Raw genomic sequence first — 136,511 nt, 5'->3', positions numbered from 1 at the left:
AAAACTGCTAAGAGACCCAAATGTAATTGTTCTCACCACAAGAAAGAAATGACAACAGTGATGTGTAAAGCTTTTAAGGTAACCTAAAGTAATAGTCGTATTGCAGTATATATGTGTATCAAATCAGAATGCTGGACACCTTAATCTTACACAGTGTTATATGGTAATTATATTCAATAAAAATAAATTTAGAAAATAAACTAAAAAGGGGGGGAAGCATATGATCATCTCAATAGATATAGAGAAAGCACTTGACAAAATCAGCATCGGTTCCTCACTAAAAACAAAAACAAAACTCAAAAATTAAGATTAGCTTGACCAGGTGGTGGCACAGTGGATAGAGCATCAGCCTGGGACACTGAGGACTCAGGTTCAAAACCCCGAGGTTCTCAGCTTGAGCATGGGCTCACCAGCTTGAGCACAGGGTCGCTAGCTTGAGCATGGGGTAGCTGACTTGAGCATGAGATCATAGACATGACCCCATGGTCACTGGCTTGAGACCAAAGGTTGCTGGCATGAAGCCCAAGGTTGCTGGCTTGAACCCAAGGTCCCTGCTTGAACAAGCGGTCACTGGCTCTGCTGTAGTTTCCGGTCAAGGCACATATGAGAAAGCAATCAATGAACAACTGAAGTGACACAACTGGGACTTGATGCTTCTCATCTCTCTTCCTTCTTGTCAATCTGTCTCTGTCTGTCCCTCTCTCTCTCTCTTTCTCCTTTGCTAAACAAAATAATTAGGACTAGAAGGGAGCTTCCTCCACCTGGGGGCATCTATGAGAACCCACAGCTCATGGATTTACCAGTAAAAAGTAAAAGCTTCCTCCTGAGATGGGGAGCAAAGCCAGAGGTCTGCTCTCACCACTCTGTCCTGGAGGTCTAACAGGCTATAGGGAGAAGCAAGAGGCAGGCAGTGGAGAACTAAGTGCCCACGACACGCAGGTGACATTGCGCCTGTCCCATGTGGCCAAGGCCCACTGCAGCTGGTCTCCTGGCCAGCACCGCAGGACACTCACACCCCTTCTGCTCCAATCACCCAGTCTCTTGTTTCCTTCATGCTGCTTCACTCCTCAAATGCTCACTGACCAGGTATGTGACCATCCTGGGAAACAAAGTGGAACATGTCCCGTGAGGCCCCAGCCCAAGTGGGGCTGTGTCTAGAAAGACAATCACTGCAGAAACATACAGACCCGTGAGGGAAATCCTACAGTGAGGGGGCTTCTGGAGAAGCCTCAGGAGGGAGAGCCGACACTTCCTGGGGGTGCCCACAGTGCAGGGAAACAGGTCCCACAGGAAGCAGTACCAGATAAATCCACCATCATCAACTCAAGGTGGTTCGAAGCATGGGAATGTTGCAGTGGGACCTGTGATCAGAGGGCCACTGTGGCTCCTGTGTGGAGAATGGGGTCAGCAGAGGGCAGAGGGGAAGCTGAGAGGCTGTGTATTGCCTGTGGGGGATGGGTGAGGAAGTGCCCACCCTGCCACACCTTCCTGCCCACATCCACCTCCTCTTCCTGTGGCTTTGCAGCTCCTCTCATCAGAGGTGGGATTTCTCCACACCCTGGATCTGAGCTGGCCGGACTTGCTGTGGTCACAGCAGTGCAGGGAGTGACGGTTTGTCATTGGAAGTTAGGGTGTCCTGGAGCCTCCACCATGAGGACAAACTCAGGCTCTCCTGATAGGTATGGGGCCACACAGGGCAGCTGACTGCAAACATGGGATACAACCCAGCCCAGCTCAGGGGAGCCTGGCCTGGCTCAGCCAAACTATCTCGTCAATCTGAAATCTTGTGAGAAATAACAGGTGGCTGTTGTTTTTACACAATTTGGAAGTGACTTGTTACTTAGTAATAGTGAGCTGATAATCACCACCTCCCAACCTCTTCCTTGTCATAGTCGACCTTCTTGGGAAGGTCCTTTGACTACCCCTCTCAATCCATCTCTAATCACCATGGCAATCCAACTCCTGCCGGCTCCACCCTCCAGTGATGCTACTGTCTCAACGTTGTCTCTGGTGACCAGTGCCATCCTGACTGAGAAATCCGAGCTCTATGTACCTTTCTTGTCCTTGTGGCAGTGCTTGCACTTGAGGGCTTCTTTCTTATCTTTTTTTCTTTCTTTTCTCTCTTTCTTTTCTTTTGTTTTTTCTTTTCTTTCTTTTATTCTCTCTTCTTTCCCAAGTGAGAGGAGGGGAGATAGAGAGACAGTCTCCCACATGCATCCGGGCCAGGATCCATCCTGCAACCCCCATCTGGAGCTGATGCTTTGCCCAACTGGGAGCATGCTCACAACTGAGCTAATTTTAGTGCCTGATGTGGAGGCTCCACAGAGGCATCCTCAGCACCCAGGGGCTGATGTGCTCGTATCAATCGAGCCTTGGCTGCTGGAGGTGAAGAGAGAGAAGGAGAGAAGGGAGAGGGGTGGAGAAGCAGATGGTTGCTTCTCCTGTGTGCCTTGACTAGGAATCGAACCTGGGACATCCACATGTCAAGCTGATACTCTACCGCTGAGCCAGCTGGCGTCATTCTTAAACAGTCTTTCTTTTTATCTGCTTCGCCTCTTCTCGCCAGGATGCCCACTCTGGGCTTTCCTCCTCCCTTTCTGGCTGTTCCTTCTCTGTCTCTATGGCAGGACCCTCTTCCCTGGCCCGTCCCTAATAGGCAGTGCCCCTGGATTTGGAGGGGGGCACTTTTCCTCTCTCCGTGTGTGTTCCCTGGGTGAACTCACACTCTACAACCTCCAGTCCCATCTGCACATGATATTTATCCCTTCTGGATCTCCTGCTTGGCTCTCCACTCATTGCTGCTTTGTTCTGCCATCTGCGTCTTGCCCTGGCTTCCCCATTCCAGGTCCTAGCACAACCATATGCCCAGTTGAACAAGCCAGAGGTCCAGAAAGTTGTCTTTGGTACCCTCCTATCCTTCACTCTCAGGTCCTAGCAGACAGATCCCACAATCCTGTCTCCTCAGGAGTCTGTCTAATACGTCTTCTCTCCCCACTCCCATCTGGGCACATTATGCCTACCACCTGGAGCCCTCTAGTAGCCCAGCTGCTCCCCCAACCCTCCCCACCCCCCCCAACTCCCACCTGCAATTTTACACAGTGCCACAGAAACTTACTCCACAACACAGATATGATGGAGTCATACCCCTTATTAAAACTGTTTAATGGTTTCTGATTAACCTTAGGCTAAAGTCTAAAACCTTTCACTCTGGCTAGACCTTTCCTGCCCAGCTCTTGCTTATACCCCAGCCTCATGCCAGTCAGGGAGCGGAGACTGTGTCCCTTGGTGATGGAGCTCTGCCTGCAGAACATCTACTCTTTTCTGGCTGACTCGGCACACACCAGGCCTTCACAGGGACGTCAGTTCCCCTGGAAAGATGGATAAGACCCCCCCAAATCTGGGTTGGCCACTCCATACTAAGCTTCCCCTACCAGAACCCTTGACCAAGTGTGCTCTGGACTGTGCCTGCTGGCCCACCATCATGCTGGAACTTCTGCTCACTGAGGAGCCTATAGAGGCCACCATTGATATGTGGAAGCCAGATGAATGGATACATGAAGTAATAGACTAAGCTTTACCAAAAAACTCTTCTAAGCACACATAGAAAAGATACACATAATTAGAAGACATACATTTCCCATATTTGCTTGTTTAAAACATCTGCTCTGTCAAATTCAAAACCAAAAAGAGATGGTTAGCTTTATAGCAAAAACACATACACCAGGGCAGATAACATTTTAAGCTATCAGAATCCTAACAGAAGCAGGAAGGTAAATGTACTAGGATTAAGGATGGGCTAATTATTATTATTTTATTAAATTTATCAGGGTGACATTGATTAATAAAATTATATAGGTTTCAGGTGTGCAATTCTATAAAACTACATCTATATATTGTACTGTGTGCTCACCATCTCGAGTCATCTCCTTCCAATAGTTTATTGATCCTTTACCTTCTTCTATCTTCTATCTCCTTTATCTCTTGTAATCACCACACTGTTGTCTGTATCTATGACATTTCTTTTTCTTTGCTTAATCCCTTCACTTTCTTCACCCAGCCTTCCCAAGCCCCATCCCCTCTGACAGCTGTCTTGCTGCTTTCTGTATCTATGAGTCTTTCTATTTTGTTTATTAGTTCATTTTCTTCATTAGATTCTATATATGAGTGAAATGATATGGTACTTATCTCTGACTAGCTTATTTCACTTAGCATAATGCTTTTCAGGTCCATTCATGCTGTTGCAAAAATTAGGTTTCTTTTTTATGGCCATGCAGTATTCCATTGTGTAAATGTACCACAGCTTTTTTATCCACTCATCTATTGATGGGTTTTTTTACTTCCTTTTTGCAGTTGAATTCTAATTTCAAAGCCTTATGGTCAGAAAATATGCTTGGTATAATTTCAATCTTCCCGAAGTTGTTGATGTTTGTGGCCCAATATATGTCTATTTTTGAGAATGTTACATGAACACTGGGGGGAAAATGTATAATCTGATGCTCTGGGATAATATGTCCTGTAAATGTCTATTATATCCATTTGGTCTAGTGTGTTGTTTAAGGCCAATATTTCTTTATTGACTCTGTTTGGATGATCAAAACCATCAATGATTTGTTGAGATCTCCAAGAATGATTGTCTTTGTTTCTATTTTTATATCAGTTAGTAGCTGTCTTATATATTTTGGTGCTCCTTGATTCGGTGCATATATATTAAAAGTATTATGTCTTCTTGATACAGCGTCTCCTTTATCATTATGAAATGTCCATCTTTATCTCTTGTTACTTTTGTTGTCTTGTTGTCAGCATTGTCAGATATTAGGATGACTACACCTGCTTTTCTTTAGGTATTATTTGCTTGGAGAATTGTTTTCTAACCTTTCACTTTGAGTCTACTTTTGTCCTTGCAGCTTAGATATATCTTTTGAAGGCAGCATACGGTTGGGTTTTAAAAGCCTTTTGATCAAATTGGCTACTCTGTGCCTCTTTATTGGTGAGTTCAGGCCATTTACAATTAGGGCAATTATTGAGGCCTGAGAATTTCCTTTAGCCATTTTGTTTGGTTTTCTGGTAGCTCTGTGTCTTGTTTGGTTCTTTTCTTGTTTGTATTTCTGTCAGTTGTTGTTTGGTGGTATTCCATACTTCTTTCCCATTTCTTATTTTTTTAAGCTATGTGTTTCAGTAGTGGCATTCTCATAGGTGGTTACCACTAGGTTATTAAAAGAAAAATTGTCATATGTATGAGTCTTTTGTCTTACGAGTGCTTCTGCAGTCCATCCTCCTTTGTTACTACAAAACTTTATCCTCTCCCCTTTTATGCTATTGTTGTCACAGATTACTTGTTTTTATTGTGACTTTGTTGGAGTTTTTACTTGTAGCATTGATTTGTTTTGTTCTTTGTGTCTGGTTGAATAACCCCCTTGAGTATTGCACTGGGGATTTTCTGGTGATAAATTTCCTCAGCTTCTGTATGTCTGAAAAAGTCTTTATTTCTCCTTCATATTTGAAGGTCAACTTTGATGGATATAGTATTTTTGGCTAGTAATTTCTTTCTTTCCATACTTTGAATGTTTGGGTCCACTCTCTTCTGGCTTATAGACTTTTTGCTGAAAAGTCTAATGATAACTTAATGAGCTTTCCTTTATATGTTATGTTCTTTTTCCTAGCTACTTTGAGGATTCTTTCTTTGTCATTGATTTTTGAGTTTTATTATGATGTGCTTTGGAGAATGTCTGTTTGGGTTGAGGTAACTCAGTGTTCTGTTTGCTTCTTATATTTGAGGCTCTCTTTCCATAGACTTGGGAAATTCTCATCAACTATTTGTTTGAATAGGCTTTCCATTCCTTTCTTCCTCCCTTCTTCTGATATACCCATTATTATATTGCTCTTTCTGATGGAGTCATACAATTCTTGTAGAGCTCTCTCACTTTTTTTTTAAATTTGTGAGTCTCTCTCTTCCTTCTGTGTCATCTCTAGTTGCCTCTCTTCAATGTCACTGGTTCTCTCCTCTGTCTGGTCTGTTGTATTAACTAAACTTGTTACCTCATTTCTCAATTCACATATTGAGTTCTTCATCTCTGTCTGGTTCTTTTTTAAAAGTTTCAATCTCCTTGGTGAAGTACTCATTTTGTTTATTAATTTGTTTTTTGAGCTCATTAAATTGCTTATCATTGTTTCCTCATATCTTGTTGAATATTTTTAGAACTTCAATTTTGAATCCTCTATCATTTAAGTTTTCTATGTGATTGAAACCTTTTTTAGAGATTTTTTTTTTTATAAATAAATTTTTATTTTAATGGGGTGACATCAATAAATCAGTGTACATATATTCAAAGAAAACATGTCCAGGTTATCTTGTCATTCAATTCTGTTGCATACCCATCACCCAAAGTCAGATTGTCCTCCGTCACCTTCTATCTAGTTTTCTTTGTGCCCCTCCCCCTCCCCTTTTATACTATTGTTGTCACAGATTACTCATTTTTATTGTGACTTTGTTGGAGTTTCCCTCCCCCCACCCCCTGTAACCACCATACTCTTGACCATGTCTCTTAGTCTCATTTTTATGTCCCACCAATGTATGGAATCCTGCAGTTCTTGTTTTTTTCTGATTTACTTATTTCACTCTGTATAATGTTATCAAGATCCCACCATTTTGTTGTAAGTGATCTGAAGTCATCATTTTTTATGGCTAAATAGTATACCATGGTGTATATGTGCCACATATTCTTTACCTAGTCTTCTATTCTTTTTTTTTATTTTTACAGTGATTAAAGCCTTTAAGCAAACTCTTGGCCAATACCACAAGAGTCCATAAAAGAGTAATGTCCTTAACATGTTCACCAAGTCCAAGTTGGCCCCAACATCATGCCAAATCCCTGAAAAATGCAACCCAACCCCAGTTCAGTCTGTTAGGAGCTGTCACAGGAGCAGGAGTCCAGGAAAAGTCCACATCCAGGAAAAGTCTGCATGGCACTGGAATTGTTGTCACAATTCTATACTTTGCAGTTCACGTCCAAGTCCCAATGACTGCTGCTTCTGGCTGGTAATGATTTAGGTAGACTGGAAAAACCATCTGCAGCATGTGTGGATATGGAGCTTCTGTTCTCCTCTGCCTGGAGAGATGAGACCAGGTTGCTTTTCCCTGGAGCTCTGTGGGCTTGGTAAAGGGAACTTTGGGATGCACTAAGCTGGGTGGCAAAGGTAGATTCATAATAGAAGTTGGCAAAAGGGGGAAAGAGAGCTCTAAATTAGGAGTAGGTCCCGGCCTGAAATATGAGTGGGGCATTGAGGTAGGAGGAATAAAGGAAACACTATATATTAAACAAAGCAGCAGAAAATAGGACTAGCAACACCCACAACAGAGATCTTTGAGGGAAGAATAAAAAACCTGACTATTCAGTTTTTTTTGTTTTTTTTTTTTAATTTTTTTAATTTATTTATTCATTTAGAGAGGAGCGAAAGAGAGAGAGAGAAGGGGGAGGAGCTGGAAGCATCAACTCCCATATGTGCCTTGACCAGGCAAGCCCAGGGTTTCGAACCAGTGACCTCAGCATTTCCAGGTTGATGCTTTTTCCACTGCGCCACCACAGGTCAAACCTGACTATTCAGGCAAAACATAGTTAAGTGGCCCTTGTGCAAATGAGATCAGTTTACCTGCTTCTTGGAAGAAATACCCTAGGCTCGTCCACAGTGTCGTAGATGGGGCCGACGGCCCTGGGCACCTTCAGCCTTCAGTGGCAAACCCCAGCTTTCTGGGTAAGGTTAGGTCATAGGTGGCTGGAGCAGGGCTGGAAGAGACTGAACCCTTCCTTAGAGGAGCGAGGGGGAAGCCTACCTTCCAGTGTCCCTGTTTCCTCACAGCAGAGGCATGTAAGTCTGGCAGGCTTTAGCTCAATGACCTTCCTTTCCACTTGAAGCAGGACCCAGATGGCATCCTATGAGACCCCTTTGGGGCATTGGAGCCTTTAAGGGCATATCCTAAAAGCTGGTAGTTCCCCTGATCTCTATTGGGCTTTTTCTGCCTCTTGGTATCCTAAAAGCCATGCTCAGAAGATCTCGCTGAGGGGGTTGAAGATCCCCATCCGCCTATATAAATCTTTTCCATATATCTGGAGCTATTTGGAAAAAAGACAAAACAGTGTTATTACCTGAATCAAATAAAGAAGGTAGTAGTTTGCAGGAGAAAAAGATTTGGCGTCTCCTGTTCATCAGCATTCAAAAGAAATTTAAAATTTTTTTAAGTAAAAAGCATGATACGGTAGACCTGTAGGAGTTCCAGGATATGACTCCCCCCTTTTAAATTTTTTTAAATTGACCTTAAAATATTTGCTGGGTACACTTTAATAATACCTTAACTTTAAAGATTGTAAGAATGACAAAATACAGTAAATGCTTTTGCTCCATATGCAGGAGCATTGTCAGTTTAACCAGTTTAGGAAATCCAATAATAGAACAATGCATACAGACAATGAGCTGTAACGTGCTTAGCAGCCTCTCCTGTTCTGACAGAGGTTACTATAAATCCAGAATATGTATCCACTGTAACATGGACATAGGACTGTTTGCCAAATGAAGGTATATGAGTAACATCCATTTGCCAAAGTTGTCCTGGAAGGGGTCCTTGAGGGTTAACTCCAAATGAAGGGGCAGATTGTAGTATAGGACCCCTTGGACAGGATTTCCCAATCTGCCGTGCTGCTTCCCAAGAAAGCTGAAACTGTTTACACAGGGCTGCAGTGTTCTGGTGATGAATAGTATGAGACTGAATTGCTTGATCTGTCATGGTTGCTCCAAATAATTTTCTTTTGGGTAGCTTGATCAACAAGGGCATTCCTAGGCCCTGGCCAGATGGCTCAGTGGTAGAGCATCAGCCTGGTGTGCAGGATTCCCGGGTTCGATTCCCAGCGAGAGCACACAGAAGAAGCGCCCATCTGCCTCTCCAACCCTCCTCCTCCCCTTTCTCTCTGTCTCTCTCTTCCCCTCCTGTAGCCAAGGCTCCACTGGAGCAAAGCCAGCCCAGGCGCTAAGGATGGCCCCATGGCCTCTGCCTCAGGTGCTAGAATGGCTCTTGTTGCAACAGAAAAACACCCCAGATGGGCAGAGCATTCCCCACTGGTAGGCGTGCCGGGTGGATCCCGGTCTGGCAAAAGTGGGAGTCTGTCTGACTGCCTCCCCGTTTCCAAATTCAGAAAAATACAAAAAAAAAAAAAAAAAAAAAGAGAAGAATAAACAAAAAAAAAGGGCATTCACTTGTGCTAAAGCTCCAGGGAGCATGGAGTGAGCTCGAGTATGTCCTATAAAGCATGGAGCTCTATGTTGACATACAAGTCTTTGAAGGAGGAACTGCTGAAATAGTTCATCAGCATTTGTCCCTAAGACAGCAGTCTTTATAGTGGAAACACCATAAGTAAATATTTGCTGTCTGTATATAGATTAGAGGGGGAATATGGCAAATGCTGAAAAGCCATGATAATGGCAAATAATTCTAGACTTTGAGCTGATTTTAAGTTGACAGTTTCAGTATAAAGTTGTCATTGATTTGCAAGAGTGATTTGCCATTTAGTGGAAGTTTCCCAGAGCCATTGTTGTTGATCCTTTGAAAAAAGGAACAACAATAATTTTGAGGCTCAAAACCTATAAGCTGTAAGGGTCGCCTATGCCCCTTGATAATCCAGGAGGCAACAAGATCAAAATATGCAAGTGTATTCCATGGGCTATTAGATGGTTCAATGTGCCCAAGCTGTAGCTGCTCTTGTACCAATTGAGCCCTAAGTTTCTCCTGAGAAAGGGGTCATTGGTCTGCCCATACAAGATTATCTGATTTCCAAGTAATTGGGTCTGCACAATGCATTACTGAGGTAGCAGGAGCTACCAAGGCCCCTATGCTAAATTTTGATATCCTCCTAATCCACACCTTCTGGCATTGGGTGCCACTTCTATGGGGGTGAGAATTCCTCACTGTTCTTTCCCTAGTCCCTTGATGGGCAAGAATCCCTGATCAAGCATCTGAGTACTGACTAAACCATTAGGGTGACAAGCAATGCTCCCATATTTTTTAAAACATCTCTACCCCACAAATTAACTGGCCATCCAGGGAGCACATAAAGCTTAAAAAATCCAGAATGACCTTCTTAATCTTCCCAATGTAGAAAACTAGAACTTTGTTGAGGGGATTTACTCTGCCCTATACCTTGTAATTCTGTGGCTGCTGCATGAGTGGGCCAGGAAGGAGGCCAATGTAGCTTAGCAATAACAGATACATCAGCTCCAGTATCTAAAAGTCCTTTAAATTTCTGCTCATGTATTGTTAGTTACATTTCAGGGCGTTCCTGACCTATTTTTTTTATTAAATCCAATTGGCAAAATCAGAGGGGCCAAATCACCAATTTGCTTGGGGCCCCTTTCGCAGGATGTGGCCTGAGAAGCAGGATTAGCATCCTTATACTATTCTTCTAACTGCCTGAATTAGCCGTGAGACACATTCTTTTTTTTTTTTTTTTGATTAATTTTGATGGGGTGACATTGATAAAATTGTCTTCCGTCACCTTCTAACTGGTTTTCTTTGTGCCCCTCCCCTCCCTCAGCCCCCTCCCTCTTCTCCCCCCCTCGCCTGTACCCCCAACACTGTTGTCCATGTCTCTGAGTCTCATTTTTACGTCCCACCTATGTATGGAATCATATAGTTCTTAGTTTTATCTGATTTACTTATTTTGCTCAGTATAATGTTATCAAGGTCCATCCATGTTGTTGTAAAAGATCCGATGTCATCATTTTATGGCTGAGTAGTATTCCATAGTGTGTGTGTGTGTATGTGTGTGTGTGTGTGTGTGTATGTATGTGTATATATATATATATATATATATATATATATATATATATATATATACCAAAGCTTTTTAATCCACTCATCCTCTGATGGACACTTGGGCTGTTTCCAGATCTTTGCTATTGTGAACAATGCTGCCATAAACATGGGGGTGCATTTCTTCTTTTCAAACAGTGCTATGGTGTTCTTGGGGTATATTCCTAATAGTGATATAGCTGGGTCAAAAGGCAGTTCGATTTTTAATTTCTTGAGGAATCTCCATACTGTTTTCCACAGTGGCTGCACCAGTCTGCATTCCCACCAGCAGTGCAGGAGGGTTCCCTTTTCTCCACATCCTCGCCAGCACTTATTCTGTATTGTTTTGTTGATGAGCGCCATTCTGACTGGTGTGAGGTGATATCTCAGTATGGTTTTAATTTGCATTTCTCTAATAATTAGTGATGTTGAGCATTTTTTCATATGCCTATTGGCCATCTATGTGTCCTCTTTGGAGAAATGTCTATTTCTTTTGCCCATTTTTGGATTGGATTGTTTGTCTTCCTGGTATTAAGATTTACAAGTTCTTTATAAATTTTGGTTATTAACCTCTTATCAGACACATTGTCAAATAAATTCTCCCATTGTGTAGTTTGTCTTCTTATTCTGTTCTTACTGTCCTTAGCTGTGCAGAAGCTTTTTAGTTTGATAAAGTCCCATTTGTTTATCCTGTCTTTTATTTCACTTGCCTGTGGAGATAAATCGGCAAATATATTGCTGCGAGAGATGTCAGAGAGCTTACTGCCTATGTTTTCTTCTAAGATGCTTATGGTTTCACGTCTTACATTTAAGTCTTTTATCCATTTTGAGTTTATTTTTGTGAATGGTGTAAGTTGGTTGTTTAGTTTCATTTTTTTGCAGGTAGTTGTCCAATTTTCCCAACATCATTTGTTGAAGAGGCTGTCTTTACTCCAATGTATGCTCTTACCTCCTTTGTCAAATATCAGTTGTTGATAAAAGTGTGGGTTTATTTCTGGGTTCTCAGTTCTGTACCATTGACCTATATGCCTGTTCTTATGCCAGTACCAGGCTGTTTTGAGTACAATGACCTTATAACTTGATATCCGGAAGTGTGATACCTCCCACTTTATTCTTCCTTTTCAAGATTGCTGAGGCTATTCGTGTTCTCTTTTGGTTCCATATAAATTTTTGGAATATGTGGTCTATATCTTTGAAGTAAGTCATTGGTATTTTAATTGGTATTGCATTGAATTTATAAATTGCTTTGGGTAATATAGACATTTCAATGATGTTTATTCTTCCTAACCATGACACGATATATGCCTCCACTTGTTCATATCTTCCCTGATTTTTTTTATCAATGTTTTATAATTTTCCAAGTACAAGTCTTTAATCTCCCTGGTTAAATTTATTCCTAAGTACTTTATTTTTTTTTGTTGCAGTGGTAAAGGGGATTGATTCCTTAATTTCTCTTTCTGACAGTTCATTGTTAATGTATAAAAATGCCTGATTTCTGAGTATTGATTTTATATCCTGCCACCTTGCCGAATTCATTTATCAGGTCTAGTAGTTTTTTTACTGCGACTTTAGGGTTTTCTATATACAATATCATATCATCTGCAAATAATGATAATTTTATTCTTCTTTCCTAATTTGGATGCCTTTTATTTCTTTTTCTTGTCTGATTACTGTGGCTAGGACTTCCAGAACTATGTTGAATAAGATTGGTGAAAGGGGGCACCCCTGCCTTGTTCCTGATCTTAAGGGGATTGCTTTTAATTTTTGCCCATTGCATATGATATTGGCTGTGGATTTGTCATAGGTGGCCTTTATCATGTTGAGGTATGTTCCCTGTATTCCCACTTTGCTGAGAGTTTTGATCATGAATGGGTGCTGGATTTTATCAAATGCTTTTTCTGCATCTATTGAAATTATCATGTGGTTTTTCTCCTTCCTTTTGTTTATGTGATGAATCACATTAATTGATTTGCGAATGTTGTACCAGCCTTGCCTCCCAAGAATAAATCCCACTTGATCATAGTGTACGATTTTTTTCCATATACTGCTGGATCCAGTTTGCTAATATTTTGTTGAGGATTTTTTGCATCTAAATTCATCAGGGATATTGGCCTATAATTTTCATTCTTTGTGTTGTCTTTGCCTGGTTTTGGAATCAGAATTATGCTCGCCTCATAAAAGGAGCTTGGAAGTCTTCCTTCCTCTTGAATTTTTTGAAATAGCTTGAGAAGGATAGGAGTTAGTTCTTCTTTGAATATTTGGTAGAATTCAATTGTGAAGTCATCAGGTCCAGGACTTTTCTTTTTTGGGAGTTTTTTGATAGCTGTTTCAATGTCATTTGTTGTAATTGGTCTGTTTAGGTTTTCTGATTCTTCCAGATTAATTTTTGGAAGATTATATGTTTCAAGGAATTTGTCCATTTCATCTAGGTTGTCTAGTTTTTTGGCGTATAGTTCTTCATAGCATTTTCTTACAATATTTTGTATTTCTGTTGTGTCAGTTGTTATTTCTCCACTCTCGTTTCTAATTTTATTTATTTGAGTCCTCTCTTTTTTTGTTGGTGAGTCTGGTTAAAGGTTTATCGATCTTGTTTACCTTTTTAAAGAACCAGCTTCTGGTTTCATTGATCCTCTGTATTGTTTATTTAGCCTCTATGTCATTTATTTCTGCTCTGATCTTTATTATTTCCTTCCTTCTACTAGCTCTGGGTTTTACTTGCTGTTCTTTTTTTAGTTCTTTTAGATGTAGGGTCAAGTTCTTTATTTGAGCTTTTTCTAGCTTCTTGAGGTATGCCTGTAATGCTATAAACTTCCCGCGTAGGACTGCTTTTGCTGTGTCCCATAAATTTTGAGTTGATGTATGCTCATTATCATTCGTTTCTAGGAATTTTTAAATTTCTTCTTTGATCTCATTGTTTACCCATTTGTTATTTAATAACATGCTATTTAGTTTCCAAGTGTTTGAGTGTTTTTCTACTTTTCTGTTGTGGTTGATTTCTAGTTTAATGCCATTGTGGTGTGAAATGATCGAGAGTAAGTTCTCGATATGATTTCAATCTTCTTAAATTTGTTGAGACAGCTTTTGTGCCCTAACATGTGGTCTATTCTAGAGAATGTGCCATGAGCGCTTTATAAGAATGTATATTCTGCTGTTTTAGGGTGAAAAGTTCTGAAGATATCTATTAAATCAAGTTGATCTAGTGTGTCCTTTAAGTCTGCTGTTTCTTTGTTAATTTTCTTTCTGAGGATCTATCTAATGATGTTAATGGGGTATTGAAATCCCCTACTATTATAGTATTGCTGTTGATCTTGCCTTTTAAGTCCATCAAAGTCTGCTTTATATATTTAGGTGCTCCTATATTAGGTGCATAGATATTTATAACGTTTATATCTTCCGTTTGGATTGCTCCCTTTATCATTATGTAGTGACCTTCTTTATCTCTAACTATAGTCTTTGTTTTAAAGTCCATTTAGTCTGATACAAGTATTGCTAGCCTAGATTTTTTTTCATTTCTGTTTGAGTGAAATATTTTTTTCATCCTTTTATCTTCAGTTTGTGTGCATCTTTTGATTTAAGGTGTGTCTCTTGTAGACAGCATATATATGGGTCCTGTTTTCTTATCCACGCAGCTACCCTATGTTTTTTGATCGGATCATTTAATCCATTTACATTTAAGGTTATTATTGATATGTAATTGTTTAATGCCATTTTATTCTTTAAAACTGTATTCCTCTTTTGCTATATTCTTTTTCTCCTTTGACCTGTTTACAACAGGTCACTTAGCATTTCTTGCAGCCTTGGTTTTTTGCTGGATAAAGTAGTCTTGGTTGTAGGCTCTTGTTCTGCATTACTTTAAATATTTCTTGCCATTCCCTTCTGGCCTCAAGTGTTTCTGTTGAGAAGTCAGAAGTCATCCTTATGGGGGCTCCTTTGTGGGTGATAGTCGTTCTTTCTCTAGCAGCTTTTAATATTTTCTCTTTATCACTTAGCTTTGGTATTTTAATTATGATGTGTCTTGGTGTTGGTTTCTTTGGGTTTCTCCTTAGTGGAGTTCTTTGTGCTTCCTGAACATGTGAGATGTTTTCCTGCCTTAATTGAGGGAAGTTTTCAGCTATGATATGTTTGAACAAAGTCTCTATCCCTTGTTCTTTCTCTTCTTCTTCAGGAACCCGTATGATGCAGATGTTATTTCTCTTCATGATGTCACAGAGCTCTCTTAGAGTTTCCTCAGACTTTTTGAGTCTCTTTTCTTTTTTTTGCTCTGCTTCCGTGCCTTTATTTATCGTGTCCTCTAACTCACTGATTTGATTCTCTGGTTCATCCATCCTGCTTTTAATTCCTTCCATTGTGTTCTTTATTTCAGATATTGTATTTGTCATTTCTGACTGATTATTTTTTATTATTTCAATGTCCTTTTTTATATCTGCTTTCTCTTTATTTAGGTGTTTGTAATGACCATCTATTGTTGTTCTAATATATTTGAGCATCCTAACAATTGTTATTTTAAACTCTGCATCTGGTAATTTGATTATATCTGATTCATTTAGGTCCTTTTCTGGGGATTTCTCTTGGTTTATTTGTGTTGCATTTCTCTGCTTCCGCATTTTCTCTTCATGGGAGTGGCTGTGATCATGTGCTCGGGTGCACAAACCTTGGTGGCCTTGGCCTTTGCCCTGCCCCCATGGGTGGTGTTATGTTCAGTCCTGAGGGCACTGGCGAGCACCTTTGCTCAGCTGCGGGTCTCCGCTTGTTTCCAGGCTTTCACCCCGCCCTTGCAGGAGGAGCCCACTCGTGGAACAGCTGCTAGCCTTGGCTGTACCGGCCAGGCAGGACTGCGTGCCCACGCTCAGCTCAGTAGCGAAACTCCACCTGTTCTGGGCTTTTGACTCCACCTCCGTGGGAGGAGCTGTCTCCCAAGTCAGGCCACAAGCCTCGGTTCCACAGGTGGGGCAAGGCTGTGCTCCTGCGCCCTTGCTCAAGGGTTGGTCTCCACGCCTCCTGGGGTTCCCACCCTTCTTCCACAGGCTGGATTACAGGCTGCCAGCAGCTGGGCTTGAATGCTTTTGCACGCCTACTCCTCCCCAGCCAGGCAAAACTGAGCTCACATGTGAGCCCAGTGGTGGTCACCCGGCTTCTGCCCCTGCCGACAGAACCATGCCTCCATGTCCCGCCGCCGCCCGCCCTCTGGTGAGCCTTCAGCCGTGTGGGGTGCGGGCACTGTAGCTCAGAACCTACCACTCATTACTGTAGACCTGAAAGCTCCCTCCTTCTAAGCAACTCTGCTCTGAGTGCCGCGGGGGAGCTTGTTTGGCTGCTCTTCTGCTTCCCTTTGCTGGTATTGCTGTTTCCGGGGGAAATATTCACTTCAGATTTGGGGAGTGACTTGTCCCAGGGGTTAGAGTGGCTGTGTCCCAAAATGTTTCTCCCTGTGCCTCCTAGATTACACTCTCTTCCTGCTACTCTGGTATTCTCCTCTCTCCCCATCCCCCGGAGTCCTGGGTGAGTGGTTGTGAGAGAGGTTTTCTGCACGGTCCCTTTAAGAAGGATCCTAGGTCTGAGAAATCAGTCTCTTTCTCACAAACAGTATCCTGACTTTTTTCCAGCTAAATACTGTCCTTACACCTTTTCTGGGCTCTGGGGCTGCAGGCTGTGGCTTTGCTCCTGGGGCTCAGGACCCTTCCCTCTCTCTGCTAAACTCACTTCCCGCCACATGAGTCTCTCCCGGCTGCCATTCGCTCTGGGAGCTGGGCAGCCCTCTCCGCGTTTCCGCTTTTCCTACCAGTCTCGGTGTGGCTTCTTCAGTGTTCCTTGGTTGAAGAGTCCTCTTAGTTTAGTCCAAAGTTGGTTTTTCCAGATGGTAGTTCTTAAAATTAGTTTGTAATCCACTTTGATTCTGGGAGGTGGATGTTGGTACGTCCGCCTACTCCAGTGCCATCTTGTCTTCCTCTAATTTTCTTTTTGAATTACATATCTGTCTTGTGTAGTCATGGTACTTGATTACTTCTTCCTTTATGGCATTTGAGAGTGGTATTGTTAAAACCTCTTAACAAAAAGCAACTAAAAAATTAAAATAAAAATTACAATGAAAAATATAAAAAATTTTTAAAATAATTACAAGTAAAAAAGAAAAACCACAGAAAACAAAGTATAAAAGCTAAAAAAATCAAAACCAAAATGCTCACAAAATATAAGAATAAAAAATATAAAAACTAAAGAAAATGAAATTCAAACAAGAAAAAAGGGGGGAAAAAGGAAATTTTTTTCAGTTTTGATAGGTTGCTGTTTTCTTCCAGTAGGTTGCACCGTATTACAAGTTTTAACTGTGAAATTCCTGGGCTGACCTCTACTGTGATGTTGCTGTTGCAGTGATGTAGGTTTGCCACAGTCATGTTGGCAGGAGGGGCATGTTTGAGAGCCTTTATGGCTTTGGCTTTACAGCTTTGCAGCTTTAGCAATGGCAATCTCAGGTCTCCAGGTTCTCCTCCTCACATCTCAACAAACCAAAGAAACAGAGGTGGAGCATCTCTTATCTTCAGGGGAGATTGTGGCTCTGGAGAGCTAGCTGGGGGGTCTCTCTCTGCCACTCTCCATACCTGCAAGGTGTAGAAGGTGGGATCTGCAAGCCCACACTTTGTTTCTCTGTCTCTGTGCAGAGTGCAGGCTGCAGGCAGACTGTGGGAACACTGGCATGACCCTTTGTTCTGCTGCTGCTTTGGTTTAGTTTCTCCTCCTTTGCCCCTTAACCTCTCCATTTCTCCCCATAGTCTGGCAGAAAAAAAAACAATAGTCACTCTGGTTTTGTCTCCTCTTCAGAGCTGACCATGAGTGTCTTTTATCTTCTGCCCCCCTTTTCAATCCTTCCCGCCTTCAGTCCATTCAGTGTGCTGATCTTTCAGGCATGCATGCTAGCCCAGCTGGGGTTCCTTCCCTGCATTACAGCTGTTCAATTTGCTGAAATTTCAAGGGGAGAGAACAGGAGTACAGTATCTCTCACACCGTCATTACTCTGATGTCATCTCATAATTCACATTCAGTAAAAAATTTCCTCAGTGTATAATTGCAGTTTTCCCCAATATATGTAGCACTGTAACTATGACAAGAACAATATGGAATATTTCTACCACTCTAAAAGCCTTCCTTGTTTGCCTTTAAAGTCAATGGACCCTCCTCCCCTGCACATGCCTGGCAACCACAACTGACTACTGTCCTGCTAGTTCTGCTTTGACAAAAATGTCATAATTAAGATACACACACACACACACACACACATATATATATATTTCCTTTCATTTCTGATGTGACTTAGTATGCTAATTTTGATTTATCTATGCTCCTGAATTTACCAATAGTTTGTAACTTTTTGTTATGAACTACAACTTGTTTGTGTTCATAAGACATTTGTATTGTTTCAAGTTTGGCAGATTATAAAAAATCTGCTATAAACATGTACATACAAGTCCTTGTATGAATACATTTTAAATTTATCTTCAATGAACTTCTTAGAACTGGAATTGCTGGGCTGTATGGCACTACAGACAGAACAATGTCCCCCTAAAGATCTTAAGTGCTGGACCTTTCGACTGTTAGGTTATAAGGCAAAGGGAAATTAAGGTTGCTAATGAGCAGATAGATTATGCTGATGGATACAAGTAAGTACAGTAGTGGGAAAAGGTCAGGCTGATCCACCATGAGGACTTAACTCACTGTTGCTGGCTTTTGAAAAGGGGTTCAGAGTCATGAGCCCAGATCGTGGGTAGCTTCCAGAAGCTGGAAAAGGCCCAGAGAGGGATTCTTTCCTCAACATGGCCCTGCCCACACCTTGATTTTGGCTCTGTAAGATCCATCTCAGCTTTCTGACCCCCAAAACTGTAAGAATACTGGTTAAGCCACTGTTTTGCAATTTGTCAGCACAATCATAGAACACACATGGTGAGGATGTAGTCAAGTGCCACAGTAGGTCATTATGCATCCCCACCAGCAGCGTAGGCTGTCCCAGTCACTCCTCACCCGTTTGATTTGCTAGTGTCGGGCTTGCTGTTATTTTTAGTTTAGTCATTCTGTGCTTCTCTCTTCATTTTTTTTGCTCACCCTTGTCATGATTTATCTTTTTTTTTCTTCTTTTTTTAGTGAGAGGAGGAGAAACAGTGAAACAGACTTCTGCATGTGCCCTGACGGGATCCACTTGGCAAAACCCCTACCTGGCAATGCTCTGGCCATCTAGGGTGGTTGCTTGGCAACCAAGCTATTTTTAGCACCTGAGGCTGAGGATTCATTGAATCCTCCTCAGAGCCTGGTGGCCAATTCATTCTAACCAAGCCATGGCTACAGGAGGAGAAAAGAGAGAGAAAGAGAAGGGGTAAGAGTGGTGAAGAAGCAGATGGGCACTTCACTGGGAATCAAACCCGGGACATCCACACTCTAGGCCAGGGTCGGGAACATATGGCTCGCAAGCCAGATGTGGCTCTTTTGATGGCTGCATCTGGCTCGCAGACAAATCTTTAATAAAAGAAATAATGTTAAAAATATAAAACATTCTCATGTGTTACAATCCATTTCCTACCGCTCATGTTCATGGTTGTGGGGGGATGTCTGGAGCCAATCACAGCTGTCCTCTGGGACAACACCAAATTTTTATTGGATAATGTGTAATGTACATGGGTCGTTGTGAGGTCAGGAAGTAAACTTCCCTCCTTTTAATCAAGTAGTCAGCTAGCTAAATGCAGAAACCCTTTTGACAAAGAAGATGGCTAAAAGAAAAAAGGATATAATGGAAAGAGGAATTCACCTTTGTGGAGAGAACAGGTTCTGCAGTCTGTCTAATATGCAATGATAACACTGCATTGATGAAACGGTCAAATATAAAGCGGCACTTTGACACACGCCATACTACATTTGCGTCAAAATATCCAGTGGGGGGACAGCAGGAAGAAAGCATGTCAAGAGCTACTGTGCAGAGTGCAAGCTAGTCAGCAGCAACTCCGTGTTTGGACCCAACAAGGTGACTGGAATTCGACTAGCTTTGCTGGTACTTTAGCAATTGTGAGAAATGGAAAGCCATTTACAGATGGGGAGTATGCCAAAACATTCATGCTTGATGTTGCCAATGAACTTTTTGACAACTTTTCAAATAAAGAAAGACAAGGTAATCAAATGAATAAAAGACATGCCTCTGTCGGCAAGAACTGTTCATGATCATACCATCATGATGGCAAATCAAACTGAGGCAACACAAGTGAAGGACATAAATCCAGCACCATTCTTTTCTCTCGCTTTGGATGAGTCAACAGACGTAAGCCATTTATCCCAGTTCAGTGTGACTGCAAGGTATTCTGTCGGTGACAAATTACATGAGGAAAGTCTTGCTGTTTTGCCTATGAAAGAGACATCAAGAGGGGAGGATTTATTTAAGTCTTTCACTGAATTCGCTAAAGAAAAAAAATCTACCGATGGATAAACTTATGTTGGTGTGTACTAATGGTGCTCCGTGCATGGTGGGCGAAAACAGAGGATTTGTAGTGCTTCTTCGTGAACATGAAAAGAGACCCATTCTAAGTTTTCACCGCATCCTACATCAGGAGGTGCTTTGTGCTCAGATGTGTGGCAAGCAGTGTGGTGAGGTGATGCCACTGGTCATTAAGGTGGTCAACTTTATTGTTGCCTGAGCTTTAAATGATCACCAGTTTAAAACACTGCTGGATGAAGTTAGGAATAATTATGCTGGTCTGCTTCTGCACAGCAATGTGCATTGGTTGTCAAGAGGGAAGGTGCTCAGCCGTTTCGCGGCTTGTCTGAGCGAAATCCGAACTTTTCTTGAAATGAAAAACGTCGAGCATCCTGAATTAGCTAACACTGAGTGGCTTCTGAAGTTCTATCTCGTGGACATGACTGAACATCTGAACCAGCTCAATGTGAAAATGCAAGGCATTGGAAATACAGTCTTATCCCTTCAACAAGCAGTGTTTGCATTTGAAAACAAGCTGGAACTCTTCATCACTGACATTGAAACAGGTCGTTTACTACACTTTGAAAAATTGGGAGAGTTTAAAGATGCATGCACAGCAAGTGACCCTGCTCAACATCTTGATCTCCAGCAGCTAGTGGGCTTCACATCTAGTCTTCAGTCATTCAAAGCGCGGTTTGAAGAATTTCGTGAGTGCACTCGTCTTTTTAAGTTCATCACCCATCCACATGAGTGTGCAGTGGACAGCGCCGACCTGAGTTATATCCCCGGTGTATCCATCAGAGATTTTGAGCTACAAGCTTCTGACCTGAAGGCCTCAGACATGCGGGTGAATAAGTTCAAGTCACTGAATGAAGATTTGGGAAGACTTGCATGATAGTAAGCAGAGTTGGCGAGCAAACACAAGTGAAGAGAAATGAAAAAACTTCAACCCACAGACCAGCTGATTGTCAAAACTTGGAACATGCTTCCCATCACATACCACACACTACAGAATATGAGTATTGCTATAATGACAATGTTTGGCTCTATGTATGCATGTGAGCAGTCTTTCTCACATCTAAAGAATGTTAAGACCAATCTATGATAATGTTTACCAGATGGAGGTCTCAATACTTGCACGAAGCTTAACTTCAGCACATATCCACCAGACTACAAAGCCATCAGCAAAACCATGCAGCACCAGAAGTCGCATTAATGGTAAGAAGTACTTTATTCATCATTGGTTAGCAATAGCATAACGTTATTAAAAAGAATTCAGACTTATTGTACTTTTAAAATGTTGGTCATACATAAAATGCACACATTTACTTGTATTTAGTGGTAAACACATTGTATGTCTCTCAAGGAATTACGTTTTAAAATATGTGGCGTTCACAGCTTTCTCAGCCAAAAAGGTCCCCGACCCCTGCTCTAGGCCAACACTCTACCAACTGAACCAGCCTGGGCCTGATTTATCAATCTTAATAATCTTTTAAAATGTAAGAACTTTAAATATTTTTTTCTATTTCATTGACTTTTTTCCTCATCTTATTTTTCTTTTGGTTTAAGTTCACTCTTTTCTTAACTTTTTTTTTTTTTTTGTATTTTTCTGAAGCTGGAAATGGGGAGAGACAGTCAGACAGACTCCCGCATGCGCCCGACCGGGATCCACCCGGCACGCCCACCAGGGGCGATGCTCTGCCCACCAGGGGGCGATGCTCTGCCCCTCCGGGGCGTCGCTCTGTTGTGACCAGAGCCACTCTAGCGCCTGGGGCAGAGACCAAGGAGCCATCCCCAGCGCCCGGGCCATCTTTGCTCCAATGGAGCCTCGGCTGCGGGAGGGGAAGAGAGAGGAGAGGAAGGAGAAGGGGAGGGGTGGAGGAACAGATGGGTGCTTCTCCTGTGTGCCCTGGCCGGGAATTGAACCCGGGACTTCTGCATGCCAGGCCGACATTCTACCACTGAGCCAACTGGCCAGGGCCCTCTTTTCTTTTGAGATGAATGTGTGCCGTGAGACATGGTCAGGTGTGAGTATAAATACATTGAGAAACTATATTATTAACTATATGTATAGGCCCTGGCCGGTTGGCTCAGTGGTAGAGCGTCGGCCTAGCGTGCGGGAGTCCCGGGTTCGATTCCCGGCCAGGGCACACAGGAGAGGCGCCCATCTGCTTCTCCACCCCTCCCCCTCTCCTTCCTTCTGCCCCAGGCGCTAGAGTGGCTCTGGTTGTGACAGAGCGACACCCCGGATGGGCAGAGCATCGCCCCCTGGTGGGCGTGCCAGGTGGATCCTGGTCGGGTGTTCGCGGGAGTCTGTCTGACTGCCTCCCCGTTTCCAGCTTCAGAAAAATACAAAAACAAAAACAACTATATCTATAATATGTACTGTGTTAGTGTCATTTTGGTAGGTGGTGTGCCCCAGGATTTTGTAAATGTAAAAAATGTGCCGCGGCTCAAAAAAGGTTGAAAATCACTGGTGTAGGGTATTGGTTTTCAGCCTTTTCCCTCCTAATACTAGAATCTAGGACTATAAACTTTTTTTTTTAATAAATTTTTATTAATGGTAATGGGATGATATTAATAAATCAGGGTACATATATTCAAAGAAAACATGTCTAGGTTATTTTGTCATTAAATTATATTGCATACCCCTCTCCCAAAGTCAGATTGTCCTCCGCCACCCTCTATCTAGTTCTCTGTGCCCCTCCCCCTAACTCTCTCCCTCCCTCCCTCCCATGTCCTCCCTCCCCCCACCCCTGGTAACCACCACACTCTTGTCCATGTCTCTTAGTCTCATTTTTATGTTCCACCAATGTATGGAATCATGTAGGTCTTGTTTTTTTCTGATTTACTTATTTCATTCCTTATAATGTTATCAAGATCCCACCATTTTGCTGTAAATGATCTGATGTCATCATTTTTTATGGCTGAGTAGTATTCCATAGTGTATATGTGCCACATCTTCTTTATCCAGTCTTCTATTGAAGGGCTTTTTGGTTGTTTCCATGTCTCGGCCACTGTGAACAGTGCTGCAATGAACATGGGGCTACATGTGTCTTTACGTATCAATGTTTCTGAGGTTTGGGGGTATATACCCAGTAGAGGGATTGCTGGGTCATAAGGTAGTTCTATTTGCAGTTTTTTGAGGAACCACCATACTTTCCTCCATAATGGTTGTACTACTTTACAGTCCCACCAACAGTGTATGAGGGTTCCTTTTTCTCCACAGCCTCTCCAACATTTGCTATTACCCGTCTTGTTCATAATAGCTAATCTAACAGGGGTGAGGTGGTATCTCATTGTAGTTTTGATTTGCATTTCTCTGATAACTAATGAAGCTGAGCATCTTTTCATATATCTGTTGGCCATTTGTATCTCTTCCTGGGAGAAGTGGCTGTTCATGTCCTCTTCCCATTTTTTTATTGGATTGTTTGTTTGTTTGTTGTTGAGTTTTATGAGTTCTTTGTAAATTTTGGATATTAGGCCCTTATCTGAGCTGTTGTTTGAAAATATCATTTCCCATTTAGTTGGCTGTCTGTTTATTTTGATATCAGTTTCTCTTGCTGAGCAAAAACTTTTAATTCTGATGTAGTCCCATTCATTTATCTTTGCCTTCACTTCTCTTGCCATTGGAGTCAAGTTCATAAAATGTTCTTTAAAACCCAGGTCCATGATTTTAGTACCTATGTCTTCTTCTATGTACTTTATTGTTTCAGGTCTTATATTTAGGTCTTTGATCCATTTTGAATTAATTTTAGTACACGGGGACAGGCTGTAGTCGAGTTTCATTCTTTTGCATGTGGCTTTCCAGTTTTCCCAACACCATTTGTTGAAGAGGCTTTCTTTTCTCCATTGTGTGTTGTTGGCCCCTTTATCAAAGATTATTTGACCATATATATGTGGTTTTATTTCTGGGCTTTCTATTCTGTTCCATTGGTCTGAGTGTCTATTTTTCTGCCAATACCATGCTGTTTTGATTATCGTGGCCCTATAATATAGTTTAAAGTCAGGTATTGTAATGCCCCCAGCTTCATTCTTTTTCCTTAGGATTGCTTTGGCTATTTGGGGTTTTTTATAGTTCCATATAAATCTGATGATTTTTTGTTCCATTTCTTTAAAAAATCTCATAGGAATTTAATGGGAATTGCATTAAATTTGTATATTGCTTTGGGTAATATGGCCATTTTGATTATATTTATTCTTCCTATCCAAGAACAAGGAATATTTTTCCATCTCATTGTATCTTTTTCGATTTCCCTTAACAATGCTTTGTAATTTTCATTATAAAGGTCCTTTACATTCTTTGTTATGTTTATTCCTAGGTATTTTATTTTTTTTGTTGCAATCATGAAGGGGATTATGTTTTTGAGTTCGTTTTCTAATATTTCATTGTTGGCATATAGAAAGGCTATGGACTTTTGTATGTTAATTTTGTATCCTGCGACCTTACTGTGTTGGTTTATTGTTTCTAATAATCTTTTTGTGGAGTCCCTCGGGTTTTGGATGTATAGGATCGTATCATCAGCAAAAAGTGATACCTTTACTTCTTTTCCGATATGGATGCCTTTTATTTCTTTGTCTTGTCTGATTGCTCTGGCCAGAACTTCTAGCACTACGTTAAATAAGAGTGGAGAGAGTGGACACCCCTGTCTTGTTTCTGATTTAAGGTAGAAAGTCCTCAGTTTTATGCCGTTTAATATGATGTTTGCTGATGGTTTATCATATGTGGCCTTTATCATGTTGAGATATTTTCCTTCTATACCCATTTTGTTGAGAGTCTTAAACATAAAATTGTGTTGTATTTTATCAAAAGCCTTTTCTGCATCTATTGATAAGATCATGTGGTTTTTGTTCTTTGTTTTGTTGATATGGTGTATTACGTTAACCGTTTTGCGTATGTTGAACCATCCTTGAGATTCTGGGATGAATCCCACTTGATCATGATGTATTATTTTTTTAATATGTTGTTGTATTCGGTTTGCCAGTATTTTGTTTAGTATTTTAGCATCTGTATTCATTAGAGATATTGGTCTGTAGTTTTCTTTCTTTGTGCCATCCTTGCCAGGTTTTGGTATGAGGGTTATGTCGGCCTCATAAAATGTGTTTGGAAGTATTGCTTCTTCTTCAATTTTTTGGAAGACTTTGAGTAGAATAGGAACCAAGTTTTCTTTGAATGTTTGATAGAATTCATTAGTATAACCGTCTGGGCCTGGACTTTTATTTTTGGGGAGGTTTTTAATAGTTTTTTCTATTTCCTCCCTGCTGATTGGTCTGTTTAGGCTTTCTCCTTCTTCATGACTCAGTCTAGGAAGGTTGTATTGTTCTAGGAATTTATCCATTTCTTCTAGATTGTTGTATTTGGTGGCATATAATTTTTCATAGTATTCTACAATAATTCTTTTTTCTTACAGAGGCAGAGATAGACAGGGACAGACAGACAGGAACAGAGAGCGATGAGAAGCATCAATCATCAGTCTCTCGTTGCGCGTTGCGACTTCTTAGTTGTTCATTGATTTTTTTCTCACATGTGCCTTGACCGTGGGCCTCCAGCAGACCGAGTAACCCCCTGCTGGAGCCAGCAACCTTGGGTCCTAGCTGGTGAGCTCCTTGCTCAAGCCAGATGAGCCCGCGCTCAAGCTGGCGACCTCGGGGTCTCGAACCTGGGTCCTTCCGCATCCCAGTTCGACGCTCCATCCACTGCGCCACCAGCTGGTCAGGCATACAATAATTCTTTGTATATCTATGATGTCTGTGGTGATCTCTCCTCTTTCATTTTGGATTTTGAGTCCTGTGCCTTTTTTTCCTTGGTGAGTCTTGCCAAGGGTTTGTCAATTTTGTTGATCTTTTCAAAGAACCAGCTCCTTGTTTTATTGATTTTTTCTATAGTTTTTCTGTTCTCTATTTCATTTATTTCTGCTCTGATTTTTATTATCTCCTTTCTTCAGCTGGTTTTGGGTTGTCTTTGTTCTTCTTTTTCTAGTTCCTTAAGGTGTGAAGTTAAGTGGTTTACTTCGGCTCTCTCTTGTTTGTTCATATAGGCCTGAAGTGATATGAACTTTCCTCTTATTACTGCTTTTGCTGCATCCCAGAGATTCTGATATGTCGTATTTTCATTTTCATTTTCATTTGTCTGTATATATCTTTTGATCTCTGCACTTATTTCTTCTTTGACCCATTCATTTTTTAGAAGTATGTTGTTAGGACTATAAATTTTTACTCTTAAGCATGACTTTAGCTGCTGCTCACAAATTATGGCATATGATATTTTCATTATTTAATTCAAAGTATTTTCTAATTTCCTTTTTGATTTCTTCTCTGACCAATGGGTTATTTAGAAGCGTATTTCTCAATTTCCAAACCTATGGGTTTTTTTTGGTTATTATTGATTCATATCTATTTTATTATCTGAGAACATAGTCTGCATGATGTAATTCCTTTAGAAGGTATCAGGACTTGCTTTGTAGTCACAATTTTCATAAATGTCCTAAGCGTACTTGAAAAGTGTGTGGTCTTTCATTCTATATACAGTCACCAGGCCTTGGTTGCCAAGTGTTTTCAAGTCTCCAATATCTGTACTAGTTTTTGGTCTGCTTATTCTAGAACATGAGGAATATTAAAATCTCCCAACCAAGTATGAGTTTGCTTCTTCCTCTCTTTACTGTTTGCTTTAAGTATGCTAAGGCTGCTACATTACATACAAATTTGGTCATTATATGTTCTTATTTTGGGTGTTTATCTTCACCCCTAGCAATGTTTTTTGTCTTAAAAGTTTTTAATATACAGGAAATATAATTTTTAATATACAAGAAAGCATTAGCTTTTTGTTAGAACTTGCATGATGGTCCTTATTCTATATTCTTCCTATAAAGAAAGTTTCAGACATCGCTTATGAAGTGCACAAAGCTATTTTAAAAAAATTTATCTAAAAATATGAGTGCATGTAGTACATGTAATTACTGATTTAGCTGGATTAGTGCTCTGTGGCTGTCATACCTATTTCCTTTGTTTTCTGTTGTAGTACCATTTATTAGACTATTTTTCTTACTACTGCTTGTAAGTTAACACATTTCACCATGCTTACATGCACTCCTACTAAGTGTCATGTTACTCTGGCTCACTGGGACTTTCATCCTCTTCCCAGTGAACACAAGAACCTTAGACCACTCTCCCAACTAACAGGCACTGCAGTGTTGTAGTCTAGGTCTTTATATGTTTCTAACCATGAGACAGTCATTGTTGTAGTCATTATTCATTTAGACCACTTCCATTACTATATATTCCTCTCTGCATCCATATTTCTTTTTAAACACAATTTATGTTACTTTATTGTATATACTCAGTGTTAAGAACTATTGGTCTTGACTGCAGTCTCTAATGACTTGGACTTCCCCTGCCATAGATCCCCTCAGATACATCTTTCCCTTGAATTCCAGAGAAATATCTGACCACGGGAGGTCAAATATCTCCAGGGCTCCTACTACCCGCTGGGCTGCCCTTACAAAACCCTTTTCTTGATCTGTCCCCTGCCCATTTCAAGGTCCTTACTCAGGGCCCAGTTCTCTCCTGTAGCCACTTTCCAGAGTTCACAGATTTGATCAAAAACATGCTGTTCCTTGTACCTGGACTGCCTTTCTCCACTCCTACAGTGAACAATTACTTCCAATGGTTCAAGACCGAGTCACTTGCCTGTGCTCTGTGGGTGGAGGCAGGAGCCCTTGGAGAAGACTCAGCGAATAAATCTGCTCTGTCTTGCTGCCCTGTGGTTGCTCCGTATGGGCACGGATGGCTGTGGTTGCTGTTAAGGGCACAGACGGCCTCTCAGTCCAGGAGGGAACACTGAGTCCTAAAATGAGTTCATCTTCAAAATGGGGATAATAATACCTTTTTTCTTTGTGTTGTTTTGAAGCTGAAATCATAGTCTGTGTGAAAGAATAAAATTCAGGGCAGAGCATACAAAGATGAATGGCTGGTGGTGAGGGGCAGTTGTGTTTCACAGGCCTTACAGGAAAAAACACAAACAAAACATGTCCAGCTTTATTCTCTTCCCAGGAATCTATTAATTTGAGCATTAGTGGATAATAACTCACTTTGTAAAGATAATGGGAATATTATATAGTACAACTGATTTCAAATTATTTTTCTTTGCAGTACAACTCTTAAAGTCGTACTCGGAATCCCCTAGATGAAATAAATGAAGATTTGCAGTTGTTGAAACACAGGTTGTGAGTCTTCCTCATAGCAGGATCATTAATAGCACATACCTATTCCCTTTCTGTAAGTGCAAAGCCTCAGGCAGCTTCCTATATTGAACAACTTTGAACATGCCAACTACCAATCTGGTGTTTAAAAGTAATTTTATTAAAGTTTAGGACAGCTGTTTTATACAGAGTTTGATACAACATGGCTACAGCCACCACCACTCATCAGTCAGTGGCTTCTGGTGACACCCTCCTCTGCTAAGTCTCAGCACAGTGGCACTGGCGGGGCTCTGTACAACAGGGCCCTTGCCCGCACGGACTCACCAACTCTCCTGCTCCCACCTCCCAGAACTTGGGCATTACTGATCCTGAGAAGAAAGTTCAGACCTTGTTCTGTGATATATATAACTGACTTTATTACAGTTTAAAAAGGCTAACTGACATTCATGAATTCCAAATGTAAAAACAGAAAGTATTTGTCCAGATAAAATAGTGCTAGAAAATGAAAGGTTTTATTTGCAACTTACACAACTTTGTAAAAAACAAACAAAAAACACTGTTCAGAGTCTCACATAGGTTGTTAAACATTTTGTTGTCTGAAAAATACTTGTAATATACCTGTTTTAAAATAATTCAAACATAAAATTAAATGAACTTTGATAAAATGTTTCTTAAGATGACAGTTTATAAAAAGTTAATGTAATTTAGACTCATTTTAGTAAAAATGCAGATATATTTTGTCAAGAGTAAATGTCAGTTTTATTTAGGTTAAGTACAAAAAAATAAAAAGTATACACCTACAACCATTAAGAAGTTAATTGTTCTGAGAATACTAAGGCACTGAATTCAACGATCCCTTTTGAGATGAATTATCTAAATTTTTATATCTTTAATATTCAGATGTTCATAGCTATTTTCTTAAGAAATATTTTAGTAAGATAAGTTGATCTTATTATTTCTGTCCCTGGAAGACAAGGTTTTAAGCAACAAGTATGTAACACATCCTAATACAAATATTGTGATAACACCTGTGTTCAAAACTACTTGTCACTAGAAAAGCGTCTGTACACCTGGATGCTTTTACTTTTAAGCATACTTAGTTCCATCAGAATACTAAACATCAACCACAAGAAGGCATGCGGAAGCATGGAAGGCCACCGTGTCATACAAAATTTGATATGATCACCTAGGATCACATTACCAACTGGATATCAAAAATTAAAAAGTTCTAGAAGATTATTGAGAGGTCAGAATTTCAGGTACATAATACATTTTAAAACATGTTCCCCAAATTTTACCCTTTGTATGTACAAAAAAGGCTCATCTTAGAGTATAAATACCATCAGCCAGTTGAATGTGGATATGCCCTGTTTCCTGTGGTGCCAATGCTGCTCTGTGGTGTGTGTGACACTCTGCAGGGAATGGGAAGTGAGCAGCAGGGGCAATGGTCTAGACCTGTGACAATCCAGCACAGGCACAGCAGGGGGGTGGAAATGGTTACCCACTCTGGCTTAGGCAGTGACCTTACACTTAAAAGTGGTTTACCAGAGACAGCAGGAACTGTGGCCACTGGCCACATACATAAGAAGGGCTACAGCAAATACAAACAGCAAGAAAATCACAGCAGACTTCTAGCATTTTAATAACTTTTGCTTGTGATGACCTTCTGTGATCTGGAACCTTTGTTTTACATAAAATTGGAGCTGGAAAGAGAAAAAAAAGCCTTTTGATTGGTACAATATAAACCATATAGAAAATAAAAATTTCTAGAATCATGTTTTATGTAGCTTCTCAGAAAGAGCAAACAGACATCTTATCGACTGTCAGATATTAGCTATGGAACTTTGGAAAGAAAGGGAAAAATAAAAACCTCACCAAACTATTTCCTCGAGTATAAACTCTGGGCTCTGAAAAAACTATGGGCTTGGCTGGGATTTTGTCAGCGACAGCTCACACCAGTGGTTCTCACTGAAGCAAGGTGACAATCTCCACAAGGTAGATGTAAAATGTCTTCCGTATATGAAATATGGAGGAATCCAATTTTAGTGTCACTGGATAAGAAGGTAAAGGATCCTGTAGCTTTGTAATTTAAAACATAGTCAAAATCAATAATAAACTACTTATAGTTTCTCTGTTAAAAGTCAATGCTTGAATAAAAATAACTATTACACATCATATTCTTTGGATAAATAATTGGTGCAAACAAATAATTGGTGCCCGCTCTGCACCAGGAGATGTTCTAGGCTCTGGGAGGGACACATCTGTGAATAAATACAGACCCAGGACTTGGAGAGCTTATAGTAAAAAATCATACATGAGAATTTTTCTTTCTTACTCCAAAAAGCTATAAAATCCACAGGTCAATTATATACACCAAACCCTGTGGATGACTTCTCCACAGACATGAAGCAACATCATGTTTTCCTAACTATTTCAAAGTTGAGTTAAAAATAGTCTGAAAATGCTGGGTTTGAAATGAGGTTGTTGAAAGAATTATACCAGAAATGTGACTCCATGAGGAACACAGGAGGACCTGATGCTGTTGGACAAGGGGCAGTGGAGTAAACTGAGGCAAAGACCCTCCCACAGGTATGTTCTCGACAGGACAAGGCAATGATGAATTTCAAGAACACTCAAATAGGCAAAATGACGATGACATTTTATGTGGAAGAAATAAAATGAAGGACACAAAGTACAGAAGAGGAAAACAAACTTATTTTCTAAAGCTTTGGTAATTTTGATTGTAACACATACCCCAACCTACAAGCCTTGAGAATACCATCCAAACACTACTCATGGCCGCCTCCTTGTACTGGGGCCTCTCTACCTTCCTCTGCATCTTTACATCCACCATTGGTTTCACAAGCTCTGACATCAAAGCACAGGAGTTCGAATCGATAGCCTCATCCCCTTATTAAAATAAAAATTCTCACAAAATCATTATCAGTAAAATTTGTTTTAAGAAAGTGAACCTAAGAATTAGTTTCTGACTCAGGTACTATTTTACACCTATGATTCCATAAGAGGGTATATAGCTTCCAATCAGACATGAAATTCAATATAACTAATGGTAGGCCAGCAGTTCCTTTCCTACAGGTGCATCAGAGCCGCAGGATTGGCTATGAAACACAACCACCTGACCTTCCCAGGTAGCTGACCCCTTTTATATTATGATGTATTTTTGCTGAGTTCATTCATTCACTCATTCATTCAGCCAAGTATTTCATGAGCACCTAATACATGCTGGGTGCTGTGCTAGTGCTAGGGAAGCAGCAGTTAGCGAGAGGGACAGGTCTCTGCTCCTAAAAAGCTGACGAGTGTGCCACAGGAGGCCAACAAGGAATAAGAGAACAGACAGTAAGAAGCACGACAGGATCAAACAGGGCAACGAGACAGAAAGGGACAGGGGATGAGGCTACCAGAAATGGTGGCTAGATAGGGCTTACTTCTTACGGTCCTTATCCTTCTTCAGGTTGCTGCCCACTGCCATGAAGGTCTGGTTCTGGTAGATCTCGGAGGTGGCTTTCTTTTTAGAGAAAGACATCATTTCTTCTTCCAAAAGCCTTCTCCTCTCTTCAAGCTTCATTCTCTCTTCATGGTGAACCCTCTTGAGGTGCTCAAACTTGGCCTGTAGCTGTGAATCAAAGGTGCAGAGCTCACTAATGTCACAGAATAGCAGCAAGCGCCCAAGAGCATCCCCACACAGAGACACTGAACGCAGACCTAACAGTAACCTTCGCACAACCCTCCAAAGTCTCCAAGTTCATGCCTCAGGAAAGGTATGCATATGATTCCTTAAGAACAGAAAATTCATGAACAAAATATGTATAATATAAGCCATAGCCTCATGAATAAACTTCAGTTTCTAAAATACTTGACCTGTATTTTCTTGCCTACAGTTTCTTCTAAAAGCCTTTTCAAATAAAGTTTAAAATCCATGCTCAAAGTAAGAGACACAAATTACAGAAGCAAGTTATCAAAAAGGAAAAAGAAATCCTTAATTTCTAAATAAGTTATCATTTGCACTGAAACAATTGTTGAAAATTATACTGAGCCCTGGCTGGATAGTTTGGTTGGTTAGAGTGTGGCCCCAAAGCACAGAGGTTGCTGGTTTGATCCCTAGTAAGCGCACATACAGGAACAGGTTGATGTTCCTGTCTCTGTCTCTCTCTCCCTTCCTTTCTCTCTAAAAATCAATAAAAAAAATTAAAAAAAAAAAAAAAGAAAAATAAGTTATACTGAAAAATCTGTTTGGGCCTGACCAGGTGGTGGCACAGTGAATAGTGTTGGACTGGGACATGGAAGACCCAGGTTTGAAACCCTGAGGTATCCGGCTTGAGCACAGGCTCATCTCATCTCACCAGCTTGAGTGTGGGATCACTGGCTTGAGCATGGGATCATAGACATGACCCCATGGTCGCTGGCTTGAGCCCAAAGGTCGCTGGCTTGAGCAAGGAGTCACTCGCTCTGCTGTAGTCTCCTGGTCAAGGCACATATGAGAAAGCAAACAGTGAACAAATAAGATACCGCAACAAGAATTGATGCTTCTCTCGCCTGACCAGGTGGTGGCAGAGTAGACAGAGTATCTGACCCAGGTTCTAAACCCCAAGGTCGCCAGCTTGCGCTCAGGCTCATCTGGTTTGAGCAAGGCTCACTAGCTTAAGCCCAAAGTCGCTAGCTTGAGCAAGGGGTAACTCGGTTTACTGTAGCCCTCCGGTCAAGGCACATATGAGAGAGCAATCAATGAACAACTAAGGTGCCACAACAAAGAACTGATGCTTCTCATCTCTCTCCTTTCCTGTCTGTTTGTCCCTATCTGCCCCTCTCTGACTCCCCAATTGTCAATCAATTAAAATCAAGGACCATAAAAATCTTATATTTTGGCCCTGGCTGGTTGACTCAGTGGTAGAGCACTGGCCCGGTGTTTGGATGTCTCAGGTTCAATTCCTGGTCAGGACACACAGGAGAAATGCCCATCTGCTTCTCCACTCCTCCCCCTCTCGCTTCTCTCTCCCTCTTCCCCTCTGGCAGTCATAGTTTGATTGGAGCAAAGTTGGCCCCAGGCACTTTGGATGGCTCCATGGCCTCTGCCTCACATGCTAAGATGATCTTGGTTGCTAAGCAAAGAAAAACGTCCCACATTGGCATAGCATCACCCCCTAGTGGGCTTGCTAGGTGGATCCTAGTTGGGGTGCATGTGGGTGTCTGTCTCTCTGCCTCCCCTCCTCTCACTGAATAAAATAAAAATAAAATAAAATTTAAAAATCTGTTATATTTTTTCATAGTCACTGACCCTCTTGAAATTTAAATGTAATCAAGAAATCCTCAATTCAGGAAAAAAAGTCACTTTAGAATTGACATCATAATGGAAAAAAATAGCCTGTATCTAATAGAAATAAACTAAAAAAGTAAATATATGTTGAATACTCTCAATGAAGCCATTAAAATGAGTTTTATAAAAGTTTGGAATTATAACACAAGATTTCCCTGGTTTAATTGTTGTTTATCTGAAAAAGCATTTTGGGACGTCAGTGGGCACCATGTGAAGCAGCCGTGTGTTATGAACACAGGCACAGCATTCTAAATCCAGCCCAACAAAGATACCTTTTCAACAACAACCAAAAACACCTTTATTTCTGATCTTCTAGCCTGGTTAAATAAACTTTAAATTAAAATTCTTAGTTCTAGGCAGCAACCTAGCATTCATACAATAGTAAAACGTGGTTTCCAGGAAAGATGGCACATAGTAGTTGAGGAAATACTTCACCAAAAACCAGAGCCTGAGGCTAGAAACTGGAGAGGACTAACCTCTATCCCAGTAAAAATGAAATGTTCCAAAAATGGGACAGGTGTCCAGGAAGCAAATACACCCCTGATAGACGTATTTAAATGGAGACAGATCAAGAGAGGCCCTTCTACCCTAAGATCCTTTTAGTCCTGAGGATGTCATTTCAGAGAAGAGGTGGTTCCTCAGGACTTGCTTATTTAAATGGTTCCTGCTTCTACAGAACTGTGTGTGTATGCCCACGCATGCATGTATGCAGGGGGAGCCCATTGAGCTGTCATTCAGTCAGTGGCATAGATAAAATCTACAGCTCTCTGAGCAGTGTGCATCCCCCACACATTTGGGAGAGGAGCAGCATGAAGCGTGAAGCTTAGAAAGTGAGCACACAGAGGCCAGTTTATATTATGTGAATAGAGAACTATACTTTGATTCCTTAAATGCATACTTTATATGTATACTTAAATATCTTGAAAAGTTATATAGAGTACTTCATATTTCATTCATGAGGTTGATAGTAATTCCAGAAAAACTAAAACAAGAAAAATGTTTTAAAGGGGGCAGAAGAAAGGTGTGACTGTGACTATTATGAACATAATGTGGAGTCCATGGCTCTTGATAGCCACGGTCTAGTCTATGTACAGGAAGACTCACTCATGGTTCCATTATCCAATGCAACAGGCATTTAATGCCAACATATTTTCAAATATTAATCAAAAGGTTAAACAGTAGACCTTTTGTGCTATTGATAACTATTCACCAGTGCAATTAAGACTATGACCTGTATCTTTTGTAAATACTACTTTTAAGGATGTTATATATTTCAATGATCCTTTTAAATGTATCTACTTGTAGGAACAAATGTATTCCTATCTTGTAAGCCAGTCCCCCCCACATCTGTGCTTGTGTTAAGGACTGTAACATGGTTGTTACAGTCTCATTGTACTGAGAATCATCCAGAATACTTTGGGAAACAAGAGATGTAAATGAAAATTAATACAAAGCAGACTTACGTATAAAATGGGAAAAGAATGGTGATTTATCCCTTTGAGTAGTTTTTTTCATGCTCACTGACCCCCAGGATTGAGTTTTTCTCAAAAAATGAAATTAGTTCTCATTACAGTTTTATTAACTTAAAATCATGTTTGTTTGATAACCAATTTATGGAAACAAGAAGAACATACATTTGCCTTTTTATAATGTTGCCATTGTACATGTATGATTGTACTCTAGATGGTCAGGAGGCATGAGGACGTACATGAACGTTCATACTACTCAAAGGGTTAATGATGGTTGTGTGCTTTACTTGAGGGACAGATATAAACTGTGTACTGGACCTTGTGGTGGGGGAGGGGAATGCAAAGTCTGTGTGTCACACGTAGCATGCCTCATCGGTACATCCAGAACACTGTGATACAGGCGTGGGAACTGTAACATCCAAACCACGGAGGAGATCACATGTATTCTGTGTGTCTCCCTACTCTAGTTATCTAGTACTCACAATGTTCCAACGCACTACATAATGAAGTCCAGTTTTATATAGATTTACAACAATAATGGCAAAGATATTTAAAAATAACAAGGTCCCCTAATACAGAATTAAATATTTTGGGTTACCAAAATTATCTTTTTATTAGTGACTAACAGTATCTTATTGACATAACTGCCTTTAAAGTGTTAGCAACCAAGTATTGGGTGACCAAATGTCCCTGTTTACCCTGAAGAGACCTGCTGTCCAGTGTATGAATATACCTCCTCCTTTCCCTCTAAAACCATGAGAACTAAGGGGGTCAACAGTACTGTCTTCCTTAGTCCTTCAGAAGATGACTCTGGTCTCCCAGAATCATGGTTACTGAGTCAGTGCCCCTCTTCTACTGACTGACCCTTACTCCAAAGTATCAGAAATAGTGGCTTTATGGCAATGAAAACTGGTATAAGGTGCCTTGTAATGTTAATGAAATAGGTCAGTAATCCACTGCCTCTGAGGCTATAGAATTAAGAATTTAGAACTCCTGTGACAGCTCTGGTTGTCTGTGTATTAGTTTTAAATGAACTTCTTTATTAATTTAATACATACTCAAAGCATTCAAATCACAAAAATAAAATGATACAGCACCTACTGACAAATAACATTTTTCTTTCAACATCTTGTCACTCTGAATTTTTAATTTTCTTTTGAATAATATACATTTAAGCAAAATGTTCTTATGCAGGATTTTAAAAATTAAAACTCATCTATAAAGCACTCTACAACTTCTTTCCTCATTGCAGAAACTAAAAAGTGTGACGTATGAGAAACTCTTGAAAGAATTTTACTCTACTACCCTCTTAAAGATGAATGTAATTAAAAAACATCAGCACCCTTATTTTCTACTCATCACAACACCTTCTTCAATATTTGCATTTAAAAATAACTAAAATCAGGGACTAGTTTAAATGAGACTAAAGAAACATAACACCCAAATGCAATATGAGACCTTTAACTTAATTCTGGTTCAAAAACAAAAAGAAACAATAATCGACAATCTTGAGACAACTGGGGAAATTTGAATATGGACTAGAGACTAGGTGAGACTATGATATTCTTATTAATTTTCTTAGGTGCAATACTGGTACTATATTTGTGAAGAAAAATATACCTGAGCTTCAGAGGTGCACACTGACGTGCCTAGAGATAAAGTGCCATGATGTCTTAACCAGCTTCTGGATAACCAGGAAAAGTATGCATGCACATATATGAACATGCACATACACAGAGATGCACAACACATATACACATATGAAATAAAGACAATTGTGCATTAGTAAATCTAGGTGTGAGGAGGAACACGGGTACTCTATGCTTTCACTTTCTTGTTATTTGAACTTTTTCTAAAGAAAAGATTATTAACTTTTTTTTTTTTTTTAGGTGAGAGGAGGGGAGACAGAGAGACAGACTCCTGCATGTGCCCTGACCAAGATACATCCAGCAATTCCATCTAGCACTGATGCTCAAATCAACTGAGCTCTTTTTAGTGCCTGAGGCTGAAGTGTTCCAACCAATCGAGCCACTGGCTATGGGAGGAAAGAGGAAGAGAAAGGGGAGACGGAGGGGGAGAGGGAGAGGGAAAGAAGTAGATGGTCGCTTCTCACATGTGCCCTGACCAGAAATCGAACCTGGGACATCTACACACCTGGCCAATGCTCTATCTACTGAGCCACCAGCCAAGGCCAGATCATTAATTTTACAAAACCACTTACTTTATAGGTATCAGGCACTGTAAATGTACTTGAAACAATAAATTTGTAAAATTAAATTACAAGTTAAATTCAGGAACTCTTATGTCATCAAGTTCCCTTGTATTAACATTTCTTCTATCTTTTCCTAGAAATTCATTTTTATAGCTCATCCTTTTCGAGCCTTATCTGAAATGTGGTCACTTACTCAAAAGTAGCCACTGCAGTTAGGTCTACAGACCTATAGAAAACTGCTTAACACAACTAAAATGAACACTGTTCCTTACAGAACGAGAAGCAAACACAACTATGGGAACTCCTGCCGATGTTCAGCTGTGCCGAGGCTACCCATCCAAAGGTCCCCTGGACTGTGAAACTTACTTAGAAAGCTTGAGTTCAAACTCAAAAAGGTACATAAACAGCTTTTACGGTTACCCATTTCACAGCAAAACACAATCCCAACAACTCTCAAAAACTCTAAAAAAAAAAGGCTTTATCAAGGCAGAGGGAAAACATATCCGGCTCATGGCTAAAACATTTAAAACACACAGTAAACTGGTCCATGACATGTCCCTGGTAAACCACTTCTAAAGGATGATCATTTGCTCATGAAGGCCAAAACTTTTACCTGAGTTCAGACTATGATTTTTATAAAGACTATGTGTTAAAACAGCTAGTTTTTAAAGACTAACAAGTAAACTCTGAATATCTCAACGAAATTCTTACAATAAGCCCCCAAAGTAACAGGACACCAGAATGATGCAAACCCAGCCAGCCAGTGTACTTGCCTCCCTCTCTGCTTCTTTGAGCATGGCTTCCTTCTCCTTCACGCGCTGCACAAACATCTGCTTCATCTCTTCTTCTTTCTTCTGGCGTTCCCCATAGAATTCGTGTCTTTTGGCTTCGTAGGTCTCTTGAAGGCTAAAAAACAACTTGTCGTATTCTCTTGTTAAAAAGATGGTGTAACAAACTTGCAAAAACCAAAATATCTCAGGATAAACCTCATATCTGTAATGTGCCAATGTGCTCTTACATAGAGCAACCAGAGGTGTGAGACTTCCTACAGTGGGAGACTACGAGGCCACCAGTGCTGCAGCCGACACAGAACACTAGTTTCGGAAACTCTGCTTTACCAAGGCCTTCAGATAAGCACTCTCATGTCACCTCAATCTTTGTTAACTGGCATCATGTGTCTGGAAACTTGAAGTCATCTGTGACTCCTACCTGATCCTAGCTCCACATCTGATCACCAGGTCTGGCAGTTCAGACCGTGAGCCTGAAACAACATTTGCCCCTGTATTTCTTAATCATCGGCAGGTGCTGATGACTAACCCCCAGGCAGCCTGACTCCCAGCTCTCGGAGCATGTGAAGGCTGTCCCACTTGCTATCATCAGGCTCCATACCTCACTGAGGCATACAGAGACCTTGAAATTGACCCTGAGACTGCAAAGAGTGAGAAGTGCAGCCTTCTCTGGGAAACATCAGAGGAGCCAACTCCAGATGACTTATCCTCAATAGAAAACATCATCATTTGGCCAGCACTGGCCCATCTGAAAGCACAGCATTCCAGAGTAAGTCAGAAGGGATTAAGTACACATAATTCTTAATTTCTTGTGCTTCCAGAACTAAACCGCAAATGAAAATATTTAAGAATTTAACCTCATCTGTCAAGGTCATATGCAATTGCAGCATTCTAATGTTCTCCTCTTTCCTCTTGAGCTTAGGAGGGTGCAAATACCAATAGCCAAGAAAATGAATGAAATGCAAATGATCAAATGCAAAAGGAATCCTCAGTGTCACAACAGAGTTTAAAATAGCTTCAAGATCTCATGCTTTCCTCCATGCAAAAAATGTTTTGAAATGCTGTGTCAGACCTGACTCAGTGCATTAGGGATTAGTTTCATGTTTACATATACACTGAAGTAGCAGCTTTGGACACATGTTTGTGTTCTTTCTACGTAGTTCCTCAAGTCGGATAAGGACTTAAGAGACCCTTAAAGCAAGAAGGCCTCAAGTGGTCCAAGAAGCACAAGAATTAATCCCTATCAAACGATTATATCTCATAATGGGGAGATTTCTAAAACACACATTCTCCATTATTCTGGCTATGTAAAAGAGGTCAGTCCACTCTCACGTCCTCTCTTGTCAACTTCTCAGAGAGACCCACCCACCTGAGTGGCTTGTTCTCAGGGCCCACGTCTGTGAAGCCCATCTCCTCCAGCTTGCAGCGCCGGTACAGCTCGTAGTGCCTGCTGTGCGTCTGCTCCCGCAGGTCCTCCATGTTGGTGCAGATGAGCATCTCCCTCAGCTTGACGAAGTCACAGTGGCTTTCGTTTTCCACTGGCCAGGAGGTCAGAAAAAAGCAACAAGTTTTTAATTCACAATTAACACACCGTTAGCATTTGCTGAATAAATGAGTAAATGCAAATGTCTGAAATAACACACAGTAAAATGATAAGCTTGATTAACAGGTACCCTGGTATGGTGGTACTATACAAGTAAGGAAAGAACTCTTGCGTAACACACACTGAATTACAGGCAACCTTATCAGGCTGGGAGATTTATTTTAAACTTAGTAGCTAATGAGTAAATAGAAATTAGGAAAGAAACATATTATCTTATGTCATTATGTACTCCAATTACTTCAGGGAGTGCTTACAAAACTATATAACATTATTTTACTGCAAATAAAACTTCCAAGAAGTAAATTCTGCCTATTCACAGAATCCTATTTGTGCACACTATAACTATCAAATTCTTTTTAGGCAATGACACATTTACCATTCTGTGCTACACCGTTAGTGAATAAACTTAAACTTCCATGGTCCTCCTATGCTTATGGTAGCCAGAGGCTACAATCAAATATCTTACTGTTGAAGTACAATTATTTTTAAATATTTTTACACATTACAAATGTTATAACTTTATATTTTTTTCATTAATTATAAAATTTGCCAATTTAATAAAAGCAGCATTGGGAAGCCAATACTAGCCAATTCTCCATGAATTATCATCACCAGTAAATGAACCAAAAAGTACTAATTATTTACTCACTATAATGCTAAATAAATCCTAACAGTTTTTTAGTTGGCTGACTTGTTATTTTGAAAATAGTTGGCAATACTTTGTAATAAAGATAAAGGTATTTTTATATACAAGGTATCTTTTATACAAGGTACCTTTATATAAAGGTACCTTTTTATACAAGATGTTTATTGTACTCTAGAATTACCTAGTAATTCATTTATGTATCTTGTTTAAATATTATTATTTACATTCAGATTTTGCTCAAAGTGCCCGATCAGTGTGTCCCACCTTCTGAGTGCCTTGGTGCACCTAAGCAGGTAAGTGGGAGGCTCCGCCTGGCATCTACAGACTTGGCTAAAACAGAACATGGCCAACTTTTCTGACAACAAAATCATAATAAAAAATAAGCATCCCTTCAAAGGATGCATTGTGAGGCTACTGGGTGATATAAATACATTGCTCACAAAAATTAGGGGACAGTTTATCGCTTCATATTCATTTTGAAATATCCCCTAATTTTGGGGGAGCAATACATTTCTAGTCATCGCTTATCTCATTTACCTTGTACAACACCCCACGGGTACTGGCGGGCTTTGACCATCTTATTTCCAACCTTCACCTCATCCATACTTCCTACAACAGCAAAGGGCAAGTGTCCCTGGAAAGAAAACACAAAATCACGTCTCACACCAATGTGACAAATGACCAACTAAAACAATTTTATGAAAATAGCAGAGAAAATTCATTAAATAGCAAATTTATTAAAATCGAATGATCTGCTATTCCTCTGATTTTAAAACCTGACAGTGAGAACATGCCAACTCTATACTACAAGAGTCATTTCCAGGCCCTTAAAGAAGATCATTTACTGACTATCCCCCCCCACAGTATTATACCTGCTCTACAGACAATAATGTTGAGGAAATCTCTCTCTCTCTCTCTCTCTCTCTCTCTCTCTCTCTCTCACACACACACACACACATACACACACTGTATATATACACACAGACTTATATATAACTAGAGTAAACATGTATCTGTATTTAGTGTGTATAGATATGATACTAATATAAAATAACACTCAAGCCCCAAGCTAATGCTAAATACAGCAAATGTTACAGAAACTTAGGTGAGAGGTCGCTTTGAACAGGAAGGTACAACCCACACTAAAGATGAACAGAGCAGAGCAAAAGAACCAGCTTAGGAAAGAAGAACATTTTGAACAAACACACAGAAGCTAAATTCAGAGAGTGTTTGAAGCTGAGGATTAATATAGGAGAAATGTCTAATGTAAAAAATATTAAGTATTATGTTTGATATTTAATAATTGACATTATTAGTCTCTTAATAGTGCCTTTCTGAAAAATTATTCCAGATGAACATAAAAATGAAATTAGATGTAAAGACAACATGACACATTTGAATATAACATATGGGAATTATAATCGCTTACATTTACATGTAATTTACATTAATCAGCTTTTTATGTATTTAGTTTAAGTATCTTAAATGGAGTATGAAGATTCAGAAAAGGAAAAAAGGAGAAGTGAAAAGTTACTGAATGTCACCATATTAGTAAACAGAAGTTGTACTCTCTCAACAACCCTTCAGACAGGGATTATTAACCCAACTTTGTAGATATGTTAACAGTCTCAGGGGAGGTTAATAACATCCACAACATATAGTCAAATATGTCTGATTCCAAAAAAAAAGAAAAAAAGTCTAACTCTAAAACCTGGGATCCTCCAAAATATAACCAGATATTTAAGAAAACTGGTAGCCTTAAGATAGTAATACAAAAAACTTAAGTCATCTTCAGTTGAAGTAAACTAAAAGTCACGTTACTGCTTACTGTGTACATGTGATGCTGCAAGAGAGGGTGAGCTTAAGTACTGGATCCAAAAGGTCTCCTCAAGATTTTGAGACCCTACAGCACCCAGGGGAGGCCATACAGTCTTCTCCCACGTTTAAAGACAGAGCAGAATGGTGTCCTTAAGGCATTTAGGTATGGCTCCACAAAAGGGGTATCCCAGGCTCACATCCAAGTAGAGAGGAAAGAAAAGATGCTCAAAATATATTCTCATTATACTTTTTTTTAATTCTAGAAAACAGAACATTTTCTTATATATAGAACTTTTTGAAAATGCATCTTGTTTTTCTGGAAGACATAACTGAGAATATATTAGTTGTGTTATGTATAAATTATTTTTTTTACATGCAAAACAGCACTCATATTCAGGTAAGCACTTACATTCATTGAAGCATTGATCTTAGCCACAGTGTCATCGTCTGTTGGGAACTGGTATATATGGACGCCGTTGTTGACCAGCTCACTCATGAGCTTGATCTTAAACTTCTGCAGTTCAGTTTTAGAAATTGCATCTGCTTTGGCAATCACTGGTATAATGTTCACCTATTAAGAATAAAGAAGTACAAAATCTTATAATTGAAGATTTTTTTAATCCTGCAGTTTCTGCATTCAAAACCACTAAGTGTGACAAATTTCCACCTAGCTCAGTGGACAGGCAAACCACAAGTGTAGCTTACTGCCTGCTTATATAAAGAATTACTGGAACGCAGCGAGGCCCACCGTTACACATTGTCTGAAGCCACTGTCACTCTACAACAGCAGGTGAGCAGGTACGTCACAGACAAGTGGCCTGAGAGGCCTACGCATTGACTACCTGGCCCTTTGCAGAAAATGCTTGCCGACTCCTGACCCAGTAATCTCCACTGACATGCTTACCGGAAACCCTATACAACCACTCCCACATATGCCAGCCTCACAACTGCATTTAATTTAAAAAGCACAGCTTTTATAATACCAATGTTTCATCTGAATTCTGGTTTAGAAATCTTACATTTTCTTCTTGCAAAGCCTCTTACAATCCTATCATACACAAGTAAGTAAAATGTAACAATAAGTTGAAATCACCTGCTTAACTCAATTTATTTTCCAATAATCTAAGCATTAAGTAGTTAGTGACTGATTTCTCACAAAACTATGAAACAGGTTGTTTCTTTTCTGCTTCTCATTTCTGTAGGTCCCCTTTCCCCAAAGAGTCCATTCAATCTGTGCTCAGTGTCAGTGATTCCTACCTTGATATCCAAGGAAAGAAATTTCACAATGGAAGTTCACAACTCAAAGAAATAACTTTCTCAGCGTGATCTGAAGTTCTACCACCAGCCAGAGTCGGAGAGACATGGGGTCATGAAGACCAATTAATGTGTAAAGTTAATTCTGTAAGATGAATGTCCCCATGAAAACTGGATGTCAACACAAATCTAGGTTTTCTGTTTTTTATTATTTAGCTTGTTTTTAGTGAAAAATTTCAGACTAACTAGTCATATGTGTCAAGAGAGTAAGATATCATGTAACTTTCAGAATGAACGTGAAAAGTAAAAATCATAATTCCTATTCTAGTCTTAAATTCTCTTCTCCAATTTCATGTTGATATACTGGTATATTTGGATTTATTAGTCTTAAATATGCTCCAGTGGATGTAAAGATTTTTCTAACTATCCATGATATAAATGACAGAAGACTTTCCAATAATTGTGGATAAACAGCTTTCATGTTAAATCAGAGTATAGTACATTTGATGTCAAGTTAATATTATGCACTTGTATGTTCAGTAAATTATGCCAATTTAATAACTTATTGCACCCACAGAAAACAGCACAAAGCAGACTGCAGTATAAGTGCCTTACATTAAGCTTTTTGATTGTAATAAAAGTGCCTGATGGTAAGCTTGTGATTGCCAAGGTATCCACTCCAAAGACATCAAGTGTAAATAGACATATTGCCAGGTACTTGGCAAAGCTACCAGCAAAATAACTAGATGAGGAATCAGACTGCCCTACCCATGAAGCCCCTCTTTCAGAAAGCCTAAGCAACCTAAAAACAGACCCATTCTTCCCTTCCTGTGCTTGAATTCCATTCTTATGCTTTAAATTCACCAGCAAAGAGTAAATCCACAAAACCCTAGATACCCTGCCCTTGAGCCCTAATAACAGAACCCCAGGTTCATACTTCCTCCATTTCTGTCTTCTCCAGACCTCCCTGTGTGGTCCTCGGGTGTGCTGTGCACCCTCGAGGATCTGTGAGCAGCAAACCTTGCTCTTCAATGTTCCCGATGGTTTCTCGCTGAAGTACACCTGAAATCACAGTATGACACTGACACTGGCAGGTGGGTGGGGACGGATGTCTGTGGGTGAGTAAAGACAGTCGGTGGAGCGCCTCAGGCATCCGGGCTGGGGCACTACTGCCGACATGCTGGAGGACACCACACAGACTGGAATGGAAGGTAAACACAAGGAGCACCTGTGTCCCAGGGCAGGAAGAGTAACACGTCTCAGAGGGACGGCACCCGCCACTGTTTCAGTAAGACAGGGCAGCTTTCTGTGTGAAGCAGGGGAGTGTTCTGCTTTTTAGGAATAAAAGGCAAACTACCAATTTAATTAATTTTCACATCTGCCCCTTGAGATCACCTCCTTTAAAAATTCTCTAGCTTTTATTGTAGAGGTGAGGAAACTAAAGGTCAGAGGGCTAGAGAAAGTTGCCCAGGAAAACACAGCTATTAATTCACAGACCGGAGGATTCTCACTACACAGAGAGGAGTGGCCAGTCCTGGATGTACTACTGTCCACCCACATGCTGGCTCTTACGAAGCACCAACGGCAAAACAACTCTAATGAGTTTTCAAGCGTTACTAACCAGATGTGAAGGGGTTTTTCTGTCCCTTGCGCACACAACCATTTTTCCTCTCCCTCAATTTTTTTAATATAATAAGGCCCTAGAAGTTAAATCAGCAGAAGTGAACAGTTTCATCAAGAGAAAAGTTAGTTTTCTGCTTGTGGATACATTTACAAGCAAAGGAGAGGGGCCTGAGAAGAAACCAAACCTGCTGACACCTTGAGTTTAGACTTCTAACCTGTAGAGCTGTGAGAAGAGCAACTTCTGTTGTTTGAGCCCCGGTGCGCAGTATTTTGCTATAGAAGCTCTGGCAGACAAACACACGCTGTGTCCCAGGCAATTTCACTCCCAGGCATATCACCAAGAGGCCTGAAAGGTCACAGAGCACTCCTCATCGTGGCCAAAACTCCAAATGCCCATCAACTGACAAAGCCACACAACAGAATTATTCAGTAATTCATTAAAAGGAATGAGGTACTAGTAACATTTTTTTTAATGTAGATGAATTCCCATATACTGACATGCAATCTGATCATTGAAAAATAACTAAAATTTTATGTTGCTTTTTTCTTTGCAGCTTATCTTCCAAACTAAATTTCTTTGGAAAATAACCCAAGATTAAAACTTATCAAATGTTTTAAAAATGCACAGAAAAAAGCTATACATATATTATCATAGAGATATCTTAATAATTCAAAACAAATACTAAAGCAGGATAAGCTGGCTCCTTCCCAAGCCCACCTTGCTGTCCAGGCTCTTCATGGTCAGGAGGTCAAGCGTCTTCAGAGAGTGGCCTGTCGGGGAGATGAAATAGAGGCATGCGTGGATACGGGAGTCATGGTAGTTGAAGAGGGAGCGCTTAATTTTCAGTTCTTCTTGGAGATAGGCCTCAAACTGAGCATCTATGTAGTCAACGATGGGCTGGTAGCTGCGAAAAATAACTATTTAAACATGGACTGCAACATATTCACCTCACCTCAATAAGGTGTTTATGTAACTCTAAAGTTGGAGATCTATAGTTCCTCCCATTAGTAAACACTTAATAGCAATGCTAAATAGGTAACTTCAGTAATAAAACAAATTGAGCAAAGCATGCATGCACAAAGGTAGTACTTTAAAACCATTGGGACAACCTGTGCGTTAAACTGTTTTATAGAAATGATACTGACTTTACATGGATTCATACTGACGTTCGCTCACACAATGGGTACCTTTCCAACAAGGGTTCCCATACATGCCTACAATACTGATTTGATCCTTTCACTTGATGTGTCACCTCCTCTTTAACATGCTAATGCTTTTCATGCCTTACAAATTTGACTTAAAATGCAAGAAGTTGTGGAATTGGACTTAGCTATCCCTTAAATTATTGACACTCATGCCTTTCTTGGTTAAACAGTATGCCATGCCCAAAGTAATTTGACCTGGGTTTCCATTTCTAGTAAATTGCAGGTTCACTCTTTCAATGAAATGAAAGGTGCTGGTTTAAAATGAAAAAAATCATCTCTTAAAATATCAAAGTATTCATAAAGTGGTAAGGAACTAACCAGGCCAATATTGAAAAGAGTGTGGAAACTCAGAGGTAAGCAGAGGACTAGAATAAGGGTAAGTAAACAGGCCAAGTCCAGTCTAGTGCCCGTTTTCGCAAGTAAAGTTTTACTGAAACACAGCCACGTCTATTTGCTTATATGTACTGTCTACAGCTGCTTTTAGGACTGGGTAGTGGACAGAAATCATGTGTCCTTCAAAGCTTGAAATACCTACTATCTAGCCCTTCACAAAAGAAGTTTACTAATTCCTGCACTAAAAGCATCAAATCTCGCTTCATTCTGAGGCGATCTGTCAACCTAATTCTTGGGCTTTGCTTCAGAAGGGCTCAAAAGATAAGAAGGAAGAAATCAAATTCCAAGGTCCACACAACGTGGAAATCTATGGAGACTGCCTCCTCACATTGAGCTGAGATCCTAAAAGCCTAAACCTTCAGGGTAAGAATGTAAAATCTAAAAGTAAATCTACAGTTCCTACCTTCTCCCCAAGAATCTGGAGGGAAGGTTGCCCTGGTACTAACTGAAGTGGGAGAAATGGAAGGAGAGGAGAGAAAGACCCACAGCTGAGCACCGGTGGCTACCCGGTCAGGCCTCGCACACATGGGCAGCACAGGTCCATACTGCCTCTTTGGTTCTGGGAACCTCAAGTCATGAAGGAGGTTTAGATGTCCTCAGAGCATAAATGCCCAAGTACATGAGAACATAAAAAGCACAATGAATGAGACCCAAAGGAAAATAACAGACACCAGTAAAATAACCACAAAAATTTTAAATAAATGAAAAGATGATTATAAGAAGAGATACAAGAAATAGATGTAAAAGGCAAATTTAAACATTAAGTACTGGGACTAGTACAGTATAAAAAGTGTTCCCACAGATACCAATATGAGCCATGCAGAATGGACACATTTGAAAAATACAGTGACCAAAATGGAAAACCTAATGGATTAGTTTAATAGAATATATTAGACAAAGCTACAGAGAGTATCAGTATACTGAAAGATAAATAAAAAATAATTATCCAGAAAGCAATACAGAAGGAGAAAAAAAATAAAAATGAGGATTAAGAGACATGGAAGACATAATGAGAAGGTCTAACATGTATTTCACCAAAGTCTCAGAGAGAAAGGAGATAAGAGAAATAGCAGAAGCAATATTTAAAGATGACATGTCAGAATATTTTAAAGAGTTGAAGACAATATTCAGACTCAAGAAGTCAAACAAATTACTAAGAGAATAAATCAGAAATAAAAATGTAGATGTCATGGTGAAACTGGAGAACAGAAAGGAAGGTCCTAAAAGCACTGGTGGGAAAAGGAGAGTACACTAAAGGGCAAACAGACCAACAGCTGACTTCTCAACAGTAAAAATAAAAGCCATGGGACAAGTGGAACACGTCTTCAATGGGAAGACAGTAGATAACTGCCCCCAAAAAACTGCATACTACAGTAAATTTCAACTACAAAAGCAAAACAATATTTTGGTTATGAGGGTAATAAATATTAGCAACATAAAATAATAAAAAAAATATGTGTGGTTAAGAAAAGAAGAAATATGAAACACATGCCTAGATAAGTCAGAAGGGGTAGTTAATGGAATTTAGCTGGTCAGATTCCATTTCCTCATCTATTTGTATCATCAGCGACAAGTATAAATATTAACTGACCTTTAATGTTAAGTTAAAGACTACATTTTATCATTTCTAGGGTAATAGCTACAAGAATAGAAATCACGCTTGAAAGAATGGAGAAATATGGACAAGGCAGGACAAACAAAATCAAAAGATGGTAAATTTAAACACAAACATATCAGTAACTACATTACTACATTAATAGTGAATGAACTAAATGCACAATATAAAGATAAGCATTGTTAGAGTGAATTTAAATAGATATATAAATACTTAATGAGAAACACATCTCAAGCATGATGGTGGAAAAAGGTTGAAAATACAGGGATGGGGAAATAAAACACCATATATGCAAAAACTAATACACCTATACTGAAGTCTGACAATACAGACTTTAACCTAAGAAGCATGACAAGAGAAAAATGGTCACTACATAATAATAAAACTTCCAAGTCTTCAGGATGAGAAATTAAAATTAACCAAAACTGGAAGTACCATATATCAAAATTTGCAGGATTTAGTTAAAGTCATGCTTAGAGGATAATAATGTATAATCTTAAATGTATTGTATATGGCTGAGCATTAATGAAAAATTAGAACAAATCAGATCAAAATCCAAAGAAAGGTAATTAAAGATATGAGTAGAAATAAAATAGGAAAAACACAAAGTATAAAATTGAGAGGATCAATAAAGCCAAAATCTGAAAAGACCAAGCATACTGATCAAGCCCTGCTGAGACTGACCAAGGGGAAATGACCACAAGCACAACTGACCAGCATCAGGGAAGGAAATGCAGACATCACTACAGATGAGGTAAACAACTAAGAGATGTTTGGAGTACATTATCAATATATTTAAGTAAATATATTTGAAAATTTGGATGGAGTGGGCAGATTTCTGGATAACTGTAACTTACTACAAGTGTCCTGAAACAAGAAAAATTTGTCCTATTACAAGAAGAAAACATATACCTCTCTTCTTTGTTTATTTGGTCACCAAATCCCACTGTATTCACAATAGTCAATTTCAATCGAACATTACTTTCTTGGAGTTCGTAAGTCTGAGCTTTAAGTCTAACATGTGGGTAAAAATGTGGCGATTCACAGTCGTCAAAATTAGTATTAAACAATGTATCAATCAGCGTTGATTTTCCAATTCCAGTTTCCCCTGAAAGAAACAAAGGTATATTTTCACAGATTCACAAGATGGATGAGACAAAAAATAGACCTGTAAACTTAAAGAGTGGTTTTGAGGATGCCACCTATTTGAAATATTTCAAAGGCTGAGTCTATCCATGAAAGAAATACATGCAAGGGGTGGTCCTCTAAGTCATTAGTAGAACATAAAAATGAGTATGTATAAGTTATGCAGAACTCTGAAGAAAGTGCTGAAATGTTTAAAGAACAAATTAAAGTTATAGTAGTACAGCCACAAAAACCAAACTCATAGAATTTAATAACAGAAAAAAATATGTGATCGTGATCTCAAATTATAACATGAGCACCACATAGCTTACAAGAATAAGGTGAGCAGAAGGCCAGGAAGGAACAACTAGGGCGTGGCACTCACCAACACAGAGGATGTTAAAGCAGAAGCCTTGCTGGATGGATCTGTTGACCAGCTGATCAGGCAAACTCTCAAATCCAACATGGCCAGACATCGTTAAAGAACGAACATTTTCTCTTTTCTGCTGACAAAATACAAAACTTTTACTGAGACAGGACATAGTAAATTTGAAAGAATAAATATAGCAAAGAGACTAAAGATTTTAGGATCATTCTATTTCTCCCCAAGATATAACTGATGAAGTAAACTTGTGAGAAATGTGTCTAAACCTTCAAAACACATTTCTCTTTGTAGAATGTGAGTCCAGAACTATTTATAACATAAAGAATTTGATTTTTCAAGTAAACTATGGCACATTCATTCATCAAACAGAATGTTTAAAGTCCTTAAAGATGTTTGTGATACATTTTTAACAATACTTTCTTTTTTTCTGTCTTTGACCAGGGTTTTTATCCAAAATAAGCTGTCCAAAGGAATCTGACTTTTATGAGAATACACAATTATTTCATGCTACAGCCTTCTTTTCTTCTGTGGTGGATTTCTTTTCTGCAGGCTTCTTTTTCTCAGCTGCTAGGTCCTTAGGAGCTGCAGCCTTTCCCCCACGGAACCCTGTAACACCAACGTGTCTTTCCTTTCTCCCGGACCCTGGCTTCTAGCCTGGATGGCGCTGCTGCTACTCCTCCCACTGGAGCCTGTGGTTCCTGGGATGGCCAAAGATGGTGTTCTGAAACGTGATCCTTGCATACGGGTTTAGCTTCAACAAGATTGTCGGGTTTTGCAGTGGGTTCTTCCGGACTCTGCAATGAATCTTATTGTGAGGTGCTCAGAGGGCTTTTTGGATCTCTGGGCTGTTCAAGAATCTGCTGAAGGCCCTGGCCAGTTGGCTCGGTGGTAGAGCGTTGGCCTGGCATGAGGAAGTCCCGGGTTCGATTCCCGGCCAGGGCACACAGGAGAAGCGCCCATCTGCTTCTCCACCCCTCCCCCTCTCCTTCCTCTCTGTCTCTCTCTTCCCCTCCCGCAGCAGAGGCTCCATTGTAGCAAAAGATGGCCCGGGTGCTGGGGATGGCTCCTTGGCCTCTACCCCAGGCGCTAGAGTGGCTCTGGTCGCGACAGAGTGATGCCCCAGATGGGCAGAGCATCGCCCCCTGGTGGGCGTGCCGGGTGGATCCCAGTCGGGCGCACGCAGGAGTCCGTCTGACTGCCTCCCTGTTTCTGGCTTCAGAAAAATACAAAAACAAATAAATAAATAAATAAAATAATCTGCTGAAGTCTGTACTGAGTATCATGTGCATGGGCCGGCTGCAGTTACTCGTGAGGGAGGCAGCCTTAGGCCAAGTGCCACGCAAATCATCTGACTTGCTGGAAGCACTCGCAATCCAAATGCAGAAATGGCCCCAGGCCCACAGCAGCAAGTTTCAAAATGTTCAGTTTGCTTACATTACACAGAGTGATTCCTGGGATGTGTCTGAAGGCTTTGATGATACCGCTGTCCTGATAGTAGATGATGCAGGGTCCCCAGTGCTGGATGTGATGATGGTTTCTCATTTTGCCTTTGCCAGCTCTCTTTCACTAAGAACTAAGGGGTATAAACCGTTTTGGTATCATTCCTTATCAAGCCTTAAGTCTCTTAATCTTAAGAAGCAAATCAGCCTCCCTGCTCTTCTTATATTCCATCAACTTTTTCTTCAGCCACCAAAGGAAGTCAGGAACTTCTCAATACGATGACCTTTACCCATGACCAATGCTGGTGAGGTCGAGGCCACCAGGGCTGTGCAGACAGCGTATCATGTCTGTGCTGAGCTCACTCTGTGGTGCCAATGGCACAAGGTTTGGGTTGGTGTAAACTTGCAGCCCCCACGACACATACTTCCAAAAGCATACCAGTTGGAACAATGAGTCCCCCACCTGGAACTCTGGGAATTCGGGCCACAGCCCTGCCTGGACCCCAACTCAGCACTGGTCTGATGACTTGCCAATTCACGAACAGTGCTGGGCTATTGTTTCACAATTAATGTGAACACAGTTCACAATATGCGGATGAATGACAGCCTTGAACACACGAGGCAGAGTGACACTTCTGCCAGTTGATCTCTCTTTTGGAGCACACTGATGTCATTGGACCAGCACATAGCATAGCGTGGGGATGAGAGAACCACGCTCCTCTCAACCTGTGGCTCCTTTTTCACCAGAAAAGGAACATTTTAATTCTTATATTAAAATGTTAAGAGAAAAAATATTCAATATTTTAGATACAGTTCTAGCGCCCAGTAATGGCAGAATGACATGTCACACTAACCTCCCTGTTAACCCTTGGAGTAGTGAGTTTTTTTCATGCTTGCTGACCCCTGGGAGAGTTTTTTTAAAAAAATGGAATTAGTTCCAGTTATAGTTTTTATTTTTTTTATTTTATTATTATTTTTTTTGTATTTTTCTGAAGCTGGAAACGGGGAGGCAGTCAGACTCCCGCATGCACCTGACTGGGATCCACCCGGCATGCCCACCAGGGGGCGATGCTCTGCCCATCCGGGGCATCGCTCTGTCATGACCAGAGCTACTCTAGCGCCTGGGGCAGAGGCCAAGGAGCCATCCCCAGCACCCGGGCCAACTTTTGCTCCAGTGGAGCTTCGGCTGTGGGAGGGGAAGAGAGAGACAGAGAGGAAGGAGAGGGGGAGGGGTGGAGAAGCAGATGGGCGCTTCTCCTGTGTGCCCTGGCTGGGAATCGAACCCGGGACTCCTGCACGCCAGGCCGACGCTCTACCACTGAGCCAACCGGCCAGGGCCTATAGTTTTATTAATTTAAAATCATGTTTGTTTGATAACCAATTTATGGAAACAAGAAGAACATACATTTGGCTTTTTTTTTTTTAATTAATTAATTTATTTATTTATTTTTACAGAGGCAGAGATAGACAGGGACAGACAGACAGGAACGGAGAGAGATGAGAAGCATCAATCATCAGTTTCTCGTTGCGCGTTGCGACTTCTTAGTTGTTCATTGATTGCTTTCTCACATGTGCCTTGACCGCGGGCCTTCAGCAGACCGAGTAACCCCCTGCTGGAGCCAGCGACCTTGGGTCCAAGCTGGTGAGCTCTTTGCTCAAGCCATATGAGCCCGCGCTCAAGCTGGCCACCTCGGGGTCTCGAACCTGGGTCCTTCTGCATCCCAGTCCAACGCTCTATCCACTGCGCCACCACCTGGTCAGGCTGGCTTTTTTTTTTTTTTAATGTTGCCTTACACATTCTTAAAATAAATCTATCGCACCCTGGATGGTCAGGAGGCACAAGGACGTACATGAACATTTGTACTACTCAAAGGGTTAATACTAATTATAGTCAATTTTTTCAAGGTACTAGAGTGCAACCAAAGGCTGATAGACAGTGGAGGGGAGAGTCTGGAGAGGAGGAAACCATACAAGGTGAGGTGACACTTTCAGCTTTCTGCCTGAGGATGCTCCTAGTCACTGCTGCATAGGAAGACAGAGCTCAAAACACCAACGAGGTCTTCCTGGGTTGATAAAGTCAGTTGGAGATAAGGGCATGCAAATCAGCTGGAAATTGAAGGAGAAAATTCCAGAAAGGAGTAACTCCAAAATCTGCAAATACACTCCCTGAAAGCCTCAGGTGACTGCTGAGCTGCACGTGTGGAGGAGGTATGTGAGGCGCCAGCAGGGGAGGGTGGGGAGGGGAAGAGGCTATGGACAGTGTCCAAGAAGCCTTCCTGGAGAGCTTGACTTTTAAGTCTGTAAATTAAAGGGCTTGGTAAACACTTCAAGGCTTTCCACTGAAAACCTATATGGGTCACATGTTAGGAAGAAGAATCACACCCCAGGAGTCAGAAATGCTCCCTTGTATAGAAAGCACCCTCTGAGGTAGACCTGCTTTAAAAATGCCTATGACAGAGGCTCAACATAATCAATGTGCCCAGCTACAAATCTGTTGCTAGAACAAAGGTCAGCACTCACTCCTCAGAGGAAGAAGACAATCCAGCACCCCCACAAAGTATCATTCATAATATCTCTGATACAAGCGAATGTACTAACACAGGCAGAAAAAGCTGATTCACAGTCAAGGACAAAACAAGTCAACAGAAAGAGATTCACAAATGAACCAAATGTTGACTTACCTGATAAGAACTTTAAAATACCTATGATAACCCTGTTAAAAAAAGAAAAGATACTCTTTTCCAACATAAAGAGAGATGGATATAACAGGTGATATCACAGGAAATTATAATGTGAAAGCTCTGAACAAGAGGCAACAAATAGAATTCACAGAATGACAAAATGCAACATCTAAAATAAAGTTACTGGACAGTATTAATGGAACAGAGATTTGTTCAACAGTTATTATCCAAGCTAAGTATCTTTATTTATCCAAGCTAAAATTCTGTCATAGAAAAATATAACAAGAGATTCAAAAAACTACAGGACAATATCAACGACCTAACACAACTATGACCAAAATACCAGATACGAAAGAAGGGTCAGGCAAAGGAAGGGAGGAAGAAACTATGGTATCTAAGTGATGGAAAATGCAGCAATTTTCTAAAAATGAAATAAGAGATACAAGAATTTCAGCAAACAATAAATGGGGGAAATCCAAAGGAACCCAAAAGTAAGAAAACTACTATATTTAACCCTTTTGAGGAGTATTTTTCATGCTTGCTGATGCCTGGGAGTGAGGTTTTTTTTCCAAAAAATGAAATTAGTTCCAATTATAGTTCTTTAGTTTAAAATCATGTTTGTTTCATAATTGATTTATGGAAACAGGAAGAACATACATTTGCCTTACACATTTTTAAAATAAAAATTTTTGTCACGATTGCACTCTGGATGGTCAGGAGGCACAAGGATGTACATGAATGTTAGTCAAGGATAAAGAAAAATTTTACGAGCAACCAAGTGTAGGAGACATATTATACACAAGTAAGACATGAAATGACCACAGGTTTCTCATAAGAAACAATGCAAACCAGAAGACAAAGAACATCAATAAAATGCCAAAAGAAAAAAGGAACAATATCCTTTACAAATGAAGGCAAAATGAAGACTTTTTTTTTTTAAGTGCAAGGAGAAATAGAGTTACACTCCACATGTGTCCCAACTGGGACTCACCCAGCAATCTTCATCTGGGGCTGATGCTCACTCAAATCAACCAAGCTATCCTCAGTGCACAGGGCCAATGCTCGAACCAAGCGAGCCACTGGCTGAGAGGGGGAGAGAGAGAAAATGAGGAGAGGGAAGGGAAGAGAAGCAGATGTTTGCTTCTCATGTGTGCTCTGACTGGGGATCAAACCCAAGATGTCTGCACACTGAGTCAACGCTCTACCCCCTGAGCCAGCTGGCCAGGGCAGACATCTTTACACAAACAAAATCTGAGAAAATTCATAGCCAGAAGACTTACACTGTATGAGACACTTAAAGTTCTTCAAGGGAAAGGAAAATGACAATAGATGGAAACTTAGATCTGTAAAAAGGAATGAAGATTGCAGAAAATGTAAAATGAGGAAATATGAGAACTTTTTGCTTATTTTAATTTCTTGAAAATATAATGGAATGTTTATAGCAAAAACAGCAATTATAGGATCTATATATAATATATGCAGAAGTAGAATGTTTGATAACAGCACAAAGGATAGGAAGGGGAATAGAAATACACTGTTGCTATGTTTCTGTATTATATATGAACTACTATAATATTGTTTGAAGGTTGTATGTCAGTTAAAGCCTGTATCAATTATTATTTTAAAAAATTAAAATAAAACAGAGATGTAGCTAATAAGCCAATAGGGAAGATAAAATGCAATCATAAAAATACTGTATTAATCCAAAAGAAGGCAGGAAGAGGAAAAAAAAAGGAACAATTAGAACAAATGGCAAATCAAGATATATCTGTAATTAAATGTAAATGATCTAAACCAGCACTAATCAATAGGACTTTCTGTGATGACGAAAATGTTTTTTCTTTTTATGATTATGGTTACTCCTACCCATGTATTTTTTAAAATTTTTTCTTCTTTTCCAAGTTGAGGGGAGGGGAGATAGACAGATTCCCACATGCACCCTGCCTGGGAGCCACCTGGCAACCCCCATCTGGGGCCATGCTTGCAACTGAGCTACTTTTAGCACCTGAGACAGAGGCTCCACAGAGCCATCTTCAGCACCCAGGGCAGATGCGCTTGAACCAACCGAGCCATGGCTGTGGGACAGTGGGGGACAGTAGGGGAGAGGTGGAGAAGCAGAGCGTCACTTTTCCTGTGTGCCCTGACCGGGAATCGAACTTGGGACATCCACACACCAGGCTGATACTCTTCCACTTAGCCAACTGGCCAGGGCTAGAATAATTCAAAAAATCTTCAAGGTGATAAAATAAAGATGAAGTACATTATTACCAATGAGAGAAAAATAAAGAAGATAGCAGTTTGGTGGTCTAATTATGACTTACCAAAACCGTGGGAACCGGAGCATGTGTGGGCAGAAGTGGGACATGTAAGATGAGAAGCTGGAGCACAGAACTAAAGGAAATTCTTTAATCTTATCAAATTATAATTTGTAATTTTCTTTTTAAAGAAACTGACAATTCCTCTCACCATATTATATTTACTCCCTCATTTTAAATGTAAATTTTAACATGAATTATCCAAACACATCCCTCCTACATAGGCACATTTAGAACCCCACAAGCAGTAGGGTCTGACCTTGCACTCTCTGGGAGGCATATGGCGGGGCCATCCGGCAACCTCTGACACTCTGGAGAACTGAAGGAGCTCTGTGCAACCACCAGAGTCTGGAAGATGCACAGCAGAAGCAGTGCTGGTCTTCAGTTAGCATTTTTATCTGATTAATGTCAAGTAGACCAGAGACAGTGGAGATGTGACAGCTATTCAACTCATCACTAATTTTTTAACTTGAATCAACATAAAAGTTAATTCACATTCAAGGTAAGTACAAACAAACGAAAAAAACTATTCGGGTCTCAATAGTGATCTTGAAATCATAGAGGCGTCTGGAGTACAGTATTGATCTATGTAAGAGATATACTCACTCTCTGTTCATCGTCAGGTACTTGGGAGGACAGACAGAATTTTGTTGCCATGTGAGACTGAAAGAGCTGAAAAAAATGAAATGAAAATAGTATTACTAAAAAACCCCCATCTTTAAATACTATACTTACATTAAAAGAAATTCTAATATTGTCATTATTATCAAATTTTTTCCTGTAATCTATACAACTGAGTCATGTTTAAAACTTTTCTTGCTACACAGATATCTGCATAAGTAAATATATAAGTCAATATAGAATATACATTAATATACTCACTCAACATACACAAAATTTATTTTAAAAATAGTAAACACTGATTTACATATAGGAAGACAAACACACACATTACTTTTATTTGAAACATTTTATGGTATTAAAAAAAAAAGTAACTAAGCTATTTCACTCAAAAAAATACTCTAGGAGCCAAGAGGCATTCAAAATCGGCACATTCACTATAGCATGCCAGGGGAAATAGGTATGGTAATGCTTCAATTTCAGTAGAGTTGGGAAAGCAGGAATTTTAAATGTGAAAATATCCCTTAGTTATCCAATTAAAATAGAAATAATTATCATTTTTAAAAATATTTTTTTAGAGATTTATTTTAGAGAGGAGGTGGGGGAGGGGAGGAGCAGGAAGCATCCACTCCCATATGTGCCTTGACTGGGCAAGCCCAGGGCCCCAAACTGGTGACCTCAGTGTTTCCAGGTTGATGTTTTATTCACTGAGCCACCAGAGGTCAGGCTGAAGTAATTATCACATATAAAACTCCTATTATATTCCCCATCTCTATGCTAGCTTATTAAATACATTTTCTTAGTCAAACCTTACAACAGATCTGAGCTACACATTCTCACAGCCTAAACAAGATTCAGATAGCTTAAGTAACTCACCCCAGTCCATACAAGCTAGTGAGTATAGACACAGGCTTGATCTGAGGCAAAGCTGTCCCTTGCACTGTCCCACGTTGTAAACCACATTATGTATTCACTGTGTCACTGGGCTTCAAGTCAGGGGCGGGGACAGAGCGGTGTCAGACTTGTGTGAGTTCTAAAGCAATGCTGTCTCAGAAGGCACAATCATCCTATTTCTGGTGCAGCATAAGATAGTGAGGAAATGGGTGCATTTTTTAAGAGTAGTATTCAAGTGGGCATAGTAAGAACACATGCAGACAGTACCAATGGGAATATAGTGCACAATCAAGCTCCCTCCTCCCTCTGGTCCCTAGGACCTCAGCAGTTCTGCTCCCCAGATGCCACCAGACTTCCGTTTCTATTCAGAGACAGACAACCATGCATGTAGAAACACACATGGACGTGCAGGTCTCCTTTGTTACATAAATGGGAGCGGCCTATTGCTCAGTATTTTTTGTTTGTGTTTTCCTTAATCTTCACTGAAGACTGCGTCTCCAGGATTCGGATCAACCTCAATTGTTTCTACAGCATAGCATTCTATTCTGTATACTACAGCATACATGGAGGTGCTATCCTTATTGAAGCAGTCTCCCTGATAAAAGGGGGAACCTTACCACTGCAACAAAAGAGTGGTGTTTCTGCACCTCACCCCCACTGCTCTATCCCACCCCACTCCTGCCAGTGTGAATGCAGTCCCACACAGACACATAGGACACTTCATGACTGGACTTTGCAGACTGCTAACAGCAGCCTTCCCCTGTACATCTGGGTAACCTAAGCCTAGGAGTGAGCCTTGTCCAGTGACTACCACACACTGAGTGTCTCCAAACCCTCAGCAGCTGGCTGAGCACACTGGTCCAACATGAAATGGTTCTTTTCAGATGCAAGATACCCCAACAATATAAAAGTACACCTGCCCTGGCCGGACAGCTCGGTTGGTTGGAGCATCATCCATATGCAATGCAAAGGTTGTGGGTTTGATCCCCGGTCAGGGCACAAACAGGAACAGAGTGATGTCCCTGACTCTCTTTCTCTTTCTCTCTTCCTCGCTCTCGCTGAAATCAATAATTTTTAAAATAAATATATAAATAAATGTATACCTATTAGCTGTGTTTCACAATTTAAAGAGTGAGAAGGACATAATGATACAAAGTACATCAGAATGGCAAAAAGTTTTATTCCTGCTTTTAACTATACATATACTTCACCTCACTCCCTCCAACCAGCCTCTGACATTCTAATAAGCCCCCTCACTCTGGTCACTACGTGGCATATAAGCAGTACATCACGTCCATTTCCTGGCTAGGACAGAACGGTAAGCAGTGGTGGTTACGAACATCTGGAGAAAGACTGTTATAGGCAGAGCAGTTTCTAAGAGGTCAATGATAGTCACCTGAGTCAGAGAAGTAGCGTGGCATTAGATGGAGTAGCATGTAAGGTAGGAAAAAGCCCTGAGCACCAGAAGGGAGGTAGAATATCATATCTGGGGAAAGTAAATAGTGTTTACAAGAGCTTGGTAAGAAAGAGAGGGTTCACTGCTCTCCTGCTGGAAGGTCATGAATGAGGCTAAGGAACAGATTAGGGACGCTGCACACCAGCAGTTGACTGAACAAGTCTAAGTGTCCATCTGAAGAGCCTGACTTGTGGCAAAGGCAAAGATGTACCACAGAAAATAACTTTTTAGGGGGCCTGTTCAGAGCTTGGCATTACACAGACTAAGGGGGGAGAGCACTCCACACTATTACCAATGTGGCATGTGTGCTCACACTAGCGATGGGAGTGAGGTGCCACACATCCAATTAACGGAAGACTGTCATTTCCATGTATCAGTGATAACACTTTAAGTAAAATTAAACTTTTTAAAATTATAGTGAGAAAGCAGTTGTTGGTTTTTTCTGCTGATAAATAAAATTTGCTCAGGAAAAAAAAAAGATAGGTTTTGTACTCATTTGTTGTTAAACTTTGACTAATAAAACTTGGGTTATGTAAGTTGCTATCAAACATCTGCTTTTGTTTATTAATTTCCTTTGTTTCTGAATACCTGTCAAAAAGCCTACTTAAAATCTCTATGTATAGCCTCACCAGGCGGTGGCACAGTGGATAGAGCGTCGGATTGGGACTCGGAGGACCCAGATCCGAAACCCCAATGTTGCCGTCTTGAGCACAGGCTCATCTGGTTTGAGCAAAGCTCACCAGCTTGGACCCAAGGTCGCTGGCTTGAGCAAAGGGTTACTCGGTCTGCTGAAGGCCCATGGTCAAGGCACATATGAGAAAGCAATCAATGAACAACTAAGGTGCCGCAACTAAGAATTGATGCTTCTCATCTCTCTCTGTTCCTGTCTGTCTGTCCCTATCTGCCCTTCTCTGTCTCTGTCACACAAAAAATAAAATCTCTATGTATAAATGTTTTGATCAGGAAGTAAGAATGAGTCATATAAATGTATTATAAATAGTTTTTTTAAGTGACAGTGGAGATAGAGAGACAGACTCCTGCATGCGCCCTTACCAGGATCACTGGCAACCCCCACCTAAGGCCGATGCTTGAATCAACAGAGCTATTCTCAGCACCTGAGGCCAATGCTCAAACCAAATGAGCCACTGGATACAGTAGGGAAGAGGGAGAGAATGGGGAGAGGGAGGAGGAGAGAAGCAGATGGTCATTTCTCATGTGTGCCTTGACCCAGGATCAAACTCGGAAGTCCACACACTGGGCCAACACTCTATCCACTGAGCCAACCAGCCAGGGCCATAAATAGTTACTTTTAATTTTTTCCACTGGTGCTATTTAGTCAAAATTTTAAAATCTGTTTTAGAATAAAAATAGTTTTTCATAAATTAACAGGGCATTATTGAAGGTAAAATAACAAGGCAAGAATTGACTTACTCCCTCTAGTGGTGAACTCTAAATTAAAAAAAAAAAACCAAAAAGCAGTGTGGAGATGGAATTCTAGTCTGCTCTATCCCTGACCACTTACTTACTATGTGCAAATCACTATGCTGGGCACTGGGGTCTCAGGAGTAAGACATGGCCCTTGACCTTCAGAGCTTATCTCAGGAGAAACACACTTATAACAAGCAATCATATTTTCATTCCAAGGCACAAGGAAGATAACAAACTCACTATGTACAATAACTACACATAGTTTACTTTTTCTATATTTATTATAAATATAAATATATACATACATACATATATATACACATACTATACATACAGAAACACATATATACTTAAAATCAGGTTCTCCGCCTTCTTCAAACCTTCAGTTTGGGAGGCACTGGCAACACAACAGAGTTGGCATGAACTTGTCCCGGGGTCCTTTGGGAGACTTGTAGCAGATGACCATTTCCCTATCAGACAATTATGGGGAAATGTCTGGTGATCCTTTCACAACAGACCTCTATATAACTTTCCTCATCCTACTAGGACATATTTCTTGGAAACTGTCTTATAGCTTCTCCATGTATAACAATGACCCTTGGAGGAAGAGAATCTTGACTTGACTTTAAAAATAGCTTCATTTGGCCCTGGCCGGTTTGCTCAGTGGTAGAGCGTTGGCCTGGCGTGCGGAAGTCCCGGGTTCGATTCCCGGCCAGGGCACACAGGAGAGGCGCCCATCTGCTTCTCCACCCCTCCCCCTCTCCTTCCCCTCTGTCTCTCTCTTCCCCTCCCGCAGCCGAGGCTCCACTGGAGCAAAAAGATGGCCAGGGTGCTGGGGATGATGGCTCCTTGGCCTCTGCCCCAGGCGCTAGAGTAGCTCTGGTATCGACAGAGCGACGCCCCGGATGGGCAGAGCATCGCCCCCTGGTGGGCGTGCTGGGTAGATCCCGGTCGGGCGCATGCGGGGGTCTGACTGCCTCCCCGTTTCCAGCTTCAGAAAAATACACACACACACACACACACACACACACAAAATAGCTTCATTTAACTTCACTTCCCCACAATCTTTATCTTTATAAAGTTAATCCAAGAAATAGAACCAAAGTTCCCAAATTGGGGGGGGGGCTAGTTAATGGATTTGATAGGACAGCATTCTTTGGCTTAAGATCCCACAGACTAAATCTTTAAAATTGTTTTATTAAATCTTCAGGTTAAGGAAACTTTAAAGTTAATATTGCTGGCCTGACCTGTGGTGGCGCAGTGGATAAAGCGTCAACCTGGAAACACTGAGGTTGCCGGTTCAAAACCCTGGCTTGCCTGGTCAAGGCACATATGGGAGTTGATGCTTCCTGCTCCTCCCCCCCCCTCTCTATCTCTCCCCCTCTTCTCTAAAATGAATAAAAAAATTAAAAAAAAAAAAAAAAGATGAGCCTAAAGTTAATATTGATGATCTAAAATTTTTCTAAAAATAAGCAGTAATGTTACCTTTGTGAAATTATGCAGAAGATAACAGAAGTAGATGCTAATTAGGATGATTCTAGAAGTAGATGATAATTACAACCCAGGAGAAAAATAACAATCGAAACCAACAAGATTTGGTAACATAAGGCAAAGCAACACCTCCTGTGTGCAGGCCATGCCTGGACTTCCCCAGGACAGTCTCTGTCTAGGGCTGCTTACGGTAGTCCAAGCGCCATCATAGATCAATTTTACCATCATCTCCAATAAATACAAAAGCTAAATGATAACTAAGAAAGTCTAATATTCATCCTCAAAATATCAAGACAAGAAAATTCTTGATAGTTGTTCATGTAAAAGAGGGGTTTCAGGCTTAATAAAAGCTTACAGTATTACATGGCTGCTTAAAATACAAATGCAAGCTTATTTTGAAATTACTTAATTAGAAGTATTTCCTGTTTATTATAGAAAAAAAAAACACCTGTTTGTAATTGTGCTGTTTTAATGACGCAGCAATAAATGTCCCTCTTGCAGCAGCCAAAGAGGTCCTCCACTCAGGTCTCCTCCGAGCAAGAACTTGCCCTTGGGCTATGAAGAATGCAGTCAGCAGACAGCCTTCAGCAGCAGAGCCTCCAGTCTGTAGTTTTCCACCTGGTACCCATCCTCCTCCCAGGCAGCCAGCCCCTAGCCAAGGACGGAGCCCCTTCTGCCCTAAACAGGCAAACCTTACAGACCATTAAAGCTCTCCATTAGGCTGGCCCAGATTCTGCCAGATACGCAAGTCCCCTGAGGCTCTCTCTGCCCAATTCTGCGTCCTAACCTCTTTCCTTTCACAGCTGTCAAAACCTGCGTCAAGGCCTGAGGCTTTCTCTCTCTAGACCTGCTTCCTCCTCCACTTTTTCTTTCACTGGCATTACCTCTATCCCCACCCTCCACCCTGAATCCTTCTCTAACACTCCTAACTCCAGCTTCCGCTTCCTGGAGCATCCAAAGGGACACACCTGAGAAGCATCAGTTATTTTGTGCACCTGATAATTTCCTCATTACAAATTCCTAGAATGTAATACTGCTCAAAGGTATATACATATTGCTAAACTGCTTCTCCAAAAAAAAAAAAAAAAAAAAAAAAAGGCTGCACCTGCTTACTTTTCCAAAATTAGTATATAAAAAGGGTATCCATTTTATTATAAAGTCCTTAATACAGGGTATTAATAATTTTTAAGTGTTTGTCAATTTGATAGGCAAAAACTGACAAGTTCATTTGACTTCTAGTATTTTGAACATTTTATTTCAGGTGGCCTGAAAAGTATATATACAGCTCATGAAAATTAGGGAGTATTTAAAATTAAACATGAAGTGAACAAATATCCTCTAATTTTTGTGAGCAGAATTAGGGGATACTTCAAAATACTGTATGAAGCGATAAAGCATCCCCTAATTTTTGTGAGCAGTGTAGTATGTTTTCATAAATTGCCAGTTCATGTTTCCCCTTACTTGCCTACCATGTAGGTCTTTTATGTTTCTTTAAGAGCTGCTGGCTAGAACTCTAAGCCTGTCAGGTACACTGCAAGTATCTTTTCATGACTTGCCACTGATCTCTTCATTTTCATAAAGTCCACTCTAGCCATCTTTCCTTCATGGTTTTTTCCTCAAATGTACAGCTTAGAAAATCTTTCCACACCCTGAGTTTTAAAAATAAATGCATCTAAATGTTTTCCAAGTTGTTTTATGGTTTCATGTCTTACACTTAAGTTTTGAAATCTTCTAAAAATTACATTCTAGTGTGAATTAAAGCAATCTGGCTTTGTCCCAACACTGCTGACCTACTGCACCATCAAGGGACAGACAGCAAGTATACTCAAACATCTATAGTCATTCTTACAGAAATGAATCAAAGGAAAACTAGGACTCATGAATAGACCAGAGAAGCAGACTTGACACAATGAAGAGAAATTACTGACGGACTAGACCTGTCTGGCAAAGTGGGATGAGCTGCCCCACGGAGGATTCAGCTGCTGGCCATGGGAGAGAGCGTCAAAGTGCTGACACAGTAACTGTCAACGGGGCACACTGTAGGTGATTACTGCACTGAGTGGGTAGCAAAAACAACACTTTTAAGGTCTCTTTCAACTCAGACTTTACGACTGCCCACCTGTGAGCAAACAATAAGGTAAATTACTATGTGATATGAAAGAGAATAAAGAATGAGTCACGAAAACTACAAGTACAGACAAGGTGGATGAAGGAAAGACAGAAGAACTGCACCTGGTTGATGTGGAAAGACATCTTGGAACCAAATCTCAAGGCTAGAATTCCTGGGAGAGACAGCATATTCCATGCAGATCAGGTGATAAAAAGCCAATTGTATTTGAGAAGTGACTTATTTGACTTAGGAAAAGCAAGTGAGACAGGAGCTGCAGAAAAACTCACTAAAAAGTCATTAAATTGACAAGGAACATTTTGGGGAAAATATGTACTGAGGAATTAGTGTGAAATCTATTAATACATACTGCTTTTCATTTATTCTATAAATACATACAACATACACTAAAAGGCCTTATATTTTTAGGACAGAATAGATTACAGCCACTGAAGATAAAAAATGAGTAAGTCAAAATCCTTGCGATTTAAATTTTAGTACAGGTGGAAAATATGGATCCAACTTATAGACAGGACACAGTGGCAGCTCTGGGTATGATGACCCCTGCATAGTCAGCTAAACCGCTGCCAAGAAAAGGCTTGAAGGCCCTGGCAGGGAAGCTCTACTTAGAGCTTTGTCCGGAAGCACCAAAGCAGCAATTTGATCCCCGGTCAAGGCACCTACGGAAAGTGACCAATGAATATATACTAAGTGAAACAACAAATAAATGCTTATCTCTCTCTCTTTCTGTCTCTCTAAAATCAATCAGTTAAGAAAGAAAAGGCTTCAGCTGAGATTTGAAGGAGAAATAGGATTTTTCCTAGCATATGAGAAAAGAAGGTAGGGGAATCAATATATACAAAAGTAAGCAAATAAACTTGGTATGGCTAGAAAACTGCAGTGAGCTCATTATCACTGAAGCCTAAGGAGGCTTACGCTCAAGTGCAAGGAGCACAGGAGATGGTGTGAAGCTGAAGTAGGCTACAGGGGCTGGCCATCTACTCTGCCTGGGGGTGAGGCCATGAGTGCCTTCTAGTGTCTTAAATTGAAGGAACTTGATAGATGTTAATGTGAAACAGGAAAAAAAATGAGATAAATCAGCACAGGTCTGATGCAGTTTAGGAAACACCAAGGTTTAATTTCCTATGAGCGCCTCAGAGCCCTCAGGGCATTACCACCTAATCACCCACACCTTTATAGTCAAGTGTATAATTTAATCTAGGGTAATTTTTAGAGAACTATTAAACACAAATTCAGTGGTAATTCCTATTATTCTTGAATTTTCCACTGATTCCACAAACTTGAATTCCTCCATTGATAACAGCATTAAAAATGGAACCAACTCGCTAAGTCAGTCAGGCTGACTTTCTAGACCAAGCACAGTGAGCACTGTACTACCAGTAACAGGCTGCCGCCTACAAGGTATTATTCCACTTTCAAAAGTGAGAATATATGTTAGATAAATTTCCATTTTCAATTTATGAGAGATCTGTCTTCAAAGGAAGGAAAAAGTTGCATATTCTAAGAGTCTATATGAAATATTGACTGAAGAATACTACCACAAAGATTAAAAGGTATAATTATGAAGATGAAGAGAAAGGAGATGATGCAATATTAAGTGGCAAAAGAATATAAGACTACTGACACCATGGGTACGAGTAAAAATTATTTATGCCCAGGAGGGAGCATATACCGAGTCTGATTCTTGGGGGAGTAGAATAAATATTTCATTTTCTTCTTGATATCTACTCATATTATCATGTATGTGAATTTAGCAAAGATTAAAGTAGAAAAAGAATGTATCTTCCTCAAATATCTATAAAGATGAATTTATTCAACAGCTATGCATTGAGTGCCTCCTCTGGTCCAGGAACTATCCTAGGTGCTGGGAATATATGACTTAATAGAAGAAAAGAACCCGTCATTATGGTGCTTCCATTTGTTAGGGAAAGACAGGCAACATCAAGGTAAAGCATAGGCTAGGATATAACAACAAAGAATAATAAATGGAATAATAAAAAAGAAGGCTGGGAGTTGTGGAGATGGCATGGGTGGAGGGTGCCATCCTGAACATGGTGGTTAAGGAAAGCCTTCCTGCAAAGAGGATGTCTGGAGCAGGAGCCTTCCTTGCAGAGGGAACTAAATGTGGCAGAGATCCTGAGGCAGGTGTGTGCTGCTGTGTCTGAGAAATAGCAAGGAGGCCAAGCAGCTGGAGCAGAGGAGCCAGAGAGAAATGCAGCACCAGACTGTGTAGGGCTCTTGAGGCTAACGCTAGGACCTGGCTTTGCAGGTTTTGTGTACAAGATGGACATGATTTCTCTCTATACTGAAAAGTTTGTTAAAGCTATGACGTTGAAAGTAGACTGAAGGATGGCAAAGCAGAAACAAGACATGTTAATAGACTACTGCATTAGCCCAAGAAAGAGATCACAGCAGAATGTTAGTGGCTGAAGAGGTAAGATGTGGTCAAATTCTGGCTCTATCTGGAGGGTGGAACCAACAGAATTTGCTGAAGGCTCAATGTGGTATGTGAGGAGACACAGAGAACAGTTCCAAAGCTTTTGGTCTGAGCAATGAGGAGGAGGAAGCTTCCATTTCCTGCGCTTGGGAAGCCTGCATGAGGAGAACTAGGGGTTACCAGGAGCTCTCTTTGGGGCGTGTTAAACTGGAGTGGATGCTGAACTGAGCATATAGTTGGGCAAACAAGTTGAGAGTGCAGAGATATATGGACTGAAGAAAATAATTCTGGAGTCATGGACATATGGCTAGTACTTAATCCTGTGGGGCGAAACGAAATCACCCAGGGATCAAGGGTATCCAGAGAAGAGAAGAGATCACAGAGAGCCCTGGCGAACTCCAACATGTAAAGGCTGAAGAACTGAGGAGCAACCAGTCCAGATGGCTGAGAAGGACGGTGCACGAGGTCCAGAAATGTGTTGAGTCCTGGAAGACTGTTACCTGTCTTCCAGGAAGGAAAGAAGAATAGCTGCTCCCATTCCTTCACATCTGTGTGACTGCCTTCAGAACATGATGGTAGGTGGCATAGCTGTGACAGAGACTTTGTGGCTCACAAAGCTGGAAATATCTGACCCTTTAAATGTCTGCTAACCCCTGACCTGGAAGAATGAGAGTGAATGAATGAGAAAAATGCAGTACAATTTTTAGGCAGCCTTAGTTTAGTGATCACGACGTACAAGTGAAACTGTTCAGTGTGACTTTCCTCCATGACATCCAGCTGTGAGGGTGCAAGAGAGGATCCAGGGGTAGTTTCATTCAGGCGTGTGTGCTGGGAGAATTATGGAGCACAAGAAGAGAATTAGACATGCATGAAAATAATCATGCATATTACAAGGAGGGACTCAAGAGTTAGGCAGAAAAAAGAAAAGAGAACATGAAGGATATGAGGGAAAGGGGAAAGCTAGTAGGATCAATAGATTAGGTCAAAGAATTGTGGGGCTTTGAGTATATGAGAGAGTCAATAGGCAGTGTGGTCAGAGTGGGACACCTGAAACCGAGATTAGGAGTGGCTGCAGTTATTTGGTAATGACAAGGTCAACAGACAAATGACAAGGAGAGGCTAAAGTAGGATGGAGTGTCCAAGGTATCTTAGAAGAGGTCAAAAACGGAAAGACAGGGCACTGAAAGGATACTCGACGTGGGACTGAAATCACCCAGACTGCAGGTCTGATGCTAAGAGAATTATGCAGAACCAGTAATTAATACCATCAAGCACAGGAGTGAGGGCGGGGGGGGGGGGGCAGAGATGACTCTGAATAAAGAAATAGGGTGAGTATACAGTGTGATAGCTAAGTGAGTCAAAATTGGGGATATTTAGGGAGAGAAGAAATGATCTGGAAGCGGCAATGAGGAGTCAAGTCATTAATGACCATGCCTTCAGCCAAGAGAGCCATGAGAGCAGTCAAGGTGGTAATGGGTGGGGTTAGATTTTTCAACAAGGTGCAAATGTAATTCAATGGAGAAAGGATAGTCTTTCTTAAAAATGGTGCTGGAACAACTGGGCTCCCGCATGCAAGAAACAAAACAACAACCTTGATTCATACCTTCATACCTTACACTATATATAAAAATGAGGTCAAAATGAATCATAGACCTAAAACATCTAGAAGGTGTAACAAAATCTTCACGGCCTTAGGATAGATAAAGATTTCTTAGCTGTAACACCAAGATGATCCCTTTAGAAAAAATATCTAACAACCTAATAAACTAAAAAACTTCTCTTCAAAACACACCGTTAAGAGAATTAAAAAACAAGACACATACTTGAGTAAAACACTTGTAAATCATTTATTTCACAGAGAACTTATATAAGATATATATTTTAAAGTTTCTATAAAAATAATTAGACAACTCAATTTTTTTTAGAAACAGGAAGAGTTGGACACTTCATAGATATACGGATGGCAATTAAGCACATGACAAGGTGCTCAATAGCCTTAGTCATTAGATAAATGACAATTAAATCATGAGCTATTTCTCTATATATATCAATAACTTTTTTTTTTTTTTTTTTTTACAGAGACAGAGAGTCAGAGAGAGGGATAGATAAGGACAGACAGACAGGAACGGAGAGATGAGAAGCATCAATTATCAGTTTTTCGTTGCGCGTTTCAACACCTTAGTTATTCATTGACTGCTTTCTCATATGTGCCTTGACTGGGGGCTACAGCAGACCAAGTAACTCCTTGCTTGAGCCAGCAACCTTGGGTCCAAGCTGGTGAGCTTTGCTCAAACCAGATGAGCCTGCACTCAAGCTGGTGATCTCGGGGTCTCGGACCGGGGTCCTCTACATCCCAGTCCAACGCTCTATCCACTGGGCCACCGCCTGGTCAGGCTGTATCAATTATTTAAGGAAATAACCAAAAAGATGACAATACTGCAAGGATGCAGACAGCAGGTACACTCTGTCCTTAAAGCTGGGAATGCAAACTGGTGTAAACATGTGCAAAACAGTTTAGCAGTTTCTTAAGTTAAACATATACTTGCTATCCTACTCCTCGATATCAATTCAAGTGAAGTAAAAACTTATATTCACATAAAAACCTGTATGTAAATGTATATAGCAACTTAATTCAAAACTCTTAAAAACTGCAAACAGCCCACGTCTTCAAATGGAGTCAGAGTGAACAAGACAAACTGTGGCACATCCGTGCAAGGGGTTACTAGACAGCAATAAAAAGGAACATGCAGCAACATGGAGGAATCTCAAAAGCATCACACTGAGTTCATAGGCTGTAATGATTCCCTACATGTGAGATTCTGGGAAAGCAAAACAACAGGAACACAAAACGGATCAGTAATTGTCAGAGATTAGGACTGCATTGAAGTACAGAGGAATTTGGGGAGAGGGGTGATGAAACTGTCTAATATGTTTGCAGTTGTGTTACACAACTGTATACATTCACCAAACCTCATGAAACATTTAGAGTTAATTTTACTGTACATATACTCTTTCCCAATGAAAAATAAGTTAATTCATAAAGATGTTAAAATTTTCTAGCTAAAAGTAAGCAATCAGTATATAGTTAAATAGTAGTTAACAAAAACTTGGACTATCTGAGGATCAACAAAATGATTAAGACAATATATGCATTATTTCATCAACAGCAATAAAAAAGAAAACACGGCAAAATATATTCTCCAATTGTTCAAATTTACAATTCAATTATCAGGTTCTTCTCACCCTCAGAGTTATGTGGAAGTTGTAAATTACAATTCTTCTCTATACAACAGAATGATCTCTGTTATTGTATGACAAGCAGCCTATCTTCTCCCAAAACAGAGAGTACCTAGAATCATCTCAATGACCAATGTCAAAACAGAGAAGAGAACATGGTATCAGTATGAATGTATGTCTCAAGAAGGTTGTTAGAACTAACTGCTTATGGGCAGAAACAGATACAAACCACTAGTATACTAGCTCCCACCCAGGACGACGGCCTGCACAAAGGAGGTACAACGACATGAACAAAACGAGGGACAGTTTGTTCAACAAAGTTTGAGAATGATATGCTTTATCCCTCCACCCCATCCCCAATGGAAAGGTACTCAGCTCACGGGGTTAGGAGGATATATGTGATATAACACAAGCACTACAATCCCTGCCATAGTGAATGCACTTGAGCCCTTGGTAGTATTCAGTTACCCAGAGGATGTATGCAAAGCAGCAAAGAAGTCCAAATAAAAATTTATTTCCAATACTTCAATGTTTGCAAAGATCTTTAAAGATGACTAGACTAATAAAAAGTAAAAATATGTCCAAAGAAGTTAAAAATGCCTGAAGTTCCCTTCAGTTTTAAAAACATATATATCAAAGAAAGGCATCTCATGTTATTTTAAGATTGTGTATAACAGTGGTTCTCAACCTGTGGGTCGCGACCCCGGCGGGGGTCGAAAGACCAAAACACAGGGGTCGCCTAAAGCCATCGGAAAATACATATTTCCGATGGCTTTAGCTGCTGGGAAGCCACGCTACCGTCTGCAGCAGCGCTATTCAGCTTGAACGCAGGCCGTCATGGACCTCCGTTCCAAACTGAATGCCTGCGGTCAGGTGCAGATGTGATTGCATCATCCGTCTGGGGCCTAAGGGGGGGGGGGAAGGGAGCGCACGCTCCACAGTCCATAGCAGCGCATTACCTGTGTCCAGCGCTTGCTGACATCATCAGTGGGCGGGTGCAGCAAGCGCCGGAGTACACAAGCCTAGGAGGCGGAGAGGCAATGAGAATACATAATGCATATCAGGTATTTACATTCCAAATCATAACTGTAGCAAAATTAGTTATGAAGTAGCCACCAAAATTATTTTTTGGTTTGGGGTCACCGCAACATGAGGAACTGTATTGCGGGGTCACGGCATTAGAAAGGTTGAGAACCACTGGCGTATAGAGTTTACAATTGCTAAAAAAAAAAAAAAAAAAGATGTAGAGTAGTCTCTCCCTTATTCATGGTTTCACTCCATGATTTCAGTTCCCATAGTCAACCATAGTTTGAAATTAAAACGGAAAACTCCAGAAATAATTTATGTTTTACATTGCGCATTGTTTTGAATAACATCATGAAATCTTATACCATCCCGCTCTATCTTGCTGGGGGACAAAAACCATCCCTTTGTCCAGTGTATCCCCACTATATTAAACTACCCACCTGTTATTCATGTTGTAGAATTTGTTTTAACATTGACAGTTTACTTAACACTTTAAGTAGTATGAACGTTCCTGTATGTCCTTGTGCCTCCTGACCATCCAGAGTACGATTGATTTATTTTAAAAACGTGTAAGGCAACATTAAAAAAAGGCAACTGTATGTTTGTCTTGTTTCCATAAATTGATTATCAAACAGGATTTTAAGTTAATAAAAATGTAACTGGAACTAATTTCATTTTTGAAAAAAACTCACTACTCAAGGGGTTAATAATGGCCCCAAAGCTCAAGATTAGTGATAATGGCAAGTTGGACAGACAAAAGAGACCCATAAAATCTTCCCTTTTTCTTTTTAAGAGGAAAGGGTGTATTTATAAGAAAAAATTGCAGCATATATAGGGTTCAGTAACTACCCACCATTTCAGGTATCCACCTGGGATTCTGGAATGTATGTACCAGGAAAATGGGGGGACTATTGTGAATCTAACAAAGTACATACAGGACTCGAATGCTGGAAACTACAGAGTGCTGAGGAAATAAACCAAAGAAAATATGAAGAAATGGGGAGAAATACTGTGTTCATAAGTTTGAAGACTCAACATAGTAGAAATATAAATTCTTCCTAAATTGATCTACAGATTTAATGTAATTCCTATAAAAATCCCAGCAAAATTCTTTGTGATGTAGATAAAAATATTCTAAAATTTATATATAATTAAAGGCAAAGGAACTAGAATAGCTAAAAAAAAAAACTTTTTGAAAAATAAGAATAAAGTGAGCAGACTACTTTATTTTAAGAATTATAATTTAGTTATAGGAATGTACTAATAGAAAAATCCAGAAATAGAACCACATAAATATACTCAACTGATTTTTGGTAAAAGAGCAGAAGTAATTCAATAAAGGACAGACAGCCTTTTCGACAGATGGTGCTGGGGCATCTCTAAGCCAAAAAATGACCCTAGACCTAATGTCACACCTTATAAAAATTAACTCAAAACAGTTCATGGGCTTAAATGTCAAGCATAGACTGGAAAACTTTTAGAATAAAAAAGAGAAAACTTTGGGGGTATAGGGTTAGGCAAGAAACACTTAGACTTAACAAAAGTACAACCCACAGGAGAAAAAAATTTAAAGAAAAAGGTTTTATAAAAATTAAAGACATTTGCTCTGCAAAAGGCTCTACTAAGAAAATGAAAACTACAGATTTCAGGGAAGGACTAGTATCTAAACTATATTTTTAAAAACGTCTAAAATCAACAATTTAATAAAATCCAATTAGCAAATGGGTTAAAGAGATTTCACTGAAAAGACTACCTACAGATGGCAAATAAACTCATGAAAAGATGTTTAACTTCATTATCCATTACAGAGATGCAAGTTAAAACCACAGTAAATCACTATATACCTATCAGAATGTCTAAATAAAAAAACAGAAACAACAAATGCTGGTGAGGATGTAGAGAACCTGGCCTCTCATACATTGCTGTTGGGAATGGAAAATGTGCAAATAGGAAACAGTTCAGCAGTTTCTTATAAATCTGAAACCAAATTATGTGACCCAACTACTATACTCCGGGGAATTTATCCCAGAGAACTGAAGACTTACGTTTTTGTTGTGTTAACATTGTTACTGCACAATAAAGGTTTATAGAAGTTTCATTTCTAAAAATGGAAACAACCTAGATGCCCTTCAAATAAAATATCCATCAATGGACTACTATTCAGCAATGAAAAGAAACACACTAATGATACATGCAAAAACCTGGATAAATCTTGAGAATTTTGCTAAGTGAAAAAAATCCAATGCCCAAAGGTTAAGTACTGTGTGATTCTGTATATAACAGTCATGAAATCACAACATTATAGAAATGAAGAACAGATCAGTGGTTGTTGGAAGTTACGAAGGATGTGTGATGGAAATGAAAGGGGTGTGGGCATAAAAGAGATCCTTATGGTGATAAAAAGTTATCTTCAAAATATTAACGTGAATGTTCTGGTTGTGGTCTTGTACTAGGATTTTGAAAATGTTATTATTGAAGAAAGCTACATAAGGGTACAGGGATCTCTACTGCAGGTGAATCTACACTTATCGCAAAATATAAAGCTTACTCAGAAAATAAAGGTAGCTTTATTAGTCAGTTGCAAAATAAGTGCAGCAATTGATAAGAAATCCAACACCAATTAAAAGAAGTGCTTTTTTCAGCCCAAATTTAATTCTGAAGATTACTATGAACCAAAGTTAACAAAAAACATTTTCCTCATCCACACGTGCATACAAACACAGCAACTGTAACAAGGCAGTCCAGATAGAAAAACTGAGACTTCGTACAGTAGAACAAGACCCGGGCTGAATCAGGGAGTAAAGTCCTGACCAAGTTCTACCAAAGAAACTGTATCACCTAACTTCAGGCTACACTGTGAACTCTGTTTAACTACAACGAATGTTTTTAGACCAGTTCTCAAACTTTTGGTTTCAGCCCCCCCCCCCTCCAAGAGCTTTTGTTTGCACAGATAACAACCATTGGTATGTATTTAGAATACTGATAGTACTAGAAATTTTCTTCAAAAGTTAAAAGACAAGTATGCACAGAGGCACATTCCATCAGCTCTCATGGTGGTGAAGTCCCTGCACACCATGCAGCCTCGGAAAATCTCCCTGTGCACTCAAAAGGGAATGAACGTGGAAAAGGCAGCTAATAGCTTGGTATTGTTAGGAAAACAATTGTGACCACGCTTTGAGAACCGCCGGCTTACTATCAAGTGAGATAAATATATAAAATCGATGTGGACGGTATAAGACACTGGACAAACTGGACCCACGTGTTACTTGAACGCACAAGGGTGCCAGGGTAAAAAAAAAAAGGCGGGAGCCGTAGGAGGACGCTCACACCTTAACGGAGGACAACCTGGACAGTTTAAGCGAGGAAGCAAACCAGCCCCGGCGGGTAATCAGGGAAATGTATTCACACTGTTGTATTAATCGTCCCTGTACGCCCCAAACCGTTACAAAAGCGATGGACCCCAGCCCAGCTTCACTTCTGGAGGAGACCGGAAGCCACGCAAAGACCGGAGCCCTCGCTCAGGCCGGGCGGGGATACGGGACCCAGTGCGCCGACGCACCGCGAGCGGCCGGGGAGCTGTTGCGGTTCCCCCAGCACTACCCGGCCGGCCGCGCCGGGAGGAAGTTACGTGGGAACCCCGGGAACGGCAGGGCGGAGATGCTGGGGGTCAGGCTGGGGGGGGGGGGGGTCGTCCGCACTCACCGGGTGCCGCGCCTCCTCCGAGGTCATATCTCCAGGCAGGAGCGGAGCGGCGATCTCAGCCCAGCCCCGAGCAGGCGGCGGGTCGAAGCCGACGGGGTCGGTGGGTCGGGAGGGCTGGCGGGCTGGCGCGGGCGCAGCGGGGGGCGGAGCCGGTCTCTGCGGGTCGGGGCGGGCGGGACCCGGCCTAGCGGCCTCGATGACGCGACGCGGGCGCGGCTGTCTCTGGAGTTCACACGACAGCTCAGGGAACAGGGCAGTGCAGGCGAGGATGAGTAGGGGACACTGGAGACAGTAAGGGCGAGCACGCAAGGAAACCGTGCCCGCACTCCTTAGCCGGCGGGTGGGGTCGGCGGGCGGGGAGGGCGAGAGCCGAGATTGCGGCCCGCGAGCGGACCGGAAGTGGGCGGGGCTTGGGCCCCGCCTGGCTGAGCGGCCGGCGGGAGCAGGTACTGCGGCCTGTACTGGGGCCGGAAGTGGGCGGGGTGGGGCGGAGCCGGCGGGGGCGTGTTTGTGCGGGGCGCGGCCCTGAGGGGCGCTGGTGGTTTGTCTCGCCGTGGACGCTAGTTTGGGAGCCCCGGAAGCCTCCGCTTGGGCGCGGACCGCGATGGGACCCGGGTGAGCCTGCCGCCGCCGCCGGATGAGCCGCGGGACCACGGATGGAGGAGCCGGCGGAGCTCAGCCACGAAGCGGTGCTGCGCTTCCTCGCGGAGCGCGGGGGCCGAGCCCGGCACACGGACCTGGTGCAGCACTTTGCGGGCGCCTTGGGCGGCGAGCCCCAGAAGCGCGCCCGCTTCAAGGAGCTCGTCAACACTGTGGCCACCGTGCGCACCGACCCCGCCGACGGGTCCAAGTACGTGCACCTCAAGAGGAGGTTCTACGAAGACCCGCCGTCGCCCAAGGCCGCGCCCTCGCGGGACCTGCCTCGCATCTCTGTGACCGCAGAGCCCGAGCCCCGCGGTAGCGCCCCGGGGGGAGCCGACGGCCCGGCCGAGCGCCGGGAGGACATCCTGGGCCCCGAGGCGGCGGCCCTGGTGGCAGCCCCGGGCCCGGACTGCGAACCTAGCGGTGGGGAGCCCTCCGCCGCCGCCCTTGGGCTGCCCAGCCTGGCGGGCGACAGCTGGAGCGGGCCGCCCCTGAGCGGCGGGGCCCGAAGGAAGAACTCGCTGCGCGACGCGAAGCCTCTAGCCCGGGGACCGACCCCCGTGCGGGTCGAAGACCTGGAGCCGCAGCCCCACGGCTCTGCGGAGGTGGAAGGGAGCCCTCCCGGGGGCACTACCGCCCCGAGGTCCACTCGCCAGAACCTCCGGGACCTTGTGATGGGCAGCTCTCCGCAGCTGAAGAGGAGTGTCTGTACTGGGGGCAGCAGCCCCGGGAGCTCCTCTGGGGGAGGTGGTGGCAAAGGCGGGGGCGACTCGGACAGTGCGTCCCTCGCTTCGTCGTTTGCAGAGGAGGAGAGCAGCAGCGGCGGCTCGGTGACGCTGGACCCTTTGGAGCACGCCTGGATGCTCTCGGCCTCCGACGGCAAGTGGGACAGCCTAGAAGCCTTGCTCATCTGCGAGCCCGGCCTGCTGGCCAAGCGAGACTTCATTACCGGCTTCACCTGCCTGCACTGGGCCGCCAAGCACGGTCGGCAGGAGCTCCTGGCCATGCTGGTCAACTTCGCCAGCAAACACCAGTTGCCAGTGAACATCAACGCCAGGACAAGTGGAGGCTACACTGCCCTGCACTTGGCAGCCATGCACGGGCACGTGGAGGTGGTCAAGTTGCTGGTGGGGGCTTACGACGCCGACGTGGAGGTCAGGGACTACAGTGGGAAAAAGGCTTCGCAGTACCTGAGTCAGAGCATAGCTAACGAGATCAGGAACCTGGTAGGAGCCCTGGACGAGGACGACCGGGAGAACCCTGCCGGCAGCGGGGGTGGGCGCTGGAGGCTTTCGAAGGTGCTCCCCTCGCAGCTCATCACCACCTACAAACTCTCGCACGTTCTAGAGGACGGAGGGGATCACCATCACCACCACCATCACCACCACAACTTAGCGGAAGGGTGGGCTAGAGGGAAAGCAAAGGACCCAGGTCGCAAAGCCTCAGGCAGCTCTAGTGGGCGAATAAAACCTAGACTCAACAAAATCCACTTCCGAACCCAGATCATCCACGCCACACCCTCTTTTGGAGACCTAGAGCAGCCGCTGGAGGAGGGGGAGCAGGAGGAAGAGGATCGGTCTCTTAAAGACCATTTGTCCTCATTCAAATTGAGACCGAAATCCAATGTATTTGGATAAAAATAATTTTTTAAGAAAAGTCTAAGGTTTTTATTTGTCTACTGAAGTAGAATACTAGATATAGGCAGTAATTGAGACCACGAAAGACAGGCTAAGTTATGCATTCTTACTTGGAGTGGGAGGGTCCCTCCTAGTATGCTGGGTTATGTGGCTTTCCAAATGATTTGTCAAACCACGCCACCGCTCTGCCCTGGAGTCCCTGTTTGTGAGGACTAGGAGTGGATCTAAATCGGTACAGAATTGATGATTTGACGCCTTGCAAAGTAAGGAATATTGCACTTTTATGTATCTTTTTTAAAAGTGGTTAGTTACTCTTCCAAAACCAAGAAATGCAGATTGTAATGAAGCAGATGGTATTAAGTGTAAACAAAACTGCATAATACTACCCTTTTAAAGAACCTGTGGAAGGTCAAGTAAGAATTGAAATGCAAAAATACTAATTAGTGAGTAATGTGACTAAAATACGGGAATCCTGTTGGTATCCTATTTGTATTGAGTAGTATTCAATTATTTTAAAAAGGATAATACTGCTTTAATCACCGAGCTAAAGAAATAAGCAACTCTAACTTTTGAGTTAATATATGAGTATACCTTCCTCTTGACTATCTCATACACTACACTCAGTATTAAAGAACATTATTAATAACTACACAGATTTTTTACTTAAAAAAAACCTGTGGTACTTGAAGAAAAATACTGTCTCTGATTCTGATTCTAAGTTGTTCTGCTATTCCAAAAACCTAAATTTGCTGAAGTTTTTATTCTGGTGTTGTATAACCATTGGTTCTGTTTGATGTGACCTTATTTGATAGCGCTTAGAGTTGAATTGCCTATGGAAACTGATTCTGGTTTAGATGATTAGCAAAAGTTGGCGTAATTATTAGTGAGCCTGTGCTTCTGTGAAGTGATTATTAAATCAGTGTAATGATTCACTTAAGGTACACTTTCTGGTTTACTGAGAAAACATGCTCATAGTCTCTGCTTTGTAACAATATTTTGCAGATGTTTGGAACACAATCTTTCAATTTTCCATTATTTTCGTGAGTTTAATAAACGCACAGTGAAGTTACTGAAGAGCTGGTTAGTAAATCTACCCAGTTAAAAAGAGCACTTTATAAAATGGAAGAGAGAAGAGATGGTACTATTTCTATATTTAAATGCCACTGGCTATTGAATTACTTTGCATATAAATGAAAAATACTGTTCATTAAAATTAAAGATGTACATGTGCTTCTTAATTCCATTCAAGTACATTAATGTGCTTTATAATTATTGTAAAATTTAGTTCACAAGCATATTAACACTATTTGCAACAAGATTCAAAACAACTTTTGTGGGAGGCTAATTCCAACAAGTCCTTCTCCATTAGTCTTTTTGGTGATGAAATTGCTGAAACAAGTTCCTGCAATATAGAGATTAGGAGAGAGTTAGTTTGCAGAGGGAATGAACCAATACATCAATTGTACACAACTGCAGTTTTTATGAGGTCTTAGCTCTTTAATTTCCTAAGTTGTAAAAACTTGTAACAAGTTTGTCACGCCTCTCTACTGAATTTGTTGAAAGATTAATGAAAAATATTCACGTAAAATATATAAGCTATTTTCCATTTGTGTGCCTTTATTTTTGTTTAAGGATTATGGAAATGGGCCATGTATATTTGAGAAGCACTTTTTTCATTCATGTGGGTGAAAAACAATATAATTTTGTATAAATTAAAAATAGATTTCTTGAAGGTAAGAGCAACCATTTGTTCTGAATTATATACACATTACCTGTCTGTGGTGCAGAACAAGTTGTAACTTCCCACTTACCCTTCATTGTCATGTAAAGCTAAAGTAAACTATGAAGAGCAGACACTTCAGAACCATCTAAACGTTTTTTTGAACAGTCAGTATTAAGCTCTTAAATGTTATATTACTCATTAATTGCACAAAATCTGTAAGTTGCTATATCTGTAGAGATTGAGCCAGTACTTCATTTAACTTGTTTTTCACACTAGAGATTTTAACTTTTCTGATAAAGTTTATTTTAAATTTCAAAAATCATTCCTGAGGGAAACTACTTGTAGCATTCCTTGCCATGATGTACTTGTGTAGCATTTTCAGCTACTGAACTCTATCTACCTTCCTCTTATTTTTCAGTTTTCAAATTGAGATTATAAAGAGCACATGATTTGTGTAATTTGATATTTGTGGAGTTGTATTTACCATTAATGGAAATTATGTTACTTAGATGTTTGTTGATATGATGTTATATGGTTAGAAAACTCAAGAATGTCCATTTGTTTCTTATATAGGTGTATTTGAAACTAGTGAATGTATGTCACAGTTCACTTCAAGTTTATGGTACATAAAACGCAGCTAGCTAGCTTATATAACTTGAAAGTCTGGTACTATTTTATTCATGCCAAAAATCTTGGAGTACAGGTGCCTTGTCCCTTATTTTTTAAATGAATAAAACTTTGGGAGTGTAGAATGTAAAATTTGTAGTATTGTCGAAATAAAAGGTTCACACTAGATTTTTTTTCTCTGAATTGTCTAAATTTCTCTAGTGCTTTATCACGCATTTTATGATTCGCACAATGCTTTTTGAAGTCTCCGTGTATTTGATCTCTTTCCTATTCCTTGAAGTTACTGGTCAAACATTCCTAATTTACAGATAAGGAAATGAAAGTTGATGGCTGTTCAGTGACACGAAGTAAGTAGTAAGTAGCCGTTAGTAAGATAGTAAGGTTGAGTGTTTATTTCCATTATCTTTTCTACATGTCAGTGGCCAAATTTTGACAACTGCTGTAGTTTGGAACTGGTGATGAACAAATCAACTTATGGAGAAGGTAAACTCTACTGCTACCAAAAATAAGAAAAAAAAATGTATGGCTCCTGCACACACTGTCTACCTACGGTGAACCCTCCCTACCCAGACCAAATCTTCAGAAAGGTGTGGGGAATGCCTTCTAGATTCTTCAGTATCCATTAAGTATTGGACTCATTTTCTCATCAAGGCTGCCTTTGATCTTTAACAAAATTTACCTCTGAGATGGCAGAAGGATGTATGTGGAACTCAATGTAATTGTCCACCATTGTTTTCTCTTGGGGAGATCCTGTTATGATTGCTGTTGGGGTTTTTTGTTATCACTGTTGATTTTTGACAACTTGTAAAGCACTTTTCACTAAAACTGACATACTAGATGAGTCTAGTTCCTATTTCTAAAATGACATTTTTTCCTTGTAAGTATGTATCTTAAAAGATTTCATTGAGCAGTCTGTTTGAAGATGTCGTTGTAATTTTTCCTAGTGGAAAATTATTTATTTATTTTCTAAATAAGTGGCATTTAGAGCTTCTTATAAATTAATCTTAAAAGTGAGTACTCTGCAAACCATTGTTTTTTCAATGATGAGTCAGCTTTTTGTGAAATACCCTGAGGACTGGAAGAGGACACTTGTGAACTTGTTTTTCAAGATATAATAGTAGAATTGTTGGCATTTTCCTCTGAAAAACATTACTTTCATGTGACCATACTTTTTCTCCTTAATCGTTAAAATGTCAGTTTTATCTCAGTAAGTGGTTTCCCATTTAGTTAAATTGTCTGTTTTTCTGTATTTATTGATGAATGTGTGACAAGTGCTGCCTCCCTTGCACAATGCCTGGCATGATGAAGGCACTCAGTAAGTGTAGTTTTGTTTTATTTTAACGGAAAACACTGAAGAAACATTTTGTAATGTTGCATCATATAGATATTTAAACCATGTGTATTTATGCCAGGTGAATAGAGTTAATTTTCATACAACATGGCTCTAATTGCCAGACAACCAGTTGATCTGCAACCCAGACAAAACATCATTCCAGTCCTGGCACTAAAATCAGCTTTATTGGGATTTAACTTTGTGAGCAATTTAAGAGATTTTCAAGAGTAAATTTGACATAAACATGTTTTACCTTACAAGTTGACTGAAGTATGTAATTCCTAGGAAAATTCTTTTACATTCTTTTTTTTTCTAAAGTGAGAAGCAGGGAGGCAGAGGGACAGACTCCCGCATGCGCCTGGCTGGAACCCACCTGGCATGCCCACTAGGGGGCGATGCTCTGCCCATCTGGGGTGTTGCTCCGTAGCAACCGGAGCCATTCTAGTGCCTGAGGCAGAGGCCATGGAGCCATCCTCAGTTCCTGGGCAAACTGCTCCAATGGAGCCTTGGCTACAGGAGGGGAAGAGAGAGGTAGAGAGAAAGAAGAGGGGGAGGGATGGAGAAGCAGATGGTCGCTTCTGTGTGCCTTGGCCGGGAATCAACCCCGAGACTTCCACACGCCTGACTGATGCTCGGTACCACTGAGCCAAACCTGCCAGGGCCTTTTTTACATTCTTATTGTTCAATTTCCAAATTAAAGTTACAAAGAGCAAGTAATTTGTGGAATTGTATTTATCATTAATTGAAATTTTATCAGTTATTGAAGATGTTTGTTGATAGGAAACTGGTAAGAAAACCCACATTTTCTGGCTTTAAATATTCTGAGTGTTATCAAGTATACAAATGACTAATTTGTGAAACTCCAAAGAGCAAAAAAATAAGAGATGAAGTTTAATTTAGCTTAGATAACTTTCTGATCGTCATTTTAAACATACCATGGATTCTCATGAGGTGGAACACGTACCACTGGAAATAATTAATCAGAGGTTATGTGAGCACCTGGAAAGTTAAAATAGATCATTTAAAGTACCCTGTGACTGTGTGTCTTGAGAAACTTTGCTCTGCTCCATATCAATTCTGACCAAAGTTTTAGTGAAAACTGATCTGACTTAGAATTTAAGTTAACCAGAGAAGTAGGGTAATTTAAGTGTTTGTTTGTTTTTAAACACAGCTTTATGCTGTTCTGATCAGAGAACCTGGAAACACCTGTGAAAATACTCTACTGGGTCTTTAAGAAACTTAAGAGTTTAATAGTCGACAAATATATATAATTGAACACCCTTGAGATTTGTCAAGACATTTCCGATATTGACAGATGTGATCCTTGAGTTTTGTTTAGTCCAGTAAGGCTGCTATAACAGAATACCATAGACTAGGTGACTCATAAACAACACCTCTATTTCACAGTTATGAAAGCTGGACAGTCCAAGATCAAGGAGCTGGCATATTCAGTGTGATGAGAGCCTGCATAACTGGTTCATAAGTGTTCTTCTGTTTGCTGTGCTTTCGCATAGTAAAAGGAGTAAGGAAGCTCTCTGAGGGCTCTTTTATAAGGGAATTAATTCCATTCATGAGAGCTCTACTTTTATGACCTTACCACCTCCAAAGGCCCTACCCCGTAATACCATTACATTGGGAATTAGGTTTCAACATGAATTTGCGGTGACATAAACATTCAGTCTATAACAGTGGTTCTCAACCTGTGGGTCGCAACCCCAGCGGGGCCGCGTAAAGCCATCAGAAAATACATAATGCATATCAGGTATTTACATTCTGAACCATAACTAGCAAAATTACAGTTATGAAGTAGCCACGAAAATTATTTTTTGGTTTGGGGTCACCGCAACATGAGGAACTATTGCGGGGTCACGGCATTAGAAAGGTTGAGAACCACTGGTCTATAACAAGTTTGCATTCAAGGGACAAATACTTGCTTGACCAGGGGTGGTGCAGTGGATTGAATGTCAGCCTGGGTTGCTGAGGACCCAGGTTCAAACCCTGAGGTCACTGGCTTGAGCATGGGATTATAGACATGACCCCATGGTCACTGGCTAGCTAGAACCCAAAACTGCTGGCTTGAGCAAGGGGTCACTGGCTCAGCTGGAGTCCCCCAGTCAAGGCACATATGAGAAATCAGTAAACAACTAAGGAGCTGCAACTATGAGTTGATGCTTCTCATCTCTCTCCCTTCCTGTCTGTCCCTCTTTGTCTCTCTGGTCCAACTCTCTCACTAAAAGTAAAAGAAGGCAATTAGTTGGTTGTCAGCAACCCAGTGCTATGGCTGCATGCTGAGTGCTCTGAGGAGATTCCAAAACTGGCTGAGGGATTTCTTTGGCTGTTTGAAAACAGTACTTCCAGGAAGCTTGCTGCATATGCCAGGCAAGGTTTAAAGCACTATATAAAAGATAAGCTGTTTGATTCATTTGATTCTTCCAACTCCCCTCATTCAATTTTAGTATCTCCGTTTTATTGATGGGGAAATAAAGTGTAGAAACTGGCTATTTGACAACATACACAAAGCTGGTTGGTGACAGAGCCTGGCCTTGAACTAGGGCACCTTGCCTCTTGCATCTGTGGTAAGCACTAGGCTATGCCACTTCTCTGGGAACATAAGATACAGTTAACCAGCAGTAAGTATACAAAGCTACCACCTAGTGATGTGGAAATGATGTAGAAAATTCATAATTCAGCCTCAGAGACCAAAAACCACCACCAAGCACTAATGGTTGAAACCAACATGCATGAATAGATTAGAACTGGAATTTTACATGTTTGATTTTTTTCCATCTCCCCTGGAATAAAATTTATTTGGGCTGGAGAAGAATATTCTTTTAGCTCAGAATGGTGGAGTTGCTAGAATGCATAGGATGTGGTCATGTCTCTTTTCAGGCTTTTCCACCCCTTCCCCTCACCCTTCTCTCTTTCTTTTCTTCTCTCTCTCTCCCTCTTCCACATACATGGCTCCATTGCTTCAAGTGCATCAGCCCCAGACGGGGTTGCTAGGTGGATCCCAGTTGGGGCGCATGTGGGAATCTGTCTCTCTGTCTCCCCTCCTCAAAAATAAAATAAAATAAAATAATTTGTTCAGTTTTTATTGGGTTATACCTAATATAGATATTAAAGTAAAAACCAATAGACTTTCATTCAAAGGACACGTTAACTACGAGACTTTGGAGGTGAAAGCAGGACTTGTTTCAGTTGGGTTCCCCAGAAAGCCTCACTGGGGCCCCAGCTCTGACTCAGTCAACCTGCTGCCAGTCCACTGTGGCCTTCCCAGAGAGAGATTTGCAAATGCAACTGACCATGCCATCCCTGGCGTTGGACCAACAAGAAGGCTTTTGCAAACTCCCAGCCTACTTTCTGTTTTCTAGCCTCATCTTCCCCCCCACTTGCCTCCTACTCACTAACCCCATGCCATGCTTTGGACACACCAGCTTCCTGGGGTTCACAGACCACACAGTGCCCTTTTAGCCTCTGTGCTCTTTTCCAAGCTGTGCAGAAGGCTGGAACTCACTTTCCTGTCACTGCCTGGAAATCCCTGGTCCCCTCCTCCTTGGTTACCTCCCCCACAACCCTGATCAGCTGCCAATGTCCTCTTTTGTGCTCTGCCCAGCCCCTGAGTGTCTCTGTCTCATCGACCCCTGGTTTTCTTGCCCACTGTCTGTTTCTCATGCTCAGCCATCCTGAGGTGCACTTGCTCTCAGGAGCTCTTTAAAGACTGAGGGATAATGGCTCTTCTTGACAGACCCCACCCCAAGCCTGTACTTTGCCCCACAATTTTTAGATCTTTTAAGAGGGAATCCGTCTGGAGCTTCTTTTTCTCAAAAACTAGAGTGGCCCAGGTAGATAGCTTCTGGCAGGTGAGTCTGGTATCCGTGTGGTGTGATGTTATTTCTTTGAAAGCTATTCCACCCTGATTACCTTTCCCAGTGTAGCACCTCAAAAGCCCTATGTGTTTCTGGAATAAGGTATCCTTCTGTACCGACAAGGTAGGAAATTCCTTTCAGGTGAGATAATCAACCACTAGAAATACCACCTTTGAAGCCAAGATCAATCTCCCAAATGAACTTCATAAACTAGATTGGTAAGTTTGGGGTGGAGGGAGGAAAGGAGAAGATAAAAAGGACACAAGGACAGCCTGAAGTTGAGTCTGGAGCAAAAGGGGATGTTCTCGTGGGTCCCGGGCAGCACTGCAAAGGGAGGAGTGTGACAAGTTTCTTCTGCTGTGTCATCTCTGTGCCAATTTCATTCTACAAAAATGATGGTTGCTTTTCTATGCACCGTGGGGCTAGCTATGCCCTGTTAGTCTGCAGGCTCCCTGAGGGCAGGGGTGGGACGCGTTGTCACACTCTACATGGTAGTTGCTTGATTAAAATGTGTTCAAAGGTGGGGGAAGGGCATGGGAACAGGAACATGGATGGTGGTCTGAGGCTAAGACAAAAATAAATGCCATGGCCCAGCTCATCATACAAAATGGTTCAGAGGCAGCCTTCACTCTGGGGATGCTCCAGGGAAGGGTAGTAGGAGACCAGCAAATGAGAGCTAGTAGGGGCCATCTCTAAGAATATTTTGAATGCCAGGCTGAGAAGTTTATCCATTACACTGGTGAGGTTTTTGTTGTTGTTGTTTTAGCAGAACAGCAACAGAAAGCATATTATATTTTAAGGAAGATTATCTCTCACAATTTTATTATTCTGAGCAACATTCTGGACCACGATACATACTGTCAAACATCCTTGTCCATTTTGCAAACATTATTCCAGCCTCTTCGACTGCTTCTTCAGGTCTCCATTTGAAGCCACCTGTGAGCGGTCCGGGAAATGTTTCTGGATATCTGCTTTTGTTTTTTTTCCTTGTGAGGATATATGAAGTATTGTCTAGATGAGTGTGATGATGATGATGATTGTTGCGGACTCTCCCTGTGTCCTCCACATCTCTCACAGCTTCTTGCTCACATACCAAAAATCTACTTATTCAGATTTGAACTATATCAAAATTAAGCTCTCCACTAACTATGAAGAGATATTTTGGTAAGCAAATAAACAGAATACAGTATTTAAAGGGAAACGTTACTAGGTGAGGACTTGAAACCACCACAACGTGCCTTTCAAGCTAGCCTAATACTAATCATTATTGTGGCATAGTGAGGAGAGAATTTTTGAACTGAGTGGAAAGTCAGACAGGACAAACTTTGAGGTCCTTTTAAGTAGACTATATCGTGATGTAAATGCTTATTCTCGTGCTCCAGAAACCTAACAGTAGGTCACTCTCAGCATTCATTAACTCTGAAACCTATGATGAAGCAAAACTTTGCAACCTATTTTGAGTTTTAGTAAATAGAAATGAATTGCATTTGTTACTATTTTATAATTCAGAAGTTTCATCGATTCATGTTGATCTGTCCCCCAATCAGTACCAATTATAGTATACCTGTATATTTAAAAAGACTTACTTAGATAGAATTGACGCATGCAAAATGTAGATTATTTTTCTCCTTGAAAGTGACCACTGGAAAACTGACCTGCCCTTTAATGCCATTTAAACTCGGGTACACTGTGTATTTTGAGTTTCAATAGTTCATGTATAAATTGAAGATAATATATATATATATCCTGTCCAGCCCATCACATATAGTTGTTTTGATATTCAAAAGGTATATCATGTGGAATTAAAGAAGTCTAATGTCAATATTCCTTTTTCTTTTTCTCTCAGTATATCAGGCTGTTTCCTTTTCTAAAATCATGACTATACACCCAGAGCTTTTGCTGGATAAAATTAAAGACTTGCTGGTTCCAAAAGGAAATTGATAAATTAGAAAAGAATACTTAAAATGTCTTTCAGAAACTGATAGATCATGCATCCCAAATACTAGAAAGGACGTAGACTATCTGCATAACTGAGTAGGTTACTTAATCAATATATCTATGAATGAACCCTGTACCTAACAAATTGAGAATGTGTATCTTTGCTACTACACACAGAAAATCTTATAAACATTAACCATTTACAGGTCACAATGGAAGTCTCAACACATTTTTAAAAATCAAGATCACAAAAATGAATTCAACTTATGCAATTTAATTAGGCCAACAATAATCATCTTTTCTAAAAAATAATTTATTTGGAACTCTAAGATTGTGTTTCTAAAATGCTAATGAGTTTTCAAAATTCACATCAAAAGAGACAACATACTGGGCCTAGAAGTGAACTTACATTGAAAGTAGTATCTACACTATATAGAGTTATATCATGTGTCTAAACTGGTATTTGAGCTGAATTTATAGCCTTACAGAAATACATTTTTAAAAGATTGAAAATAAGTAGGTTAATCACTCAAATCAAACCAAAAACCAAAATACAAAAACAATACAGCAACTTTATGCAAACAATTTAAAACTAATAAACAGATAATGGTTTATGAAAAAACTTGAAAGAGAAAAATTTTAAAAACCAAATAACCATGAAAGAAATTCAATTATTAATTTAAAGTCATCTGTTCCCATCACTGTACTTTCTCTAAACAAAAAAAGCGCAACACAGATACTTCCTGTTAAATACTACTTCAGAGAATATAAAAAGAAACACTATAAGTTTAATGCAATCTTGACATCAAAATCAAACTGGTAAAGCACAAGAAAAGAATTATAAGCTATTCTCACTTATTAATCTTAACAGCATATCAAATTAAGCATATTTAAGTAAGATTCTCTCCCCAACAATGGAAGATGATTAAAATCAGAAAATCTGTTTAATAAACATTATACTTTACATTCAGGTACAGAAAAAAACAACAACAACATACAGCTTTAATTCTTTTTTTAAGGCTTTATATTTTTATTTTTTAAGATTTTATTTATTGACTTTTCAGAGAGAGAAAGGGGGCAGAGGAGGAGCAAGAAGCATCAGCTCAAAGTAGTTGTTTTTGGTATATGCACGTCCCGGGTTTCGAACTAGTGACCTCAGCAATCCAGGTCAACACTTGTTTTTTTTAAGTGAAAGGAGGGGAGATAGTGAGACAGACCACCGCATGTGCCTGGATGGGAATCCATCTGGCTACCTCACCCCCCCACCCCTGTCTGAGGTCAATACTCGAATCAATTGAGCTATCCTCAATGCCTGGGGCTGATGCTCAGACTAACTGAGCCACTGTCTGTGAGAGGGGAAGAGAGGGAGAAGGTGTGCCTCGACTGGGGATCCAATCTGGAACATCCATACACCCGGCAGACGCTCTATCCACTGAGCAAACCGGCCAGGACCATCCTTGGAGAAAAGTAAATTTCAGAATGAAATGTAGAGTATGATACACTTTATATAAAGATTGAAAATAAAATCTAGTATTTTGTTTCACTTGGGGATATAAACATATGTAATAATCCTCTAAGAAAGGTGTAGGGATGGTATACACAAAATTTAATATGGTAGTTACTTCTGAGGTAAAGGAAAGTGGAGAAAATTAGATCTGTTATGATGTCTGTTTCTTTAAAAAAATAAAAATCAAATAGAGCAATATGTTTAAATAAAATAAAAATGGGTGCTAAATATATTTTTCTAAATTTTCAAAATACGGCACAAGGAAAAACAATTTTTAAAAATAGGCACTCATTGTTCTTCTGAATCATGGCTTTTCTTTTCTTCCTGTTTTGCTGTTTAGCTGAACTCATTCACAATAAAATCTAAATGATAAATATAAATGCTAGCTTTAAGCTGTGAACAGACTAAACAGAATTATACTAAATAGGCAGAGATCAGCAACTTCAGCTAGTGAATGGGAAAGTGCGGTCAGTCTGCAGACTGCTTACACAACCCATTCCATCCCCCATTACCACTCTAGAAATCAGCCCATTTTTCAGACTCACAGCTCTACCTCTCCAACCCCTCAGTATGAGAATTTTCATTCAGCTTTGTTTCCACCAAACTGCTGCCTTGCAGATTAGGAAGGTCAAAGTGAGGATGAGGCTATTCTTCTATCTCTGTTAGTACAGCAGGCAAGCTAGTAATGGCGCTCTTTCTTGGAGCTAGAGCCCTAGTTTGGTCCTCAGCCTGTTACCAGTCTAAAGTTTGTGTTCCTGATACTTTGAAAGGCAAAAACTCAGGCCATCAGAGTTTGGAGTAAGGCTAGTGTAAAGCCAGTAACCAACTGTTTTCAGCTGGTATATCAAGTAGCAATATATATATATTTGCCATATATATATATATATATATATATATATATATATATATATATATTTGCTATATATATGTAAGGCCAGTAGTCACGGCCACCATCACAGCCGCCTGGCTCATGCAGGTTTGCATTTGATTCAGACAAATGGTAATGAAACAATAGAGTCAAGAACTGGTGGGCCATTAGCTTTAATCCTAGCTTGCACCTGGAAGGCAAGAAATACACACAGTGGGAAAACACTTCCCTTTCCATTCAGGGCTCCCAAAGCCACTGACTTATCCGAGTTTCCTAGAATCAAGGGTTTCTAGCTCACCAGCTTTATTCACCTCTGTTCCCCATCTTGTTCTCTTTGCACAAACTCTGCACAAACTGGCTTCTCCATCAGCACTCTGCCATCTTGGCTGCTTCTTCTCTCCTCCACCTGGCCTTTCTCTGCTCTCCTTTCATGGGCTCTTCTTAGAATGTAATCAGGGTGAGGAACGTGGCTGGGTTCAGTGTGTGTAGTTTGAGTGTCACCCATGGGATTTTGTACAATAGTCCCTGAGAGTGGGCCATCCTGGCGCTGGTGAGCAACTGGTACCTCTGGATATTCATCAGGGTTGTGATTGTATATGGAACTTTCACATGGATGTTCTGGTGGCCAGAATCTGGCCTAAGGTGAGTGTTGGGCAGATAAAATACATTATGCTCACTTTGTTAAAGATGGTGCTGTCCACAAGGAAGCCCGTTGCCCAGGTGATAATATTAGTTGCCCTTCTTGCTTTCTTGTTTGGGATGGACGTGATTATGTTAATATATGTTGGGGGAGGGCTTTTGCGCCAAAAGGTTTTAAAAGGAAGAGAGATCACATTGTTCTGGGGGAAGAGGGATTATATTCTAGGAGAAGCCCATGCTGGAGGAGAGCAGAGAAAGACCATGTGGAGGAGAGGAGAAGCAGCCAAGATGGTGGAGTGCTGAAGGAGAAGCCAGTTTGTGCAGAGAGAAGGAGATGGGGAACAGAGGTGAATGAGGCTAGTGAGCTAGAAACCTTTGATTCTAGGAAACTCAGATAAGTCAGTGGCTTTGGAAGCCCTGAATGGAAAGGGAAGTGTTTTCCCACTGTGTATATTTCTTGCCTGCCAGGTGCAAGCTAGGGTTAAAGTTAATGGCCCACCAGTTCTTGGCTCCGTTGTTTCATTACCATCTGTTGGAATCCTATGCGAACCTGCATGGGCCAGGCGGCTGTGATGTTGGCTGTGGCAACTGGCTTTACATTTGGTGTATTCTGTGGCAGGATTTGATACAGATCAGTATGGAGCCACCACTACCTTTGAGTGGTGGAGTAGAGGACTGGCTGCTGTTATGGTTCCCCATGGCTGTCCTTTTGGGGGCTGGAGGCTGGCAGACTTTTACAGCCATGCATGAGGAAACCAAGAGCTCTGTGGAAGAGACTGCCTGGGACCTGCAAACCGAGCAGTGGAAAGAGCTGGAGCAAACGTGGGAGAAAGAGATGCCGGCCCTGGAGCTGGAGGAAGCGCTGGAGGGGGAGGTCAACCAGGTTTGTGAGATTCACCTGGAAATGGAGCAGTTGCTGGAGAAGGAATCATAGGTTTGTGAGTTGCAGCTTGCCCTGGACGTTGTGGAGAGCCAGCAGTTGCAGGAGGCCGGGGCTGAGGCCGGAGCTGGGACTGCAAGGTCTGCAGAGCAGAAGGCGGCGGCCTGGGGCTCGAGCCCGGCAGCGGGAGCTGGTGTTTTCAGTTCCTCTTTGGAGAATGAGGAGAATCGGGCTGGAGTTGCAATCTGCAGTCTCCAGAAGATGAGAGCCCAGCATCAAGGAGTACCTACTACACCCCTGGTAGGTCTGCGATTTTGGGACATAGGGGTGGTCGCCATCATGCTCCCTGGAGCAGAGATGGAAATGCTGACTGCCATTGCCACATGCTCCTCTTTGGGACAGTGTAAGACCTGCCAAGATGGTAAGGATGAGGTGAGGAGGTGGCTGAGGCCCCATGTGCTTGGACTGATTCCTGGACTATGACTGGAGTGGGCACTGGTTCCTTTGTTGAATGGACTTACGGATTTTGGACAATGTGAAATACCCTGATGGGGGTGGGGGACGGCTTTGCTGGGAGCACTCCCCTGCCCCGGGAAGCTTTTCCCATGGCTAGAAAGAAGACCAAGGACATTTTGCGCTTTGGCAAAGTGCTCAGAGACTGGTGAAATGTACCTTTGTCATTGTTGAAATTGTATGATTTGTTGTGTTGCTGTAATTTGTGTAATGTGCCTGATTTCTTTGCACAGGGATGCCAGTGGTGTAGATTGTGGGTAGTAAAGTGAGCATAGGGGTGGATTGTTGAGCAGATAAAATATATTATTCTCACTTTGTTAAAGATGGCGCTGCCCACGTGGAAGCCCGTTGCCCAGGTGATAATATTAGTTGCCCTTCTTGCTTGGGATGGGTGTGATTATGTTAATATGTGTTGGGGGAGGGCTTTCGCACCAAAAGGTTTTAAAAGGAAAAGAGATCACGTTGTTCCGGGGGAAGATGGATTACATTCTAGGAGGAGCCCATGCTGGAGGAGAGCAGAGAAAGACCACATGGAGGAGAGGAGGAGCAGCCAAGATGGTGGGATGCCGAGGGAGAAGCCAGTTTGTGCAGAGTTTGTGCAGGGAGAAGGAGATGGAGAACAGAGGTGAATGAGGCTGGTGAGCTAGAAACCTTTGATTCTAGGAAACTTGGATAAGTCAGTGGCCTTGAGAGCCCTGAATGGAAAGGGAAGTGTTATCCCACTGTGTGTATTCCTTACTCTCTGGGTGCAAGCTAGGATTAAAGCTAATGGCCCACCTGTTCTTGGATCTGTTGTTTCATTACCACCTGTCCGAATCTTATGCGAACCTGCATGGGCCAGGTGGCTGTGATGGTGGCCATGGCAGCTGTCTTTACAGTGAGCTTGTCAGCCTCTCTGACTAGCATCACGGTGTCGGCTAGTGCCCGGAGGCAAGGGGACCACCCAGCGGCCACTGGGTCAAGCTGTTTAGACATATGGGCCAGTGGTCTCTGCCGCGGCCCAGCAGTTTGGGTGAGGACCCTAGTGCCACATAGTCCTTTTCACAAACAAAAAGGTTCAATTCGTGATTTACATTCAGCAATCCTAGCGCCGGGCACTGTGAGCAGTCTCTTTATTTCTTGGTATACCATCTCCTGTTTTTCCCTCCAGTCCAGGGGTTTTCTTTTGACCTGTTGAGTGCTTCAGGGGCTTTGCATTTCCTGAGAACCTGGGGATCCAGATGCAGCAGAACCTTGCTGCTCCAAGTAATTTTTAGAGTTTCCTTTTGTTGTTGGGTCTAGGGATTGAGCAGATGGTTTGCTTCCTCTCAGGCCCTAGAGAATGATATTCTTTGGTGATGGTGAACCCAACAGATCAGACCTGGGGCCGGCATATCTGGGCCTTTTTCCACAATACCTTGTATCCTGTGTCAGTCAGCAACAGTAATAGGATTTTTTAAAATTTTTTTTTCTGAAGCTGGAAACGGGGAGAGACAGTCAGACAGACTCCCGCATGCGCCCGACCAGGATCCACCCGGCACGCCCACCAGGGGCGACGCTCTGCCCACCAGGGGGCGATGCTCTGCCCCTCTGGGGCGTCGCGCTCTGCAGCGACCAGAGCCACTCTAGCGCCTGGGGCAGAGGCCAAGGAGCCATCCCCAGCGCCCGGGCCATCTTTGCTCCAATGGAGCCTTGGCTGCGGGAGGGGAAGAGAGAGACAGAGAGGAAGGAGGGGGTGGGGGTGGAGAAGCAAATGGGCGCTTCCCTATGTGCCCTGGCCGGGAATTGAACCCGGGTCCCCCGCACGCCAGGCCGATGCTCTACCGCTGAGCCAACCGGCCAGGGCTGTAATAGGATTTTCATACCTTTGCAACAACCTTCTCAGGAGTCAATGGCCAGGAAAATATCATCTACATATTGTAGGAGGACACAATTTACCTCTTCCCCTAGGAAGGCTGTGAGGTCAGCAGCCAAAGCCTCACCAAACAGGGTAGGTGAGTTCTTGAGTCCCTGGGGCAGGTGTGTCCAGGCTAGCTGAACTTTCCTGCTCATGTAAGATTCTTACCATTCAAATGCAAACAGCAGATGGCTCTTTGGGGCAATTGTAGGCAGAAGAAGGCATCCTTAAGGTCCAGGCCGGTGAACCAGCTTGCTCCAGGGGAAAGAAGACTCATGAAGGTGTAGGGGTTTGGGACTACCAGGCTCAGAGTAACAGCTGCACTGTTGACTGCTCACAGGTCCTGGACTGGCCAGTACCCACCTCCATTTGGCTTTTTCACTGGTAGTAGAGGTATGTTTCTGGGAACTGATGCTCTACTAGAATCTCGGCTTCTTTGAGTCTCTTAATGTGTTTCTATATTCCAATCTGAGGTTCCCTGGGACCAGGCACTGCCTTTGCCTTGTCGGAATGGCTCCAGGCTTTACATCTACCACAATGGGGCTCATGGTTCTTAGCTAGTCGGGTTAGGGGGGCTTCTTTTCAGCCTACACCAGTGGGAACCCCTCTAGTAGTTCAGGAGGGTTTTGCTCATTTATCTGCTGAGCATGGAATTTCCATTCGGCCTCTCTAGGAACTGTTAATCAAGGTCTCCTGTGTTTCTAAAGATAGGCTGGCAGATTTTCTAGGAGTAAAAGTTATTTGAGCTCCCAGTTTGGTCAACAGGTCCCTTCCCAGAAGAGGGATAAGACATTCAGGCAGATACAGAAATTCATGAACAACCCGTTGTCCCCCATGTTGGCATGTCCGAGACCCACAGAAGGGGTGAGCAGTTTGAGCACCCGTGGCTCTGATTATAATGGCCTCCTGTTCAGTAAAAGATATGACCAGCATGGTAACTACCGAGTGTTCTGCTCTTGTGTCCACCATAAAATCATTGGCTGGCCCCCTACTGTCACACTGACCATGGGCTTCAGGGGGCCTAATTTCATGGAGCCCAGTCTTACCTACTTGGAGTCAACCTCAGCTAGCCCGATGAAGTTCTGGACTGCTGGTTCTGGTTGATGCTTTCCTTTCCTTGACTAAGCGTTTTTGGCAGCAGAGCTGGTGACCACTTTCCAGTTGAGGCATTCATTTTCCAGTGTCCAATCTCTTTGCAATATGCACATTGATCAGGTTTCAGGGGCTTGCCTCCTTTTGAAGGGTGAGTTACCAGGAACTTGCTCTGTCTCTTCTTATTAATGCAGAACCAAACCCATGGGGGCAGGGTCTGTGCTATCTGTAACCAGGGATCTATCTGTATGGGGAAACTGATCTGGGTGGCTGGGATTACCTATCACGACCTGATAAACTGCCTGAACTATTGGTAAATCTCCGGTTTCTTTCAAGTTCACAAAGGGTGCAGAGCTTTCCAGGGGTTAAATTCATACCATAGTCATCAGAAAATCCTTTCTTAAAGTTCCTGAACATACAGTCTAAAATGGTGGGTTTTGACTGACTGAACCGTATTTCTACTTTTGTCCTCCCTGTGTCCAGTGCTTCAAGACAAAGGTCGAGGTGCCCCTTCTTCAGGGACCACTCAGATGCCCACCTGGCCGCATCTCTCAAGAGAACTTAGGCATGTCTTGGCTAAGATGCACTCGTATAAACCCCAAGCCTGATTGCTTCTATGAGAAGCAAGTCACCATTATGCTGTACAACACCTCCACAGAACCAAAGGTTAAGGCCCACTTGGACTCCATAGCTTACACCATGGAGTCACAAATAGGTTCTCACTCACTCACACATGCACTCAGAAGTTATAACATTCCCCCCACTCTCCCAGGGAATCCCTATCTGGTGTCTCAATCCTGAGACCCAGGGAAGTGATCAAGCTCCCCTTCTGTCCAGAGATGGGCCTGACTGGGACCTTACCTTGTCCAGATGTTCATCCTCAAGTCCATCTCTCCATTGAGTCCAGTCGGGTCCAATTACCTCTGGGTGTGGGGGGCCTCCAGGAAGAAGATCCCATGCAAAATATTGGGTGGCACCACCTCATTCACATGGAAGGTCCCTACTGTCCAGTGGCTCTTGCCACCAGGCCAGTGGCACAAGGGGCCAGTATGGTTCACTTCCTGGTCAGGGAACCAAATGTTGCAGCAGAATGGAATGCAGAAAGCCAAACATAACACCCTGAGAGTTAGAGAACTGGTCTACTATGTCAGTGGGCTCAGAGGAGGTTAATTCACACAAGTCTGAGCCCTGAATGGCAGGGTCTTGGGCGGGGTTACAAGGTATGCAGGATGTGGAGGCCAGTTTATAGAATCTAAAAAGGTGGATTAGGCAAAGCAGAACAAAGAAGCAGTAACAGCCACAATAAGGTGAAGCATTTTGCTTTGTCATCATGGAATCATAACCATATCATTAACACAAAAATCTTTTTAATGAAAGTATATAAAATACACACAGAAAGCACATACACCCTGCACATATTAATACACCTTTTTATAAATAGAACATAGCTGTGTCACTTGCATTTGGAACAAGCTACAAAACATTACCAGCACCTTAGACATCCCTGCCTTGCCCCTTCCGGTCACTACCCTCTTCACAAGGGTGACCCTAACTTGACTTCTCACTCTGTAGATTAATTTTGACTGTTTTGTACATTGTATGAATGGAATTATGTGGTATATATTTCTTACACCTGACTTTTTTTTTTTTTGTATTTTTCTGAAGCTGGAAACGGGGAGAGACAGTAGACAGACTCCCGCATGCGCCCGACCGGGATCCACCCGGCACGCCCACCAGGGGTGACGCTCTGCCCACCAGGGGACGATGCTCTGCCGCGACCAGAGCCACTCTAGCGCCTGGGGCAGAGGCCAAGGAGCCATCCCCAGCGCCTGGGCCATCTTTGCTCCAATGGAGCCTTGGCTGCGGGAGGGGAAGAGAGAGACAGAGAGGAAGGAGGGGGGAGGAGAAGCAAATGGGCGCTTCTCCTATGTGCCCTGGCCGGGAATCAAACCCGGGTCCCCTGCACGCCAGGCCGACACTCTACCGCTGAGCCAACCAGCCAGGGCCACCTGACATTTTTTTGATCAACAATATTTGTAAGATTCATTCATATCATTGTTTATGGCAGTAGTTCTCAAGTGTGCTCCAGGGTGCACTGGTGTGCCTAGAAGATTTTCAGGTGTGCCCTATGGTGTTCCAGAGAAATATGTGCCTGTTGGGGACCAAAAAACCAACAGGGTTTTTAGAATTTAGATTTTAGGGGGACAGAAGTGTTGGGAATTGGCTGTAAACTGACAGTCTGCCCAATTCCCCACCTCACTTGCCTGAATAGGTTGCAAAAGGCTGTTTAGCTGTGGTGCTGGATTGTTTACACTACCCCCCATGTTCCCTGGAAAGATTGGAGGCAAGTTTCTCTATTCTTTGTTTGGTGTAAAGTTAAGATGATATGTATGGCGGGGGTTTTGGATTGATGATTAAATATAAGGAATTGTCTCTTGAAGCCTTTTGGATTTTTATAAAAGAAGAAAATGTGACAATATCTAAAAAAGCTTTGAATATTTACTATAATTTTCAACATCCTACTTATGTGAATTAGGATTTTCTACCCTCAACACATAAAAGAGAGGAATTCTTCAATGTATTGATGAGAAAATGAGAGTTTGCCCTTCAAATATATGCCCAATCATTGAAGAAATTGCTAGGACACATCAGGCTCATGTTTCTCATAAACACAAGAATGAAAAAACTTAACACATTCATGCCGGAACCTGCTGAATTTACTAAATCTTACTAAGAATGTATCTATATATATAAAAACATAACTTTTTTTGTCTTTTTTAACCCCTCTTTTTTACAAATTCTAAAAAGCATAACTCAAAAAATGTAACATAAAAATGTTTTTTAATGACAGAATAAATTTAATTTTGTCATATTTATTTCATTTAATTACCATAAAAGCACACTTGGACTTTATATTTTTTTCTTTAATATTTGACTTAATTATTATAACATTTCTCAGAAATTTCTATATAGTGTGCCTACAATTATTTGTAGGATTTTAAATGCGCTCTGACTTCAAAAAGTTTGAGAGCCACTGGCTTATGGTTGTGGATTAATTGTTTATTCTTATTGCTATATAGTTGTGTGACTATTGTGCTGGTGTGCCAGCCCACGCTAAGGACCCCTGACCCAATTTAGCTGTGCTTAAGAGGAACTAATTTATTGTTACAGCTGCAGTAGAAAATTCTCACAAAGCCTCAGCAGGTCTAATCTTGTTAACAGAGGCAGGATGCGTTCTTTGTGCGTCAGCCCTGCAGATATTGCAGGAAGGCGGTTTATTATCTTAGAATAGTGTGTACTTTTGCAAAGATATTGTACAAATGTGCTGGAACAATTGTAACCTTGTGGTTTTTGCCCTTAAATACTCCTCCCCACTCCCCCCCCCCCAAGCTAATTGCTGTTCATTGCTTTCCGGTGCAGCAGACAGACCACCGGCCGGTGAATAAAAGCTTTCCAAATTCCTGATCAATTTGGGCTCTGGTTCCATTCAGTGTGGGTTGCACAGCAACAACTATAACACAATTTATCTCTTCTAGTGTTGACAGTCAGTTGAGTAGTTTCACTTTGGGGTTGTTATGAATTGCGCTACTATGAACATGCTAATGGAAGTGTAGTAAGCAAAGCAGGACAATGGGCCAGCTGCGGAGGTCACCAGGGTGGAAAGCTCAGGTGCCTAGCAATGGGAAAAACTGAGAAAACAAGAACCTCATCTCCAGGGTAACCTTTCCTCCCCTAGCATATCACTGGTAATATGGTTTAGACCCCTTGACCTTTCATGTCACTGGTCATGTGGTTTGGACACTCTCTTGACCTTTACATCCCTAGCATGTCATTAGTCATGTGGTTTTAGACCACCTTAGAGAGGAAACAAGAGGGCCATAGAATAACCTCATAAGACTCCCATACAAACCCTAGAATAATCATTCCCTTAAGCATTAAAGCCTGTGGGCAATGAAGTTTTTACCCACATCAAATAATCTTAGGAAAAAGGCCTCAGGTCTGTTGATCACAGAGTCAAAGTTTTGGTTAAACTAGAGATGATATTCAGGCCTACAGTGTGTTTCAGCTTTGAGCTCAGAAAAACAACAAAACCAGAAGGAGCAATGCTATGTCTGACATCAGAAGTAATGACCCCCTTCTCCTGGAGTCAACCAATCAGTAGAGACCATGCCTTAAAAGGACAGACTTGGAAAGCTGATGAATATTCCACTGAGATCCCCCCATGACTCCTCTAAGATCCCCCCTTTTAGAGAGGAGATAAAAAGCCCTTGAGACTGAGAATCCAGTGCATTCTCCCTCCCTCTCTCTCTCTCTCTCTTCCTTACCTGTGCCTCCCCCCCCTTCTCAGTCATACTCTCTCTGGGGCATGTGTGACCCTCTTTCCCTCTCCTTCCCCTAAGTGTGTATACCCTTGCTTTCTTTCTCTTGAGCTCCAAGAGCCCTTCTTTTGCCTCTGTAATATGTTTTCTGAGCCCACACAGCCCAGCTGGTTCATTTCTCTTATGGCTCACTACTTCTACTTCTATGACTTTCTAAATAAATACTATATGCTTGTATTTGAATCTTGGCTCTGAATCCTTTCTTAGCCAGAACTCAAGTATGGAAGTTGATGTCTACAGCAATATCACCCTGAAAGCGCCTGATCTCATCAAATATGGAGGTTGCTGAATCTGGGTCTGACTGCTGGCAACCTTCTGGTGTCATTTCAGCACTAACAGGGAGGGGAAGAGAGATAGAGAGAAAAAAGAGGGGGAAGGGTGGAGAAGCAGTTGGTCACTGCTCCTGTGTGCCCTGGCCAGGAATCGAATCCGGGACTTTGACACGCGGGGCCAACACTCTACCGCTGAGCCAACCAGCAGGGCTTCAAGTGTTCCTCTTCTGAAATGATGTTCTAGAGGGTCCTGAAAGATTAGCCACAGCCTGCCTCTCTCACACTTGCAAAGATGTTCATACACCTAAGGGACTGCATTCAGCCCCTTTCTCTTAGATTCTGTTACAAACAACTGATCACTAACCAGTAAAAAAGATATTTCTCATTAATCTGAATATGACCACATTCAGTTTATTAGTGTAAGCCTCCCTCATTTATATCCTTATTTATATTCTCATGCTTTCTAGGTATAGTCATTCTCTTGCCAAATTCATCTTCCCACCCCCCAAAGATATCTGCTTGTTTTATATGATTTTAATTTATGCACATTTTGTTTTAAGACAAATTTCACCAATATGATGACATGCTACCTTTTCAAAGCAACACATCTCAAGGAGTACACTTAATTTACTTTTAAACAGATTTTTTTTAACCTTACAAAAAATACTGAAGTGTGTTCTGCTTATTATTCCTTTTCTTCTTGAGAAAGTTTGTATTCTTGGCAAGCAAATTGACAATCATTTAATTATAAGTGTCTAATTAAATATAAAATACTACTAAATTGATAAATACTACTGAATAGCCACCAGTAAGTAAAACCATTACTTGGCCTAAAGTAATTTTTTAAATAAAGTACTGTATTTCCCCATGTATAAGACATTCCAATGTATAAGATGCACCTTAATTTTGGAGCCCGATATTTGTAAAAAAGTGTATTACATAAAGTTATTGAAATCAAGTTTTCAATTTTATTCATCATAAAATTCATACAGCTCCTCATCTCTGTTAAAACTCTAATCCATTAGCTTGTCCTCATCTGTGTCTGATGATGAATCACTGTCTTCAATAATGAGCGCAAAAACAAGCGTGAAAGGCAGAAAATGCAAGTAAAAAAAAAATCTACAACCACTGTTTAAGATGCACTCAGTTTTTAGACCCCAAATTTTGGAAAAGGGTGCTTCTTATACATGAGAGAATATGGTATATTGATTTCATTTAGTGGGCCTTGTTTCCACAAGCTTGAAAAAATGATGTCTCTACCTTAATATACACATTAACTTTATAAATATTTACTAAATTAAGAATTTATTTTTAAATCTCAATACCATTTTGTATTAATTTGAATGGTGTAGAATTGATGCTGGACATGGCCCTTCCTCCCTCCCCAGACTCATGGCTCCGTGGTCACAGATCCTCACTTTGGGCCACGAGATAAAGAGTAGTCAAACTGCACCAAGGTTTTACTAAAAACCATGGAACTAAGTTACCAGATATGTATCAAGGAGGAACAAAACAGAACACATATGTACCCATCCCCCTATCCCCTACTCACCTGCTTGCATGCACATAGACAAAAAGTTTCACTTGCATAGCCACCCAGGGTTTAGCTATTTAAACTTAGTACTTCGATGACATCAGAGTAATGGTGCAGTAAGAAGCGATACCGATAAATCTCCCCCAAAACTCAACAAGATCTTCAACCAGAAACAGAAAAACCTATCCTTGGAGCCTCCAGATGTTTCGCAATACATCCAAAGGTATGGTCGAGCGAAAAATTGACTAAATATATAATCAAACCCCAAAGGAAATAGGGAGTAAGAAATGCTCCGCCTTCCTCACTAACCTAAATAGGGCGGCTTTCACTGGGAACTGAGAATATAGAAACTGAGGCGGGTGAAGGGGGTGAATAGATCCAGGCCGCGGCACAAACGGCCAAACCAGGCTGTGGCACGGAGATCCAAGCCGAGGAAAAACTGTGCCTGTGGCAACCCAGTCAATACAAGCTAACACTCGCGCCAAACCCAGACAAAGAAAGACAAGTGGGGCAGCCATTTTCCCCAATCTCCTGGTCAGCACGCGCAGATAGTGGGCGAGAGATTCCTCTGAGTGCCTCAGCAGTGGGCGCTCGTGTTACCCCACAGAGAGGCAGAGTCAGAGGCCTTTGTGTGGGCCGAAAGCGGAATCTCCGGGCCGACCCAGGACCCTGAAAAAGCCACGCACGGGGAGGGAGTGAGAGCCAATTCCAATGCTGCAACTTTTCCATGCTGGTGGGGGTTTCACTCAGAGGGTGAGGCGGCTGGCCTGATATCCTGGTCTGCGCACACGGAGAGTGGGCAAGAGATTCCTCCCAGCACTTCAGGAGTGGGAGCCCATGTTATCCCACAGAGGGGCAGAGTTAGGGGCCTTTGTGTGGGCCAAAAGCAAAATCTCGGCCGCCCCAGCGCCCTGAAAAAGCCGCGCACGGGGAGGGAGCAAGAACCAATTCCAACGCTGGAACTTTTCCATGCTGGTGGGGGTTTCACTCAAACTGTGAGGTGGCCAGCCTGATATCCTGGTCTGCGCGCGCAGATAGTGAGCGAGAGATTCCTCCGAGTGCCTCGGCAGTGCACGCCCATGTTATCCCACAGAGGGGCAGAGTCAGGGGCCTTTGTGTGGGCCAAAAGCGGAATCTCTGGGCTGCCCCAGCACCCTGAAAAAGCCACGCATGGGGAGGGAGCGAGAGCCAACTCCAACACTGGAACTTTAACGTGTGGGCAGGGGTTTCACTCAGAGTGTAAGACTTCCGGCCTGATATCCTGGTCTGCGCACAGATAGTGAGCAAGAGTTTCCTCCAAGCGCCCCGGGAGTGGGTGCCCGCCAGTGTTACCGGACAGAGTGGCAGAGCCAGAGGTCTTTGAGGGGGTGGAAGCCCTGCCTGATTATGCTAGCAGCTCTGACTGACTGAGCCTTACCCAGAGCCCTGTGCTGAGTGGGAATAGAGTGGGGAGTGGCCAGCTCTTTGAGCCTCTTACTATCCAGGCAGAGGCAGCAGCAACCCCATAGCTGGATTCTCAGGCTACTAATTGAGGAAGGAAAGACTAGGAGAGAGGCTCCAGGAACACGGACTCTCTCACTGGCAGAGCCTATAAATGCTAATGAGCCTCAACCGCCAACGAGACTGAAGCACAATACATGACATCGCCATAGAGACTTATCAACTGCAAACCTCTACCTGAGCGTGCCAAAGGGGCAGAACCCGGGGTACAGAGTCACCGACCAGGAAGAGGGAGAGAAAAGAAAAAGCAAGAAGATAACCTCTCAAAATCAAGAATAATCCTCAGACTTTATAACCTATCCCATTTTATTATATTTGTTCATTTGTTTCTCTTATCTTCATTCTTAATTTTTTTTTTCCTCCTCCAATTTGGTCGTTTAACTCTCTGCCGGTCTTACTCTCTCCACTCCTTGAACTACACTACCCATAAGTGTTACATCTCCCAATATCTTTTCTTTCCTCTTCCTTTCTCTCTAAGAGGGTTGCACTCCAAAACCCTTAACTCTCTCTCTCTCTCTCTCCTCTTTTTTCTTTTTTCTTCTTTTAGTGGTTCCCTCTTTTTTTTCTCTCTCTCTCTTTCTTTTCTCCCTCTATATTAGTTTCTTCCTTTCTCCTTTACGCAAACCTCAATAATGAACAAATTAACTTATCTGGGACTCAAACTTATGTTTGTGGCATTTTGGGGTTTTTTTACTTCACCTTTTTAACTTAATAGCAGTGCTCCCATCCCTGGCTCTCCATTTTATCTAGTTCTTATTCCACTAAATACAACAGTAATTTTTAAATTTGTCCCCCCATTTTCCTGTTTCCCTCTTATTCCTCTCATCATAACTCTTAGTCAACCAACACCTAAAAGCAAATCATTTTATTCTTGACCCAAATTTTTTTCCTTATTTGCTTTTTGTGGGTCCATACACCCCTTTTTTTGCCCCTTTATTACTTCTCCCCAATTCAAGCCCTCCATTACAGGCATTGCTTGTTCTATTTAGTACAATATAATTCACAGTTCAGCACAAGATTTTTCTCAAGAAAGAGGGGAGAGGAGAGGAGAGGAAAAAAGGAGGGGGGAATAATTTCCTCTTTTTTTAATTTTAATTTTATTTTATTTATTATTTTTTTTAAAAAACAACTCTTCGATTTTTTTTATTTTTTAACTTTTTATTCATTATTAAATCTCATTAATACTATCAACAAAACCACCCTCAGATGCCATTAAGGAAGAGAAAATCAAATATCATGGATACAAAAGAAAGAGAGGTAACACAGATAGATGAGGAAAAATCTATGGAGAAAAAATTTAATATATTGGAAACCTTGGAGTTAAATGACAGAGAATTTAAAATAGAAATCCTAAAAATACTCAGAGATATACAAGAAAACACAGAAAGGCAATTTAGGGAGCTCAGAAAACAACTCAATGAACACGAAGAATACATTTCCAAGGAAATTGAAACTATAAAAACAAATCAAACAGAGATGAAAAACTCAATAGACCAGCTGAAAAACGAGGTAACAAGCTTAGCTAATAGAACAGCCCAGATAGAAGAGAGGATTAGTGAGATAGAAGACAAGCAACTTGAGGCACAACAGAGAGAAGAAGAAAGAGACTCAAAAATTTAAAAAAATGAGATAGCCCTACAGGAATTATCTGACTCCATCAAAAAGAATAACATAAGAATAATAGGTATATCAGAGGGAGAAGAGAGAGAAAATGGAATGGAGAACATACTCAAACAAATAATAGATGAGAACTTCCCAAGCCTGTGGAAAAAACTAAAGCCTCAAATTCAAGAAGCAAACAGAACTCCGAGTTTTCTTAACCCCAACAAACCTACTCCAAGGCATATCATAATGAAATTGGCACAAACCAACGGCAAAGAAAAAATTCTCAAGGCAGCCAGGGAAAAGAAGAATACAACATATAAAGGAAGGCCCATTAGATTATCATCCAATTTCTCAACAGAAACTCTACAAGCTAGAAGAGAGTGGACCCCAATATTTAAAGTCCTGAAAGAGAGGAACTTTCAGCCACAAATACTATACCCATCAAAGCTATCCTTCAAATATGAAGGAGAAATAAAAACATTCACAGATACAGAAAAGATGAGGGAATTTATCATCAGAAAATCCCCACTCCAGGAATTACTAAAGGGGGTTCTCCAATCAGATACAAAGAACAACAACAACAAAAGAAGCCACAAGTAAAAGCTCCAAGAAGAACACAATAAAACCAAATTTAAACTGTGATAACAACAAAAAGAAAGGTGGGGGGAGAGGATGGAGATTAATAGTAGCAAAGGATGATGGAGTGCAAAAGTACTCACAAAATAGTGCACTACAATGAACAGGGTAGGAACCCTTTTTATTACTTAATGGTAACCACCATTGAAAAAACCACCACAGAAGCACATGATTTAAAAAAGATAGCAACAGAGGAAAGATGTGTGGAATACAAGCAAATAAAAACAAAAGATAGAAAAACGAAAGAGAAGGATCAAACAAGACAAAAACTAACAGAAAGCAATCTATAAAATGGCAATAGGGAACTCACAAGTGTCAATAATTACACTAAATGTAAACAGATTAAACTCACCAATAAAAAGGCACAGAGTAGCAGAATGGATTAAAAAAGAAAATCCAACTGTATGCTGCCTACAAGAAACTCATCTAAGTAACAAGGATAAAAACAAATTCAAAGTGAAAGGCTGGAAAACAATACTCCAAACAAATAACATCCAAAAAAAAAGCAGGCGTAGCAATACTCATATCTGATAATGCTGATTACAAGACAGCAGAAGTACTCAGAGACAAAAATGGCCATTTCATAATGGCTAAGGGGACACTGAATCAAGAAGACATAACAATTCTTAATATATATGCACCAAACTAAGGAGCACCAAAATATATAAGACAGCTACTTATTGACCTTAAAACAAAAACCGACAAGAATACAATCATACTTGGAGACCTCAATACACCGCTGACGGCTCTAGATCGGTCATCCAAACAGAGAATCAACAAAGACATAGTGGCCTTAAACAAAACACTAGAGCACCTGGATATGATAGACATCTACAGGACATTTCATCCCAAAGTGACTGAGTATACTTTTTTCTCCAGTGTACATGGATCATTCTCAAGAATTGACCATATGTTGGGCCACAAAAACAACATCAACAAATTCAGAAAAATCGAAGTTGTACCAAGCATATTTTCTGATCATAAAGCCTTGAAACTAGAATTCAACTGCAAAAAAGAGGAAAAAAATCCCACAAAAATGTGAAAACTAAACAATATACTTTTAAAAAATGAATGGGTCAAAGAAGAAATAAGTGCAGAGATCAAAACATATATACAGACAAATGAAAATGACAATACGACATATCAGAATCTATGGGATGCAGCTAAAGCAGTGATAAGAGGGAAGTTCATATCACTTCAGGCATATATGAATAAACAAGAGAGAGCCCAAGTGAACCACTTAACTTCACACCTTAAGGAACTAGAAAAAGAAGAACAAAGACAACCCAAAACCAGCCGAAAAAAGGAGATAATAAAAATCAGAGCAGAAATAAATGAAATAGAGAACAGAAAAACTATAGAAAATAGAAAAAATGAATAGAACAAGGAGCTGGTTCTTTGAAAAGATCAACAAAATTGACAAACCCTTGGCAAGACTTACCAAGGAAAAAAGAGAAAGAACTCATATAAACAAAATCCAAAATGAAAGAGGAGAAATCACCAAGGACACCGTAGATATACAAAAAATTATTGTAGAATACTATAAAAAACTTTATGCCACTAAATTCAACAACCTAGAAGAAATAAATAAATTCCTAGAACAATACAACCTTCCTAGACTGAGTCAAAAAGAAGCAGAAAGCCTAAACAGACCTATTAGTAGAGAAGAAATAGAAAAAACCATTAAAAACCTCCCCAAAAATAAAAGCCCAGGCCCAGATGGCTATACCAGCAAATTTTATCAAACATTCAAAGAAGACTTGGTTCCTATTCTACTGAAAGTCTTCTAAAAAATTGAAGAAGAAGCAATACTTCCAAATACATTTTATGAGGCCAACATAACTCTCATACCAAAACCAGGCAAGGATGGCACAAAAAAAGAAAACTACAGACCAATATCTCTAATGAATACAGATGCTAAAATACTAAACAAAATACTAGCAAATCAAATACAACAACATATTAAAAAAATAATACATCATGATCAAGTGGGATTCATCCCAGAATCTCAAGGATGGTTCAACATACGTAAAACGGTTAACATAATACACCATATCAACAAAACAAAGAACAAGAACCACATGATCTTATCAATAGACACAGAAAAAGCTTTCGATAAAATACAACACAATTTTATGTTTAAGACTCTCAACAAAATGGGTATAGAAGGAAAATATCTCAACATGATAAAGGCCATATATGATAAACTATCAGCTAACATCATATTAAATGGCACAAAACTGAAGGCTTTCCCCCTTAAATCAGGAACAAGACAGGGTTGTCCACTCTCTCCACTCTTATTTAATGTGGTACTAGAGGTTCTAGCCAGAGCAATCAGACAAGACAAAGAAATAAAAGGCATCCATATCGGAAAAGAAGAAGTAAAGGTATCACTTTCTGCAGATGATATGATCCTATACATCGAAAACCCCAAAGAATCCACAAAAAGACTACTAGAAACAGTAAGCCAATACAGTAAGGTCGCAGGATACAAAATTAACATACAGAAGTCAATAGCCTTTCTATATGCCAACAATGAAACATTTAAGAACGAACTCAAAAGAATAATCCCCTTCACAATTGCAACAACAACAAAAAAAATACCTAGGAATAAACATAACAAAGAATGTAAAGGACTTATATAATGAAAACTATAAACCATTGTTAAGGGAAATTGAAAAAGATATAATGAGATGGAAGAATATTCCTTGTTCTTGGTTAGGAAGAATAAATATAATCAAGATGGCCATATTACCCAAAGCAATATATAAATTTAATGCAATTCCCATCAAAATTCCAATGACATTTTTTAAAGAAATGGAGCAAAAAATCATCAGATTTATATGGAACTATAAAAAATCCCGAATAGCCAAAGCAATCCTAAAGAAAAAGAATGAAGCTGGGGGCATTACAATACCTGACTTCAAACTATATTATAGGGCCACGACAATCAAAACAGCATGGTATTGGCAGAAAAATAGACATTCAGACCAATGGAACAGAATAGAAAACCCAGAAATAAAACCACATATATATAGTCAAATAATTTTTGATAAAGGGACCAACAACACACAATGGAGAAAAGAAAGCCTCTTCAATAAATGGTGCTGGGAAAACTGGACAGCCACATGCAAAAGAATGAAACTGGACTACAGTTTGTCCCCCTATACTAAAATTAACTCAAAATGGATCAAAGATCTAAACATAAGACCTGAAACAATAAAGTACATAGAAGAAGACATAGGTACTAAACTCATGGACCTGGGTTTTAAAGAGCATTTTATGAATTTGACTCCAAAGGCAAGAAAAGTAAAGGCAAAAATTAATGAATGGGACTACATCAGACTAAGAAATTTTTGCTCAGCAAGAGAAACTGATAACAAAATAAACAGACAGCCAACTAAATGGGAAATGATATTTTCAAACAACAGCTCAGATAAGGGCCTAATATCCAAAATATACAAAGAACTCATAAAACTCATCAACAAACAAACAAACAATCCAATAAAAAAATGGGAAGAGGACATGAACAGACACTTCTCCCAGGAAGAAATACAAATGGTCAACAGATATATGAAAAGATGCTCATCTTCTTTAGTTATTAGAGAAATGCAAATCAAAACTGCAATGAGATACCACCTCACACCTGTTAGATTAGCTATTATTTTAACAAGACAGGTAATAGCAAATGTTGGAGAGGCTGTGGAGAAAAAGGAACCCTCATACACTGTTGGTGGGAATGTAAAGTAGTACAACCATTATGGAGGAAAGTATGGTGGTTCCTCAAAATACTGAAAATAGAACTACCTTATGACCCAGCAATCCCTCTACTGGGTATATACCCCCCAAACTCAGAAACATTGATATATAAAGACACATGCAGCCCCATGTTTATTGCAGCATTGTTCACAGTGGCCAGGACATGGAAACAACCAAAAAGCCCATCAATAGATGACTGGATAAAGAAGATGTGGCACATATACACTATGGAATACTACTCAGCCATAAGAAATGATGACATCAGATTATTTACAGCAAAATGGTGGGATCTTGATAACATTTTATGAAGTGAAATAAGTAAATCAGAAAAAAACAGGAACTGCATTATTCCATACGTAGTTGGGACATAAAAGTGAGACTAAGAGACATTGATAAGAGTGTGGTGGTTACGGGGGTAGGGGGGAGAGGGAGAGGAAAAGGGGGAGGGGGAGGGGCACAAAGAAAACTAGATAGAAGGTGACAGAGGACAATCTGACTTTGGGTGATGTGTATGCAACATAATTGAATGACAAGATAACCTGGACATGTTATCTTTGAATATATGTATCCTGATTTATTGATGTCACCCCATTAAAAAAAATAAAATTATTAAAAAAATAAATAAATAAACTTAGTACTTCACCAACCGGCCCCCATCAATGCTGCCCCTGTATTTAAATAATAAAGGCTGTGTTCATTCTGTCCAGTTCTCCTTGTGGTTTCTTTGAGATCCCACAATATCAGATTCGTGTTCCAAGTCTGGACCTCCAGGGTTACAAATGGTAACAAATGGTTACAAATGAAAATACCCTTGCTGAAAGTGTTGGGACTAGCTTATTAGGTTTCTGCTTGTTTAGTTGACAAGTTTTTATACATATAAAGAATTTCAAGAGGGATGATTATTAAAAAGCATATAAAATGTTACAGAATGCAGGTTTTTTCAAGCAAGGGGAGTGGTATATGTCACTCTCAGGACTCCAGGAGGGAGGAAGAGTTATAATCAGTGTAGGATATGTAAACATTGTGTCCTAAAGGATCTTATTGAAAGGGAAGAGGAACTTTTCAGATACTAACTTCTGCCCCTTTAATCTCTTTCTCTGGTTTGTTTTCTTTTCAGAAAGGAGAGGTCAGGGGGCCTGACTCTTTCTTTTAAAATACTAATGTTCACCTTATCACAAAACTTTCCATCATAAAATGTTTTGCTGAGGGAAGCTTTAACCATATATAGATGAGGGACAAAGAGGCTTTGTACTCTGGTTGTATCGGTGAGATGGTGAGAACTGAATTTTGGGGGAGTAGAGTACTGGTTTTTAGTAGTTACAGAAAAAACCAAGTATGACTCTCTAAGTTTTTGGTTTTAAGTAATGGTCACAAACTTATTGAGAAAATGAAGAAGGCAGAAAACTGGGAGAGGTAGACAGAACTCAGACACTGGGTGTAAGCCAGGCTAAGTTTGACATGACAATTAGAAATGCCACTCTACAGTTAGACATCTAGCTCTGAGGTTCCAGCAAGATTCCAAAGCTGACAATGTCCATTTAGGTGTCATCAACCTATAGATAGGATTTAAACCATGGGACAAAATAAGGTCACTAAGGGAGAGAATGTGGTTAAAGAAAAGCAGTATGTGTTAGAGTTAGAATTTCTCAGAATCGAGGATGACTGCTAAGAAGTCATCTGCAAAATTTCCCCAGGGCAAAAGAAGAGACCAGCTGTGTGGCAGTGCCACATTCAAACTGCAGAAGCTGCGCATTGGCTCCTGTTGTCTCTTCAACCCCACAGGCCTGAGACCACTGCTGCTGGGGAGCTGTTGTATCAACGCTGCCTGGATGCAGCTCGAATTGAACTCCCGCTCCCCGCCAGCACCTCCCTTTCCAAAGAAGTGGAGCTGTCATCCAAACCTGTACCTTGTGTCCTGTCCTGCTTCCCTGGCTGCTTGTCAATATTTGATTTCCAGATTACAGGACCCCATCCATTGCCAAACCACAAGGTCTGCCACTTAAAACAAACAAAAGAGGAAATAAACAGAAATTGGTCTGGTCAAACTATCCACTTTTAAGGACTTTGCCCTAGTTGGCTTCTTCCTGCTGGACCTCTTCCCCCAGGTTAGCAATGCAATGCTAACTCTAAGGAGTTTTTTTGTGCTTCCTTGACTGTGTGACCCCATAAGATAATACGATTCACAAGCAAGTGCAATACTAAATGTCAGTAGAAAGCCAACAGCAAGCTTACTCTTCAATTTGTTGGAAAAACTCTTCTACTATATTTTATTTCTAATGTACAACAAATGGGCCCAGCAAATGTAATTGCTTGACTGTGGTCTCTCTGGTCTCCCTCCATATGAGGGACAGGGTGAGGCTAGTGAGACATTCACCTCAGGAGCAAAATGCAAGGGTGAGGGGATGGTGTGTGTGTGTGGCAGAAAACTCAGTCATCCAGATAAAACATACCTTAATGAAATATTTTTTTGTGTGTGTGACAGAGACAGAGAGAGAGATGGAGAGAGGTTCAAATAGGGACATACAGACAGGAAGGGAGAGAGATGAGAGCATCAATTCTTCATTGAGGCATCTTAGTTGTTCATTAATTGTTTTCTCATTTGTGCCTTGATGGGGTTGGGGGGTGAGGGTGTGTGTGCTATAGCAGAGCAAATGACCCCTTGCTCAAGCCAGTGACCTTGGGCTTAAGCCAGTGACCTTGGGCTTCAAGCCAGCAACTTTTGGGCTCAAGCCAGTGACCATGAGGTCATGTCTATGATCCCATGCTCAAGCCAACAACCTTGCACTTAAGCTGGTGAGCCCATGCTCAAGCCAGATGAGCCCGTGCTCAAGCTTGTGACCTTGGGGTTTCAAACCTAGGTCCTTTGCGTTCCAGTCCGATGCTCTGTTCACTGTGCCACCGCCTGGTCAGGCTTGATGTAATAGTTTTAAAAAATCAAGTAAGTGCAAAAAAATCCATAATAAATAAAATTAAAATTTTAAATGAAGACAGGCTTAGCCACATTGAAGCCTGAAGCCAAAGCAATAACCTTTTATGTATTTTTAAATAGCTAATGATTTTAATACAATATTATTAAAGTGGTTGCTTCCATCAAAGCCTAGAAAGAAAAATAATAATAAATTTTAGTTTTGGTATCGCTAAAACATTTAAAGTTAAATCATGTTAAACATATATTTAATAAGTAAAAATATTGAACCTAAAATAATACTGTTAGTTTCAATGAGCTTATTGAAGGGGTTCACAACAGGATTCCCCAAGATCAGCCACTTTGGTATGTGAATTATTTTGAACTAAAAGCAATCAAGACCCTGCAAGCTCATAAAAAAGTTTTACCTCTCCTTTAAGGAATTTAAATAAGGGGGTTTGCCCATGATAACAGATTATTAGAGATAACATTTTATGACCTATCTGCAGGGCCAGGAAAACTTCTAATCCCAGATCTAAACAAACTTTGCCTCCAGCCCCTCTGAGGCTGAGCAGCAGTGTCTCAGGCCCACTTTCCAGGCCAGCATCTGCACAGAGTGCACCCAGCGATCACTCTCCTTATAGAAATATTGTTCCTTCACCCCACAAACTGGTCTCTGCAGGTGACATCTGTTCCATGTGACCCCCCCTCCCCCCCCGAGAAGCACATCTGACCCAGGCTGCACCAAACAGAGTTGATGGATATGGAGAGCTGGGGACTGTGGACCAGAGCTGCTTGTCTGTGCTGGCCACTGTAACAGGCCGTCCCACCTGAGGCAAAGGGTAGCGGTAGCTGCTCGTGTAACTCATCTGCAGGGACAGATTGTGAATGACGTTCTTACAGAAGTGAAGACAGGTGGCTGTGTGGCCCAGGAGCAAGACTTGGAAGCAACTTTCTAGGTCCTGGCATGTCCTCAGAAGGCTGCTTTGAGGTCCCTTACCCACACACCTGTCTTTATAAACGAGTCATTTCTTCCTTTTACTCTGGTGTAAGTGGATTTGTATTACTTAGGATTAAAAAAAAATCATTGAGGCAAATTTGGTAAGTATAATAGAATAGTAGAAGCCTAATAACATGGCTACACTTTATGAGGCTGTCATCAGTGATCACCACAGGTGCATGAAGACAACGTATAAGAAAGCTCCATGATGGAAGGTGATGCAGACGTACCAATCAGCAGGTATAAACTAATTGAGGGTAATATCAGGAGCAACTATTTCATTCAAATGCATAAAGCCTGATGGGCTACTCTTGAAGTTTTAGTTTACCACTTCCTCATGGAATCCTTTCCTGACCCCTAGACTAAAAACCAAGTCCTCCCAAAATTATGTAATCAAATATTAGTAAGAATATTTTAATACCTGTCTTTCCTGCTAGAATGTAAACTCCCTGATGGTAGTAACCTCACCATTCTATCCCTAGTACCAAGCACAGGGGTTGACAATGTCAGGTGCTTATTATAAACAAGCAGATACTTTGGGTAAGACAGTATCTTACTATGATAGCATGACCCAGAGTAGTCCTAGAAGTTAGAAGTTGCAAACACTTATTTCATAAATGAATATTTGTTTTTAGAAAGGATTATCATAACTCATGCTTATGTTATACTAGGTCTGCACCAAGGCTATTCACAGCACTTACACAAATTTCCATTTTTATTCTGACAACAGCTCTAAGTGGTATAGTCAGTGTAACACGGGATATTCGAACCAGCATGTTGGGCTCACCCTTGCTCATTATTCAAATGAATGACTTCTTATTACTTTTTTTTTTAATGCATTGAGAAGAGGGCCGGCAGAAAGACAAACTCCTGCATGAGCCCCGACCAGGATCCACTTAGCAAGCCCAATAGGAGGCGATGCTATGCCCATCTGGGGCTGTTGCTCCATTGCTCAGCAACTGATCTCTTCTTAGCACCTGAGGCAGAGGCCTTGGAACCATCCTCAGTGCCCAGGGCCAACTCACTCCAATTGAGCCATGGCTGTAGGAGGGGAAGACAGAGAGAGAGAGAGAAGCAAGAGGAGAAGGAATTAAGAAGCAGATAGGCACCTCTCCTGTGTGCCCTGACTGGGAATTGAATCTGGGACATCCACTCACTGGCCAACATGCTACCACTGAGCAACCGGCCAGGGCCATGAATGACTTCTGAAAGAGAAGTTTTCTAGTTTTAGTGTCATTAGTCATTTACACTTTATTATAAGTAGAGCACCTGAGAAAATAAAGCATGGAGACCAGAAAGGTATTAGGAGGCCTTGGCCCCCAGAGCTGGGGGATATAGAGATATAGGAGTTACTTACACAGGAAGCAAAGAAATAAAGACACAGTGATATCTATCTTTACCAGCCCATTTTACAGATGGGAAAGCTGACACACAAAGACGTTATTTAAAACTAAAGTGGCAGAACCAGGGTTCAAACTCAGGCAGCCTGTCAAAAAAACAAACCAAAACAAAAAAACCCCAGCATGTTGCATCAGTGTCTGTCTGGTTTGAAGATTTATATTCCAAGTCATTTAATATGACGTTCTAATATTTTGAGACAGTCAATCACAGAAGTATCAGGGGTGGTATTTAGCCAGTTTGTACCAGTTCAGCAGAACTGATACCTAATTTTTTGTTGAGTTTGGTGAACTGGTTGTTAAAATGGCACTTGTAATCAGGGTTCTCTCCAAGGTGGGTGTCTGGGCAGTCCCCTAATGTAGAAATCACAAATTTACATTCCTTACTCTTTTTAACATTCATCTGTGCAACAGTGTATTCTAAGCGCCTATAGTAATGTTCATTCCATCCATAAGTGAAAAAAAGTGCAAATGAGGATGCCAATCAAGAAGCAATATGGAAATATCTTTAACAGTTTTACTGTTTTTTGTCAGGTATTATTTAATATTTTTCATTAATATTTTAAAACTTTTTTATAATCTAGTTTTATGTACCTCTTATTGTTCTTATTTAAGTATTAAATGCATAAAATAGTAAACTACCTTTCAGTATATTGCTTTTTTTATACTTAAAACTGTCATTAGGGTGAGCAAAGAACCGGTTGTTAAGTTATTTGAATCCCACCACTGGAATTTCTCCTGCTGTTTTTATTCCTCTGCCAGTAATTAGCAGTAACAGAACTTCCTGCCCCCTCATGGAGGACTAGGTCCCAGGGGTCGAGGGTGCAGAGGTCCCCTGTGGAGTGTGTGAAACTGTAGGTTTCTAATGAACCATGTTTATTATCCAGTTCAGCTCCTTAGTTTATTATGTTTAACCATGTTTGATTCCCTTTGCTCCCTCCCTTTATTAAAATCTGCCTACCAACTGCTAACATCACCATCGTCACTACTGCAATAGTGACTTCATGTTCCAAAATTTTGCTTTCAAGAGGCCCTTCACCTCAAGTCAGTACAGATGATGATTTAAGCCATTGTGATTTCACAAAACTGGCAGGAGTTATAACTTCTCAAGCTCAAATAGGTAAGCAATTTCAGAATTCTTGAGTTTCAGAATTCCTGGGACCACTTCTGAGATCAGTCAGAAACCAATCAGGACAGGGAAGGTATCCAAGACCAAACAAATTCCTGGTGTAGCAATGGACTGTAGAACCCATCCTCAGTGACTTAACTAGCTGTATGATCTTTGGAATGTTGTGTGATCTCTCCAGGAGTGTTCTCATTTGTGAAGTGGAGCAATATTATTTCTTTGTTCTACTGTTCTTTGCCCAGTGGCCATGAACCATATAGCTCTACCGCCCCTGCTTCCAGCCACAGTGTTTGTTGAACTTGGAGGACATTGGAGCAGCAGCTTATAAATGGCTGACAATGAAAGGTTCTGTCCAGATACAAGAATGGCTCCACTAAAGCCTCTCATTTGAGAATTAAAATAGATAAAAACTGGAAGCTCCTCAGGTTTGAAAAAGTTTGGGAACCAGGGATAAGCTGATGAAGAAAGAGATATGAAGAAATATATTTTTCTTCCAAGATAGGAAGAAAAACAGGGATAGGAGACGAGCAAACTGGGGGCAGAGGCTGCAAGGAGAGGAGGGTTCATCAGCTGCCAGCACTGCCCCCAATACATAGATGGATTTGCCCTGGTTCCTCAGTTGGGTTCTTGAGAGGGACCAATATTTTTATTTTAAAACAGAAACTAACAAGCAAAAGCAAAACCAACAAAACAGCGCCCTCCCTTTTACTTTAACTGTTTACATGATCTGTCTTCCTTAAAACCAAAAGAGCCTGGCCTGGGGTAGGGGAGAATATCTCTAATGTGTTGTTGTGAATATTAATTAAAGTAATTTGTGCAAAACCCTAAGTGTACTGGAAAAAGAAAAAATCAAACACACACATTTTCAGAATCAGATAGCTCAGGGTTAAAGTTCTGGGCCTACCACTCAGCATGGCGTTGGGTAGATTGCACTCCCTGCGCCTCAGTTTTGACAACTGTGACAGGAAGATAATAATTCCGTTTGGAATGCCCTTCCAGATCTATCAATTTCCATTTGCAAACCCATTTTTCAAAGCCTAGCTCAAGTGACATTACCATGAGTCCTTCCTAAGTACCTCAGGAGTCACTTCCATTCTCTGCCTCTGTAGACTGATCCTATGCTGCCTCAAATACTATTAAATTTATAGACCTGCCTCATCTCTGCTACCACACGTGAGCATCCTGTAGTTGGGGCCATGTTCATCCCCCTTTCTCCCCTGTGGGGCTTGACAGAGAGCCTCCAGAGAGCTCTCATTTCTGGCAGAGCAAACATTTCTTGAATGAGTGAAGCATTTACTGTCCATTAGAATCACATTCTCTCTTCTAATTTTCAACTCCTTTACTTAAAAACAAGATTTTAAAAGCAGTGCAGTTTCATTTGTTTGGGTGCTTATCAGAAATAATATAAATAATTTCTGAGATTTCAGAATTCCTGGGACCAGGAATTAAAAAGAAAGTTATTTTTCCTTTTGTCATTCCATCATGTGAGTATTCTGAGTTTTCTTCAGCTAAAACTTTAGCGAATGCGGAATAAGGCTGTGAGGGGATAGTAAAAGATAAAACATGGTATACTATGATTCCGTTAACATAATGGAAAGAAGTTAGAAAAGTAGGAAGACTCATAAAAAAACTCAAGATCCCCAATGGAGAAAAAAAAATAAAACAATGGGGCCTGACCAATTGGTGGTGCAGTGGATAGAGCGTCAGCCAGGAACGCTGAGGACCCAGGCTCAAAACCCCGAGGTCGCCAACATGAGCATGAGCTCACCAGCTTGAGTGTGGGATTATAAACATGAGCCCATGGTTGCTGGCTTGAAACCCAAGGTCGCTGGTTTGAGCTCAAGATCACTGGCTTGAGCAAAGGGTCACTGGCTCAGCTGGAGCCCACCAGTCAGGGCACATATATGAGAAGAATCGATGCACAACTAAGTTGCTGCAAAGAAGAATTGATGTTTCTTATTGTTCTCCCTTCCTGTCTGTCTTTCTGTCTGTCTCTTTCGCACATGTATGTGTCCATGTGTGCTATAAATAAATAAATAAATAAATAAATAAATAAATAAATAAAACAATTGGTAAAAGTTAACTATAGGATGAGTATAATTTTGTGAGCAATTATTTCAACCACGGGGCCAAGAAAATCTATGACATGGTTTGAAAGATGAAGTCATTTTAGGTAATTAGAAATCACCTCTGGATCCCTTGCTTTCCTGAATGGCCCTAACCTAGACATTACTTAATTGTTAAGTAATGTCACCAGATCACGCTCTGATGGGACATGCAGACACCCCCGCATTTCAACCTACCAAACAATTTTTGTTTAAGTAGAACTGGGGCACTCCCAACCCCTTGCTCTATATTCCCAAAGGAAGAAAAGAATACAGTGTGCAGAGCAAAGTTCAACTTGAAATAAATATTTGAGTTAGTTATAAGTTTGTGTTTTGTTGTGTTTGACTATCAAGAATGATATCTGTGGTGAAGGGGAGGAAGAAGCCATTCTCAGAAAGGCATCTGAGTTGACTGGATGTTTCAAAAGCATCAATAAGCTGACTTTGTCATTAGCTGTTGGATGTGGCAGTCCTTCCCCAAGTTTATAACTCTGAAATTATCTCAGAGCAGAGGTCCTGGTTTATAAACTAACTTAAAATATTTTTTGAATAAAATTACTTCCTTCCTAATAAATATGAATCAGAATCATAACACTCCTTATTTAAACAGATCAGCATGATATCTAGTAATAAGATCCTTTCAGGACACATTTGAATCATTGTGAAAGGACCTGGTTAATGTTCTTGAAAGACTGACAAGTGACACCCCAAGAAGGAAATAGATAAAATCAAATATGCTCAAATAATAGCACCCAGTGACCTTGGTTTCATTTTAAAGTGAATGTTAGTGAATTGTAATGGGAGTGCTGTCTTCCAATGGGAGGCATTCTGTGAGTTACTCCCTGGTGGTTGTGAGTAGGTCATGGGCTGCCGCTAGACAAACAATGGGAGGAGCCATAGGTGGAACAAACCTAGGCCAGCAGGAGGAGTAGGGCACAGCTTCCACAGCCATGTATTGAGTGGAGAGGAAGTTCTGTCTGGCAGACACAGTGTGAAAGCCCATGGCTCAGGGTTAGACAAGGAACCAACAGGGGCTCCAGGTGAAGTGGAGTGGCTCTAAGGCTCAGGGGAAGCAGAAGGACCAAGAAACTGAAGGGCTCTGTCTGCAGGGTTCCAGTCCTTATGATCCTGAGGAGCAATAACAAAGTAAAGCTCTAGTCTGAGTGGGAACTAATGTCCCAGGTGGATTAGTTGGCCAGGGGCTCTTGAGATCAGGGACCAGAAGATATCCTAGTTATGAGAAGTGAGGCACATGTTGGAGCACAGAATGAGTACCAGGAGCTTGGTTCTTGTCTCAGGTCAAGATTGGTCCTGGGAAATCAAAAGGCAAGAAGAGATCCTACAGGGAGGGACCAAGCAGTCCCCATAGGCAGGAAGCAGCAAGGGCACTAAAGGATGAGTGATCAGCTGGCCAGGGTGCCCAGTTCTGCCCTGGACAGAATGACAGAAGCTGTAGAGGGCCTAAGCAGCAGAGTGGTGGTTCTATTTCTGTGCCCCAGATTGCTTTAAACTAATCTCTCTACTTCATAGTCCTCTTCTGAAAGAATGGTAAAAACACCACTCCCTTCTAATAGTCTGGGTTAAGATCTCATTTTTCTTTCCTGGTTCTTTATTATTCATCTTGTCCTTGTATGCACAGATATTAGTCTAGTATCAGTCTTCAGCCTTCTTCTCTTGTTCTATACTGTCTCCTTGGATTGTCTCATTTACTCTTACAGCTACACCTTTAGCCTTGGCCTCTTTCTTGGACCTCAGTGGCCTACTGATAGTTCATTAAGTTAGTTAAGGCTGGCTTATCTGCTTTAAGAAATAGGTGTATGATGAAAGAATAATGGGCTAAACACAAAAGAGCCTCTAATTAAACCTGTTCAAAGTCAGACTCAGTAGTGTCCCCAATAAAATTTGCTCCTACTAGATTTCTTCTTCTGTCAATGATATTCACCTACCGACCTCTGAGCAAGCTTCATACCTCATCTTTCAGTAAATTTGGATGGTAGCCAGGAAAATGCACTTTCTTATCTGCTGCGTTGGGGAGCCCAGCTGTTGAAGACCCCATCTGGGTTTATCTTTGTGCTTACACTGAGATCACACTTCCCATGGGTTATTCCAGCTTATGACTGCCCATTCTTATGAGATGTGGGAGTGTGGCTCCCTTCCTTCAGAGGGAGACTTTGACTTGACTACCCATCAGCCTGGGAGAAAATTTCTTGGACTTGTGTTGAGTCAAAGAATTTCCTCCCTAGAGCTCCTTCCTTTTTTCTTCTTTGCCAAGATCAGACCTGGTCTGTGATCTCAGGGCTCTCCTCACCTTTATTGTTCACAGGTGTTCCCTCCAATAAACCTCTGGCAAATAAATCTAACACATGCTGACATCTGCTGTGCTTCAGAAGACCTGAGCTAAGACAGTTCCTAAATTGTCCTCTTTTCTAGCCCCACTGCCACTGCCCTAGTTCAGTTGTGTTCTCCTTTTCCCTTGTACTATTTCAAAAGCTTCTAATGGTCTTCCTGCCCCCAGTCTAGCTCTTCCCTTCCCTTCCCTTCCCTTCCCTTCCCTTCCCTTCCCTTCCCTTCCTTTCCCTTCCTTTCCTCCTTTATCCAAGTGAGAAGTAGGGAGATAGAGAAACAGGCTCCCCGCATGTGCACTGACTGGGATCCACCCAGCAACCCCCATCTGGGGCCGATGCTCTGCCCAGCTGGGGACCATGTGTGCAGTCAAGCTGTTTTTAGCACCTGAGGGGGAGGCCCCACAGAGCCATCCTCAACACCTGGGGCTGATATGCTTAAACCAAACGAGCCATGGCTGTGGGAGGGGAAGAGAGAGGAGGAGGGAAAGAGGGAGGGGTGGAGAAGCAGATGGTTGCTTCTGTGTGCCCTGACCAGGAATCAAACCCAGGACAACCACAGACCAAGCTGACATTCTACCACTGAGCCAACCAGCCACCTTTCACTCTTTTAATGTTGTCTTGATGACAGCTTTTCATTGTGTATGTCTATTTTAAACAATAAATATTGAGTATAATTTTACTTGAATTTAACAGAAAGAAATTTGAAGTATAATTGCAGAAATTGCTGAGTTTCAGATAAATGTCTCATCACCATAAGAAATACTAGTTTCTAAAAGGTTTAAGAAAAATATTAACAGGTAGAATTTTTCATTAAATATGTCCTAACTTTAGGTAGTATCTACAGGCTCCTTGTTATGAATAAGGAAATTAACATCCAGACGTTTCCTCTTCCTTTCTCTCTTCCAGGCTCCTCAATGTGCCAGTTTTAGACTGTTGAAATTTATATTTTATCCTGAAACCACAACTTCCACCATAGTCCAATCTTCACTCTAGTTTTGCACTCTTTACCACTTTTTTTTTTACCATGACTTTTCCCTCTCTTCATTTTAAATTTGCAGTCATCTCTTGATTGGCTAGACTTCATTTTCAATTACAATTTTAAGGGCCTGTAAATGCTGGTTTCCTCAGATACTGAAGACTGTTTGTTACCTTCAAACTTGAACCACAACATAGCAAAATATAAAGCAATCAAGCAGGGCCCATAGACAAAAGTATGCATGCACCTCCCATCTTGGTGTACTGACATCACTGAGTTCCCAAGTTCCTGGGATCACTAAGCAGAAGCAAACTTTGAGTCAAGAAAGGAGCCAGGACCACCTGGGGGCTCGGAGTTAATCCTGGGCCTGCCTGCTTGCTCTTCTGCCTCTCTTTACCTAGGGTATGACTTGTTTGAAAGCTGTGTAGTAAAGCAACACTAGGAGGATCCATGGTCCTATATCAAACTTGCTTTCAAACCCTGGGACCTGCGAGGACTCAAGAGACCTGTTTATGTTTCACTGTGAAATGATCTGTTTGGTTCCCATGGGGATATAGGTGTACATGTGGATCAGTGTGATTACAATGGCCAATGAGGAACACTGAAGTTGTTGATGCAAGCCATCTATGCATGCATCCCTTCAACAAAAGTTTACATGCAGGAGGGTTTCTCCAGTGTAATATCTACCCATCTTGCTTTGCGTGTGTGTGTGAAGTGTTCAAGAGAAATCTTTACCAGCAAGCTGGTAGGATTGGAGCCAAATAGCACTAAGTCACCCTTCCTGGCTCCTAGCTCCACTGGTAGGCTTTGCCTTTGACTCTGCTTTCTTGTTTCTATCCATACAGACCTAAAAGGCATGGCTGAAGATGGGAGTCAGGCATCTCCTTAGCATCTCCATCACCTATTCAAAGGCAGCCTTCACAGGCATCATTCTCCACTGTTGCAAACCAGCGTGGCTAGTAATTCCAGGTCCTGAGTGGGAATGGCACGGAATTTAGAAAATACGCTTAAAGGAATGGGTTTGGCAGAGCTCTGCAAAGCTGCTAGCAAGAACAGAGTGCGCACAAAAGCTGCTTCTTCCTTTATTTATAAGGAAGAGCAGGCCATTAGCAAATCAGAGATCTCTGATCACGTTTCCAAGGCAACCCAAGAATTTTACCAAGTGCAGAAAACCCCCACCATACATAACATCTTAACTTCACACAAAACAAAGGATAAAAGAAGCTTGCCTCCAGTCTTTCGGGGGGACATGGGGGGTAGGATGAGTATAAACAATCCAGCACCACAGCTTAACAGCCTTTAGTAACTTCACAGAACAAATGAGGTGGGGGGTTGGGCAGACTGTCAGCTTACAGCCAGTTCCCCATACCTCTGTTCCCCAAAAATCTAAACTGCAAAAACCCTATTGGCTTTTTGGTCCCCAACACTCCACTACCATACTGGACCTGCTCTTTCCCACCTTCCCTCTCCACTGACTACATAAGTAACTTGGCTCAGTTCAAATGAATTGTCCTTTTTAAAGAGAACCAGTGAATGCCACAGATGGGCATGTGCAGACACACTGAACACACCCGTTGCCCAAAGTCTGGGCTGTGCACATCATCAAGTTCGCCTCAACTCATTCAGCACTGCCGAGCAGGAAGTGCCAGTGTTGCTCTAAGCACTGCAATTACCTTCATCAGAACAGAAGCTGTAGAGCTGACATGATATGACAGGCTCAGGAAATTCCACCAAAAGGAGGGGCCTTGAGCCTTTCTATGGAAAGAAAGGGAAGCATTTTTTTTCTCCCCCAAATAAGGAGGCAAGCAAGATATTAACAGCACAAGTACTTTGCAAACTCTGACTTAGGAAACAAGGTCACATATGTGCTCAATTTTGCGCAGTTGAATTTTGTGAACACTGGGCGCATACACAATCAGAGGCTGATCTCTGGGGAGATCTATGATACAGACTTAGACAGCAGTGGGTTTTTCTTTGTTGTCTGTTTCTATCTATCTATTATCTATCTATCTATCTATCTATCTATCTATCTATCTATCTATCATCTATCTGATTGTCTATACATCTTTGGACATAGTGATTCTCTTGAAGGTAGACAGGGCCATCCATACTCATGAGATGTGAATTAGAGAGGAAAGTATAGTTACTTTTTCAGAAGCTAAAACATCATCTCTGAGGTTTTCTACCTTTGCTCCACTCCTTGCTAAATATAGCCTCATCCCTTTTTGACTCATTCTCCATCTTCTGAGGTTTGTTCCTTTTGCCTTTGCTCATGCCTCTTCCCATTAGCACCTACCAGTGGTTTCTTCCTTCAGGAGTTCTCTTGGGTGTCACATCCTCTGGGCACTTTTCTCTGACTCTCCAGGCTAAATCAGAGCTCCTCCCCTCACCTGTGTTACGGGAAAGCCTGGTGTTGGCCAGGGTCTCACAACTCCTTAAAATCTGGTTAGGATTGACCCAGGTCCCATTACTCAGACTGGAAGTCAAGGGCCATCCTAAGATTTCTCTGAATTTGTGCATATGTGTGTGTGTTAAGAGGTGGGGTGGAGGGGGATGTTGTATACCCAGGGTCACAATTGTGCCAATTGTCAACCTTGACAAAACTGTTTGATCATTTCTCTACATGTCATGGCTTTTCTTTTATCTCTGTCCTGACTTAGCAAGAGTCAGAGCTCTTTCTCTTTGAATACTTCCTTCACAGTAGAGGTAAACTGTATTTTGTTCAGAGCAGAAGAATATTTATTGAAGGTTTATGGGTCATAGGAAGTGCTTTTAAAAGCAAAGAACTTACAATCCACATGACTCTAAACTTGTCCTTCAGCTAAGACTTCCCACAGCCGGGCTGCCAGTCCTCCCCCTCCCTACCCTTCCCTCCTTTTCAAGGACTCTCACCACTGGCTCCTCTCACCAACACCATCTGTGCTCTCATATGCCAAGTCCTGACTGGAAGTTCATCAAGTTGTTTTCCCAAATGAAGCCAGTTCCCTCTCAACAAAGAATTCTGGTGTTGACTGTTTAGATAAAAACAGTTTTTAAAATTTCCTTATACAGGGAGTCCTCGGGTTAGGACAGTGTTGACATACAATGTTTCGAGTTTATGATGCTCACTCCCATAAAAACTCAAAAAAATTGAGATGTGAGTGTTTCATGTTATGCCGTTAGTGTCATACTTACAGACTACATGAGCAAACTAGTTTGGTTGTGCGCAGCGGAAGAATACGCAGCTATGTGGCATGTGAGTGAGGAAGTTGTCCTCCAGTCAGCACCATTTTGGACTGTTAAAAGTGCAAGTGTTCCATATGTGTTAGGCTAGGGTGTGTCTCGACTTACACCAAAATTTGGGTTATGTCACTGTTGTAGGAACAGAACTGTGTCATAACCTGAGGACACCCTGTAGTAGCAATGACCACACTATAGTATAATCATTTGTTTCTGTTATCTCCCTCTAAAGCTAGGCTGGACTTTTATTGAAAGCTTCATCTTTTGATATATGCATCCCTAGTACTTGGCAGGGTGACTCATAAGCACTAAATAAATCCATGCTATAAGACTGCGTGACCAGAAAAGAAGAGACAGACAAGCCTGTCAGGCAACAGTTCTTGTGGTGGTTCTACTTCATAGGAGCCTGAGGGTCATACCAAGAAGCCGGTTGCTAGGTGATGATGGTATCACTTAGCAACATTTCCTCACTGTTCTGCCTCTAGGAATATACAGGATCAAACAATTCTTTTATTTTATTTATTTTTTATTTTTTATTTTTGTATTTTTCTGAAGTTGGAAATGGGGAGACAGACAGACTCCCGCATGCGCCCGACTGGGATCTACCCAGCACGCCCACCAGGGGGTGATGCTCTGCCTATCTGGGGCATTGCTCTGTTGCAACCAGAGCCATTCTAGCGCCTGAGGCAGAGGCCACAGAGCCATCCTCAGCGCCCGGGCCAACTTTGCTCCAATGGAGCCTTGGCTGCGGGAGGGAAAGAGAGAGACAGAGAGGAAGGAGAGGGGGAGGGGTGGAGAAGCAGATGGGTGCTTCTCCTGTGTGCCCTGGCTGGGAATCGAACCCAGGACTCCTGAACACCAGGTCAACGCTCTACCACTGAGCCAACCGGCCAGAGCCAGGATCAAACAATTCTTATGGCAAGACTAGGTCTATTGACCTATGCCACTTACAAATAGGTAAGAGCTTGCCTTTTGTCTCAGCTCAAAATATGTAATTTTAAAAAGAACCACAGGGCCCTGGCCATATAAATCAGTTGGTTGGAGCATTGTCCCAGAGCACAAGAGTTGCTGGTTCCATCTGCAGTCAGGGCACATGCAGGAGCAGCTCAATGTTCCTGTCTATCGCTCTCTCCCCCACTTCCTCTCTTGCTGAAATCAGTAAATAGAAAATTAAAAAAAAGAGAGAGAGAGAGATTTTAAAAGGACCACAAGGAAAAAAAAATATTGAGAATCTCAAATGTTCATAATCAAGAATCTACCTCATCTGAAGGTTACTTTAGTCAGAGGAACACTGAGAGGTTTTTCAAGAGCCTGCAAACTGCCCTGTCCTCTGAGGCACCTTCAACCCAATGCCACTGGCCTGGAGTCTTTCCTGCCCGTTCAGGGACAGAACCCTCTCACTCGCATGGCCTGAACTAGAGTGGGCCGGTAACAAGGATGGGAAAGGCCTTCTGGATAGCTTAGCTTAGCCCAGGAGGAAGAACAGTCAGATTTGTTGTCCATCTAGAAAACCTTCATATGAATGTTTCTTGAAATATGTGCACTGAAAAAGTTGCACATGAGTCAAACTGTCATAATGAAACAGATATCCCTGCATGCCAGAGAATGCACCTGCGCCCGTGAGTGCGCTCCTTCACTGCCACAAAAGGCAGCTGGGGTCTTGGAATGCGGGTCCAGGCTGTGGAATGTGGCTGAAGGAGGGCTCTTGTCAAGTCTCTGTGGGCTCAAGGCAGGCCCAGGGCCTGGTAATATGGAGCCAGCAGCTCGCCGAGGGCTGTGATCTCCAGGTAGGACCTCACAGACAGTAGGGGCACAATCAGTAAATAAACCTAGATCCATCCAGTTGCAGCATTCAGCTACACTTGTGCAACAGCAGGTGCGGCAAAAGCAGAGAAGTGCTGCCCCCTCCACACACTCAGAACCCGGTCTAACCTAGAACCAAGCCATTGAGGAACCTCTTGCCTGGCCTCCCATCTCTCCCCAGGAATTATGTTCTATAAAGTCACAGTGAACACTGACTTATCAAATATGAGTCATTGGCTTTAAGACAAGTACAGGGTAGGTCCTGTGAGTGTAGTATTTTTGTCAAACAATCAATATAGAACCTTGTCTTAGGTGTGTTTCTGCTTACAAATACCTATTTAATATAAATTATTGATTCATTGGCATTGAACTCTTGCCAACAGCACTCTAACTCAGACTGGAATAAAGCTCATTTAACACATGCGTTTTCTCTCTGTAGTAAGTATTGTACATTACAACCTTCCTGCTGTTTGGAACACCAGATAGCAGCGTTAGGCTTGGGGGGCCATTCTCAACCACAAAATCACCTGCAAAAGGAATAAAATGTTAAAAATAGACCACAAGAAGAATGCTTATTTACAGTGTGTGAGCTGGAACAGAAATTAGAGTCATTCATTCGACCTCAGCAGGAAATGCCTGTTAATAAATGAGCACAACAGCACGACAGGTATCGGGTCTGGAGTTTCAAATAAATTTTAGAGAAGAGAATTCACAAATACGGAAACTGTGGTAAGATAATGAGGATTAACTGTGTCTTTGTATGTATTAATATGTACATAACATTATCTATTAAAGTTGAACACAACACCCACAGGCATATGTATATAGATATTTAAAAACTAAAATTTAAACTCATGCCTATCTACTTCCTGCTTCAGTATGAAGAGGCATGACCCTAAAGGTACCCAACACCCACACCACCTGCTACAGCTGACTGAAGTAATCTTCTTTTTTATTCAAATTCAGTAAGAGACAGGGAGGCAGAAAGACAGACTCCTGCATACACCCTGGCCAGGATCCACCAGGCAAGCCCACTAAGGGACAATTCTCTGCCCATCTGGGGCATTGCTCCATTGCTTAGCAACCAAGCTCTTAGGCTATGGAGCCATCCTCAGCCCCAGGACCAACTTTGTTCGAACCATGGCTGCAGTGGTGGTAGTGGGGTAGAAAGAGAGAGAGAAAGAAAGAAAAGGGGGAGGGGTGGAGAAGCAGATGGGCACTCCTCCTGTGTGCTCTGGCCAGGAATTGAACCTGGGACTTCCACATGCCAGGCCGACGCTCTACCGCTGAGCCAACTGGCCAGGGCTGAATCAATCTTTTGGTTTCTCAGTTTCAAAACAGTTTAGGATAGAATTTTCAAATCTAATAAGACCACACCTGCTCAATCAGAGTAACCCTGCTGGTATAAAAATTCCCAGGGCACCTTGTTAAAATTGTGTGTTCATGGGTCTTAACCATGGGCCTGACCTACTAAAACAGTCTGGGTTAAGAGGATGCAAGCCTAGAAACATGAATCTGTATTTTCTACAGATGACATAGCTCACACAACTCAAGTCTGAGAATCACTGTGAAGAGATTTCCAGCTAGTTATAGAAGTCAGCCCTTGAGATTTTTTATCTGACCCAGGAGACAAGAGGCAAATTGCAGACCCTTATTTGCTCCATACCTTTACCCCTTTGTGAGCAGAGGGAACCAGACTGAATTTGATCCCAAGGAGAAAAATGTTTTATATGATTTGTGGAAGACCAGGGGGTAGAGTTTCATTTAAAGTTGGGTGACCTAGGGAAGGTTATTTAATTTCTCTATACCTCAGCTGTAAAGTAAGGGTGATAATTCTCTCTTAATGTTATCACGGAATGAAAGGTATTAATAAACATAGAACATGAAGAATGGTACTTACCATTATGGTTAACTCTTCCTGCTGGGACTTTAGTCAGACCCCTCCAGCTAGGGGTCACCGTTTCCTCAGGCTCACTTTCAGCCCCCCACCCCTTCAAACTTCTCCTATTTTAGTCTAGATGTTTCTGTTTTAAATGATTACTTTTCAAAACAATTGTATTTCAAAGAAAAGTGGAACTACACGTCCATTTGGATGGTTGAAATGGAAAAAACAAACAAGGCCCAGTGCTGGTGAGGAGACAGAGAGAAGTGGGATTTCCAAACCTTGTGGCTGATGATATAAATTGGTACAATCTCTTAGAAAACCTTTTGACATTGTTAAAGTTAAATACACACGTATGTTTTGTTCTAGCAACTCCACTTCTAAAGGTAAGGATGGTTAGGGAGGAAGGTCTTTTTATTCACCCTCTTGGGTTTTACAGTTGGATCTTGGGAATTAAACTGTCATAAAACAGAGTAACAGAAGAAGAGCATAAGATTTTATTTAATATATTTATGAACACATTAGAGCCTTCATAAGAAAAATAAGATCCAAAAAAGAAGATCAGTCTGAGAATTTTCTAACAAAGAACAATAGAAGGAGAAGGCTTTCGTGAAGAAGGCAGGAACTCAGGCCCTGAGAGATGCCCAACATTTGACCAGATGGGAAAGGACAGGTGTAAAGAGAATAAGTGGAGACCCAAGCTTGTGGGGAGGAGAGTGGGAGTCAGCTGGAAGGGCCACAGTAGGAGTGAGGTAGGCTGGGGCGTGTGGCCAGGATGTGGATGACCTTGAAAATCAAGAAGATCAGGGAGCAACAGGAATGTTCAAACATAGACTCATGAGCTCTGAGTCACAGGGAGGCTCTGCAACCCAGAACATTTCCCTGGCGACTTCCTCCCTTTGCCTGACTGGAGACAACGTCATAAGCTACATGTGGCACTGTATGACTCGACACAGAATAAATATCATTTCCAGAACATGGACTAAGCCACTTCTTGTGCTCCTGTTAAGCTGTTGGCCTTGAGTCCTTTAGTCAATGACTCTCCTCACAAAAATGCTGGTACATAGAGCAGTACAGTCATGGCTTTTTGGGACAGAACTCACTATCTTCCTAGAATTCTAATGACATTGGCCCAAAGCACTGCCAGGGCTCTTGCCACCATGACTGGGAGAGTTTCACTTATCTTCCAAGACTCCACTCCTCCCTGCGCCCTCACTTTTTCCCCCCGGGGCCGGGGCAGGAGAGGAAAGGGATGCGTTTGGCCGTTTTCATTGTATCCTTCCTGGCATTGTTTGCTGACAGTGGTCTGCTCGTTTTCACTCTGAGTTCAGACCACTTCATGTTATCATTGTGTCTCCCAAGGAATAAATAGTGCCAGGCCCCCAGGGGGTGACAATTCAAAACAATGTTTATGTCTCTCAAGTTTATTAGAGACAAAAACTATACATATTATTTACTATTTCATTTATTTATTTATTTTAGAATAAACACAATGATAAAAATACAAAAGAGGAAAAACAAATTTTTCTCCCTCCTCTGCCTTTGATTCCATCTGATTATACTTGTAGGTTTTCAGGGATCCTATGTCAAATATGCTCTATGTTTATGAACATTTGGGAATATATTTTCTTTTTTTTTTATTCAGTGAGAGGAAGGGAGGCAGAGATAGATTTTTGCATGTGCCTAGACCAAGATCCACCCAGCAAGCTCACTAGGGCATGATGCTCTGCCCAGCTGTGGTGTTGCTCTGTTGCTCAGCAACTGAGCTCTTAACGTCAGAGGCGGAGGCCATGGAGCCATCATCAGTGCCCACGGCCAACTTGGTCCAATCAAGTCATGGCTGCAGGAGGGGAAGAGAGAGAGAGAGACAGAAGTAAGAGGGAGAAGAGGTGGAGAAGCAGATAGGCTCTTCTACTGTGTGCCCTGACCAGGAATTGAACCCGGGACTTTCACACACCAAGCTGATGCTCTACAGCTGAGCCAACCAGCCAGGGTATGAGTAAATATTATCATTTTCACAAGAATGGCAATATAACATACTCATTATTCTGTCTGTTGCTCTGTCACTCACCATCGTGTTTTGTGGTGTTTCCCATATCAACACATGTAGACCTGACTCTTCCGTTTTAATAGCTACATACCAGTCCATTGTGTAAACATAAACATGATTTATTTAACCAGCTCACCCCTGATGAACATGTATGACAAACAGCATTGCAATGGATGTGCTTATAAACGCATAATTTTGTAGTCATACCTACAAATAGTGGGCTGGTATAAATGCAGGATGATGACTGAAGAGTAGAATTATGAGTCTTAGGGTGTATATATTTCAAATTTGGGTAATTATTGCCAAATCGCCTTCATAGAGGTTGTACCAAGTTACACACTGACAAGCAGTAGATGAGACATGTCTCCCTTGCTCACAGAAACTTACCATTTTTTAAATCTTGAGGCCAAAAAGTATTTTCTCTGCCCTCACTGTGTGTGTAGCACTCTGCTTGGTGACTGTATGGAAAGCTGGGACAAAAGCCACCTCACACAACATTCCCCTGAGACTTTCAGCATAGAGACCAGGAAGCTCTCAGAGGGCTTGTCAATCTGGGGGCTCTGGTTTGTTTTGAAATGGCTGTCAGTCTGTGAGAAGGCTTACATTAGGGTTACAAAATGTGAGGCAATGGTTCCCAGGGAGTCTGTCTCACAATCTCCCCTCCTCTCACCTTCAAAAGAGAGAGAGAGAGAGAGAGAGAGAGAGAGACCCCCCAGAGAGCTCTCTTGCTCCTTCTACTATGTGAGGATGCAGCAAATAGATGAATGCGTGTGTGTGTGTCTGTGTGTGTATTATTTATTTATTTATTTATTTATTTATTTTTAGTTGAGAGGAGAGATAGACTCCCACATGCGTCCCAACCCCGGAATCCATCCAGCAACCCTCATCTGGGGCCAATGCTCGAGTATCAAACTATTTTAGCTCCTGAGGTTGTCACACTCCCATGGAGCCATCCTCAGTGCCTTGGGCCATCCTTGAACCAATCGAGCCATTGGCTGCTGGAGGGAAAGAGGGATAGAAGGAGGAGGTAAAGGTGGAAGGATGGAGAAGCAGATGGTCGCTTCTCCTGTGTGCCCTGACTGGGAATCAGACCCAGGATGCCCATATGCCAGGCCGATGCCCTATCCACTGAACTACCACCCAGGACCATACATATATTTAAAACACCATGAGTTGATATTAACACCTTGATATCAATCATATACCCCAAGTTCATTCTAGCTTCATTTGTAACTTCTTTCTCCAGCAGTGAGGAACCTGGTCTCATTCTCTTCATTTCCTTATATGTTCGACCCCATTATACGCATAAAGTAATTTCAGAAATGCCAACCCTTATCTGTGGGAGGAACAAATTAACCACTTACATTATAATGTCTCTGTATAATTCTTTTGTCTTTAGCCTGACAATATCCAGTCACAGATTCTTTTCCCAACTTAGTGGAGTCAGGGGAATATTTGTTTCTACAAATGATAGAAATGACACAGAAAACAGGAAGAACACGCTGGGAAGTCTGGGGTAGCAGAGGGTTCGTGTGCAGAAGAAAATGAAGCCATTGCCCATGCACCGCGGGGTAGCTGCCCAATCTGCCTCTATGCCAACGTCTCAGGAGCTGACAGTTGTGTGTGTGTTTGGTCCCCAGTACAGAGGAAGATGGTGTGAATGTCTGTGGCATTGCAGGGCAGCTCTGCCTTTGGCCCATGGTGCCCTGGAGGGCAGGCAGTTCAGGGGCTGCCCAGGCCTCTGCAGACAGTTCTGAGGATAATCTGCTCTTCCTCATAGGATGACCTGGGCCCTCCTATTGCTTCACATTCTGTTCTGTGCAGACTCTTTTTTTTTTTTCTCTGAGAATGCTTTACAATTTTACTTTCTTTTGTGCAGACTCTTGAAGGAACACTTGTTCTTCTTACAGCACCAGACGGCTCCTGGTAACCCCTGTGCTTCTTTCAGAAGTGTGACCCTTGCAGGTAAGTCCCTGGGGTCAGTCTCCTTTCAGCTGAAATCAATAATGGAAACAAAAAATAACAAAATGCCTTGATGAGATAGTCACTTAAGCTAGAGCTGCTAGGCTGTTAAGGAAGTGGGGCCAATAGCAAGCCTTGTGCCTTAAATTTTTGGAGCTGCTATTGAGTTGCTAAACCTGTGCTAAACTCAGCTCAAAACACCTGGAGCCATAAACATCCTGGCATAATTGCATGTGGACTTGACCGCCTCCTCGTAGTTTTCACCTCCCCTGTCTGCATATTGGAGCTAACCAACCCCTGTTAACCTAGCCAGCATCCCTCACTTGCATGAAAGAATTTCACTGTGTGGCTTTTGCCCTTATAACCCTGCCTTTTTCATTGTGTTTTTTTGGAGAACAGTTTGGGTTGCTACCTGAATCTGAATATCCAAGATTCAAATCTTTGAGACCCCCCCCTGCCCCTGCCAATCTAATCTTGTAAATTATTTTACAGCTTTAGATCATTTTTTTCTTTTTTCTTTTTTGTATTTTTCTGAAGTGAGAAGCAGAGAGGCAGAGAGACAGACTCCTGCATGCCCCAACCAGGATCCACCCTGCATGCACACCAGGGGGCAATGCTCTGCCCATCTGGGTTGTTGCTCTGCTGCAATCGGAGCCATTCTAGTGCCTGAGGCAGAGGCCATGGAACCATCCTCAGCGCCCAGGCCAACTTTGCTCTAATGGAGCCTTGGCTGCAGGAGAGGAAGAGAGACAGAGAGAGAAAGGAGAGGGAGAGGGGTAGAGAAGCAGATGGGGGTTTCTCTTGTGTGCCCTGGCTGGGAATCGAACCCAGACTTCTACACGCCAGGCCAATGCTCTACCACTGAGCCAGCTGGCCAGGGCCAGCTTCAGATCTTTATTGTTTAATAAAATTGATCTAGTTGGACCTCTCCTTTCTCCTTTAGAATGTCTGGGTCCATATTTTTATTTCCTGGTTGACATTTTGTAGGAACTTGTCACCCCCCTCTCCTGAATCTGGTAGGCAGTTAGGACAGCCTTGTGAGCTAGACACAAGCTGTTAGAAAGGCCAGACAGAATGCTTTGGAAACAGGAAGGGAGGACAAACTTGCAAAATATGTGCAGCTTTATTGGGGAACACAAGGACTTCCAAGGCCTCCGAGATGAATCTCTGCAGCCTAAGTGGTCCTAGCATTTCTTCTCAAATCCATTTTGGATAAAGCAACAGGGTAGAACTTAAATTTAAACTTAGGTATAGATATCTTTATCTTTCAGTGCCTTTGGCATCAGTAGGCATGGAGGAGGGACAAAGTTAGCAGGAAACAATATGTGGAGATTTTCAACTATCTGTAACATATTTCCAATACTTGCTTCTCATGAACAATGACAAAAACCCAGCCACAGCCCAGACTCTGCAATAATGCTCCCTCCCTCCCCTGCACTCCGGCTCTGCAAACTCTAGAATTCCTTCCTCCAAGCACTCTCTTCTCCCCTCCCCCATCTCTGCTCTAGTTCTAAAAGCATGTGCAAGCACTTACCAGGAAATTTGATCTCTGTGGTTGGATTATCTACATACACTTCACTCAGAAAAGCCGCTCTTTTGTAAGAGCTAGTCCATTGCCAAGTGCCTCAGACAACAATATAATGTTTTTCTAAGAAAAAGTGATAACTGAATTTTCCAAATTTTCTGCACATACTCTCTCCCTTAACCTAAAATTGCGCTCAATCTCCCACAGGGGCCACCCCTTGCGACTTCCCTGGCCTCCATCTTTCCTCGGGGCCAGGGAACCTCATCGGATGGGATGCACTCTGTACTGAATAAACCTTTTGTTATTCCAAAAATAAAAATAAAAAAATAAAATAAAATGAAATTGCACTCAATTTCACCAGCATTTGTGAAATTAAACAAAAGTACCAGGTACATGCTGGGGAAGGCACCTCGGGGTACAAAGATAAGGCTATCTAGTTCCTGTTTTCCAGGAGTTACTAGTCTATTGAGGAAAACAGAAATGTTATGATGATGACCCTATCATTTAGTCCTTTGCATGTTTCAGGCACACATGACAAAATAAGCCACCAGGAGCTGAGGAAGTTCAGAGACGGTTGAGACTGCGTGACATGTACAAGGTCCCACCGTGAGTCAGCCATCCTCTACAGCCAGATGACTCCTGCTCACCAGCAGTGAGCCAGGTGGTGCCCCTGGGAGCCACCTTGGTGACCCAAGAACCTTGCCAGCCCACCCCTGCCTTTGTTTTTCCTTCAGCCTGCCTTCTTCCTCCTTGCATACTCCCTCATCAGAGTTCTGGACGTTGCCTCTCTGACTATCCCATCCCAGTTGCGGCTTTGCTCTCTGCTCTCCATACCACAGTTGGGGCACCCTGCCAGGTCTGATGGCATCTGGTTCTGCAGGTTTTGGAACGCTCAGGCATCAACACTGGAGTGATCAGTTCCATCCTGCTGCAAGGGCGGTTCCTCACAAATGACAGAGTGCAAACCTCGGCCCTATGCCAGCTCTTGGACACGAAGGAATGACGGGAAGCATTTACAATGGCCCTGCCAGAAGCCCAGCAAATGTGTTTAATGGAAAACACACTGACTTTCAAGTAACAGAACCGTCCACAGCCAGCTGTGAATGACTCGGGCAGAAACTTCCCTTACCTAACAGGTTTTTAGTGGATACCACAGAACAGCAGTGGTTTTAGCCTAAACCAGGGGATTTGGTGGAGACCCACCCAGAGACATAAATCAAGTACTTCCACTTCAGGGGCACAGAGCTCTGCTGAGCTGGTCCTGAGGGACCCAGGGCATGTGGGGGCTGGTCTTTGGGCTCACCCTGAGTTTCAGAGCTATGCTCTGAGCTGGGTCAAAGCAGTAATGCTGGGCATGCCATGGTGCTTGGCTAGAGCCACTCAGCCTCAGGGGCCAGTCTAGGTTCAGAGCAGACTTCACAGAGCACTTTGCAAGTTCTCCAGCCCTTCTCACCTTCTGAAGTGGGACTTGCAGCTGCTTCATGTGATCTCTTGGGTCCTGGGCTCTTTCTTCTCTACCATTCCTTGCCCCTTGGGAGGCAAGAGTGGAGGAGACAGTGACAGACAGGCAGACAGAAAAAAAATCTATGCGGTAAACGGAAACCCTCTGTGGGCATCCTGGGCACATGCAGCATTTGTGTCACCTCCAGTCAGAAGCATCCTGGACAGTTTGTGATCAGTTTTCGATTCTTGCTCCCCTCCTGCAAGCACATTGCTTGGGCAAACGAGCACTGGTGTTCTGGGCCAGTTGCTGATTGGCTATGTCAGCAGAAAGAGGCCAGGCCTTATATGGGAACTTTCCCAAACAGGCAAAAATGAAGACAGAAAGTAGATTTGCGTTACCTAAGGCTAGGGGGTGTGTGGAGGTGTGAAGATTGGGGTTTACAGCAAAGGGTTTTGAGTATCTTCTTGGGTTAATAAAAATGTTCTCAGGTCAATTATAGTGGTGGTGGATGATGTGCTCTGGGCACAGGCTAAAAAGTACTGAGTTATGCACTTTAAGTGTCTGAGCTTTATATGTCAATAAAAAATAAAGTTGACAGCAGAATTGAGAGAAACAAACTTGAAACCAAGAGGCCTCATGAGCCTCTCTCTCCTCATTAGGAAAGTCCCTGTGACTTTTGTTTGTCTTTGGCTCAGCAAGAGGCTGCAGGCTTTGTGAGGGAAAGACCTAAAACAGGGAGGAGAGCATCTCCTTCTCCCCGCACTGGCCCTGTGCTACTGCTTCCGTCCTTCAGTCAGAATTTGGAGTTGTCTAGGAAACTGCTAGAGCAGTGGACCCACACGTCTCATCAGATGTCCTGTAACTTCTGTTATTCTTCGGACACGTTTGTGGAGGGCCCAGCCCCTGTTCTCAGCAGCCAGGACGCCTCACATCCATGCATCACTGCATTCCTGCTTCAGCCAAAGAAGATGCGACATTCTAGAAGTTAGTAGGTGCTAAGAAAAACACCAGAGCCAGGGAAGAAGGGTTGGTAGTACAGGGTGCAGATGGAAAGACTGCAAGTTTATATACAAAAGGGTGGGCAGAAGAAAAAAAAAGGGTGGGCAGAGCAGACCCCATTGACAATGTGTCATCTGAGCAAAGGCCATGAAGGAGGTCCAGGCATGAGCCCTGCAGGTAGCTGAGGGAAGCACTGTCCCAGACCAGCTGCTGCACTGAAGGGAAGGCAGGAACATGCCAGGGTGGCAGAGAGGGAGTCAGTGAAGGGACAGTGGGAAAGGAAGCCGAGGAAGGCCAGGCGAGGGCAGCAGCTCAGGTAAGGCACTGCTAGATGTACTGGCCCTGTCTTTTTTTAGTCTGTATTTTTGATGCTTGACATCTTGGGACCTTGCTGACCCTGGAGGGACTGCCCTCCCAAGATCAGCTAATTCCTAGAGATAGTAATATGCAAACCAACCAACCCAGAGCCCACGCCTCCAACTGGCTTCTCTATTGGGCTCTCACACACTTGGACCAGCTACCGGGAGAATGTAGGGACAGCCCCTACATTCCACAGCTGGCTGAAATCATTCCAACCAGCTAATCCTAAACCTGCTTCCCAGTTTTGCCTATGCCTTCCTACAGAAGTCACAATAAAGGCTCACGCCAGTGTTCTCCTTCTCTCTCTGCCTCCTGACTGGCCCTGTGCTTCCCATGGCATTCAATGAAAGAACAGTGAAATGGATACAAGACTCAGTTCAGACTGGGAGTTCTTGAGGACAACTGAAGAGAGGGATATCACCGAGGAGCTGTGAGAAAGTGTCAGGAAAACCCCTAATCCATCCACTCCCAAGAACTGATAACTAAAGGGATTAACAGATAATGATTATTGTTCTTAAGTAAAGAGCTGTGAACCACATACACTCTTAGATGTCTACCAAGTATCCTGTGTGTCCTTCCTCTTTTTTATTAGAACTTAGATTTTGCAGGCCCAGTGACCCAAGGGAAACTGTACCATGATTCCATGACCCAAGACTCCAGGAGTGGGTCTTGAGCATTCTAAGTAAACTCATCATGCTTATCTCACCTATCATTGCCAATGATTGGTTCAGGGATCCTAGCTTAATCCAATCAGGACATTGCATTCTTCTGGCAACCACTTACTATTGATCTAAGGATGGGCAAGGACCTGCAGTGGGCCAATAAGACTGTGAAGAATTGTTACTTCACATTTGTAAGGGAGTGTCTCAAAAAGGCAGCAGGTTTTCTCTGTTGTGGTTGGCAACTGTGGCCATGAAGGAAGGCAGTCTGGGGATGATGCCAGCATGTGAGGAAGGGAAGAGTGATGGACAGATAGGCAGAGGAAACCCTGATCATGTCAGGCTTAGAGCTGCCCTCTGTTGGGACTTCTTGAGATATGAGCTCATCCATTTTCTTGTATGGGTGATACTAGCCAGAAGGATCAGAGTCATTGATATCACTCAACTCCCCCTTCAATCAGAGGACACATGGAAGTAAAATATCTATGAAACCATTTGGCTCTAGTGTCCTGGGTTCTGGTTTAACTGCAGGCAAAGTAGCCTAGTTGAGAGAGAAAATGTCTCCCAGCATGGCAGACCCTACAATATACTAGTTGCAGTGGGAAGGGAAAACTGATGGAGGAAGCCAAATTTGAGGCAGCTGTTAAATCTACCATTATTTGTTGTCATTTTTAAATAGAAAGGCTAATTTTAAAAGTAAAGTATTTAGTAGTTCTTGTTTTAAAAAAATAAAACACTATCATCAAGTTGTCTTATTGGTTTTCCTTTTCTTTCTTTCTTTTTTTTTTTTTTTTTTGTACCTGTGGATCAATGGTTGTTGACAGAAAATGGGTCTCATCCCATTCATATCAATAAAAATCTATGCCAATAATTGGCGTACAGGGAACTTGAAACAACCAAACCCTTTTTTGTTTGGAAACTCCAGTGGCTCCCCATTGCCAGTGGTCTGGGTTCCCAATGTGGTGTGTGAAGTCTTCCAGACCCGGCCTTGCTTTCTTCTTCAGACACACCACATGCCAACAACCTGGGTTTCTGCAGCTCTCTGTGTATGCACCCACACTTGCTTAGCGCTCTGCTCTGCCTGGAACATTCTTACCTCCCCACCCTTTATTTAGCATACTTCCTGCTGT

At 41.7% G+C, this 136,511-nt stretch overlaps 2 protein-coding genes and 1 pseudogene across 2 annotated transcripts; 1 reads left to right on the top strand and 2 right to left on the bottom strand.

Annotated features, from left to right (window-relative positions):
• Positions 1–29,570: 29,570 nt before the first annotated feature.
• SEPTIN10 (septin 10) lies at positions 29,571–75,335 on the bottom strand. The gene is given in 12 exon segments (XM_066268544.1): positions 29,571–30,177; positions 31,921–31,943; positions 31,945–32,108; positions 38,261–38,393; positions 39,645–39,813; positions 41,062–41,158; positions 42,752–42,913; positions 45,938–46,124; positions 49,346–49,541; positions 49,944–50,061; positions 56,985–57,050; positions 74,799–75,335. Coding segments are annotated over 12 exon segments (1,515 nt in total). The 5' UTR covers positions 74,826–75,335; the 3' UTR covers positions 29,571–30,004.
• LOC136328699 (large ribosomal subunit protein uL4 pseudogene) lies at positions 50,511–52,074 on the bottom strand (annotated as a pseudogene).
• SOWAHC (sosondowah ankyrin repeat domain family member C) lies at positions 75,317–77,803 on the top strand. The gene has a single exon (XM_066268543.1). It carries the CDS (start codon positions 75,455–75,457, stop codon positions 77,075–77,077), a length of 1,623 nt encoding a protein of 540 aa, XP_066124640.1. The 5' UTR covers positions 75,317–75,454; the 3' UTR covers positions 77,078–77,803.
• Positions 77,804–136,511: the final 58,708 nt, after the last annotated feature.

The sequence above is a fragment of the Saccopteryx bilineata genome, chromosome 3 (genome assembly GCF_036850765.1).
Source record: "Saccopteryx bilineata isolate mSacBil1 chromosome 3, mSacBil1_pri_phased_curated, whole genome shotgun sequence".
Classification (NCBI taxonomy): Eukaryota; Metazoa; Chordata; class Mammalia; order Chiroptera; family Emballonuridae; genus Saccopteryx; species Saccopteryx bilineata.
Note: the sequence above shows the minus strand (reverse complement) of the source record. Positions and strands in the feature narration are given on the sequence as shown.

What these genes read in the sequence shown, in the direction of transcription:
- SOWAHC (XM_066268543.1), top strand. Translation starts at nt 75,455, where the DNA reads ATGGAGGAGCCGGCGGAGCTCAGCCACGAAGCGGTGCTGCGCTTCCTC.